Source organism: Telmatherina bonti (assembly GCF_933228915.1).
Source record: "Telmatherina bonti genome assembly, chromosome: 18".
NCBI classification, from domain to species: domain Eukaryota; kingdom Metazoa; phylum Chordata; class Actinopteri; order Atheriniformes; family Telmatherinidae; genus Telmatherina; species Telmatherina bonti.
In genome coordinates this window covers 26596051-26740229 of record NC_136616.1, presented here as the reverse complement: position 1 = coordinate 26740229, position 144179 = coordinate 26596051, and the positions used below count along the sequence as shown (strand labels likewise).

General features: G+C 38.8%; 4 protein-coding genes across 4 annotated transcripts in view; 1 reads left to right on the top strand and 3 right to left on the bottom strand.

The window, feature by feature from the left end:
- The window catches only part of LOC306769243 (urea transporter 1), a gene marked incomplete at both ends in the record, with an annotated part of 21553 nt that extends 20290 nt beyond the window's left edge, over positions 1 to 1263 (bottom strand). The window contains 2 exons of the mRNA XM_079257809.1: positions 521 to 710; positions 1140 to 1263. Of these exons, the coding sequence (XP_079113935.1) occupies positions 521 to 710; positions 1140 to 1263 (314 nt within the window). The remainder of the gene's footprint in view (positions 1 to 520; positions 711 to 1139) is intronic.
- Positions 1264 to 30229: 28966 nt separating this feature from the next.
- On the bottom strand, positions 30230 to 36785 carry syt4 (synaptotagmin IV; the record flags this gene model as incomplete). Its single annotated transcript, XM_079257674.1, has 5 exons — positions 30230 to 30549; positions 30990 to 31110; positions 33814 to 34137; positions 34245 to 34861; positions 36752 to 36785. The coding sequence occupies 5 exons, from the start codon at positions 36783 to 36785 to the stop codon at positions 30230 to 30232; spliced, it is 1416 nt and encodes a 471-aa protein (XP_079113800.1).
- Positions 36786 to 55002: 18217 nt separating this feature from the next.
- Positions 55003 to 62106, top strand: LOC306769242 (carbohydrate sulfotransferase 12-like; the record flags this gene model as incomplete). Its single annotated transcript, XM_079257808.1, has 6 exons — positions 55003 to 55083; positions 55416 to 55629; positions 60653 to 60828; positions 61213 to 61356; positions 61432 to 61739; positions 61866 to 62106. The coding sequence occupies 6 exons, from the start codon at positions 55003 to 55005 to the stop codon at positions 62104 to 62106; spliced, it is 1164 nt and encodes a 387-aa protein (XP_079113934.1).
- A 4047-nt stretch (positions 62107 to 66153) lies between these two features.
- Positions 66154 to 123188, bottom strand: sema4f (sema domain, immunoglobulin domain (Ig), transmembrane domain (TM) and short cytoplasmic domain, (semaphorin) 4F). Its single transcript, XM_079257656.1, has 15 exons — positions 122460 to 123188; positions 77822 to 77967; positions 77034 to 77093; positions 74236 to 74334; positions 73670 to 73781; positions 73396 to 73515; positions 73167 to 73321; positions 72904 to 73085; positions 69633 to 69774; positions 69330 to 69543; positions 69036 to 69145; positions 68797 to 68948; positions 68467 to 68522; positions 68134 to 68324; positions 66154 to 68047 (listed from the first exon to the last, which is right to left on the bottom strand). Exons 1-15 carry the CDS (start codon positions 122548 to 122550, stop codon positions 67319 to 67321), a joined length of 2559 nt encoding a protein of 852 aa, XP_079113782.1. The 5' UTR covers positions 122551 to 123188; the 3' UTR covers positions 66154 to 67318.
- Between the last annotated feature and the right edge of the window lie 20991 nt (positions 123189 to 144179).

Below are 144179 nucleotides of genomic sequence, written 5' to 3'. Positions count from 1 at the left end.
TCACACATCAGAGTAGTTTCTGCTTAAAATTCAAACAGGCTTCATGATCCACCAGTAATAAGCAGGTAAGCAAATTCATAGAAAGGCTTTTTATTCTCATGACCAGAACATTCATTAGTGTTGCTTTCTATGAATTGTCATTAAATAAACTGATTTTAATGAGGAGAAACTTCAAGTTAGATTAAATCTGTTCTCCACGTCAAACTTAAAATAATCATGAGCCCCACTTTAGTTGGAATTTATTTTTAAATCCTAAAACAATGTGTATATTAACATATTTTATGGTTTATTAAATAAATACTGAATAAGTTTAAAAGAAGGATAAATAGCTGTTTTAGGCAGGTATCAGTCATGGAGCTGAATTATTAATTAGTTTTAGATACTTCTCTCAATCGGCTTCAGTTAGACGGTTGAGTTGATTAAAAACTGAAGTCACAGCTTGAAATAAGGTTTAAAAAATAAACAAGCCAGTAAATGTGCTAACTGCAAAACTTCTTTTTTTTTTCTCCTGTACATCCACCTGTCTTGTCCGACGACTACAGCTGTTAGCGTCGAGGCCAGTATACCCACAGTTCCCAGCAGCCCCTGCCAGGGGGAAGCCCAGTACAGGGCAGCCAGGATGACAGCACCACTCAGCGGGTTGTTGGCCAGAATCACCCTGGCCACCCCTCTCAGCCCCCACACAACCAGCTGCAGCACAAACAACTTGTCTGGAGACAAAAGCAGGAAAACATGGAAAATCACAGCTAAATGCTCACAGATGGAGAAGTGAAACAAACTGTGGGGCTACATGTACTCCTCAGGTGTGTTTGGGTTTATAGAAAAGAACTGTGATGAGTTTTTAATGATAATTCTGTTTTGTGTTGGAGGAAGCATCCAGCACTGATGTGTGTAGTTGTGTGATGTGTGTAGCAAGGTAAGCATTTCTGAGTCTGACTCATTTATTTATGATAATGGAAAAAATCTGCACTTTTTCAAGTTTTTGGGAACTTTGTTGCCAATATTTTAGTATTACTTTCTTTGGATTTAAGCAAAATTCCTCTTAAACTGTTAAAATTGCAGTTGCTGCACTGATTTTTAGCTCTTCCAAGTTAGCACTAGGAAATATCCAGGTTTCAGCAGTGTGAGTATTTTCCTACCTTGGATGTACTGATCCAAATATTTCATGTCTCCAGTGCACACCAGCAGACTGTTCAGAACACGCCGACTCAAGCTGGCAGGACTCCTGCTGGCCTCCACATCCACTTTGGTCTCCATCCACATGTCTGCAGCTGCAGGGTCTCGCCAAGATTATCGTAACAAAGACGTATTGATAATGGAAAATTCTTTCTGTTCCTTTAACTTCTTTCTTTGTTCCTCTGCTCTTCCTTCCTCCCTTCCTTCTGGTTCATCCCTCTTCCTCTCCCTCCTCCCTCTCAGTTGAGGTTTAAGGGGGTGACTTATAAACTGGTGGGTAATGCATTCACTTGGACTTCCGTGCCACAGAAGAACAAAGGTCAAACCATCTGCTGTGGTTAAGGAGATGAAGATCAGTCCATCTCCGTTTTCACATTTCACAATCACCAGTATGTCCCTTCTTTTCCTCTCGTCTCTGTTAGCCACGGTGATAACTCATCATCTACTGTTTGCCCATTTAAGCTACTCATCTACTTTTTATTTCACCATGTGGATCAACGTTTGTTTTTCCTTCATTTTCATTTTCCTTTTCCCTCATGTTTTATTTTTTAAATGAAATCCTTTCTGACCCAAATATCTTTCCTAATCTTTGTAATATAAAACAAAATAAAACATTCAAAATAACAGATTTATAAGAGAATGAAGTCATCTGTAATCGGATATAAAAAATATGTTCTTTTATTTTTCACGTGACTTTACTCATAAAGCAGCATTTGTTGATCACATTTTACTAATTTGATACCAGCACTAAAACACATTTTCTAATTTAAATATATAGTAACAAAAATACTTTGATCATGAGTGTGTTCCATAAGGAGTTAAGTATTTTTGCAGTGATATGTCCTTTAGAAAACAAAGAAACAGAGCAAGCAGGGGCAATAAAACTATGTCAGATACCAGAGTAAAAGAATGTTTTGACTCCATTTGAGTCAGAGTAGCAGGGATTCAAAGGCCTTATTTTTGCAGCTGGGACTGTTATGCCATTCAAGAAGCCCTGACAGTTCATCTCTCTCTCTCTCTTTCTCTCTTTTCTGTCTCTCCCCCTACATTCATCTTTGACTTGCTTCAATAAATACATCCGCCTCCCCCATCCTGTCTCAGCTCCTCAGCTCGTTGCATCAATCACAGCCTATACAGAGAAGAAATAGAGCTACAGATGGATTCTTGCACACCAGAATGGGTTTTTATAAGAGTGGGGATGCAGTTAAACAGCAGAAGATCACATTTTGTGGCACAAATATATTTCCTTTTATTATGACGACAAGACATCTCACACACTCTCACATCTATGCCACATTAAGAGCAAATTTTCAATACTCTGAGTAAGTGCACTCTATTTAATATCCGTTCGAGGCTGCAGGTCAGTGACTGTACAAACTTAACACACTCGCTGGGTTGAGCCACACAGTGTAGCAAACATGTTTGTCTTCGCTAATGTATTACTGGTGTGTGTTATTGAATTTTACTTTAATGATCTTTGCAGACACAAACATTTTTCATCAATGTTTTTGTTTTATTGCTCTGCTCATAACTAAACATGAGGATCTTCTTCTGCATAATGTGTGTGAGGCTGCTGACTGATCAAAAATTAAAGTGCATTTAACATATACACTGCTGCAGATTTAACATAAATCATCACTATTTTTAGCATCTATATAGAGAATGTGGTATAAAAATGGGAGATTTTGGGAGAAAAGTAATAGCTCAGCAAACACCCAATTACATTACAGTATGCAAAGCACAGAAGTACAAGCACTTTTCCTGAATATTAAAGATTCAATAACGCAAGGGTAGAACTAACCTCAGGCAGAAAAACAATAAGGCAAGCATCATGACTAATATTGGTTTTAATCAGTTTACAGAAACAGCCCTAAAGCCACTAAAATATCTGATTAAGTGACTAAAAAAAACCTAATCTGCAGTGAAAGTTGCCAGTGAGAAGCTGAAATCATAGCCCATCTGGACTTCAAGATGCAATTTTCACACTTTTACACAGTGCTGCTCAGCCTCAAAAATGTCCTGCAGGCCAGAACGAGAAGTCTCATCATCTTGTGATACTGCATTTTAGGTTGGTGTATTCTGTGAAGATGGTCCGGCTGAGAGAGCAGAGTTTGATTTAGATTAATCACACTGATGAGAGCAAGGACACAGAATAACTAGTCTAAAAAGAAGTGATTAAAGAAGGGAGGACAGATAAGGAAAATGAGGAGTTATTCTTCTCTGTTTCCATGGTGATCTGCATTTCCCCTCTTTGTTCTTTTTATACCTCTCTCTGTGAATGTGTTGAAATCGGCACACACTTTATAATGCCACTTACGCCTGACGTAAAGTGTAATTATTTAATCAGTTCCCAACAACACTTTAGAATCAAGGTGAAAAACACCCTGCTCTCCATGTAAAACACTTCAACTTTGCACCATTAGAGCCAAAAGACTCTCTGTGTCTGGAAAAACTGGATATTATGGGTTATACACAAACTGCTCAAGGAAAACAAATAGCTGGTTATTGAGAAACAGCTATGGAAAATAGTGGTTCAATTTCTTACAGTCTCTAAAAATAACTGAAGTTGTTAAGGATCAGCAGCAGTTGCTATGTATTGCCTATAGCTGCTGTTGCAGGTTACGGAAAACCAAAGATACGTTTGGGTTTAACATAAAAACACAACTAAATGTTGTTTCAGCTCAGTCTAATACAAATCTAACCCCAGGAGACACATGAGACTGAAAACCCTAGTGGTATGTGTGCCGCTAGCCTGAACATCGCAGGATTTAAACATCACAAGGTTCATGGAAAACGTGTCAGAAATCAGTTGATGCAGATTTACGGTGCACATGTGCAGTAACTGTGAGATCATGAAGTCAGCACTCTGTGTACAAAGGTGCCCAGGAAACTGACCAGTTGTTCAGCTAAAGTAAGATTTAGATTAATCAGACTGGTGATACAATCTGCATGCACTGATAAGTTTTAGAAATCAGCCAAGACAGAAATTTCTCAACGTGTATCATTAGGTCCTGGCTTCAAAACCACTCTTCAATGGATCTCTATTAAAAACATGAACTTTTCTCAGGTTTCTCAAATCAGCTCTCTCACTAAATTATTCAATTGCAAAATTTACTCCATAACCCTTTAAAACCCAACCTTAGAACCACTGGGCAGAAAAGTCCAGTTTTTTTTTTTTTTAATCTGAAATTTTCTTTTGGACAGTAGACTAAATTTACAATTTATTTTTTGGTATTTTCACCATTTATCACCATCCCATCGGCCTATGTTAAAATTATCATAGTGTATTCTGCTTTCTGGTGTTCATCAGTGTTATGTGGTGTACAACAGAGTTTTCTGTATAGTTTCTACCATGAAGGGAAGCAAAATGTCCCAGAAACTGTCTGTGTAAATGATACATTTGGCTTTAAAAGGAAAATGTTGTAATGACAGACTTTGTGAAAATAGTGCAACAAGTTATTTATATGCACAAGAAAAGAAATGCAGAAAACAAAGTTAGCAAATTTCATACTACATGCTATGAAGAGCATTCAATGAAAAAAAAAAGTTTGGTCCAGCTTGAATCTTCATGTGATCTTGAATTTTGCACTTTGATTGTTAAATTATCCATTATCCCATGTATCTAAATAAAAAAAAGACCTGGGAAATGAAAAATGATATCTGTGGCATGAAGAAAATGTGCAGATATTTTCGTACTCATGATTTAAAAGAAATGTCCATACTAAGAAGCATTTACCCTCAAAAATCAGCGTTTGGAGGTCTTGACTGGCTTGACTGACGTGCCTGAGAGCAGCTGTCCATGGCCGACATCCCGTATGGATGAAACAGATCTGCAACTTCATGCATCAATGTGTTCATGGTATATGTTTTAATTCTTTTTGTGGATACTTGTCCTGTATTAGATCATTTTAAACTTTGGTTCAGATTTGTTTTTTGGTTAACTCTTTTAACAGTGCTTTTTAACCATTTTATTTTGGTGCCCTTGATGGCAAATCATTGATGGCAAATCATCTGTAAATTCAAGCTGAAACTTTGTTAATCACCTCATCTCCATTTCTAATATATATATATATATATATATATATATATATATAAAATATTCATTTATATAGAGATTTATGCCTTTATAGCATTTTCAAAGTACACACACAGAGGCAACATCTCACTTAATATTGACTTTTAATGCTTAACTAGCATGGAAATAACCTTTTCTTCCTACAGTTTGAAAAAATAAAGTCTTGGAGAAAAACAAAGATGGAGCATGGAGCAAGATGAATGATGGATAGACATGTCATCCATCTGCTGTCCCAGATGGGCACCCCAACGGTAATGAGTGGAGCTGTAAATCCTTCTCTCATGTTACTCTTTTCATGCTTCTAGGCAGCCTTCATTCTTCATTCGTTCTTACCGCTTAGCTTTTGGGATTGGGAATGTTGTCATACGTATTCCAGCATAAAAAGTCAAGGAGAGCTATCAAATAATCACTAAAGCAGACATTTATATAGACCATAGAAGCTCATTTACAGAAAAAAAAAAATCACATAATCTGAAAAGAAAATTAATAAATTAGAATTAGTTTGGTAAATCAGATTTTTCGTGAAGCAATGGAAGATTTAATAAAAGACAAAAAATGACAATCTTTCAGTTTTATGCTTATTGTAGCAAAATGTAACTTTGCTGTAAATTCAAACATTTTTAACATGCATGGCAGGATTTGTCAAAGAAATGCAAGAGAACATTGTCAGGGAAGCAAGTTTCAAAACCGGACTGACTTTTACTGACTGGAGAGAGCTCAGACTAGAAGCAGGACGAAAGATGGATGCTGAATAAGCTGCCATCAGACGCTTCACTGTGAAAATCTGCAGAGATTCAGTAGCGCTTCCTTAAAGCAGCCGTAACAGACTTTATTTCTTTTTCCTTTTTTGCCACATGGGGGTGGTAACAAGTAGATAATTATTAATTCACTCATTATGTGGTTGAGTATTCCCACCAGCTAACATGGGATTTTATTACTGTATTCAGTGAAAGCTGCAATGTGTTATGTCATCTCTAGCTGCAGAGTAAAGCAGAGAAGATTAGATTAATTCCTTCACATTTGTGTTTTTTTTATCCACTGGTGTTATCAATGTGATGGCTTTGACACCACCTGTCCAGTTTATATTTATTGCGAATTTTTCTTATCCCAACATAGTATAAATACTGGGATAGAAAATTGAGATAGATATTCCAAGAAGACAGATTCATAATCTTAATTCATCTCAACCATTTGGGTAAAATGCCGTTAAAACTGGAAAATGACTCGCCATGTTTGTTAACACAGAGTGACTCCTTATAGAGAATGATAATTTGCATAATGTTTGGAAGAGCAGCATCATTAGTTAGAAGAGACGCAGTGACTGGAGTTAAGGAGAAAAAGGTTTGTATTTAAAAATAAGCAGTTTTTGCATCTAATTAAATGCTGCTACTTTCAATTTTCCCAGGGTGATATCTTCATCTTTCATTCTAGTACACAAAATTTACTTCCTTAAATCCTTGTGTCTGCTTGTTTACATGTTTATACAAAATCTGTGTGATGCAGCTGGTTGTGTGCAGCGGCAGGAAATTCAACCTAAACATAGAGACCCTGTTTACAGTAGCAGTGATCCAGTTTCAGCGCAGTGAGGAGGGATTTTAAATATAGTCCCTCCCTTTATATTCCTTTATCCATGAGCACTACCTTGTTTGGCTATAAGACAGAATTGAGGACATCAAAAATAATGTCCAATCAAATTAATATACGATATAAAAGGAGAAAAAAGGCCCAAAAGCGTGGAGGCGGAGAGGGTCTGTTGAGTGTGTGACTCATCAGCGATGACTATAAGCTCCTGTACCACAGTGATGTTGTCCTCCAGCTGTGTGTTGTGCAGATGACCAGATTCGGATTAGCTGAAATTTCTTTTAACATATTTAGAGCTTTAAAAGTGAAAGATCTTAGTGCAACTGCAACTTAATTTCATGCAATATGTATGTACTGTCAAATGTACTTCCCTCTGGTGTACTGCTTCACATTTAATTCAGGAAATTTGAAAGCACCATAATAGATAAAACTATAGTAGAAAATGGGTTTGAGCAGTCAAAATGCTGTGGTTTATGTGAGATTTACAAATGTAATGCAAATATGTTGCAAAATGTTGAATGTTTTACATTTTAATGGGTAACCCGTTAACTGGCTCATTTAGTACAGGCAGCATCAACCTCTTCAGATGATACATCCCAATATGACAGACTTTAGCTAATGTCAAGGAAAGATTGATGCCATTTATGTGTGGCTGCAATTAAAGTCAAGAGACTTTTTTTTTTTTTCATTAAATGATCAAATGTTTGACATTAAACAATTCATGTTTTCAGTGTTTGTGAATAATTTAATGTTTTTATTAAATTTTAGTTTTAAGATACATTTAACAAAACATCAACTCAGAGAAATGAGGTTGTAATTTCTTACACAATAAAACAGATTTTGTGTTGTTCTCTTTAATACTTTACACTTTACTTAAACCAAGTAAATTGCTGTATCCTGATATATGGATGCAGTTCTGTGGTTTCAGCTGAAGCCCTTAGCTCATCTCATGATGGGTTCAGTTACCGTATCTTATAACATGCCCTTGAACACAACACCAGTCAATGGCACTCAGTCTCCCCTGTGAAAACTATGAGCCATAAGATTATATTTTTCCTACAGCACTCTGGGCTCACAAGAGATTTCAATAAGCATAGTATTAGTTTACATCTCCACTTCAAAGTGTCCAGCTTTGGTCCTTGAGGGCCACAATCCTGCAGGTTTTCCATGTATTCCAACACACCTAATGGAAACTAATCACTTCATTGGCTGTTGGATCGATTTAATAAAAGCTAGGTGTGTTGGAGCAGGGATACATGGAAAACCTGCAGTACAGCGGCCCTCCATGTCAGATTTTGGGTACCCCTGCTATACAGAAAACCATTATCTTGTTGAGCAGAAAAACCACAAAAAAAAATCCCATTTTAATTTGTATTTTAAAATTTCAGGGGTGGTGGAAGATTATATGAGAGTAGTTTTACCTGGAAATCTGTAGTTTAGGCGTTTATCATTTGTAGTTTGGTTAGGTTTAGGTATAAAATGTCTTGGTGGGGTTTAGGAAAAGATCATGGCTTAGAGTCAGCTGTGTAACATAAATACTGGTTATTTTTTGGTTAAATTAAAGTATTTCTTTTGTGAGTTTAGAAAAATGCATGGACTTCATAGGTGTGGCTTGGTGTGATTATTACAGATTTGTATCATAGTGGGGTCTATACCGTCACTCCCCAGCTATTTCTGTACAAATACATTAAATGGATTGTTTACAAATGTACTGGCAGACAGCAATTAGGAAAAGTTTGATTATGAAAAATCCAAATAAATAGATGAAGGTTCAAACTGAGCAGCTGGGAGTTTGCTCAGTCTTTATTTATGCTGTAAATATCCAGCCATTTTATTCGCACTGTCAAAAAAAAATCAAAGTCTTGATACAAAGTCCTTGATCTTAAAATAGGTTTTATTCAGGGTTTGTCAGTTGTTTGATTTCCGACTGTGAAAACAGCAGCTTCCAGTGAAATGTTGACAGGGAGTTTGGGATGTTTTTCCCCAGACGCTGCCATGGGAGCAGCACTTTATCTTCCTTCCTTTGAGCTGCTGCTGCTGAAGAGCAAAGCTGAACCAAAATGGATAAATATTCCAAAGCCTGACTGGGTGACAAAGTAATCTCTCTCGTTTGGGTTTGACTTAATGTTTCACTGCATTTTCTTGTACAAACAAATGAAATCCTAAGAGGAAACTAAAATGTTGTTGCTTATAAAACTGGATCGTTTCATCTTTTCCAACATAGTCTAGGAAGCAAAAGAAGCTAAATCATGCAGGCATAAACATTCCCAAAGCCTTGAAGTAGGTTTGCAAGTATGTAAAAATGCTGCTATAAAACACTGGGAAGTATGCAGAAAACTCACCAATTGTTTTCTGTCTAAGCTTCTGTTTTGTCTTCTCGAAAACCACGATCAGCTCATCCCGCCTCCTTCAGTATGCATGGCTAGAAACAACCAACCTCTGCTTCGTGGTTGGTGAAAACCACACAGTTTTGCTTCGGTGCATTTTCTGGAAATCACTCCAAAGAACAATTCACAGACAGAGCTGGAAAGCTGTGTTGCTGTGTTATAAGGTGAGTTTGAGAACAAGTTGACCCACCAGCCGCATCTCGGCAGCCATGCACAATTTATCACACAACTGTGTTTAATTTGCATTTTTTCCACATTCATTTTGCCCTAGAAGATGAGTCATGCAGATGAAGTTGTAAACATGTTTTCACTGTCAAATAGTTATCGTTGCTTCAGCATTTAAGGTGTTTACCTAATCTCTTAGATACTATTTAAAGATGAACAGTCTGTTGAGAGCAAGTACATATCTCTGTATGGTTACTGTAGCACAAATTAAAGCACACTTGTGAATTACCTAACTCATCAAGTATGAGTGAAATAAATCAAATATTAAGTGTTTAAATTAGCATTATTTTCATTACTGCAAATTAGAAGCTTCTTAATCAAACACCCAAACTGGAATAGACTAGAAAAATCATTCAAAGTCCAATCCAAACTGGGGAATGCGTGAAAAAGCAGTTCAAGGTGTTATACAGAATCTTTGCTTCTCAGCTGAAAGATAAATCCTGTCTAATGAAAAATGAGTGGAGCAGAGAGCTAGAACAGGAAATAAATTATGTAGTTTGGTTGGAGATCTGTGCACAGGCTCACAAGGTCACGAACGCTAATCTGTGGAAAGAATTTCAGTGCAAAATAATTAATAGATTTTTCAGATACAAGTAGATGGAAGAATAAGTCCAAAGCAGCCGAGTGAATGCTGGAGGAGGTGGGGAGAGACAAGAACGGCAGTAATATTTTGGCAATGTTCATGGCTGAGAAGCTTTTGGAAGTCTGTCTTTTATACTGTGAATAAATTATTATGCCAAGAGATCCTCTGATAGCAGTCAGGTGAAACTGGTTATGATTCACAGCAGGAAAAAGAGATACTTACTGCAGGTACTGCTAGTTGCAGCAAAGAAAGCTTAAAAAGGAGTCAAATTATGCTGAGTAACTAACAATTACATAGTTGCACTGTGGGACAAATGACCAACATGCTGAGATGACAAAAGGAGCTTTTTATTGACAGAAAGACACCACTGATGATTGTAATGGATGACCAGTGGGACTGAACCTACTTATGTATCATGAGCTTTTATACAACCCATGCTGTGGTTAACTTGGATGTATTGTTTATTTTGTTAACTTATTTCTATTCTTTTGCTGTCTTTTTATTGCATTGTTTTAGTTTGATTATCTTTCTTATTTAATACCAATATCTGCTCAAAGTGCAGACACATGGCATTCTGGAAAGGTCAGAAAAAAAGTTTAAGAAATAAATTAGTTTTATCTTTATAATAATGTAAAATGAGTTTTTAGATTTAGTTATTACCATTTCTTTGTTTAGTCTTTCAGCAACAGCATACATTACCTTCAAACTTAAGTGAAGTTCAAGCAGTTTTTTTTTTTTTTTTTTTTTTTTTTTTTTTTACTAAAGTACTTTTTAATACAAAAAGATGTAACACAAAGTGCTTTATATTTAAAACTTTTTAAAACATATATCTTTACACATCCAAGTGCCCCAGACTGAAAACCCACACATACACACAGTCCCAGCAGACGCTGTGGGTCTGCTCCTTTACTATCCGGCCAACTATCCGGGAGAAGAGAAGACGAGTGGTGGAGGAGGAATTTGCTGCTTAAATGGAGGGAAGAGCATTGCTGGTGAAATGGTGCTTTGCCACAATAAAAGAAGTATGGATGTTTCACAATTAAATTGATCATAAATATTTTGAAAAAAAAACTAAGTTAATAAGAAAAAGCCATACTTTTCAACACAGCTCTTTTAGGTAATCTCCAAAGTGCGACAGTGTCCATTGGTGCTCTTAACAAATTAAAGCAGTTGGGTGGATTAAAACATAACTTTGCTGCCTAAAGCAGCCTCAAAGAGTTGTTTTAGTTATCACATTATTGTGAAATTATCTGTTGATCTTATATAAATCAATATTATTCATAATGTCAGAACATTTTCTACGTTTATCTGCAACCTGACTGATTTCTTCATTCCACATGTGAATAATTGGAGCGTTCTCGCCAAACAAACCGTCATAAACCAGATCATCCAGCTGAAATATCTTCCCACCTGCTCACTGCTGGGTTGCCTGGGCGGTAAATGGTGCAGACCCACTAACAGTCTGGCTCTTTTACTGACACTTCAATTGTAAGTACACCCACTACACAGCAGGTGTGGCGGTGGGAGTTCAGGGGCTGGTTAAGGGGGGGTCCGAGGGCAGAGAGTGGGTTGCTTGTAAATACACACTAAAATCTTTAAGAGCTTTAGAAACTAATGAAAGCATTTTAAAATCAATTCAAAAGCACACAGGAAGCAAACGCAGTGGCTTTAAAACCGGAGTAACAGGAGATCTTCCTCTGGTCTCCGTCAGCAGACGAGCTGTTGTGTTTTTAGGCAGCTGGAACAGACTGATAGTCATTTTAGGAAGACTAGAAAGTCATTACAATACAGTATTCTACAGATAGCTACAGCATGAACCTGTATCTCTGCACCGGCATTCTGCACATCTTCATCCCGAAATCTCAACGCATCATCTTTTCATTTCTGAAAAATAAATTAATAAGTTGTATGAACACTAATTAACAGGGAGGGGGATTTAATTATTGATAACTGTGTTATGAGTTTTGCATGTAAAATGGATTGATACAACAGTTTGTTCCTGTTGCTCAGCTTTACCCTCAACATGGAGCAAGCGGAGATATAAAAGCACTTTTTGGGTTGTGGAATTTGGGGGTCCAAAGAGGGCTCCAGTCAATTTGCATAAATTTGTAGGGTTTGATTTACAGATACACACACACACATATAGGGTGCAGGAAAGAGACATTTTAATCCTGCAGTGGTCTGGCGTTGTTTTTCCTTTGTCGAGTCCAGATCGCGATGAGTGACACTGTTGTGTCAAACTGGTCGATAACCTTCCATGTCGTCTCCAGCGTATAAGCAATTAAGCAGGGAAGCAGAGGAAGACAGGAGATCTTTACGGAGGCTTTGCCTTAACGATCATGCCTGTGTGTGAGTGTGTGACTGATTGTTGACACGTACACAAAAAAGAAAAATCATTAGACTTTTCTCAGCCTCTCTGTTTTTAAGTTCTACATCCTCTATTCTGCACTTTCCTTACGTGACGTTGAATTTGCTGCAAACAAACTGGAAGTGAGTTCACACGCAGCTTTCAAACCATCTTACTGTATTTACTGTCATTGGACTGCAAAAAGAGGAAAGCAATGTTTTATGATTTCCATCTACTATATGGCTGCATTTCTTTGCATTTTACTGCTGGGTACTAAACCATGTCAAGATTTCTGGGATGCAGCATCAGCATATTCACACACACACACACTCTTCAATGAAAGAAAAGGCCCACCGGCCACTAACTAAGCACACAGTGGCTGCAGTTCTTGGCCCAGGTCACCACTCAAATCCAGGGTGATTCTACTTAATCAGAACAACAAGTGAAGGTAGATTAGTGGCATCAGAGTGAAGTTCAGGCTCCAAAGGCCTGGAACGGAATAAAAGCGATAAATTGCCATCGATTTGTGGGCTTCAGTTCCGCCCACACAGGCTGAGGACTTTGGTAACAGTTGACTCTGAAATCTCAGTAGACTCAAGGTTTTGAACACTAAACTTCTTCAGTGCCTCAGTTACTGAAGTTCACATTTTTTTTCCCATTTGTTTCTTTTTTGCAATTAACTGCAGCAGAGACCGGAGTGCAAGCAAACAGCCTCTTTACCAGCAACTGTGAAGACATGCTTGGGCTGCTAATCTACTGAGCCTGGCATCTGAACGCCAATGTCTTTCACGACTAAACTGTTCCTCCACAGTGATACAGCAGCCCTGCAGTCAGTGGGAAGTCTGTTACTGTGCATAATGGAGCATGTTAAACAACGGAGGTCAAATCTGCAGCGATTAGGCAACAACTCAGTATGAAGAAAACATCTCTACTTAAAGAAGAGAGAGTTATTTGTCTTGCAATACCTTCAAATTATTCTGCATTAATAAAAGTTAATAGACTACAAATATATTTCTACGAGCAAGGCAAAGAGATACCCTCTGTATTTGCCACAGAAGAGAATAGAAAGCACTTCTAATGCTGAAAACTGATTAATTACTAAAATTACTGATGAATTCTCCAAATTAATTTATGAAACACGTTAGAATAAAGAAAATGCATTGTTTTAACTCTGAACAATTTAATTAGATAAAAGTTAAGACTTTAAATAAAGAAACTGAAAAAACAGAAAAGATTAAATGATATGTATATATGTATATATATACGCACGTACATCATAATACATACAGACTAGTAACTGAAACTGAAGTAACTGGAGTCAGTGAAAGCTTAAGCAGTTACTGGGTTTAGCCTCAAACACGGAGGTGTGTGATTTTTTTTTTCCCTCAAAGCCGAACAGAGGAAGTACTTTAAATGCTAAAAACTGTCAATTTTCCAATTACTGAAATATGAGCTTATCTTGAATATTGTTGCAGCAGCATGTGTCAACATTTCAGAGGGCAACAAAAAACAAACAGCTGGAAAAACAAGTTGCAAGTAATTTGTTGATTGGCAAATTATCCTGAGCCATGAAAAGTGAAACTGCTTCAGAATAATGCTCCTCTAGTAAACTTGCAATACACAAACATCCATTTTGAGTACCTATGGACCTCAGGGGCCTTAGGCAGCACTGCACTAAAAACAGGCGTGACTGTCACGGAGATCCCCGCATGCGCTCAAGAGACACCTCTACAGATTGTGAACACGGCTGACTGCGTCGTCTATAATGCAAGTTGAACCACTGTCATACAAAGATGACACGTGTGAACACAACCCAGAAAGGTTATCATCTTCTCAAGGCCAAGACTCATTTAAAATGGCCCGTAGAAAAATGGAAACTGCTCTCTGCTCAGACCAGTTGAAACGGATTTTTTTTTTTTTTAGGTGAATTCTCTAATTTAATCTAATAAACACATTAATTTAAAAGTCTTTTGCATAATTTTTTAATTAGATGAAGTTTAAATATGTTTAAATAAAGTGACAAAACATAAGCTAAAAAAAATGGAACTAAAAGGTAAATATGAACAGACTACAAAGCGTTACAGCAGTTTTGAGTTATTTATGTATTTGCTACTTTTGGTTTTTGTCATCTCAGTCCTTCATACTCACAATGAGTGATGGAGTCAGCAAAAGGTTAAGCAGGTGATTACACTGGGTTTAGCCTCGAACATGGACAGAATGCAATATCTTCTCAGCTGTGTGTGTGTGTGTTTGTGTGTTAACTATGCATGACTGGCAGAATTGGTCACAGTCTCCTTAACAACAGACTGTGTGTATGTGTAGGTGTGTTTATTAAATAGAGTCGGATAAGATAAAAGAAATAAATAATCTTACACAGAACAGAGAATGAGAAGTGAGTGAATATTGGAGAATGTATGATTAATAATGTGTCTTCAAACTACGGCAAAAGCCTGATGCTGGTGAGAAAGAAGAGTCAGAGTTCAAGGGTGTTTGTGTGTCTGTAAGTGATGGCTGTCCGCTGCTGGCCTCGCAGGAAATCTGAAACCACAGGAAGAAGAAAATCATTTGAAGGGTGATAAAGTGGAAAAGTGGAGTTGGTTTATTTTAATAAAAACTGCTCAGAGAGACAGAAAGGAAGAAGTGAGGAAGACGTCTGCCCAACTCTGTAAGCATTAAATTTAACTCCGCACTTATGGATGGCCAAACCTGTCATGATTAAAAATGAATAAATGTGTTGTTTTTTACATTTTTGATTAGTTTATCCACTTATTCTTCTATTTTTCTTTTTTTTTACCAACTTTATTTTTGTTTGTGATGGCCAGACCAATGGCCACATGTGTAAAGGCAGAATTAGTTGGGGGGGGCAGGAGTGTGGACAGGAGGGAAGCCAGTGAACAGGAAGTGCCACGGGCCTTTAGGAAGACCTCATCTTCAGAGGGGGAGATTAAAGGTTTAGTTTAGTTTTCGTTAATGTTTGTTCATTTTTTTTTCTTCCATTTTTGAGTAGTTTGGGTTTACCTTTTGTTAGTAGTATTTCATTCATTCATTTTCCGAACAGCTTATTCCAATTCAGGGTCGCGGGGAAGCTGGAGCCTATCCCAGCTGGCTTTGGGCGACAGGCAGGGTACACCCTGGACAGCTCGCCAGTCCATCGCAGGGCCACACACAGAGAGACGAACAACCACACTCACTCCTAGGGGCAATTTAGAGTGACCAATTAACCTATCATGCATGTCTTTGGATGGTGGGAGGAAGCCGGAGTACCTGGAGAGAACCCACGCATACATGCAAACTCCACACAGAAAGGCCACTGACCAAACCAGCCAAGGATTGAACCAGCAACCTTCTTGCTGTGAGGCCACAGTGCTAACCACTGCGCCACCGTGCAGCCCATGTTAGTAGTATTTGTTAAGAATAATTAAGCTAACAGTTAGGTTCTGTTTCTTTGTCTAGTTTGCTAGCATGTTTAATGTGTTACCCCATGTGTTTTGTAACTGGTCTGATCAGCCAATATTTAAGTTCTCCTTTGTTTGTTTTTTGTCATGTCAGTATGTTTTGTGTTATGTCGATTATGCTCCCTAATCTGTTAGTTTAGTTATTTTCAGACTTTGATTTAGGTTTTGCTTAGTTGACCTCTTTCAAAGGCCTAATTCATTTATGTTGTTTGGGCAAATAAAACTGTGTTCCTCTTCCTTTGCCATCTTGGTCCCTTACATTGTTCCACATTTATATTTGTTTTCACATTTATATTATATTTCTACATATTTTTTTTTCTTTGTTCATTTTTAAGCTCCACAATGCACTTATTTTAAATCAGCAGGCACTTATTTTGTTCATGTCACTGCTCCACCGGTGATTTCTGTGTATTTGCCAAACATTTGTTCTAAATTCAGCTCACATGTCACTTTGTTAAAGAATAGGAGTTCATCCATTTAAACTACACACATTGTATTTGCCTTTCTGAACAGAAAGAGGAAGTGACTTTAAATCTTTTTGCTTACCATCTGTCTCCTGAGTTCTCGGCTCTGCAGGCAGAACTGTCAGTGGAACAAAGTGAGCCAAAGGGACTGTCACTGTTTTTCTACCATTATGCTGTTTAAACCCTTCATTTCCTCAAAGACACTTCAAGCTTTCATTCAAGACATTTGTGTGTTCAGCTTGTTCCCAAACCACCACACAAAACACCCGATGTTTCGACACAAACAGGAGACAGAGCATCAGAATTGAGAGTTGCCAGTGGAAGCACTAACTTTATCAGTGTAGTCATGCCAACCGTGTCTTTTCATGCCCATTATCTCACGCTGCCTCCTTTCCATTTTCCTTACCTGACAGAGCGAGACATCTTGGGCTGGCCGAGTTAACCACCCCCTCACTCTCCCCACCTTTGTTTCCCAGCTCTAACAGGTTTCTTCCCACTGCCTGACACTCCTCCTCCATTTGTTATCCTCTCTGCTCTTCATCACATTTTTACCTTACAAGTGTTCCAGTGCTCTGTTGCCATGGCAGCACAGGTAATGTCCAGGGATAAAATAAGCAACTTGGTTTTCAACCTTGGTTTTTGTTGGCTGAGACAACAAAATCACACAAACCCAACATTATCTTGCCATCCATATCATTTACTGCTGTTCTTCAAGGATGCAAACATGTGGCCTTTGAAGTTGCTGTGGCAACACACTTGGATCCTCCATGTGATTATTCTTTGGTTGTAAACCCCCCGGTCGTGTCTTGATTGGTTGGTATGGTCGACGCTACAGTTCCCCAGCTGTGCCTGCTGTGCTGTAATCTGTCTGGTATTTTCCACTGACAGAGAAACTGACTTTACAGAGCCGCACCGCTTTATGATGGACGATCCTGTTTGCTGACAGCTTATTTTATTTTACAGGTGCGTCTCCAGCCTTTGAGGAAAACCTGCGCTTACACTGGACCAGATGTAAATTAATAAATTAACGGAGCCACACACATAATCACCCACTCTCACTCTTTATTATATATGTATTTTTCTAATATTTGTGTGTATATGTATTAGTGTGCTATTCATACATAGTATACTATATAGAAAGTAGTCATAAGAGTTTCTTATTTGCAGTTTTTCACACATGGACCTGCACATCTTTGCTGTTTATAGAGCTGGAATATGTCCATCCTCACTGCATGTCAGACTGATCGCAGAGCAGTGAAGGACCTGCACTGCTCAGCTGAAAGAAGTAGTTTCTGCCTATTCTACATGTTCACTTGTATGTTATATAAATGTTGGGACAGGAGGAATAGATATTTCAGCTTTGATCCGCACATCACTACTAATGAATTATTTCAGATAACTGCTTGGATAAAAGCATGGATCAGGAACAAAAACTAAATTTTGCCTGGGATAAAAATGACCTCTTTACATCTAATGCTTGTTTTTTCTTTGTTCTTATGAATTTATTTATGTTTTATGTATTATACTCAAATGGAATTGGTACAACATATTTATATATGGTGTGATCCAAAAACAAATGTTTTTTATATTTGTATATTTAACTTGGTGTGAGTTCTTTTTTGTCCAGCAGTATGTCACTAAGTGGGTGAGACTGTAATAGTTCACCACTTGTCCCTAACTTTTACCTTTTGTCATATTTGTCCATTTAACTTTATTCTGTTATTTCTGTTGCCAGGTAACTATGCTGCACTTACTATCCCGGGTTGTTAGTGTTTGCATTGTGTTGCATTTTTCATTGTATTACTATTTAACATTATTCTTTTCTAACTCCACCTTGCAGGAGTTGGGGTGTTGGGGAGTGGTCAACCCAGCACTTCCTCATTGCAGGTGTGAGTGACTTTTTAAATTTGGGAGAAAGCAAGTGGAGAAATTCCTCTTTTGTGGTTTCTTTAAGTGTGGGCTTATTAGAAATAGTGTATTAGAACTGGTATTCTATTTGTGTAATTTTGTTTATTTAGGAATTTGGTTTTATTTATTAATATTGGTGTAGAATAAGGTTGCTGGGGATAGTGATATGGGGAAATGGTTTAGGCTAAATCAAATCAGGTGTGTGTCTAATGGGGTATATAGGTAGTCAAATTTGGGAGCTCGTGAGGAGAGAGAGGGGGAAAAGGATGTGGAGCTGGTCACTGATTGCCCGCTGATCTTTGAAATTGTACTATGGACAACTCTTGGAAAAAAAAAAAAATTCATCTTAATGGAAATCCCAGGACTGCTGATTCTGTCTATGGCTGATCTTCTTAAACTTTGGATTCACTTCCTCACACAGTAGATGAGAAAGTGGCTCAGGGAAATGTGGGAACTGAACTTTACACCTCCGTGTAATAAGCAGCTGCTTTACCAGATGAACTAAACACCATTTAGTGTCTTTCTGTCTGGTAGTGTTGTTCCTAAGGTGCAACATTTCTTTTACGGTTTAGTAATCCTGCTGCTCTACTGTTGTGTCCGCTACCTGAAACTCGGACAGAACCCGCTGATAAACTTTCCACCTCGGTAGGCTGAGAGGAGGAGAAGCTGCAGCTAGCTTCGAGGTAAACTCCCTTTACTTCACACAGCAGCAGTGAAGTAGACACCACTTTGTGGCGTTTATTGCTAAAGCTTGTCGAAAAACATTCGCTGCTAAACAGGCAGCTTCTCAGAGCTAACTACCTCTACTGCCGACGCAGCTGACATGCTGTGCGTCTCTCTCGCCTCTCTCCAGCTCGACCATAAAAGAGGCCACGCTGTTAACTGTGCTGTAAACAGCACCGTGTCTTGAACCTCTAACTGCTCATTGCCTTCATCCTACAGCAAACCCAGCCACCTCAATGTTGTAACATTCAGTTGATTATGTGTGTGAGTGTGTGTGTGTGTGTGTGTGTGTGTGTGTGTGTGTGTGTGTGTGTGCCTGCAGCTGAGGAGAAAAACTGAAATGGAACCACGGAGCAGGTTGGGAGAGCAGGTGGCAGCTTAGCTTAAGAGCATCTATGTACAGTGACTTACACTGGTTTTGGCTACTGGGGCTATACTCAAAACATCGGGGGCTAAAGCCTCGGAAAAACCGGTTGGTGACACTGCTGTTATTTTCCCTTTATGTTTGCCTCGTCACTTTCACTTTTGTGTATACTTTATTGCCCTTCATATCTTGTCAGGCTGCTGGATATTTGCATTTCTCCTGGGAGATTAATGCAGTATTTATCTAAATTCCTCATTGATTTGTTTGAAAATAGGAATAAATGGCTTAACTTCTACAGAAAAACATCTGGCGAATGATGAAATGAATGAATGATGAAATGACTTGTGGTCAGGGATTGTACCTGCAGAAAGCCCTCTTCTACACTTTAAAACCTTGTATAGATCTTGAGTTCTCATAATTCTAGCAGTAACCATGAAATTGAGTAAATTAATGATCAACTGAAAGGGGGGAAAAATTCAGTCTTCAAGGAAAACACTTTTATTCTCAAAACTACTTCAACTCTCAGAAAAAAGGTAGAATTTCCAACCTTTGGGAATAATCCTCTACAAAACTACATTTGCCTCAGTATCATATTGTATCATGTTTTTAAGCCACAACACAAACAGAAAGGCGTCATTATATTTTCTCGCATCATTCTGTACCTTTCGATTACATAATATGACCAATTCAACAGATAAAAGGCAAGACTGAGAAACTGAAGCTTATTTTCCTGACCTAAATGCCAAATAGCACAGAATTCAAGTGTTTAACATGCCAAAAGGACTGAAACTGAAAAATGCATGGGTTATTAGAGACATTTCTGATGTAGCTGAATGAATTCCTGCTAAGATGGTAACTCATAATAATGAAGGGCTTTGGATGACTAGAAAAATACAGTATAAATCTAATTATTATAATAAAAATGCATGGGTGGGTTCATGCAGCCCAATTTCACATTTAGGTTTATATTAAAGTTGTTTGGTTTATGAAAAGATTACAGTTTGGTTTTGAGTTACACTGCTTTATATTGCTTTGTATGAGACTGTGCTTTACATATTAAGGTATAAAATATGTTTGAGTTTTATTATTTGTTAGAATTGTAGGGCTTAATTTATTTTTTACACTTTCCCATTAAATGCAATTGGAAAATGTGCCCAAACTTATGACCAGTAGTGGACCTTCCATAATTTATTCCAAAAACCGCAGCAGTGTGTGTGCTTTTTTTGGGCTTTATATACAAATAGCCACACTACTGATGATTCCATTTCTAAATTACTAAAAGCATGATATACTGTATATGTACAGTGTATATTATATATAGGCTATATGATTGCTCAATATCAGCTGAAGGATCTGCCAAATCTCATATCTTTTAGGCTACAATACATTTTCTGTGGCACTAGAGAGTATTTTGTGATGATGGCAGTGTATATTTTATAACGAGATTGAACTGCCAGGCAGACTGTATACTTTATTTCCATCCAAACACAAGAGCAGCTGATTAATTGCTCCATGCAGGGCTGTTAATCAGCAGGACTGCCTGCTGCTTTCAGTAAAAGTCTGCAGACTTTCAGCCTTTGACTAACAAAGCTGGCAGCTTATCACAGGAGCCATGTTCAATGAAAACCCATTCATGTCATCAGGCTGACTAATTACATTTTGTTCAGTTAAAGAAAAAGAAAAATAATTTCCTTGCTATTTTATTTCCCACACATTCCACCTTAATTCATCATGCTGTTCCCTGAAATTTTACCTCCATTAACCAACGTCAGCCCTTTTTTCCCCCAAATATCACCAAGTCTTAAGTAATTGTTTCCCTGTTCTCCCATAACCCGACTAATAGCAAGTCCTCACTCCCAGTTAATGAGGTAATTAGCATTCATGTGTGCAATGCTGTGAGTTTGTGTGTAAACACCAGGCATATGGCAGTCAGACGTTTTATTTTCATTTTTATAAACAATGATCAGAATTTTTTTGAAATATGATCTAAATCATTTTGTGTAAGATGTGTGGATAAGTTCATCAAGACCCACAGCACGCACCGAGCACGTGCAAATGTTTCAATGGAACTGTGATTGTCTGCCTGGGTGAAGGTCTTTTGCATGATGACTCATCGCCTCCATCCCCACAGTGCACTGGGGACAGATTTCGCCACAGACACACTGAGGGATGCTTTCAAAGAGAGACCATGCTGGAAAAATACAGCTGAGTGGGGGTTGGGGAAGAGGGGGGTGGGGGGTAAGCCTGTAATGGTCGTGACTCAGACCACACTCAATCTTTAAGGATGAAGCTGAACATGAAAATAACCATCACATTTTTATGTGTTTCTTCACATTTATTACTTGACAAATAGACCTTAGTATTACTGCTGCCACATGCTGAGCTTTTTATTTCGTTTTACAGAGAGAAAAAGAAAGAATATTTGATTTTTGTGGCAAAGTAAAGCTGAAAGCTCTCGGACTAATTGCTTGAAACCACCTTGTGTGATGTAACAGAAAGAAGTGGGTTATAAAATAGCAGCATAAATTTCAAGAAATGTTCAAGGCTGAGATACAGATATAAAAGATTCAAAGATGGCAGGTTGCAACATTGTGGTGACGTTGCGGTTGAGGATGGATAGACGTAATGTGTTCATAGACCAGCTAAGACCTGTAAGCATTAATTCAAATTAGAATAGCAAAGCATGGCAAGACTGTAATAATGTGCTTGATTTGTACTCAGAAGTTGGATTTTCTAAGTTCCCACTCCTCTAAGTGGGAACAAAAGAGCAGACCCCCATACCCCGATGGCTGCCCAAAAAAACAAAGTTAAATGAATGAATGAACTGTATTAATTTCAAAGTGGAGAAATGAAACCAAGAGTACATTTATGTCTAAAAGCACCTGTTCAATTCCACATGAATCAGAGTTAAAGGTAGTGTTTTGTAATTTCTACACAGAGATTAGGTTTAAAAAGTGCGTGCATGTCCTTAACACTAAATAAAAATGATGGATGTGCTCTCTCTGTTAACATTAGGGGCTGTTGCTAACATGTTAGCATTCATGTTGTCCAACTTTGTCAACATGAACAATCTCAACTTGGTTATAACATCATTCCCAATTCCGACTTCTGACCTCCGAGTCAATCACACGCAGCATAACCTTGAAGAAAAGGAAATAATGAATTCTTGGCATTACCCTCAGCACCAAGGTAACACATTTGTTAAATTTTTCTTATTTAAATTAATAAAGCCTTTGCAGATTTAAAGCTTCCACCAAATCTTCATTGTCCAAAAATCTTTTACTTCTTTGCCCACCCCAGTACCCCTCTCTGCTGCATTCTCTCTAGAATTTACAACACTATATAGCCAAGGTGAAATACCTCACTGACCACAGATTATATACACTTCTCAAAAAACATAAAGGGAACACTTAAACAACACAATGTAACTCAAAGTCAACCACACTTCTGTGAAGTCAAACTGTCCACTTAGGAAGAAACACTGACTGACGGTCAGTTTCACATGCTGTTGTGTAAATAGAATAGACAACAGGTGGAAATTATAGGCAATTGACAAGACACACCCAATAAAGGAGTGGTTCTGCAGGTGGTGACCACAGACCACATGCTTTCTGGCTGATGTTTTGGTCACCTTTGAATGCCGGCAGTGCTTTCACTCTAGTGGTAGCATGAGACGGAGTCTACAACCCACACAAGTGGCTCAGGTAGTGCAGCTCATCCAGGATGGCACATCAATGCGAGCTGTGGCAAGAAGGTTTGCTGTGTCTGTCAGCGTAGTGTCCAGAGCATGGAGGCGCTACCAGGAGACAGGCCAGTACATCATGAGACGTGGAGGAGGCCGTGGGAGGGCAACAACCCAGCAGCAGGACCGCTACCTCCTCCTTTGTGCAAGGAGGAACAGGAGGAGCACTGTCAGAGCCCTGCAAAATGAGCTCCAGCAGGCAACAAATGTGCATGTGTCTGCCTAAACAGTCAGTAACAGACTCCATGAGGGGGGTATGAGGGCCCGACGTCCACAGGTGGGGGTTGTGCTTACAGCCCAACACCGTGCAGGACATTTGGCATTTGCCAGAGAACACCAAGATTGGCAAAATCGCCACTGGCACCTTGTGCTCTTCACAGATGAAAACAGGTTCACACTGAGCACATGTGAAAAACGTGACAGAGTCTGGAGACGCTTCCTCCAGCATGACCAGTTTGGCAGTGGGTCAGTAATGGTGTGGGGTGGCATTTCTTTGGAGGACTGCACAGCCCTCCATGTGCTCGCCAGAGGTAGCCTGACTGCCATTAGGTACTAAGATGAGATCCTCAGACCCCTTGTGGGACCACATGCTGGTGCGGTTGGACCTGGGTTCCTCCTAATGCAAGACAATGCTAGACCTCATGTGGCTGGAGTGTGTCAGCAGTTCCTGCAACACGAAGGCATTGATGTCATGGACTGGCCCGCTTGTTCCCCAGACCCGAATCCTATTGAGCACATCTGGGACATCATGTCTCGCTCCATCCACCAACGGCAAATTGCACCACAGACTGTCCAGTAGTGGGCGAATGCTTTAGTCCAGGTCTGGGAGGAGATCCCTCAGGAGAACATCCGCCGCCTCATCAGGGGCATGCTCAGGTGTTGAAGGGAGGTCATACAGACACACGGAGGCCACACACACTACTGAGCCTCATTTTGACTTGTTATAGGGACATTACATCAAAGTTGTGTTTTTCCCACTATCATTGTGAGTATGACTCCAAATCCAGACCTCCATGGGTTGATACATTTGATTTTCATTTATCATTTTTGTCTGATTTTGTTGTATTGTATTTAATAAAAATATTTAATAAATTCAGATCTACAACGTGTTACTTTAGTGTTCCCTTTATTTTTTGGATCAGTCTATATAAATCCCCTCAGATGTGTCAGCTGTGTGTCCTCTGCTGTTTTCACTGTAGAACATCCTTGAAATGAAGTGCTGCATGAAATTAAATACTTGATATAAAAAAAAAAAATTTTTTAAATTTAAAAAAAAGTGTCAGGAAACCCTGTACATATACAAGCAAACCATGACTTCTATGACACTTTGCACACTTGAATTGTTGTTTCAACAATACAAAAATATTTTCTAGGCTGCCATCTAGACATTTCAGAAGGAAATGTCTAGATGGCACTTTCTTAAGTGGTTTCTATCCTTAAAGTAGAAATCTTGAGGTACCTTTAGCTGAAAAGCACACACTCCAGTCATTACATCTCTGGTTTATTCTTTTGCAGTAATAAAGTTCAGTACTCAGTGATTTTTGAGCTTCATCATTCCACTTCTCAGCTTGCTTTTTATTATCCACCAATGACCTTTAAATAAGTTATCTGCAAACCCATATACTTCAGCTATTCACTGCTCACTCCATTATGTTCACAATTCACTTCCCTACTCTGATCATTTTTCAACTATTACTTTATAAGTCAGCAGGATTTTGGTTCATCGCCGTTTACTTTCCCTCTAAGCTGGATAGACTGGCTTTTATCACACCTCCTCTGACCATCCATCTACCTCCTCCAAAATCCCTACAGTGTCATTTTGGAGACTCACTCCATCATTTCCCTCAATTCCCTCAGCAGATTAATCTTTTCCAAGTGTGCTTCTCACCTATATGTGTATACTTAACACTTAAAGCCCCAAGGTGGGTTACAGCCAGTCTAAGTGACAATAAAATATAGTCAATATTAGAAGATAAACACTTGAAATACTAAAGTTTTATGTATCAAGACTTTAAGGTAGTTTTTTTTTTTTAACAACTTGGAGTCCATTGTCTTACAATAATTCACAATTAGAAAAGATCAAAGACAGTTGTTGATTTGCAGCAGCAGGGGTGGGAAACTCTGGTCCTTGAGGGCCGTAGTCCTGCAGATGTTAGGAGTTTTCCTGCTACAACACAACTGATTCTAATCAATGGATAATAAGCAGACTTGTGCAGAGTTTGATGTCAAGCTCAGCACAAGTCTGTTAATGAAGTTTCATGCGCGTCAGGCATGTTACAGCAGAGAAAACTCCTAACATTTGCAGGACTGTGGTCCTCAAGGACCAGAGTTTCCCACCCCTGCACTACAGGCAACAGTTTTCTACAGTAAACATTAAATGTTAAATATTCATGGTAGTGTAGCACAGGCAATGAGCTGCCTCATGGGACACAATAACTGGGGTTCTTCTGCAGTTGTTTATTGCCTTAAACCAGGGGTGTCATACCTGTCAACCAGGGGAGTCACCAGGTTTTTGTTGTTTCGCTGCACTAACACTTGTGATTCAAGTCAAATGGATCCAACAGTCGATATGTTCATTCACTTCAGCCAGGTGTGTTGTAGCATCTGCACAATACTGGCCCTTGAGGACTGGAGTTTGACATCTGTGCTTTAGACGGTCTAGTTGTACCCAGTCCTGGGTACAGTCTACTTGGCAAACAAGCATTTCTAATAAAAAGACACTAAAAATATATAATTTGTAAAATTCTGCATGCACTTACATATCAGATCCTATCAACATGTCACACACTGGAAATCAGTTCTGGTCATTCATGAGAGGACATAGCAATCTCCAATTCAGACCACATGCAGGCCTTTTGTATAACACATTTGACAACACACCATCACATTAAGACACAGTCAGAAAACATGTAAAATGGAACCTCGAATAGACATTTTACCAAAAGAAGTGCATATTTACCTTTTCGGTAGAGATGAATCTCAAATCACCAGAAATGGTTTTGAAATTAGCAACCTTCATTCATTTCCTGCTTGCTCTGCCATCAAACAGGAAGACAGGCTGGGATGCTTTGGATTCTTCAAATAAAGTGTTAGCAGAAAGGGTTTCAGCTCCTGGGACATTGCCATCTAGTGGTCCAGATTTACAACACACTAAGTTTGCACATTTTTACATCTCAAGAAATCAAACAATGCAAACTGCTGCAGGGAATTGCTAAACCATAAACATCACAATACACAATAAACAGCACTTAAAAATTTCCTAATAATCAAAGAAAAAGATTCCCTATGCCTAAGTGAGAGTATAATATGAATAATTGATCACCTGGCAACAAAAAGAAACAGAATAAGTATGGCTTGTTTGCGACATGCGAATGTGGCTTTGACTTGTGGAGTCACTGCTGAACAACACGCATCCCATTCTGGAGAGATAGAGTTTGACTAAACTGGTTCATTGAAGAGGATAACAATCACCAACCAGAGCTGCAAATGTGAAACAGAATGTCTTAAAAAAAAAAGAAAATGTGTTGCAGTGATCTGGTCAAAGTTCGGACATCCACCTGATTAAAATATAGAAATACTGAAAGAGGGTTGTGGAAAAAATGAACAGTTTTAAATCTAAAAAAATGTGAACTAAATGTCCTGCAGAAAACAGTTACTGCTATCGCCAAAGATGATGGCACGAAGTGTAATACACCACGTTGTTTATCTGTGATTTAATTTATTTTAGGACCAATAGTTTTTTTTTTTTTTTTTATTATTATTATTATCTCTCATATAAGTGTGATCGCTTTCTCTTCACTCTACTGCTACTGATGTTAGACGATTGCTTACAAATTGATGTTCACCAGTTCGTGTGACTCGGAGCATGTCTGTTTTGTTGTGTTTAATGTATCACTGCAGACTGAACCGAGGAGATCCAGAGGTTTTTTTTCTGCATGAGTGAAGTTGCTCTTTGATTTGTTCTCCTGGGATCAGCTGTCAGCTGTCCTACTGGGACTTCTCTCAATGAACACTCCCCTTCCCATACACCTACACAAGCATCAAGCATGCCATGAATACCATTCACTCACTTCCAGTAGTCATGACAACTGCATCAGCTGTGGGATACTTATCTGAGAACCATGAAATCTTAAAGACATGAGCTGTGTGAAGTTCAACATGCTCATGTATGTGTGAAGATGTCATGAAGCACCAGAGTGGCTCTGAAAGGCTGAAGACACTGTTGTCTCTGCACCATCTGACAGGCTCTAAATAGAGAAAAACAATCATTGTTTCGGCATGTAGGAGACATTTAGAACCAACAGATAGCATCCCCCTGATGACTACTGAGCAATGTTTTCTTTCAGTCTGGGAAGAAATATTACCATGCTTTTTATTTGATCAACCTGTATTTTATTTTATTTTTCAACTTATTTTTATTCTTGTCAAATTAATGTGTTCATTTCTATAAATATTTAAAGGCTACATAAAAAAGAGAAAAGAAGTAGTCAAAAGTAGGCATCATTAGTTGGACTTGTACAGACAAAAGGCCCAGAAATCTGTTGCAAGACTGCAAACAGTATAATTCTGTGTGAAAATTGTATTTATTTATCCAATACTGTAGAATTGAAACATCAACCAGCAAATAAATAAATAACAATAAATATATAAGTAAATAAATAAATAAAGTGTGTTTCTGATGAGCTGCAGTGAAATAATATGTATTTTTTTTTCTTTCGTATTTACTTCTTGGTAGGTGTCCTACTCTGAGCTACCTTCCACCTGAGCTACAGTTACCATTAAGGTCAATGGCAGAAAGATTTTATCTCCATTTCAACTCAGCTTTCTGAAAATAAAACTTTGCTTATATTTATGAGAAAACTTAGATTCAATGAGAAATGTTGCATCGTTTAGAAATTGTAATTAAGAAAATAATAGGGCAATTCATGGCTTAGGTAAAGTTACTTCACATGTTCCTATGTATAATATGTTCACCAAGTGTCATGTTTCATTTCACTCATAGACTATTAGTATTCCTTACTAGAAAATGAATGAATATGACATGAGTTCATACTGACCTACTTCAGTTTTTATTCTGACCAGATGAGAGATGACAAGCCTCCTCTAAAACTATTTTTATTATAAGATGAAAGAGATTTGTTTTTGTCTTGATAATATACAGATATCTTCTTAAATTACATTTTTGTTTTCGTGTCTGTTTATAAATTATAGTGACTTTCTGCCATATCATTTGATTCTTCACACTGAGTGCCTGCAATGACAATGAAGGATTAACTATTACATTGATGTGATTTTCAGATTGAGCTCAAATAGCATGAGGAGCACTTTGCCAAATGTCAGCGTGTTATTTGTCATTTAAATATCACAATTATGTATTTAAATGTGCAACCCAAGTGTGCAGTGTCCAAATTGTCCCCTTTAAATAAATTACAAAAAGAAAAACAGTCAGTTGACAAAGTCCCTGTGCTAGTAAGTAGCAATGAGGAGATTAGACTATTTCTCCTGCAGATATAAGCTTTAACTTGCTCTTCAAACTCCAGCTAACAATGTCATTTGTAAAGAAAAAAATGGAAAAGAAAAGAAAGATTAGATTTAGTGAGAAGTATCTGAACTAGAGGGGGGTACGGGGATGCTGCAGCTTGTACAAGTCTAGCTTATTGCATCAGAGGATATCAAGTTGAACTTTAAAATAGAACACAGGTTCAGAGAGTGAGCTCATGGGTCAAAAAAAAGCAACGAAGAACAAGGTGAGAGAACATCCTGCTTCTCCAGAGTATCCACCCCGAAGCACCTGAGGTACTTTCTAGAAAATCTGGTACTAGAATAAGACAGGAAGAAAGAAGAAATATGTGGATGCTGAAAGAAAGAAAGAAAAGCATGTTGAGCCTGCTGTCCTCTCCCTGAACCACTTAGCTAATATTAAATTCAAGCACGATGACTTCATCATGGAGCACTTTGCCACTCAGCAGTTATTACATCACCCAGCTTGGAAAGGGGCCCAATGATGGCATCATGGAGGGCGAGGGGTGGGGCACATCTGGGCAGATTTTGTACATAATCATCAGTTTAAAAAAAAAAGCTTTTATCTCATTTCACATTCTGTGGAATTAAGCACCTGGGTGTGATGATCTCAATATTAATGAAAAACTCCTCAATGTGCAGAGAGCAAAAATGTCTCCCTAGTTGTAGTATTTTTGAATGCACACTCAAATACACACACACACACACACACACACACATATACATAACTCACATCGCAGGTAGTCATGCAAAAAAAACTTCAAACTCTTTTTCTTTCTCAGAATTTGCCATATTTATAGTAAGGTTCAGACATTTACATTTCAGCTGTCTTTGTGCTCACAGTAACAGGGACAAAACATCTACAGTAAACATTATGTGGATCACATCTTACACGCACACACTCGCACAGCTGTGTCAGCACAAACACATGCTTCTCAAAAGACACAAACACACACACACACATGCACATAAATGCATCCAGAGTTCCTGTCCCCAGTGCACTCAGTCTGTTCCAGTCTATTCTCAACCCCCTAATTTAGGCTTTCCTTTTATTCAGTTCATGATATATGAAATACCACTTATACTTACAAAACAATTTCAACAAACCAACCAGAAGAGTACAAATCAACATAAAATAAAAAAAATCTACATATTCGAGAAGAAAACATTGCCATTATAAAATAAACTTTAATAATCCACTTTTTTTTTTTTTTTTTTTTTTTACAGTATTGTCAGACCGGAATTGTTCTGGTTTTTATTCCATGGATTACAGATTACTATGTACAGGAAGAAAAGCGTAAGAAAGAGATGAAAAAGAAGAAAAAAGGAGCAGAGGAGGAAAGAAAGAGTATTAGCCACATTTAAGACAATCTGCACTGCACACATTTACAGTGACAATTGGTTGCCATGGAGATTATGTTACCAGGTGATGCTATGTGACAGTCTTTGGGATCATTTAAAGCTATGGGGTCACCATCTTCATGCCCTGCCCTTTCAACTAAACCCCAATAACTTCAAACATGTGTGTGTAAATGATGAACTTAATGATGACATCACTTCAAATGATCATCTCCAGGACAATAAAAGTCCCCCCCCCCCACCGTCCTCATTTAATGTCCAAAAGTAGAGTTCGCACCAGGTCAGATATGGATGACATAATCCACCAACACCCCAGCTCTCTAATCCTCTGACATGGCGTGCCATTTGGCGATCTGCCGACGTGGATGGTCACAGATCTCCCTCCAGTGCTCACCAGGGGTTCCTGGCGCCGATGTTCCCAGAACCAAGCGACCGAGAACATTGTTGGGGCAGCGTGAGCTGCTGGTATCTGAGTCCATCAGCAGCAGCTCCACGCTGGTGTCCCTCAAACCCTCTTCGGAGGGCAGATCAAAGACAAAGAGCTCATTGAAGACCGGGTTGGGGGAGCACTTCTTCACGTGAGTCTTCTTCTTGCATATACGCTTCTTTCCATGATACATGTTCACCTTAACGTAAGGATCTAGAGAAGAATGACAAGAGCAGACGGGAAAGAAAATGAAGGAAAAGCGAGAAAAACTGCAGTAAACATCCTTCCTTGCAGCAGTCGCCGAGTGGCATTTTATTCCTGAGCCGGATCAATACAGCAATCAATACAGAGGAACTGATGGATGTTAGTGATGAGGACAGAAAAGGCTGGCTGTGTAAACACTTTGTGTGGATGTGCGTGCGCTTGTCACAAAAAACGCTCTCAATCACATCCTGATCTGATTACTTTGGTGCAGTAGCAGTGTCATTAAGTCCCTATCACATCATCTAAAGTAGCTGGAGCTGCGTGGCAGGACGAGCAGGACAACTTTGATCTGATTGGTCCATGTGCAGGGAAATGCCAGCACACATCATTTGTGTTTACAGCACGCCAGATGATCGCATCTTGATGGACTGAGTTAAAAATCTGCATACCTGTGGGTCCATTGTTTTCAGTCTTGGGCAGATGACGAGCTTTGAGAACAACCACAGTCAGAGTGTTGGTGGTAGACTGGTAACACAGCGAGAGCAGTAGCTCCCCTCGGCCTGAGGTTTTCTGTAGAGATTACGTTGGAAAAAGAAGAGCAAAAATGAGTTGAACAAAAAAAAGACAAACGATTGGAAAAGAGACAGAAAAGATAATGGATTTGCTCTTCAGCTTAAAGAAACAGCCTTAACTTCCATCTGAATACATTTACAGAAACAGCTGCTTATCAACTACTTAAGCCTTAAGCCATCAGAGAGTTTACATGCCTGTTACTTTGTTGGTCAGAAGCAAAGATATTTGGGGTCTCTTGGCTCAACATGAAGCCTCTTCAACTCAAATTACATAAAGTTTTTCAGATCATATCATGTTTCTTTTTTACTATATAAAATATATATATATATATATATATATATATATATATATATATATATATATATATATATATATATATATATATATATATATATATATATATATATATATACATATATATATATATATATACATATATACATATATATATATACATATATATATATATATATATATACATATATACATATATATATATACATATATATATATATATATATATATATATATATATATATATATATTACCAAGAAAGAAATCTATACATAAATAATTGTAAATAATAGTAATAATAATAATTTAATTCATTCATTCATCCACTTCTATTTCTTTACCTACTTGCTTACTTTATAAATTATTAATTATTATGTTACAGTTGGTCTTCCCTTGGTAATGGTCCCTTCACTTTTGTTTGAGATGTATGTTCAAGAGATTTTATTTAAAAACAATCTGGAAACCAGTCTTACTATTGTTTTATGTTCTTGAATTAACTAATCTTTAGTAGTGATGCACTGTATTATAATCATTATAGGCGCATGTTAGTAAATAACTCATGGTCCAGAGCACTATTTTATAGATATACCCTACTTTTCCTTGTCTTATAAACACCATCCACTCTGTAGACTAAATGCAGACTAATGTAGACTAAATGCTTAGAACCTGTATATGTGGTGGCTTCTTATTTACCAACCAGCTCAATACACGTCACTTTCCCTAATTCATTTCTCTATAGATTTCTCACATTGTTACCACTCCACATACAGACCTACATCTGTGTCCACACCCAAGGGAGCTGGTGCCTGGGATGCTGCCATCACAACTAATAGGATCTCCCACCCCTGCTCACGGTTGCCATGACAACGAGATCTAGCACAAAGACAACTTCTGGCCCTGACCTAATATTCATATATCACAAAACAGACATGGCTGTGTTTTCATATTACCCCTCATTGATTAAAATGGATTCCACATTGAAAACAGCAGGATGGCTACGATGCTTCCTATATGCTGTATGTTTTTCATGCACTGCTAAGCGCTCGAACACCTACCCACACAAAGCAGTGAGACTACATTCATGCCACGCAGACAAAGAGAGCCACCACCCCGTTAGCTGTTAGCTGCATCTGCTCATTCAAAGCGGCATAGAAACAGCAAAAAACAGGCTATAATACTGAACACTATTTACTCCATGTTGCACTGAGTCATGTCAAATCACGGTATCAATCCATCAAAATAAATGAGTGCATGTGCATGTAAAATGTTTCCTACTGAAGAAACAGTGCATAACACAATTCTTAGGTTAGTTTATACACTACCAGTGTAAAGTTAGGTAACTCTTCCTCATTAGATTAACTATCATGAGTAAATTTAGGTGACAAAAGACAGAAGAAACAAGAGGAGCTTAATGTGAAGCCAATAAACCTTTCATACTTCTAAAATGTACCCATTTCTCCAACTTCTCTGTTTCATTATTGTTTCTAAAGATTATGGATTACATTACTTCTATTCCTCCAGAGAGTGGGGAAACACATCCAATTTCACCTCAATTCAGCAGATATCTGCTGAGTATAACATCAACCCACAAATCTGTAATTACACTGATATGCTTTCACATTCCCCCTGCAAGCTGAGAAATGCTCACGTATGATCAAACCATTTAATTCCTCTTTGTGGAGGAGACCACAGATAAAACCTTAGACTGGCTGTAAGAAAAAATCCACATCGGTCGAATGCATTTGGAAGAAATACTGACAATTGGTACAAATTAGTATTTATCGAACAGTTGTCTTGGTGCTAATAAATCTCTTCAGCTGCTGTCATTATCACAATGAACAAGATTCCTCTAAAAGGAGTGAGAATCATATACTGGAAATTAGCTGGAAAATATGGTTCCAGGAAGAGCTAATCTGGAGCATAAATCCATTGATCATCTGCCCACAGATCCATAATGGGGTGGTGTGGATATCATGCCTACTCGATAGATTTCTGAGAATTAGATATATTAATCTATCTCGAAATGGGCGTCTCTGTATTGAATATTTAATACTCTGAAGTTTGGATATAAAAATGTTTTTTCAAACGAAATTTGAGGGGAAAAGTGTTACATGATATCTGTTCTAGCAGCAAATGACAGTATTTGGGTTTATCATCAATTAATAGAAAAATTAGAATGTGGGCGATTAAGAAAAAAATTATATTATATTATCATATTGAATATAATCTATTGAATATATATATATATATATATATATATATATATATATATATATATATATATATATTTACATATATATATATATATATATGTTTGCTTGTCTGACTGTGATGATTAGATTCAGATGTTAATTTAAGCTGAGAAGCAAAAACATGTGGAGTTTAAACATTTGCTGCGGGGCTTACCTTGACGTTCTTCTTAATAATCTCTCGGCTCATTAGGACACGTCCCTCAGACAAGTCAATCCCAGACAAAGGTACAAGGGTCTCTCCGATGACCTCATCACGAGAGAATCGATCGAAGCTCAGCACCATGAAGTGAAGGGCCAACTCAGACACTCGGGCCAAAGGGATCCCGTAGAAGCTGAAGGTCTCATCGAAGGCAGGGTCTAAAGTCTTCCGCAGGACTCTGGTCTTCACTCGGTGCTTTTTCTCCGGCAGCAGCGTCAGCTTGATGTAAGGGTCAGAGGTGAGTGACTGCTCATCAGTTGGGGTGAGACCATGGGCTTCCTGGATTAAAATAAGTCACATAATTTCAGTGAATATAAAAGATTTTACTCTGTTTGTCATCAGCTAATTGTAACACATTTCAAGACCATTGAAAACCTTTACGGTACCTTAATATGGACGATGAAGGCCTTCCTCTCTGGCTGGTATTCAAGGGAGAAATGGAGGGTCCCGAGGCCACCCTCTTTTTCCTCTCCCTGTGGCTGGTCGACAGCTGGGGTGGGTGCCTGGCTGGAGAGGGAGCTGGATGGAGAAGGAAGGTCGCGGCGGTCCATCACACCAGGCTGGGTGAACCCAGCATGGGGAGAAGGAAGCTCCAGGTCTGGGGAACTCCGCACCTTCTGGTGGTGGTGATGGAAAGGTTTGGTGGTAAAGTTGCCATTCAGGTCACGCTTCTCAAGATCCAGATGCAGAGCCGTTCTGGAACCATTCGGAGTGGTTGCCAGCTTAGTGGTACCAGACGGACTCATCGGTGCAGTGTGGCAGTTCCCATTGACATCAGTTTTACTGGTGTCGTTGGTTGTTGGGGTGGCTGGTGCTGCGAACTTCTTCTTGCCGCTGAGGCTCTCTGGGTAGATGTCGACCCCTTTCAGCATGTGCACAAACTTATAAGGGGGCGTCTTCTGGGACTTAGTGTTTTTGCGTTGGCAACAGATCCAGGCAAACGCTGACGCAGTGAAGACGAGGCCGAAAACACTCACCACAGCAACACCTACTGGCACTGCCACTGTAGAGAGGGACAGAAAGAGAGAAGAGAAAGCAAGGGAGGGATGAAATCGGTTAATCAAAGAAAAAATTGCAACTGTCTTTCTAACTAGCATGTGGAACAAGCCTCCGTATAACAAGCAGAAATAATAACATTAACAGATTGTGCTTTGATGCAACTGAAACCACATTGTGCTCTGACTGATGCAGGCTGCAGGCTTGACTCAGAGGAAGATGAAAATAACACAATCTGTTCAACGCAATTAATGTGCTCATATTCCAAACATGGAAAGGGAATGTGCACAGGAAACAGCTGGCATCACTAAAGCACTTCTGGGACAACTACACACTCATAGTATTAAGAACTTGTTATACTGGTTATCACTAACTCAGACAATATAATCATTAAGACAACAATGTAGAAGTGGTGTCAGTTGTATGTTATCTAAAATCTTTTCAAAATAAGATGAAAACTTCCTGAACATTCATGAGAGTCCACAAAGACAAGAGCTTATTTAACCTGACATAAAAAAATTGTAATTATTCCCCGCTTTATGTGTGCGCATGGTGGTTAATTCTAACATCAACAAGATTGGTTAAATGGCTCTGAGATGTGTGTTTAGCCCTTTCATATTATGCTGTTATGTTCATTTATATTCCTCCCACTGAGCAGCAGGGAAGATTATCCTCAGATACATCAAAGCAAATGGACACCACTTTTCATTTGCAATGCATGAATTATAACTGTGGTGGATCTGAATCCACACTGTCCTGGGGTGTCACTACCCAGACTTTACAGGTGATATTTTCTGTTCTTTGTTTTGCAGCACTGAACCGTGACTCACCAGCCATCATGCCACCTTCTCGTGCGTTCAGATTTAATGGGCTGATTTCAAAAGAGGAAATGCAGACCATTTCCTGCGGTTAAGAGGGTGACCCAATGGAAAAGCACTCAGATTAACCCATACAAAGAGAGACCGAATGGAGGTGCAGGGGTGGTGGCTGATCACTTGTCTTTTTCATCTGGTCAAAGCTGATGTGTTAGATCTTTTATTCACACTTTGCTCAAATAATAGCCTTCATGTCATCATTACTAGAATGTAGCTGTACCACATCAACACATATAAAACTACAACAACACGCAATATTTTCCTTCCTATTACAGTACAAATGGCTCTTATTTTTCCAGACGATTTGATTCCTACATGTAATTACATCTTTGGGCTAATTCTATTATAGATGTACAATCTGAAGGTCTTAGTTCTCTATTCTGTTATGTGCTGAGAGCAATGTGAAGAACATTTAGGTCATATTTAGAAATCACAGCTTGTATATAATGTTTTCTCCCATTGTGCTCATCAATATTTCAGCCTCGTGTCCTGGGTGGAATTGTTTTCAAGGCTGCAAAAGACAGATGGATGAAGCAGTGGGAGGGATGTAAGAAATCCACTGAACACACAAACAAGCTGAAGCGATCCTGGTTTTATTTGTATTAAAGTAACACCTTACTATTTTTGTTGGTTAATGACAGAATTATTAAATTAGTTTAATAGCAGACAACTAATGGTGCGAGAAATGGAGCTTTAAATCCTCCTGACTTGTTTCCCAGTAATTGTCGCCCTTTGGATCGATGCAAAATGGAGTCTGTCTAAAAACATTTTGTGCAGGAAAAAAACTTCAGTAAACAGGTGATCCGTTTCATTCGGTGATTTCACATTAAATAAACTGTGAAAGCACATTTAAGGAATGAAATTATAACAACATAGTGGGTCACTGTATAAACAGGGCTTCATTCATTTGGCGTTAAGCAGCTTAAAAATCAGGGGGAAAAAACACCTGCTTGCATCCTTTTCCTCTTTATTAATCCCATGAACTAACAGGCTGGATGGTGGATGTGTCGGTGGGGACTCACCAGGCTGAGCTCCGTCCTCCAGCATTGGAGCCATGTTCGCTGTCCAAGGTGCTGAAAGGGTCTTAGACCGGGTTCTGCTCTTCACGGCGGGGGTCGATCTCCTGTCGGTGAGGTGCTGGGTATCTCCGCAAACAATCTCGGTTTGGTGGTGTTTAATAATACAAAAGAGTTTTGTAGGGTTTTAATAATTGAATAAAAACAAAAAGCCTTGTTTTCCCACTGAGGAGGATGGAGACGCGCTCTGTTCCCGCCCTGCTGCTGTTACTCTGCGATGCGTGAGTGTGTCTCAGGAGCGGCAACACCCCTCTCTCTCTGCTTCTCTCTGCTTGTGTTCTGGGTCTCTCTACCACCTCCTGGTCACCCCCCTCTATCTCCTCCTCCTCCTCCTCTTTCCGACAGGCGCTGAGCTCATCGGCGCTGACGCAGTGGTGACGGAGGCTGGCCGTGAAATCAGGACCCCGGTGAAACAGCACAACGGGCCCTGCCAGTTTTCCTGATGGATCTTTTTAAATGGAATGAACAATGCTTGTCTGTCTGTGTGTGTGTGTGTGTGTGTGTGTGTGTGTGTGTGTGGGTTTGTGTGTGTGACTAGGCTTTTCTGAGTAATTGGGTTTGTACAAGTCCGTTTGGCAAGACATGATGAATGTTTGCGTTGCTCCGAGACCCCAGAATTATTACAGCACTCTGTAGTTTGTGTGCAGCCATTTTCTGTAATATAATTAGATTTAAAATGAGAACAGAGTGTAGTAAAGTTTGTATTATCCCACAGTATTCTTTATTGTATATAAAATAAGGAAAAAAATATCGGGAAAACATCCTCATATGTCGCATATTGTAGGGGGGCTCCCAAAGAAACAAGAATGCAAGACCAAACAAGGCACAACACTTGTCATAGCAGTGTCATAGTTTTTTTTTTTCTTTTCTTTTGCTGTCTTACAAAATACTTTGTTGGTAATTAGCTGTATGCGAAGCTGTAACTGTACAGCCATCCTCTGCAATCAAATTTATGTGTACCCAAATGCCTAGATAGACTAACTTACATTTGGTTTTCCTGTACACTTAACTTCATAAATACATAATACAAACTGCTGAAATAAAAAGATACACATGCCGTCTGATTCTTAACAGGTTTAAAATCTTATATGGTGAAATGCTGACCCCTGGCGTTGATAGTAAGAATGCAAAAGGATAACCAAACAAACACAAACACATACACTTATAATTGGATAAATGAAAACATCAATGAACAATTCTTTATCTCTTTTTTAATCTCACAACGGAAGTAAAAAACCTAAGAAAACATACAGGCATATATGCTGAAAGTGGAGGCATGGCCAATTAGAAAACAATAACTGTCTAGACCTGATCGATCATGGAAATTCCCCATCAGCCAGCTGGAGAGAAGGCCTCCACCTCGAACAGAGCTACAGTGAAACTGTACTTAGTACTTAACGTCGTGCATTTTATCTTAGCATTTAAATAAAGACAGATGACAATGTAACATGTCATGTGTTATTGTTAATCTAGTGTTTACATTACTGTACGACCTCGCAATAATCAAACTATGTCATTATGCTCTCTAATATCTGCAGTGCATTATTAAAAATAGAATTCGTTTCCTCTTGGTTCTGTTTTCTTATTGGTTTTTCCTACAAGGCCTACTCTATTGATGAGACCCACTTGCCCTGAACTTTAGCGCTATTTGTTTTTAATGCTGTTAAATGCTTTAACCTCATTCATTTGTGTTGCAACTGCCTCTGCATCTGTTTCTGTTTCCTAATTTCTCTGAGAGCATGTGGGAATACACCAGAGAAGTCTCCGACTACCCTTATAAGTACTTCTTGTGTCTATTTTGATTGTGTTTTCTGTTGCAACACACCCGAGTTCACTGCATTACTGAAAACAGGACTTATAACTGCATGTGCGAATTGAAAGTAACAAAGCAAGTCCACGCCTCTCAGGTTTTACAGTAGTGTGTGTTGTTGTACCTTTCCATCAGTCACCACTTGTAAAGCTGTTCTTCTTTCAGTCACTCTCCAGGTAAGATCTGTGATACTACACAACACAGAAAGGTTTATTCTCAATATTTTTGAATATCTGTGTTACAAGTAAGTTTCTTTTGAGTGCTAAAATTTTTAAAATGACAAAAACAGTTTCATTTCTATCTGGAAAAGGAAGAATGGCCGGCATCAGATCGACCAAAGGCCCGTTCCTCATTCTCTCCCTACTTTTTGTGGTTTATGTCTTCAATATTCTTTCAAGTTCTTTCAATATTCAGGACCGTATGGTAAGTATGATCTTTTCTTTTCTTTTTTTTTTTTTTTTTTTTTTTTACATTTTCAATTTAAAAACTATCACATGTATTTGTATTAGTAATATTTTTAATGAACAGTTTTGTATTGAAATTACATGAAGAAATGGCCCATAATATTACTACCTTTCTGTGATATTTCAGGAAACGTTAATGGGAAACTTTCAAAGAGCAATAAAAGAAGTAGCCAGAGAGATGGTGGGTCTGTGTGTTTGCTGAGAAAGCTTGCATGTTATTTTAAGATATGTCTTTTAAAGGTAGAGTATGTAAGATTTTCAATATTTAAAAAAAAATTAACTAATAAAAAAACTATAATCATAATTAGATTAGAACATGTAGGTTCCAGTCTGTCCATATTTGATGTGTTATCAAATTACAAGTTTAATTAATGACAAATGACAAAAAGCGCTTTTTTTTTCTTTTCTTTTTTAACTGTTTTTTACATTTAAGAAGGGTCTTTGTCATTAATTAAACTTGTAATTTAATAACACATCAAATATGGACAGACTGGAACCTACATGTATTTTTAAAAAAAAACTATCTAATTATGATTGTAGTTATTTTTTTTTTTTTTTTTAATATTGAAAATCATACTCCATCTTGTCCAAAAAACTGTTTACAAACTGATGCAAATGACAAAAACTAAGATGTTGGGCACATTATTAAATGACGTATTTTTTAAAGATATGGATTTTTTTCTCCATCAGGAAGAAGAAAAGGATCAAAATGAAATGACTTTGAAACTCCTGGATGCCGCAAGATCCCTGACTGATGAGAATACACTGGTAAAGATGTTTTTCTTTCATCGTTTGGGATATAAAACAAACCTTGTTTACAGGCTTATGTGACCTTTTTTTCTTTGTTTGTGTTTCGTCTGTTAAATTTCAGGAAATATTTGAGGAAACCCTTCAAGAAGCAGTCGATCAAGCAAACAGACTTCAGGTAGGATTCAATAGTCTTGAAAATATTCACTTAAAACTCTCAAAAAAAAGGCATCAAATGTATTTTTTTCCCCTCTTTTAGCGAGGATACAGAGAGAGAATTGAAGATGCATCAAACCAATTCGATAAACAGCTGAAGAACATTTATCCTGCTCTGCAACTTCTGAAGATGCAAACACCTGATTCACCAGTAACCCAAGACCTCCTAAATGCTGTGGAGCGCACCGTGAAGAAAGTCAAGATGTATTTGGACATGAAGAAACAGAGTTTAACAGGAAACAGAGAGTACACTGAGAAAATGCTGAAGGAAATTGCTAATGTTTTCCACCAAGATGTTCATATTGAGCTGTAAAAGCTTCCATGTCTCTGCAGATCATAACATTCTTGCATGTTCCTCCCTGTTTTTAGATCCCAGTTTAAGATCGTTCTAATATGTTTTAACCAAACACATTACTGTGAACTGAAATGCTTATTCTTTAGAAGAGCCATTTGGAATTTGGTAAAACTTACAACATTACTCTATGAACTCATATTTTTACATTAATCATTAGTTTATTAAAACCTCAGAAATTTTTTTATTCTTGTGTATCAGTTGTTTAATTAAATCTGATTATATTTGACCTAATTATTAAAACCCAAACAACAATGAAGAACTGATATTTGGTCTCATATCACCTTCCTCTGTGAGTTCTGTATTATAATGCTTCTATAGCTAATAGGGTGCTCTGCGAGCTTTCACTTAAATCTGTCTCATCCAGTCTTTCTCTTTATTCTGCTTTTGTGTAAACATTCAATAAATCTGTTGGATTATGGAGCTTCAATGATTCTTTAATCAACTTTGACTGTTTTTTTTTTCATTATTAAAGAAAAATGCAAAAAGTACAAATTCTAAAGTTTGTTGCATCAGCTTCATTTCTATAGTAAAATACAAGTAGACAGAAATAAATATGAATCTTTGTGTATTTCTGCTTGTCATCCAGATGTGTAAAAAAAACGTTTCCTTGAAATATGTTTAAAAAAAATTAAGAGAACACTTAAAACATCTTAGATTTTAGTGAATAAAATGCTTAGCTGGAAATCTTCATAACTTAATATAATGTGTTGAGAATAAAATGATGTAAGAATGATAAATGGAAATCAAAACCAAACCTGAGCACCTTCCTGCTTCATGTTACCTCTGGTGGTGCAACAAAATGCTCACTAAAGTCAGCCAGAGAGTATGAAGGCCAACACATGCAGGACCTCGTCCTTTACAGGCTTGTTCATTGCCTCTTATACTCCGTTTCTACAACAGCAGGTGAAAACGATTCACAATCCGTGTAACTTCTTTAGAGGAAAGTCTGATGTCCTGATTTTCATAGTAATAATTATGTCTTCCTTATAAGTTTTGAGCAGTGTACAAATCAAATTTTGTTTGTACATTGTGTGCTTACATTACTATATCTTATAACCAAGGTTTAAGATATATCCATAGGTCCAATTTAATTTACAATCAGTTGTTATGTAGAAGTATAAAGCAATAAAACAACATTACTGACTTTTTTGTTTCCCCAACTGTTTGTGTTGACAATAAACAATCTTGGTGAGTTACAGTAAAGTGGAAATGCCAAAAAGGATTTCTAAGAAAGTAAAACTAAAAGACCAAAGATTTTAAAATGAGTATGAACACACACACGTACAGACATGCTACACCATGGGGGAGGTGACACTGAGAGAATATAAAGAATTTTGTGGTGTGTTACTTTCATTTCTCTCACTCCTAACCTACAGAGCAGTTCTTTGAGGTATGATCAGAAAGCAATTTGGCAAACCTCCATTTTTAAAAGAGGAAGGACTTTAACCTCCTATGTAACTTTATGTTAGGTGTTAATGCTGGATTATTTCATTTACAGGCTTGTTTGGAGCACTGATGGCTGCAAAAAACTGGTCCGAGAAAAGAAGAGGGACAGGCGTCAGGACCAAAGGTCTAATCCTCATTACTCTGTTGTCTCTGGTCCGCTCGGCCAGCTCATTGATAGACCAGGATCGGATGGTAAGTTGTTTTTTATCTTACATTGGAATATATCCACTTTTACATGCCGAATCTCATTCTGATGGCTTTCGAGTTTTCTTGTATTTCCTTCATGCACTCTGTTGTTGTGTATCAAGTTACACCACATACAACGAGGACGTCCGCTCAGTCCAATGTTTATGTCCATTCTGGGTTTGCAGGAGGAGCTGAAAGGAAACATCTGGAAGCTACAGAAAGAAGCAGCTAGAAAAAGGGTGAGAACCATTTTTACCATTTTTACAGAGAACGCTGTACACAGTCAATTTGATTTACTTTGTTTTTCTTTTTTCAGACTGATAACACGTTAAACGACGTTTTCCTCTCTGACATCGTGGAGGAAATTGATGACATTTTTGACCTTTTGTTTAAACAATTTAAGGTCAGGATTTCAGATTTTCCCATTATGCAGGAACTCCTGGAGGAGCTTCGTGTCTACATGAAGGAAGTGAAGGTTTACATGCATAAAAATTTGGCCAATGAAAATGCAAAACTCAGGAACCATGAAGAGCAACTGAGACAATTAGAGAGTCTGATAACAAACCTCGCAGACTAAAACACCTAACTGTAATGTAGATACTCTGTTGCTGGTGAAAATTTTGATCTGTCCTCTAAGTTTTTTTTTGTTTTGTTTTGTTTTAAAAAAGCTTAACTTTTCACTTTGTAATGTTGTACAACTGTACAATTTATGATGTACCATATTGTACAATACAAATTGTTGATCACAATAAAAACCTATAACTCATTTGGTGACCGTTTGTTTGCTGATGAGAGCTGTTGCACAGTGTTTATGAAGATGTAAATCACAGAAATATTGATGTAATTTGACAAATTCACTCAACAGTTTGAGAGCTGCTCAGGTAGCAGAATTTAATGGAAAAGAACTCACAGTTTCCATTTTACATAGCATATATAATGCGAGAGCCAAAGATGAAGGATGAGAGAGCTGTGGTCTGATCTAGAAGCCGGGATGAAACTCTATGTTAATCCTGAGTTGAGGAGACACTGGGATTTTTGTTCCAGAAAGCATCTTCCTCTGAGTTTGTCACTATGGTAACTGACTGAGTTTCCACTAAATGTGTTTTTCCCCATTGGGATTGACCCGACGGAAAACAAAGACTTTCTTTTATCCAGCAACATTTGAACCCACATGTTACAGCTTTAATGAAGTTAAATATTCCCTCTGTGGACTCGTAGGTTCCATTTTCCACATTGTCTCAGTCAGCAGTTTTTCTTCCCTGATGTTTCTGTCTCCTTAGCATCAGCAGCAATAAATACCTCTTCATTGTACTCTACTCTACAGTTATTGGCAGACATGACTTACATATGAGAAGTGATCGATTAGTCACGGCAGTGAACCTAACATGGATGTCTTTGCATTTTCCATATGTTTAAAGAATAACCTCTCGCTCCAGTCAGTTCAAATAACTAGCTTTTTGTCAGCGGTTGCCATGGTGAATCTAGGTGTCAGTATGGTGATGGCTTTTCTTGTGGCTCCCAAGTCTGTGGAAAGACACTCAAGAGTTGATTGAACTTGCTCATGACTCAGAGTTGCTGAGTTCAGAGTAAATGAACTGAGTTTCTTTTTAATCCATGAGTTAGATGAATCTTCTTTTCTGGAACAGACTCCTACAGTTCATGAGTGTCGAGGAACTGCAGTGTACTCATCAGGTGGTATTAAAGGAAAATTTATTTAGTAGGTAATTACTGAGAAAAGATTTTTTTTATTTTGTCTACTGGGTGGACTATAAGCATGTTGTTAAAGTCGTCTAGAGGAAGAAGCTGAGACGTATTTCCTTTATTTGAAGCAAATAAAAGCAACAACAGAACAGTCTCTAAAACCAGAAACGGCCATGAGTAGTTTGTAGTCTAAAGGTTCTTCCTCATAAATTATTAATCAAATATTAAGTATATTTGTTTTGTTTCTATGTTTATTTTTGTTGCTGCATCATGTTGTGCAAGTGCTGCATTATATTCTGTATTATTTTCTGTTTGCAAAGCATAAGGCTTGTTTAATGTTAACAGAGATCACCTGTCAGATTACCTTAACAGACAATAATCCTGGTATTTTTTCATGTAACTGGGAGCTGGTATGAAGATGTAATCTTAAACAGTCATTTGAATAATAAACAAATTAGTGAATAAATTACTGACTAAAGATGAGCAGCACTGTATGTCATGTCTCTTTAATTTGCAGCTGAACTATAAATCCAACTAAAACGTATCTTAAGTGTCTTAAATCTAATCAAGGTCATGAATGAATTAATGTGCTTTCACCAGAAACAGTCTCATCCTTTTTCGTAACGATTTGATTCATCCACATTTGTCAGAATATGATTAATGCTGTTTTGCTGTTGATCTGAAGAGTTTTAATCCTGCAGTACAGCTAGCAACCATGTTCATACTTGAGATATGCAGTGAGGCTTTTTGCAGAAATGCATATTGCATCACTGTATTCCCAAATGCTTACACTGGAATGCTTGTTGAGACATCAGGTGTGTCACCTGTAATCTGTTCTTTGTTTCTGGTAATCGTACCTAAAATCATAACTGAAAGCTAGATCATAACATCTCAGCTTCTCAAGTGAAAAATGTCTGCTGTTTATTTACAGAATTTACTTGGTGGGATGTCGGTGACTCAGGTGCCGCTTGTCTTTGTGATTTGAGTCGTGCTCCCCTACGCTGCTGCAGCCCTGAGGGGGACACCATTGTTCCGCTCCCACGCCCAGGTGAATGCAGAGGGTTGCGTCAGAAATGGCATCTGGTGTAAAACATGCACCAATTCCAGTATGTGATGAGCCGATGTGGCAACCCCTTCAGAGAGACAGGCTGATCTGGAACAAAATTTACACAGTTGACTTGGTTTGATTGTTCATTGTCTTTTGTTTTGTCTCAAACGGTGCAGTGGCAGAAAGTTTTTCTTCAGAGGCAGAAGTGATTAGTATTAAAAGCTGTCCTTTACTTTTACTCTATGGTTGTAGAGAACAGCAACAAGTAAGAAGTATCCACATCAAGAGAGGCTAAAATTACGATCTAAGTTAAAATGAAGTCATTTAATTAATTCCACGATGATGTGAAGTTTGTGTTTATAAAATTTAAACTCTGTGGTTTTTTATTAATAAGTTTCTGTTTGTCCCATTACATGCACATCATTTCATCTTTAACTTGAACTTTAACTTGACAATAAAATTTGAAAAAATAAATAATGAGGTGATAAACCATGAGTCTGGTTTTGTACTAGTCAGCTTTTAAAATAAAATCATGAAATACTGCTGTCTGATATCTCTCTTTCTTTATGGTCTTACTTATGAAATCTCAAAAAATAAAAGAGGTCAAAATGATGTTTATGCTGCTGAATCTGGATAAGCTTTTTTCACAAATAGGTTGCAAATCTGGTTAGAAATATAACAGGGATCTGTGAGGAGGACGCCCTGTTTGCACCTGTCTTACAGGACTCATCCTGTCTCACAGAAATCTACTCACAGCAACGTTTATGGGATCAAACTTCCAAACTTTGTCTTGTTTTCTCTCTTCTTATTACACACGATTCCACCTGCCTCACCTCTCCTGAACTGGATTCTGGTTATATCTTTTTTTTTTTAAATAATTTAGTTTAGTGTTTATTCCTTTTTATTATTTGATTTGTGAAAAAAAAAGATTTAATAATATATTAGCCTGTTGGTAACCCTCTTCTTAACCAGTGATGTACAGTGACGCTGTGCTGCTCAGTTTCATCAGCATCAGTAAGTTTGGTTTTTTGAATCCAAGTAAACAGCTCACCTCCCGCTTCCAGTGTGGGGGGAGGAGAAGGGAGTGGTGGAGCAAATCTACCAGACACAGCGAGGTTCGGTCACTGGGCAACCCACACCCACGCTCCACACCTGAACCAGGATATCAGCAGCTGCTCAGTCTCTGGACTGCCTCACCTACTGGAGTCTGGATAAGGCTAAGGAGGAGGGTGGTTGTAAACCTCATTAGATTAGTGTTACGTACATGAAATGCAAACTAAAATACTAAGAGGAATCAAGGACAAAGCAAAAAAATAGATGAGATAACAGAGATAGTTGTTCATAGCCCTCACTGGGGAAGTTCCAGTTATTGTCACAGAATGGCATCATGGACCCAAATGCAGGACAAAGAGGCAGGAATTGCAGTAAATGTTTAATTAAACAGAAGGACAAGTGGACAAGTACTTCAGAAACCAACTAGTATTTTTACACAGAAAACACACCAAGAATTGATTGATTGAATCAAATAAATGAAACCAGGGGAACCAATAACCAGGAAAGGGAAGCTAAACATGGAGGAAAACTACAAAATAAAACAGGAAACTGGAACTGAAGACCACAAAAAAAAAAACTCCAAACCATGACAGCTACAGAAAGCAAGTGAAACATTAAAGATTTAAAAACTGAGGAGAATAAAAGTAGTCCAGGGGTGTAAATGCTGATAACTGTAGCAGTGAAGTAATGTTAGGATTTACAGTATTTACATGAATGCTGCCCATTATGTACATAACATTAATAATAGCGGTAATAATAATAGAAACATTAACCATGCAAACAGGGAATTAAAGAACATAATTACATTTTTATTGACTATACTGTTCTATATCTGTGCTGGTGGACACACAGACCTGCTAGTGCACACAGGTTAAACCCAGACAGGTGAACTGTGATGGTACAGCGTGAACTACTGATGATAAAAATATACTGAACAAAGTTGTACAGTAAACACAGAAACTGGTTATCCCCAACACGTCATGTATTGTTGTGCTGTGGTTTTATGTGCGTCTGTCAATTTGTCTTCTGACACTTTTCGTTCTCGGTAGCTTACTTTTATTTTTCTACACGTTTGAGTCATGCGTTAGTGTCTCTCAGCTATTTGCCTCTCTCCTGTTCATTTGTATTTGTCAACACACTGCATGTTTTTTATGGTTTCTTCTGTTCACTGTCTTGATCTTTGTTTCTTCAAATATTTTCTCGTATTCTCTGCTCTTACAGAGCCGCTTTAATTCCAGTTTCCAGATTGTCTGCATTGAAAGTCCCTCACCACATCCACACAACCATTATAAGCAGGTTAAATAGCAGTTAGATCACATAAAACCAAAAGCTCTGGCAAACTGTTAATCGTTTTACTGCAGTTTTATCTGAGAAACTACAAACAAACTTTATGTGTTGTGAAAGTTAAAGACGTTGTGCCGTTGGTTTAAGATGGAAGTTTTATACTTGAAATATATGTACTTTTACTTTATACTTATACTATATGCTTTTGTTCATGTTTTGTGTTAACATACACGTTTGTCTTTGTACAAATACAAAGACAAAAATGCAAGAATTTTTTTTTTAATTGTACATTTGAGAAGGTGGTAATCTGAGGTAGATGGTCTTGGATGTATAAGTAGCCTTAAATATATGGAAAGGAAAAAGGGAATAGATAGGAATGTGTGTGGAAGGAAAGCTCAAGCTTGACCAAGAAGGTTTAGGTATGAAAAGGCTGGTATGTGTATGTAGGGGTATATATTATAATATAAATGTATAGGTTTGGTGTTCTTCGTCTTGCACCGGGGTGGAAAACTATACTTCATACTTTAGTTGTTGTTGTGTTTTTTCTTTTTTATTAAACAAAAACAAAAACAAAGCTGGAAAGGCCACAGTCTATATCCTCCAACTTGGTAACAAATCCACAAATTATTTTTGTTTGATATATTTTAGCTGAGTTATTTTAACAAATGAAATGGATCATCACTGTAATGCAAGTAAAAATAAAAAGATTTCTCTACTTTTCTTTCTCATGGCTCTTCATTTTGCAGCTATAATTTACAAAGTTAAACTTCTGTTATTTCTTTTTCATTGTGAAAAGTGACTAAATCTCATCAAGTTCACTGTCTTAGTCCATTTATGACAGTTTTACTAAAACATGTCGATACTTTTCTCCAGCAACCAAATATGAATCAGCTGCCTGTAACTTACCCGTCTAACAAGTGTGATTCATTCATTTTTGCTGTCAGCGCCAAGAATTTCAGTTTCAACCACATTTAAACTATTCTCTGCGCTCGGGCTTTAAATAAATGAAAAAAATAAAGAAAAAAAAACTCTTTTGAATTACTTTTTGAATTTACTTTTGAATTAAATTATTTAAGGTGTGGTTAAGAAATGGATAAGAGCACTTTTAGTATCATACATGTTTCTTTCAATCTGCTTTGCTTTCCAAGATTACAAACATGTTAAGAATAAATTCTATGCTGTGAGACATTTCACTTGTAACCCTGATGTTTAATAACCTAAATAGAAATGTTGTCTATGAAATATAAATCAAGCATTGAAGTTTTAAGTGAAAAAGCATCACGTTTTAAAAACAAAGCATTCAACAAAACAGACCACATTAAGTACATAATCAAAACAAAACTGTTATTTGGTTAGAGGAACAGGAATAAATGACCTCTGTAATTTATCAAAACATTATATCAAATGTCTCAGTATTAAACAGAAACAATTTGCTGAGCTGTGGTTTGGCCACAATTTGGCATATTTGTCTTGAAGGGCTTAAAAATTTCATATGTTCGTTGTTTAGTTTTACTTTCTAATTTATCACACGGCTTTGCATTTACTTTTGCTTCCTTCCATTTGTACGTCATGCCTTAGTTTCCATCAGCTGATTACTTCTTACCTGTTGTTCAACTGTATTTGTCCCCAAACTTTCTTCTGTTCAGTGCCTTGCAAAACAATCCAGTTCCCCCTGACTTTTTACCTATTTTGTTACATTATTACCCCAATTTTAGTCATTTTTCCCTTCATTTTTAATTTCATAGAACTGCAAAAAATATACTAAGTTTTTAATTGAAATCAGAAATCTAAAATAAATAAATAAATACTTAATTAACTAAATCACTCCAACCAGTCAGGGCAGATGGCTGCCCTCCCTGAGCCGGGTTCTGCCGGAGGTTTTCTTACATGTTAAAAGGGAGTTTTTTCCTTCCCACTGTCGCCGTGTGAAGCTCAGGATGGGGGATTGGATCGAAGTCATGACTCGATGCAATCAGTTGGTTTCTATTATATGTAAAGTGCCCTGTGACAACATTGTTGTGAAGTGGCGCTATACAAATAAAGGTGAATTGAATTGAATTAAATAAAAGACTAAAAATTGTGTATTCATCCCTGAATCCCCTAAAACCCTCTGGTGCAACCAGCTACCTTCAGATGGTTAACTTATACCTTCATTATTTCATGTCAAGCCTAAACTTTGGTTTCTTCTGTTTAAAAATTCATTAATTTCACATAAAGGTGATAAATTGGCCACTCTACTTTCAGTAGAGTCTGAATCATCCTGCTTAATCATTTCATATATGTTGATGGAAATTTTAAACAGAGACAGAATATAAATAAGCTGCCTGTATATTTGGAGTGTAATTCATGTGTTTTGCCTCCTTTGTATACTGCATCTGGAGTATGCTGTGAGGCATTTTAGGGAAATGCGTAACGCATCAGCAGATATTCCCCTTGTATTCCTCACTGCTTACAATAAAATGTTTTAAAAAAAAACAAAAAAAAAACACAATCAGGTGTGTCTAATGTGATCACCAGAACCTTTCACTTTCATTATTAGCACATACGCTTAATAGTATTAAATAATTAAGTATCCATATAAGAAGAGGCTGAAAAGGCCGACCATGGTGCAACCTCTTAAAAGAAATTTTGTGATCATGGCTTTGAACATGGAATGAAATAGTCATAATTTATTTCATTCTGCAAAATTTTCCTTGTATGTTTTCTTAAACTTGCTGTTATGTTGGCATGTCCCTGTAAAAATGACACAGCAACATTTCTTTAATCTGAAAATGAAACAAAAGAGACGACATACGCACGACCATGCCAATACACTCATTCATAGAAACGGGGTGGTGACTTATGTGTATAAAAGCAAACTGTGTGTTGTCTCTTCACTCTTTTCCGCTTATCATCTTCCATTGCAGGCAAGTTCAGAGCAGCAGAGTTTTGAATATTGTATTTTAGTTTAAACTGACTGTTTATTAATAATTTGAACATTTTCTGTGTCTAGTCTTGTACAAAACAACGATGGCAGCAGCAGCCTGGATCAGAAGCAGAGGAATGGCTGATGCCAGAACCACCAAAGGCTTCCTGCTCATTTGCACTCTGCTGAGTCTGTTCTGCTTTGCAAGCTCTCTTTATGATAAGACCGAGCTGGTAAATTAAATCTCTTTAACATTTCTGCGATTAAAACAATAAAATTGATTCAAATATTTTTTTCGGCGTACAAATATTTTCACAATATGTACTTTTGATGTCACAATATGTTTATTCTAATTGCTAATCTGCAGGAAGAGTTCAGGGAAATTTATGAGTGCTCAAGAAAAGATTTTGAGACATCAAAGGTGAGTAAAATTATGTTCATTTAGTATTTTCTGATTTTGTTGAATGGGAAAGTGAACAAAATAACGAGCAACACATCACACAATCAGCTGTAAAAATGTTTGTATAAATGACTTGTTTTAAAAAGATGTGAAAGTAAAATTCCACATATTCACATTTATACAAGTGTATAATGACAAATAAGTTCCACTTCCCGTCCATATAGCTGTTAAATACTGTGTTTAAAATGAAAGGACTACTGTTATATTTCTTCTGCACTCGGCTGGTCCATCTGTAGTCTTCATTATTACATGTGTTGATTAAATCACATAAAATCTGGTTTTACTAGTCATTGTTTGAAAAAAATATTTTCAAGAATACAGTAGATTTTAGTCCTGTATCACTGCTTGGAGAAAGTATCTTCTAATATCATGATGGACTTTTATCTTCTCCCATTAGGCCGAGTACGCAGTTGCAGTGGCCTCATCAGACCTCTTGACTGAGTATCTGAAATACATGGATCCATTAACAGCACTGATGAAGAAACTTCAGAAGAATTTACCTGAAGACTTCCCTGCAATGGATTCCATCATTGACCAGACCAAGATCATGTTGGAGAAAACCAAGACTTATGTTGACATTAGGGTGGAACTAGATGACATGGAGAAGGAATTAAGAAAAATGGAGAAATTTATCAATTTCATTGAAGAGCTGGAAGCTGAAATTTAACTTGCCAGTGCCTTTTACATCTAATGTCTACAAAAATCTTTTCATTGAAAACACACTTTGTTCATGATTAGAAGTGATTTTTTTTAAGTAATCATGGATAACATAAACTTAACACATCTAATAATTGTGACAAATATTTTCCCTTATTGATCTTTCCAAGTGTTTAACTGATAATAAATGATTGTAGACTTCACTCTAAAGTAGACAGCCTTTCAAATAAATGCTGAAACTGATTGTATGAAACTTGTCTGAGAGCGTCTTTGTTTGTCATCATTGTTCTGAGGTGTTTTCGGCACTACTCTGGATTCCCCTTGATTCTGATTGCTCACACTGTAACACTCAGCTTATCAGCGGTACAATCTGATACACTGTCTGATCGTTTCGGCAGATGCATCAAACCATTGTATAACATCCTCAACTAAAAGCAATAAAAGTGATGAGTGTGCGTCGTTGTTTAAACTCATTTTCTCTCAAGCTGAAAGACTTCCCTGCATCAAGAAGAAGCTTCTTGTTCTTTCGAAGAGTAACAAACCCCATTACATCTTTTCAGTCATCTTCTTGTGTGGATAAGATGCTGAACTGTAGTGAATAAAACTATTTTAGCATAATTGTGTGTCTAAGAGGCCATAAAACTTTTTGACTGATAGTTTAAGTTGGCTGTGAAAACCCCGGCGCATTAGATGTCGTCATCCCACTGCACCCGTTTATGATGTCTGAACATATCTTCAATGAATGTGTGTGATTATATCGATGTTTAAATGACTGACTGATGCATTATCAGTGGTAATTCATGTATGCATTTACTTTAATGTAGTTAGAAAGTGTGTGCTTGTATGAATTTACTGTAATCTCACAGGGGTCAATAATGCTTGAAGTTAATTAGAAGTTCTGATGAATGATGGAGCAATGTAATTTGGTGCAGGTCATTAAAAACAACAGGCAGGAATTACTTTTTTTAATGCCTGAATTTACTCCGAATTTTTTACAATTAGTCTTGTCTCTGTCTTGATTCAAGTATTTTCTGCCTGCATTTGTGATGCCAGACTAATAAAATGCACCCTGCTTGCACCTCACCTTCCTCAGACAAAGTTTTGACTCGAGACTTTAATTTTCCACTCTTTTTGTAGAACTTTTTCTTTTGTTAAGTTTTTTTTTTTTTTTTACCCGACGCAGAAAAACAAATCCAAATTGAAGTTTCATGTGGACAACCTCAACAGTCGTGATGCAGTGAAGTAGCCTGTTTTCCTTGAGGAGCCCTTCTTGTAACTACCACACACCTTTGGACCGCCCACCCTCCCAGTGTTGAAACTGATTATTCATTTTGGCTGACTCTTTTCCTTCGTTTAACAAAAGAAATAAAAAACAAAAACAAAGTTAACGTTCTTACAAACAGAACACCTCATCTTTTTTTCTTTTACGAAACAAGGATGAATAATCTACACTGTGGTGTTTCTCAGATGTGGGTCAATACAATTGTACCAGAAACATCCAATTTACCAGTTTAAACATGAACCTCACCTAACCCCACAAGGTGTGGCTAATATATCACCTTTTCTTTTATTACTGACTAAAGATATACGTTTTAAAATACTCTTTTGTCGCAGACTTTAGTCACTTTGAGACTTGGATTCAAAAGTTTTGGTTTTCATCTCTCAAAGCACAGCTTCCATGTGAATAAAGCAGTCAAATGATTAAAAAAAAAAAAAAAAAAAGCAAACCATAAAATAAACTAAAAAATACTTTAATGTTCATCACATGGGGTCTGAACAGTCAAAACTTCAGGAACACTTCCACTGAGCAATGCAGAGATCTGACGTGTTGCTTGGGACTGGGAAACAAGGAAGCCTGGGAATGTGCACAATGAACGTCAGAATTTTAAGGCGGGAATCTTATGCAGCATTGCTTACACAGTTCTCATTCAGTTCTCATTTACTGTGTTATGTGTGACAGTTTGTGAATCTTCTGCTCGTCATGACTCAGGAATTTGCTTTCTGTTTCATGACAAGCACAAACAATAGTAAGTTATGTCATTGTGTTCCTCTAAAACGAATCCAGAAAATACTGTTTTTCTGAAAATGAAACAAAGAATATAACTGAGCAAGTGCCGCCTGGGCCAAAAAAAAAAAAAAGGCTCAGACTAGTCCATATATGATCATACACACATCAAATCTTTGTGAACATTAACAATGCAACTCCTTAAAACAACTAAAACAACTTAAAACAAGGTAGTGACTGAGCAGAAATCAGTGAGAGTAAATACATGAAATACTTCAATAGAGTGTAATTTGTTAACATCATAAAATATATGCTTCTGCACAGCGATGAATGTTAAACCAACATTTAATACTTTGTGTTTGATGGCGAAAGAGAAAAGAAATTAAAAATGATGGATCAGATAAAATCTGATCTCATACAAAGCAGAAACAGTGTCTCTGTGTCCGCTACCTGCCATTCTCCTCAGGAGATGATCTCTCAACCAGGTTCATCTTTTTTAGAGCCCAAATGCTGTTTACTGCATCTAGTAGTGACCGACAGAGTGTTTTCATCAAGTCATGTTTCCATCATCTACAGTAAGTATATACACAGACTTTAAAGACTGTTGACGTGTAGTATATCCCAGCCCTTACCCTGACTGTTTTGTGTGTGTGTTAAATGGCATCAGTTGATAAAATACACTATTAAAAAAAAAAAAGGGAACACTTAAACAACACAATGTAACTCCAAGTCAACCACACTTCTGTGAAGTCAAACTGTCCACTAAGGAAGCAACACTGATTGACAATCAGTTTCACATGCTGTTGTGCAAATGGAAAAGACAACAGGTGGAAATTATAGGCAATTGACAAGACACACCCAATAAAGGAGTGGTTCTGCAGGTGGTGACCACAGACCACTTCTCAGTTCTGATGCTTTCTGGCTGATGTTTTGGTCACCTTTGAATGCCGGCGGTGCTTTCACTCTAGTGGTAGCATGAGACAGAGTCTACAACCCACACAAGTGGCTCAGGTAGTGCAGCTCATCCAGGATGGCACATCAATGTGAGCTGTGGCAAGAAGGTTTGCTGTGTTTGTCAGCGTAGTGTCCAGAGCATGGAGGTGCTACCAGGAGACAGGCCAGTACATCATGAGACGTGGAGGAGGCCGTGGGAGGGCAACAACCCAGCAGCAGGACCGCTACCTCCTCCTTTGTGCAAGGAGGAACAGGAGGAGCACTGCCAGAGCCCTGCAAAATGAGCTCCAGCAGGCCACAAATGTGCATGTGTCTGCCTAAACAGTCAGAAACAGACTCCATGAGGGTGGTATAAGGGCCCGACGTCCACAGGTGGGGGTTGTGCTTACAGCCCAACACCGTGCAGGACGTTTGGCATTTGCCAGAGAACACCAAGATTGGCAAATTCACCACACTTCACAGATGAAAGCAGGTTCACACGGAGCACATGTGTGGGGTGGCATTTCTTTGGATGGCCGCCCAGACCTCCATGGGTTGATACATTTGATTTTCATTTATCATTTTTGTGTGATTTTTGTTGTCAGCACATTCAACTATGGAAATAAAGTATTTAATAAAAATATTTAATTCATTCAGATCTACAACTTGTTACTTGAGTGTTCCCTTTATTTTTTTATCAATTTTTTTGAGCAATTTGATCCTTTTCTCTCTAGTATCCATTCAGAACAGTGATGGCAGCAGGAGCCGGGATCAGAGTGGTTGGTGTTGGAAGCACTGCCAGTGTCTTACTTTCTGTCACTTTGCTGAGTCTGATCTGCCTGACAAACTCCCACAAGGACAAACTGGTGAAGAAAATTGCTCTTTAGCCTTTCTGTCATTAAAAATAATTCCACCAGTTGTCCTGACATGTCGATTCTTACTGTGGATTTGCAGGCAGACCTCAAGGAATCACATCAGACCCTGAAACAAAACCTGGAGAAACTAAAGGTCAGTGAAAAAGGTGCTCCTTTGCTTGAATAGCATTGTCTCTGGTTGCTCTTGAATATTTGGATGAGTAGATGAATTCACAAAACTCTGACACAAACAGAGCTCTAGATTTCTCCAAAATGTTGGTCCTTTTGTATGTGTAGTGTCTTTATTTAATTAGGCTACTTCATGAGCATTTATGATCAAACACATAATTTAATTGTTGGGGTATTAATTGTCATGTCTCTAAAGAAACTTTTTCTTTCCCAATAAGACTGTACACTTTATTCCTCTATCATTACTTGAAAAACATCTTCCATCAGTCATAATGCACTTTCATATTTTTCTATTAGGATCTGCACCAGCTATCAAAAGCCTTCTCAGATGAATCCAGTGTGTCCAAGTGCTTGGACCCGATAATGGCGCTGATGAAGAAACTTGACACATCTTTCCCTGCTGAATATTCCTCAGCATATTCCCAAATGATCAAGTCCAAGACAATGCTGGAAAAAAGCATTGCTCAAGCTGAGCAGACAAACTTGGAGACTGGTCTAAAAATCAAAAACAGTGAGACAGAAATAATGAAAATAGAGAAAATGATCAATTTCCTTGAAGAACTGGAAGCTGAACTGTAACTTGCCAGTGTCTTATCAGATGTTTGTCTACTGGGATCTTTTAATGACAAATCACAGTTTCCTTGTTCCTGCCGCGATGTTGACTGACAATCAGGCTTATCAGCTGTACAATCTGTTACACTGCCTTTTTGTTTCTGCTGCAGATAATATCCATGACTACACCATCGAATAACATTGTAACCAATCCAGCTTCAAAAATTATTCTAATAAATTGTTTGTGGAATTGATTTTTGTTTGCTGTTCTTTCACATCATACTTTGTTTTCTATCAAACTTTTATTTTGTCAACTTCTGCAGCAGCAGCAGCAGAACAGCTGCCTTGTTTGTATATCATATATGTGTATCAATCAAAAAGTATGTGTAGATGAAACCAGGTGACTGGCTTTGAAATATAAATAAGTTTAACAGAAGAAACTCAGTTTTCAGAAATTTAAAGGCCAGAGATGCTGCAGGTAAAACTGCCCACTATTTTTGATGGTCACAAAATCTGCTTCTGTAGATGCCTTCTGTTTCTGCACCCACCCCCAACATAAACACACCCACACCCACATTTGATGCGTTATTAAATTACATGTTTAATTAATGACAAAGACCCTTCTTAAATGTTTGCCTACCAGTAAAAAAAAGTGTTTTTTGTCATTTGTCATTAATTAAACTTGTAATTTAATAACGCATCAAATATGGACAGACTGGAACCTACATGTTTAAAAAAAAAATCTAATTATGATTGTAGTTATTTTTTTAGTTAATTTATTTTGAAAATATTGAAAACCTTACATACTCCACCTTTAAAGAAATTTGTATTTTATTTAAATCTTAATTGTCAACATTTGAAGGCTTGCTAAAATCTGTAATTTCTTTCTTCCTCTTACATCATGAAATGGTTGAATAAGTTTTTTTCTACTTCAGTATCTGTGTTAGTATTAAAAAAGCAGGAGATAAGTTTTTTTTTTTTCCTTTCTCTGTTGATTAGTTGCTGTTTTTTTTTTCAGTTCTTTTCATCTCTGGGATAACTGAGAATCTCACGTGAGACAACCATCCCCAACAGGCATTTTTAGCTTGAGCTAGCAAGCAGAAACAATAACCTAGCAAAGAAAAAAATACACTGTAGCTCTCCCTTTATAACATACAATAGTAATAAGTGTTACATTTTAAAACCCTGCATAAAAAAGACCAAACATAAAATGTCCTCTCATCTCAGAGTCAAGAGTCAAAATGCTAAATTAACCATATAGCTAATCTATGGCCACTTTCAAGGAAATTTCAGCAACAGGATAAACAGATCCCTCTAGTGGTTGAGATGTGGCCACTGTGACTATGTAACGCGGTGTCACAACCAACCCCAAAACATTTAGACTAAACTTCTACAGAATTTCACCTTTTTGCGTCTCCTAATGAATCTCTGTTATTTGAGTGTTTCAACCCAGGGATGCTGCAGGGCAATGATGGTCCGAGGAATATGCATCAAAACAAGTCAGAAAAGCAATTAGAATTCAGAAATTTGCTTTTTGTTTAATGACAAGCAACAATTACATTGAGTTATGCTGGCAGAAGTTCATTGTAGAAGACATATTACTGGTGAACCTGAATGTTCACCAGCAATATGTGCATTTTTTTTTTCTTTCTAGTCTTTATTCAGAAGGGTGATAGCAGCATTAGCCTGGATAAAAGCAACCAAAGCAACTGTTACATTGACACCCCTGCGTCTAGTCAGCTTCACAAGCTCCTTTCGGACAAGGACCAGCTGACCAGCTAGTCCTTGTCACTTAAAGGGGGCTACATGTAGAAATACTTTTTTTTTGTTTTTTACCCCTCACCCATCCTTGATCATGTAATCCTTTCCTCATCCTGTGTAAAAACGCTTGCCGCGCTTTGGCTGCTGCCTCAGTCTGCCTGGTCTTGTTTTGTCTACTCTTGGACAGGCTGTCCTGGAAGTAATCTTTTGTTGCCCTGGTTTAATGACAATAAATCTGATTCTGAAGAGAAGAATCAAAGAATTACAGCTGCAACCAGAGAAACTGTTCAGAAGACCATATCTAACACAGTCCTGAAGGAGGTCTGATCTGAGGAGAAAGAACTCCTTTTAAACCTTATAGTGACCAAGACGTCAATGGTGATAGCAAATTTGAACAGAGATGTTTAGCAGGTTGACATTCCCCTTAATAAACAATCATTATCACCATGGTTTTCGACTAGTTTCTTGTGACCCAAAGGGGACAACGTATGCTTTACATCAAGCACAATGACTACACAGATAATTGTGGACAAAGGCTAAGAAGACACTTCTGTCTGACCTCGGCCTCAGGAATGTCACAAGAGTGAGGCCTTTAAATGTGAGCAGCAAGAATAATACATGAAGTAAAATATAAGTATAGAAAAAGTAAAACATGAGATTAATATATTAAACATACGAAATGAAAATAGATAAGGTGTGATCCGAAATTTCCACCACATGGTGCTCACATACTTGGATAGCATTGTTGCTGAACTGATTATATATTTCCAGACAATACTAATTACATTTTATAATCATTTATCAGTTATCAAATCTGTCCACTCTATTTGGTTTATTGTTTGCAGTACTCATTTGGCTTGTGCTGCATGGTCACATGCACAGTGTATTTATGTTTTATTGGTTGGTAGTTAAGCTTTATAAACCTTCTAACTTTTATTGCCATTTTCTTTTTGTGTGCTTTACAGCTTTAAAGCTTTTAAGTTTAGAACTTGTATTTGCTTTGACTTTTTGACACTACAACATTAACTTCAACCTGCTTGACATAACATTTGTCGTTTCCCCCTCACGCTTCCTCTACCGACAGCTAACTTGGTATCCATCTTTCATCCGACGTGACCTGTTGGTGTCAAGAGGCATGGTTTTTAAATGTGGGTTTGTTTTCTTGTGTATGCAGTATTAAGTGTGTGAAATATGTATATATGTTGGACTTATGGGTAAAGGTTTTGGTGTTTAAAGAGCTGATGTGACTGTATGTGGAAACAGTTTGTAAATTGTGTAATAAAGGTCTAAAATTTATCAAGGCTACGTGTTGTCCGTTACCAGTTCGATCTAGTTCTTGCAAGCACGACATTATCTCTCTCTAGGCAGCAAAAGACTATCTTACAAGGACTCTTGTTTTGTCCCTTTCACCCTTTTAATCTTCTTGTGTTTCTTTGCTGAATCAGCGATGTTGTCAGTTCAAAAACAGCCAGTGTGTTTTCTCGCATGATGAGAAACTCTGCTGCAACGTCACACAGTGTTCCAGATAGAAAAGTCATATAGTGCGGTTTCTCCCAGGATGCTGCTAAGAAGCAGGTGCTCAAGAAATGCAGGATAGATGTCACTGTGTCCTCACGGTCCATAACACAGAGTTCTAAAAGGTCAATAAATTAAGTTATGTGTCTATAAAGTTCAGATTTTCTGAGAAAAAAACCTGATTCACTTATGTCCCTGACTCATCCTTTAATACAAGTTAGATAATGAACTTTGTGCCTTCCAGATCAAAGACCCTCATCCTGTGTAAAAGGGAGGTCTAAACCACGTTTAAATAAGGACTGTTTCGTTCAGAAAATAGATCTGTCAAATTATGTATATATTTCATTTTAATATATACTATAAGTTCTAAAGTATGTCCTTGTGCTTGACCACCTGCAATTAATAAGAACTAATTTATCAAGAAGCTGCTGTTCTCTGAAAGTAGGGCTCCTCTGGATAAAACACTAGTTAGATTCTTGGTTCTGAAAGTATCAGACAGCAGAAGACCGACTCCAAGTTTTACTCTGCCAGGTTTCTTAAAAAGGATATTTTAAGTACAGTCTGGAACATGGTAAGGCTAAAGAAAGCTTAATGAACTATAACAGTGAGAAGTCAGTTCTCCATATAACTGCGCCTCAAAGTGAATATAGGAGCATTGGCTGCAGGATACTGATGATGTATTACTCTGCTAACTCACAAAGCAATGTGCAATACTGCTGATGGCCATTGAGTGGTGGTTATTGTTGGTCTGACCATTTTCAGCAAATAAGCAAAGAGGTGTGGCTCCTCCTGAAAGAGGATTTTGGAGATTCAGTATTATGTTTAATAAAGTTCAGTCTACCCTTCCATGCTATTATCTCTCGCACTGCATATCAGAGGGATATATGGAGGCACTAACATTTTACTTTTTTTGAATAATAATGAAACTGGCAGTGAGAAAGGATTTTACATGAAAAGGAGTTCTTATACGATCTGGACTTGATAAGGAATTCACTGACGCAGCTCTTCCATTGCTATAAAGTGAAACACAACAACATAGTAAAGAATTCTGCATTAAGGTGAGTAGCCTGATATATTGATCATGTATTAGTTTCAGGTTGCAGAAAAACTCTGGTATAGAAATAGTTGTAAAACTGTTTGTGAAAAGTGATGGGAAAAGTGCATGTTATTGAAAATTAGAACAGCTTTATGAAATTTATAATGGAGGTAGAAGAAAATCAGCTGAATTTGCTATTTTAACAGTATCTTTGTCATTCATTAGGATTGCGTGAAACACCATAAAACTCTGGATGTCATGGCAGCGTACACAAGATTTTATCTATTCATTGGAATGCTGGGATTTATGTTTTTCCTCATTTTGTTGTCCTACACAAGGGAAATATTTCAAGACAAGAAAGGTATGATGTGACATTTACTGCTCTTGCTGTTCCTACCGTATATCCTGCTATCATAAGAACACGTTTACTTAAGTCATGTCATGTTTGTATTTTGTGCTCCACTGCCAGTGAATTAGTTAGGAAGATTTAAAGGATTAAGAGATGAGCTCCAAACCCCACCCGTGATGGCTACTTTTGAATTTAAGAAACGACAACTATTTGTCTCTTCACTTTTAACACAAACAGAGGAAAAACTTTTCAGCCAACTTGCGTTTCAGACAAACAATTTGAAAACCTTTAGTCATTTTCTTTTTCTTCTCATTCTTACAGCAGAAAGGCTCCGTCTGCGGCAAGCACTCAGAAAGCAGCTGCTAAGAGAACTATGTGATGGAGACAAAGAGGCATTTACAGGGGGAAGGCACAATTTAGAAGACCTGAGTGACTCAGAGTTGAAGCACCTCATTGTGGACGACACTCATGGCATTATCTACTGTTACATTCCCAAGGTTCCCATTACAGACACAACGAGAAACAATGTTTGTGTTAACGGCTTAATGTAATGTTTGTTTTGGTGTAGACAGTCCATGAACACAGTGCATCCTAAGCTCATAACTAACTTTATCCATAACTTTAAGCCTAACCCCAATGGCCCATTTATACTTGCGCTAAATGAAACCTAAAGCACCTTGGCATCCCTTCATGAAGCATCAAGCAGCCCAACACTTTTTGCCTGTTTTAGTAAATCTGGTCCTATAATGGCTGTATAAACTTACAGTTAAAATGTGCTTCATGACTTTGAAAGGTTTAGCTTGTTTGACGCTTTGTAATCCCGGTGCACCTCACACAGCACCGACATGGCTGTAGAATCATGTTCATATCCATGTCTATAGGTGGGCTGTACCAACTGGAAGAGGTTTATGTTTGTCCTGAACCACAGCAAGCCATATCCTGACCCTGCATCGATTGATCCCAACTCCGTCCATCTCACAAACAAGTTCACTCTCCTGAACTCCTTCCCAAGAACAGAGGTGAAGGTGAGTTCATGCAGTGATAAACAGTCATCTGAGCGTCATATGCAGAGGACTGATGTTTGGTTATTTGTTACGCAGGCAAGGTTGAAGCACTACACCAAATTCCTGTTCGTCCGAGACCCTTTTGTCCGTCTCATATCTGCCTACCGAGACAAGTTCCAGCATAACAACGAGTACTATTATGTACACTTTGGCAGATACATTCTGCAGCACTATGGCAGCCTGTCCAATCCACCACAAACAGCAGATGAGGCGTTTGCAGCAAATGTGCGGCCCTCATTTTACAACTTTATTCAGTACCTACTCGACCCAAAGACGGAGAAAAAGGTGCCCTTTGAGCCCCACTGGAGGCAGATGTATCGATTGTGTCACCCCTGCTTCATAGAGTAAGTCTATTTTTGCCTCTAGAGTTGACCTGTGAACTCCACTTTTCTGAAATAACAGAACAACTCAGAAAAAGATCTATAGTGGAAACAAAGTTTGCATTAAACTTGATTTTATTTCCTTCTCAGGTATGACTTTGTTGGCCATCTAGAGACACTTCAGCAAGATGCTCACGAGCTGCTAAAGATGTTAAAACTGGGGGAGAGCATTAAGTTCCCTCCATCCTATGAAAACATGACTACTCACAGTCTAATCAAGGAATGGTTCAGAACGGTGCCCCTGGAGGACAGGAGGAAGCTGTACAAGCTCTATGAAGGGGACTTCAGGCTTTTTGGATACAGAAGGCCGAGTGTATTGCTTGATGATTAAGATGACATATGATTAGGTTAATTGGGCTGATGTGATTTTTATTTTTTTTTTGTATTAATTTTCCAAACCAGGTAAAAAGTTTTTGCAGATTCACAAAAACAGTACAAAGTCTACCGGACTGATTAACCCGTTCATTATAATTAAAATGCTAGTTTCTTAAAGTTTTTCTTATTTAATGAAATGATGAAAGGTTGACTGGTTGTGTGTTCATTTAGTTATGATTTTATGCTATTAACTTTGTATGTTTGAACTAAATATGTTGGTTTTCTCTCTGGGTAATCTGGCTTCCTTCCATTGTCCAAAGACATGCATGTTAGCACTTGTGTGAATGTGAGTGTGTACGATTGTATGTCTCTGTAATGTACAGCTGACCTCCTTTACACCTGCTTATTGCTAGGAAAGACTCCAATTTTCCCACAAACCTAATTTGAACTAAGCAGTATGGAAAATTAATTTGTTAGAATTTTTTTTATTGTTGTTGTTTATTGTTTTAAGCCCAAAGAAGTTCTCTATAGGTTGTATATAAAAGATGCAAATAACCCATGCTGGAGTGTGCAGATACATTCTCCTTCTCATTGATTATGCTTAACCGAGGTTTGCATTTTGCACTTCACTGCTTATCAAACTCATTTTGACGGTGCTACAGACACAATACAAACATTAAAACATGAACACATAAACCATTTGTTCTGTTCATCACGATAAAAACCGTAAATAATTTCAGTAAAATTAAGAGCCATAGTATCTAAATCAGCTGTTTAACAAGTGGACAGAGGTTGGGGCAAAACCAAAAGAAAGCTCTCTTTGTCCTCAGTGAAACAGACTTGTATCTGCTTCCTGAAGGTAGCAGGATGTAGAAGACTTCAGTCTGCGTGAGGTGTCTGTGGAGATCTGTGCACCTTTCCTCAGGACTCTGGTGTCCTCAAGGTCTTTAAGCAACTGCTGTTGCTGGCCTATCATTTTACTGCCCATTTTGATGATTTCGTTTAGAATATTTCAATGAGTAAGAGAAAGTGATCCAAACCAAGCAGTAATGTTAAATGTGAGAACGGATTCAAAGCTGACAGAGTGGACTGGTGAACCTGTAGTTTCCGGAGTTTATGAAGAAGAAGAGTGGCTGTCGATATTTTGTGAAAATATGGTCAATGTTAAGTTGGAATCTAAATTTATGATCAATTATGGAACCAAGATATTTGTATGAATGAAACTTTTCAATGATTTTATTGTTGACTGTGTGTGAAGGTGTGGCAAAGCGGCCATGATGGAAATAAATGTCCAATTCTTTGGTCTGGGGTACATTTAAATCCAAGCACTTATCCCTACACCATAATGAAAAGGAGTCCAGCTCTGTCTGCAATTGTCCAACTGTGTTTGTAGTCTCTATGACTACTGTATCAACGGAATACTTGATGGAAGTTATTCCCAGGGTGGAGCTTCAGCAGTCATTTGTATATAGCGTGACGAGATGACTGAACCTTGTAGAGAACCAGTAGATATAGTCCTGACAGTGCTGAGGTGACCATTCACCCTTACCCTCTGATCCCACTCTGTAAGAAAGAAGACCCAGAGAATAAGATGACGATTAACCTTCATCTGGAGCAGCTTCCGGCCCCATGAGATTTGGTTGCACAGTGTTGAATGCAGGCAGGAAATCCACAAAGACAAAACTCACATTGGATTTATGGTTCTCCAGGTGAGTGAAGGCCCCATACAGCAGAGAGAGCATGGTGTCATCCACCCCTCTGCATGGCTGGTATGCATACTGCAGCGGGTCAGAACGCATTCCCATGACGAGCCTTTCAAAGCCTTTCATGACCAATGAGGTTAATGCCACAGGCTGATAATCATGATTGGAACTGGGGTTGCTCTTCTTCGCCACGGGGCAGATGATAGACTTTTAAATGGAGGAGATGGAGTGATTGAACAGAGAGCAGGAGACCACAGCCAGTTGTCTGCAGCAGGCCTTCAGCAAGTGCCCACGGACCTGATCTGGTCTCGGTGACTTGTTTGGTTCGATCTGCTTCAGTGTACGCTCCACATCCACAGGCAGAAGTTGCAGGTCTGCAGAGAGCACCTCCCTCTGATGAGAATAATCATGCTGATCAATCCTGCAGTAAAAATGGTTCAGTTCCTCTGCCATAGGGGCCATGCACTTCTGCAGGGAGCCCAGGGGACCAAGGGGGAGCCCAGCCATGGTTTTAACACCCTGCCATGCTAAAAAGCCTCTCCACACTGCTCTATAAGCATTTTATTTCTTTATTCAGTCTAATTTGAATAAGTTTACCTTCTTCTTTATTTCCTGAATGAAAATGCAATCTTCTTTTCATTCAGGGTTGTTTTGAGGGATTTTGTTATTCACATGTTTGCAAACACCTGCGATGGACTGGCGAGCTGTCCAGGGTGGACCCTGCCTTTGCCCAAAAGACAGCTGGAATAGGCTCCAGCTTCCCTGCAACTTTTAATCAGACTAAGCGGTTAGGAAAATGAATGAATGAATGAATGAATGAATGTTCACAAACATTTTTTTTGTAGGGACCAGCATATCTGTACAGAAAGTGATGCATGATATTACTACATCCTTGTCTAAAGTGTTAGTCCCTGTAAACACCTCCCACATCGCACGATTAAAACAGCTCTGGAGAATCTCCTGAACATTACATCCCACTGTTCAACCTTTCTCTTCACAACACCATATCTCTGTAGCTTAGTGCGGTAAATTGGAGCAAGGTGGACAACATTATGGTCTGCAGTCCTGAGAGGGAGTTTCTCATCGGCCCTGCGTGCATCCCTAACCTTACCAGAGGTCCACTGTTTAATCCTATGAAATCCTTATGAAATGACTTTGGATAGAGTACAACTGAAGCGTCAACCTAAACCATAGTTAGTTCTGAGAAATGGTAAGTTATATTTTATTTTTAGTTTAATGCTTTAACTCAATCTTTCTCAGTCATTAGTTCGTTCCAACTCCAGCACACCTGATTCAGATGAATTAAACTGCTCATCAATATCTTTGCGAGCCTGCTGCTGAGACATTATTTGAGTCAGCTGTGTTAAATTATTGTTACATTGACTGAAAAACCAGGATTTAAAATTGCTTTAACTTAGTGACACTTTGCAACAAATAAACATTAGTTCCTTCGATTTTATCTGTGCTTTCTTCTCATTGTGGTAAGAAAAGCAACTTTATGAATTAATTTAGGATTCATAATTTTAGAGTCATTTAGAGTCAACCTGTCCAGTATGTTCCCAAAGATTTCCCTTACCGTTTATCCAGGGTCAGGTCATGGGTACAGCTGGCTAAGCAGGGATGCCTGGTAGGTTGGATGTGATTGCTATTAACGTTCAGCTCCATATATCCCTTAACTCTGGGATGCCCAAGTTCAATCTTTGAAATCTACCATCTTACAGCCCTTCTCCAATCTGAATAAAATAGCTGAATTCAGCTGCAGACCTGGTAACGAGGAATTCATTTGATTCAGGTGTATCCGACAAGGCTTGCATCTATAAAAGCTACAGTCATTTACCTTCATCCCAAGCAGCTTGCATCTGAGAGTAATAGCCAAATCTTGCTGTTGCATTTCAGGTTTTTTGGCTCATCAAACATTGCAAGGACCAATCAAATTTGCTGTAAACCAGATTAAACCAGTTGAAATGCTCCTGACAATCCACTAAATTCAGATGGAGATGCTGGGGATTGAACCCAGGACTTCATACATGCGCTCTACCACTGAGCTACATCCCCCTGTATAAGACTGGAAGACGAAACTAAACCACCAGTGCTTTACTGGACGAACACGTCTAACACGTTCTTTATGGAGTTATTGTACAGGTCTACTGCTGTAGGCTGAAATGCCTGCTGTAATACTCTTTTTGCTGTAGAACTGAAAACACCGCTATCAGAAAACACGCCATTGTTTAATAATAAAGAGTATGCAGTGCTGCTCTTTATGATTAGAAATTTGTACAATAAAAAATCTGCTGAGTTTTTTTCTTGTAAATAAACATTTTAGGAATATTCCTTTATGATCCAATTCTTTGGCAAGAAACTTTAATGATCATTGGATCATAAGTAGTATTTAACTACAAATAAACGAGAGGAAATTAATTCCAGGATGCATGTATTTCCTCAACAAACAAGCACACACACTTTCACACACCTTCTGTGTAAAAACATTTACTCACAGTTTTGGTCTACCATGAGTTTTTTTTTTTCTCACAACCAGGATTTTAAACCACAATATGGCCACAAGATACCAACACATGTTTAATATTTTATTACAAAACAGCATGACGGGAACTCACAAAATGAGGTGATGGTGGTTTTAAGTTTGAAAAGGTCCATTCTTAGACACTGAAATGAATTTCAGGTCATATCAAAGCAGTTTGCCTTCTTTTTCAGTAATGGTGAGTTGAAACATTGACAGTTTGTTATTTCATATGTGATGATCTGAAATCAATCAGCCTCCTGAGAACTGCAGCGGTGCAGACAGGAAGAGCCCTGTCCCGGTCACTGAAGGCTCTGGAGTGAACTTGCACTTTCATAGTGTCTCTGACAGTGACATCTCTTCATCTTTAAAAGCCCAGAACCAGTGCAGCGTGCCTGGGCAGTCTATGGCTCAGGAGTCCTTTGGTGCTTTTGGATCCATCGAGGTTTGGGATATGAGTGGGGTTTGGAAAGACTGTTCCCTCTTGGGTTCCAGAGAGAGAGAGAGAAATACAAACAATGAGAAAGAGAGAAAGGTGCAGAGAGAAAAGTGCACTTTTCTGTTGCAGTGCCATCAGGAGGAGTGGATGAGAGGCCATACAACAACAAAAGTTAAGGAGAAATATGGCTTTTCCATGTCTACACACATAGACATTTTCATCTTTGTTGTCTTGTAACATTGGAATGAAGCACACGCAATAACCTGCTCCCTCTCACAATCACAGTCCAGTTCCGACTGCTTGTATTTACATTTTAAATTTACATCACACACGCATGTATTTAGCTGCGGCTCTCATCCTGAGTGACTCGCAAAGTGGCCAATCCCACGTTTTCTGTCTCGCGGATTGATTTCTCCATGCATAAAAGCTCTCATATGCTTATATTAGACTTATATTTCTCATAAATCTCTGATGTCTCTTCGTCCCACAGCTCCCAAAAGGCATTTGGCAATACCCACTTTGCATTGATCCCAGTGGGATTCGGTTTATTTGGAGGATTCAAACCTTTTCATATTGAGCTTTCTTCACACTGAACCAGCGGCGCTGGTGTTTTAAACATTGGAAAGCTGGCAAGCTCTTCTTCCAGTCCTTTCATATCCTCCTTTAACCCATCTCCCAGCTCCTCATCCATCTCATCCCCCTCCGTCGATTCCCTCTCGCCCCCTTCGGGCCTCACCCCCTCCTGCTCCCCCGTCCTTCCATCAAGTATGTCTGCTACTGAAATTTCAGAGGTGAGCTTCTGACCACTGTTGCTCATGTTGCAATTCCCATGCAGGGCATTTCTATGTCCGTTGCTGGAGTTACTGGAAATCAGGGTGCCGCTGAAACTGTTTCCATGGTGACCACCGTTTCCTTGACTGCTGAGTAGTGTCGTCGTGGTGGTAGAAGTCGTCGTCCCATTTCGTTTTTCTGTCAGCCGGAATCCGTCGGACAGCAGGCTGGCGCTGCTCGGAGACTGCGGAGTGACTGAGGAGCCCAGTAAGTCCCGCCCCTTCTCTGATGACAAGGAATTATCTGGAAGGTGGTGGACATCGCGGGAGCCGCCTCGACTTCGATTGGCAAAGTACAGGAGGCACGCGCCAAATACGAAACCCATGCAGAAGAAAATGATGTAAACAGCCAAGACATGACGACTCCCTGCTGTTCCCACGGCTCCTCCAGCGCTGGGGTCCTCTAGCGTCAGATAATAGGCTGCTCTCTGGCAAGGTGTTGGGTCCCTTACACCTGGTCCTCCTTCCTGTATTATAAAGACAGACAGTCTATGGTCTGTTTTCTGATCAAGGAATAAAAAGTTATGTTCTTTTCGTTGTCCGGTTTGCATACCTGGCACGTGCAGACATATTTTCCAAGACTGTCCTCACTGACAGTCATCTCCAAGTCAGAGTGATGCTGCCTGGTGTGTCTGTGGGGGGGATGCTCCCAGCTGCAGGGCCTGGGAGACAGCTGGACACATGGCAACAAGAGGCGCAGGCCGATGGAGACTCGCAGCTCCCTGATGATCGGGTCGCAGCGCCCTGGAGGGGAGAACAAACCGCAGAGAGCTGAATAACAAGTTTTTCATTTCTAATGTTGCTACGCAGGTTTAAAATGAAAGGAAAAGTATTTTTTATTTAAGATCTTTAAATAGAAAATGAAAATGGACTTAAACACTCCTACCCTCCTGTGCGTCACACTTTTTTAAGGCGGCATCCACCACATCACCTGGACCAGGGCTGGAAACACAAAGTAATCATTATTGCATGTCACTTTTTAAATATCTGCTTTAATGCCATCCTTAAATGTCTTCACTGCTTTATATAATTGCCCAAAGAGAAAAAGCCTAAAAGTACAGGTAAGTACAGTATAGTGTAATAAAAAAAAAAAAAAAGAAAAAAAAGGGCCAATTTTACACAAATCATGACCCATTTTATGACCTAATTTCTGCAGTCTGTCTTTGATTATTATTTTTGGATGTCTTCCAGTTCATTGTAATTTTACTGTACTCACTCTGCTTCTGTGAACCTGCAGGCTTTATCTGTTGTGCTCCACACACAACCCAGTCCTCTGGCTCTGGCACACACCTCACAGCTGGTATACAGAGCACAGCCTTCAGTCTGGACACGAGCCAGAGAGAGAGGGCTGCTCACCAGAGCCCGACCCTGGAAACACAGGGAAACCTCACAGAATCACCGAGCAATCACATGGATGTTTTTATAGCTGCACTTGCATGGATGCCTGGGCTCTACCTGATGCAGTAATATGCTGTTAACAGGCTCCTCTGATGTGAACAGAGGAAGCTCATGCAGTAAGGTGGCATTCTGGCCCACTACTGCCACCCTGTGAAGCTCTCCACGGTCTGCAGCAAAAGCACAAAGATCACAATAAAGATGTTACTTCAGTAAGAGACATTAATAGATAGCATTTAATTTTTTATTACATCTCTATAATATTCTCCTGACAATCTTGGCTGAATTTTCACCAGTTCCTTCTGCATATAAAACTCCCCTCTTGTTCTAAATGCAAATACTGTCCGTCTTCACCTGTTCCAAGGTGCAGCACTGCTCCTCTTCGCTCCTCTCCAGTCCCGGTCGGGGTTACAGCCAGCTTGGTGTATGCGATTCCCTTCCGGACCAGCAGGGGTGCTGCAGTGACACTATTCTCCATCAGAGGGTGGTCTCGTACAAATGTCAGCACTTTGTCAGGAAGCTTCAAGGAGGAATCGAATCCTTCAGCCTTTAAAGCAGTATTTAAACACTGAAAAAGAGAAGAAAAAAAACAAGTATGTTTTAATATTAAATACAACAGAAGGCAAAGTGTGAAGTGAAGTAGCAAAAGTTTTGTACTTGTCCAGGCCTTGGAGTAGGGACTTGTTCAGGAATGATCCAGTTTTCACAAGTCTTTTTTAGCTCTTTAAAGGGACCGTCCATCACTTTGCTTATGTCAGACAGACTGAAAACACACACAGCTGACACAGCTTCAGGCTCCCTGGGAGGAAAAAAGAACAGTTTGCTTTTACCTTGAATAGTTTTACTTTCCAAAAACAGATCATTTTACTTGTATTGTTTAAAGCAACCCAAAATCTGTTGCCAGAAAAAATTCAGATAAGATTTATATAAAGAGAAAGTCATTATTCGTTTAAAAATATAAGTATTTTCAGGAAACCGTACTTTAGGACTACATTAAAGGAATAATGTGTCTCAGTCTAAGGAATGATTTGAACCAAGAAGTGAAAGAATTCACATCAAAAATTTTGTTTAAAAGGATAATTAAAGAAGTTTTACTAAACACATGTAATGAAGAATGTAAAAATTAAACTATGTCCAACGATGATTAAAAATGTCACAATAAAATGATGAGGTTAGTGAGATGTCATGTACCTGATTAAGTTCTGTAGATTTTATTTTCATTTTATTTCATTTTTTTGGCCTGTTTTTTTATATACTGTACTAAGGGATGGGTTAAAAAGGGGGGGGGGGGGGGGGGGGGGGGGGGGGGCAGATAATATAAGATTCAGATTTTTAAATATGTTTTGATTTATTGAACAAAATGAATAAATAAAAACAAAAATTAAAAATGTAGTTAAAAAAAATAATTTCCAGGTTATAAGCCACAACTCTCTTCACATGATCTGAATCCTTCGGTTCAAACAATGCAGCCAATGTATTGATTTTTACTGGCTAAACATTTTGCACTTCATGCACACACCCTCATGATAAAAAGCACACGCAGAAATGCATATGATGCAGCCTTCACATTAAAGGGCGATGGATGTGGCTGTTCAGATCAAATCAAATCAAATCAAACTTTATTTGTATAGCACTTTTCGTGCTTAAAAACAATACAAAGTGCTTTACATTGTAAAACAATTTACATCAAAATAGATAAAACACTAACACGCATAGACATCCCCTTTCACCCACCCACAACCACCCTCCCCCATGCCCTATTTGCCCTGTAACAGTTAAAAGAAGATGAATGTCCAGGTGCATTTGTACCAGATGTGCACCAGATAAGGAAACGATATTCTCAGGGGGCTTCTACACAAATGGCTACCCCCAGCCAAGACCACCCAGGCCATCACCATGGGGGCCACCCGGGTCCGGGCAGACAGGACCCACGCCACAACTGTAAGGCTGCAGCGCCGGATCCCGACCCACCAGACAGGGACAGCCCCCACTGCAACACCCATGCAGTCAGAGCAGGGGCAGCCCTTGGTGAAGAGGATCCCAATGAGGAGAGAGCTGGAGTGATAACTAAACAAAAATAAAATCCATTTAAAAAAAATAACAAAATAATAAAATCTATACTAATATGTAAATAAATATATAAAATAAATAAATCAAATTAACTAAAAAGATGTAAATCAATCTATAAAATATATAAATAAATAAAATTAACTAAAAAGAAGAATAAATATGGGTTAATATAAGAATCTTAAAACTTAGTTATAAGCTAAACTAAAAAGGTAGGTCTTGAGTGTTTTTTTTAAAAACATCAACAGTCTCTGCAGCCCTGAGGCCCTCAGGCAGGCTGTTCCATAGGCGAGGCCCGTAATACTGAAATGTGGCCTCGCCATATGTTTTGGTACGAACTTTAGGGAGAACTAAAAGGCCGGTACCTGAGGACCTCAGGGTCCGCGAGGGTTCATACCTTAAAAACAGGTCAGATAAATAAGAAGGCCCAAGACCATTAAGACATTTATAAACCACTAAAAGAACCTTAAAATCTATCCTGAAATGCACGGGGAGCCAATGCAGCAACTTTAAAACTGGTGTAATGTGTTCCCTCCCCCTGGTCCTTGTCAGAACTCGTGCCGCCGAGTTCTGCAGTAGTTGTAAACTAGAAATAGTCTTCTTGGGAAGACCAGAGAGCAGGGCATTACAGTAGTCTAGTCTACTAGAAATAAAAGCATGCATTAGTACCTCCGTGCTGGCAAGAGAGAGAAATGGGCGAACTCTGGCGATGTTTTTAAGATGATAAAATCCTGTCTTTGTAACATTTCTGATATGTGGAATAAAATTCAGCTCAGAGTCAAAAATAACACCCAGTTTTCGTACACACTGGGAGGATTTAAAACTCTGCAGTTTGCATGAAATGATCGCTCTCTTGTCTTCAGGACTTCAATCTCGTCCTGGTTGAGCTGTAAGAAGTTCTCTGCCATCCATGACTTTATATGTAAAATACAGTTTAAAAGGGTGTTAACTGGCTCCAGGTCATCAGGAGACACGGCCATGTTGAAGAAGGAAATAGAGCTCCTGCAGCCTCGGTGAAGGTGCAGCTTACGTTTAGATGTGCCCAGTAGCCTGGAAATGACTGGATGTGGCCAAATCTAGTCGGTCTGCTTTAACCCAACAAAAGTCATTTGAAATTGCACTTTCGTTTTAATATATATCATGTTTAGCCCAATCAGCATGTCCAACTTTATAAATTGTTCCAAAAAGCTTGTGTAGATGTCATATAGTTGTTTCTTTTCCATCATGAATAAGACAAATTTTATCTTCTATTCTTCAGTAGAGTTCTTCAAAGTGGAGTTTAGATGAGTCAGGTTATCTTTAACAGAGTTTAACTGGGTGAGGAGGTAAATTGTTTACTGCTGCACCACATAATTTATAAGACATTACTTTTGTAGCACTCTTTTTATGTTGTACATTATAACACACACAGGCTGTACACTGATCAGGCCACTGTACCTCAAAGGTTTATTAGGTTTATTATTATAAACCTTTTGAGATTATCTAAGAAGTATGTCATAATATTCAAGTAGTTCACAAAATTCATTAAAAGCTGACTGGTTGTGTCCCTGAAGAATGCTGAATATAGAAAACACTATATAGTGAGTGAGTGAGAGAAGTAAACAGTTCGAACAGCTAAAAGTATCACCAGTGAATGTTATGTTATATGGGCATAATGACTTAAGAGTTAAATAATCTGTCTGTATTTTCCCATCAGTTTGAGATTCTGAGACACTTTTTTTATCTTTTAGCTTGTTTTTTTTTATGTTCACATACACTTTATACAAAAAATAAATAAATAATATGGACGTGGAAGTTTTCATCTGCCTCTACTGTTTATGTTAGCAGTAAAATATCGATCCTCTTTCATTTCTCAGCTTACCACTGGGAGGTGAACAGCCCATAGAAGTCTGTGCTACTGGGATCACCAGGAGTGCCTTGGTGGGTAAAGACATCTTTTAGGACGTTATAGCGCTGACCGCTGGCTTTGTCTTCACATACCAGCTGGGCCTTAAGAAAGGTTGTCCAGCGTCGCTGCAGAGTCTTCATCCCTCCGACGTCAGACTTAAGAGACAGCAGCGATAAGGAATTCAGTTCATTCCAAGCAAACAAAGAAAGGAATTGTTTAGATAAGACGTTTGTTACCTTGCAGACCCGTGCCACCCTTGGAACCTTGACTTTGGTGTACATTTCATACTCTTTGGCCATCTCAGTGAAGAAGAAGTAGATTTTGTCATCATCTCCGGTTGGATTGCTGTCTGCAGACTGCTCTATGAAAACCGAGCTGACGAACTCAGGGTCTGAAGAAACACAGGAAAGTTTGAGTTTTACAGAAATTGTGAGTGCATGTTGTAAGAAAGCAAGAGTGTCTCACCATTAAGCCAGTTGATGGATCGCTCATTTCGGATGCGTTCCTGGTCGGGGCCAGTTGCCCGGGAGATGTCGAAGAACGTTCCCAGGAAGTTACTAGTGGCTGCTGTGTACAGGATACCATCTAGATGAAAAATCAGGAGAGGGGAAAGTTTTATTTGCTTTTGAAGATACAATAAATACGTAAAAACATCTGCATCAGGTAAGTTGGAATCATGATAAAGCAGAAGACAAAACATATAAATCAGATGAGAGATCGACAGTCCAGCAGCACTTGCCTGCCATAACAGCTGTGTAATGTTGACTGGGCTCAAAAGGACATTTGCCCTTTCCCGTCTCCATCTTCACCCCTCCGTCCTCAGATTTTTCCAGAGAAAAGGATGAAAGCTCCTGAAGGATGACGGAGAAAGAAAGGCTAAACTTACAAAAATTAAAGTGAGATTATTGAGTATCCATGTTGAAAATGCAAACCACCACTAGGTAGGCTCTTTGTCCTGTTTAATGTCCTATAGCTTGTGTCTTTGCTAAAACGTGCTGCTTGAAATGTCAGTAAAATAACTTTAATCCAGGTTTCTGATGCTCAAAGCTTTTGCAACATTTGTATCCTAAAGTGCAAGATGGGAAATCTAAACAAGACTTTCAATCTCGATAAGATTCCATCCTGTCACGAACTGTGTCTATGACTTTCTGCTTGTAAATGTGTGGTGAAAATAAGCGCAGAATTAAGTCACTTATGAATTAATTTAAAGCTGTTTATGAATATATATAATGAATGTGCATAAAATGTATAGCTGGCTATAACGTATCGTACTGATTAGTTGCTTATAAAATGATAGACACGAACCAAAAAGGCACATTGGGGGTCAAAGGCGTAGGTGCCACACACATAGATGCGTCCATCTCCCAGAAATTCCAACAAACGGATGTAGTTGTTGCAGTCCACCTGCAGGGGGAGACATAATCCCAGAAATGAGGGGATAGCTTCAACTTTAAAAATGAAGAAGTTGGTCATATACTTTTATCTTTACATGTTTCAAATTTTAGTTATAGATTACAATTCATAAGAATAATGAATTATTAAAGCTTGATAAATGTTGGTTTTAATGTAGCTGATGCACTACAACACAATATGACTATTTTAACTAAAGAAATGTTTAAATGAAGTCATCAGTCATTTTAATTTCTTATGTATTATACATATAGCTACTTTTTTAAAACACACATATACATGCAGACCTCTCGTTTGTCTGCAACCAAATACAATGCTTCTTTGATCGTGTACTAACATTGTGGTTTAGGAGAAATGTTAAAGTGGCTTTTGAGAACAACTTGGGTATCAATGATTCTGAGTGGAAATCAGAGACCTCTAGTGCATGAAGTGACATCTGAGATTCCCTCTGCTGCCTAACAAAGACCACCCTTACTCACACACAGGCAGATATGACAGCTAAGACCAGTCATTTCCATAAATAATTAATACATGTATTTCTTTGCATTGCTGGATTTATATAAACACACCATTGCTGGTACAGTTTTTGGGTCTTTGAGGGTTTTTTTTTTCCACTGATTTTTCTGTTTTGGAAAAATAACCCCCTTTGTTCTGCCCTGGTTACCGTTAAAGCATGACGCCGACCCTTTTCATTATGCTTGTGTGTGCGTAGCATAGCCTGCGTCTCTGTTTAGGCTCCAAGTCTGAGTCATCGTGTCCCGAAAGACCTGATCCTCTCTGGTGCACAGATCATGTCATCGCAACACACCCTCCCTGCCAGATCCACCAGCAGAACCATGCTGGTACAACCTCAACGCGAGTTACAAAGTCAACCAGAGAAGCAGAATCTCAGCTCAGACTGGAAACAATGGATCAGCTCTGGATTCATTATTTCATTTCATCTGTCCAAAATAACCTTGTTGTACTGATTCACGATCTGGTACTGAGGTAGTTTAAATTACTCTACATTATTCCTTTACTTTAACTTAAATGTAATCTGTGTTAATTGAGCAATAATTATGACTGGATTTAAATGTTCTTTTATAACTTTGTTGGAAAAAAAATGTACCTACAACCAAAACATCTAAAAGTTTTCCACGCTTAAATTATACTTTTCAGTTCTATAGTTATAATTTAATGAAAGGAAAACTCACCTGGGCCTGATAGGAGATTCTATAAATGCATTAAATTAATTAAATTCCATTATTCCTTATTTTAACCCTCCTTATTCCCTGTTTCAGTAACATCCTGGAGGCAGCAGTGAGATAATTCCTAACTTTCTATGTAAATACTTAAAACAGATCCACATCGCTACGGAAACCATGTTAATAATCAAAATTTCCACTGAATCCCTGCAACAACTTAACTTACCTAACTCCTGCAAGAGTCCTTAAAGGACTGTAAAATGTAGACAGACTACAAAAAGCTCCTAACTGATTAGTTTACACACACTCAGGTAGTCTTTTGTTGGGTCCATTGTGTTTTAGGTTTAATCTTAATTTGTCTTGTAGTCTTCCCCTTCCTGTTTTCCACCCTCTCAAGCTTCAGTCTTCAGTCTCCCTCTGACTCACATGTCATCTTTTGATCAGTGTTTTGGCAAAAAAAACTCTTCTCTTTCCTGCCTTTCTCAGTCAATCACCTCATCGCCTTCTTAAAGTGCAAAGAAACAAACAAGCTGATGATGAGTGTAAAAAAAAAAAAAACAGGTCTAAAACTAAATGCAATTTCCTTCTGATAAATTCAGCATTTTGATTGGACTGAGGTCATCTGAGGAAACACTGACAAATGATTTTGTTTTTTAACCTTCGCAGTTTAAACCTACAAACTTGTGTCAACAGACTGTGTGTGTTGTCTGTTAGTTTACAGTCAGCAGCTCGCTTGTAGCGACAGCATGATGAGATGTACAGCTTGACTAAACGGTATGCTCTAATTAATCACTTTCTATAGACACTCACTGGACATCTGTGACTTCAGACACCCTCTCACTCTTAGTGTGCATTTGCATATTCACACACACACAAACCCGAAGAAGCCTTGGCCTAAGTCCCAGAACTTCCAATCCGGTAAAAAAACAGTTTCCTGCTCTAAATACCAAATGATATGTATGAATTTAATAACATCTGAAAAATGTTAGAGGAAACTTGAATCTAACAAATCACACCCAGTGAATGACTTGGATGATTTTTCTGAGCAGAGAAGAAGCCCTGATGATTGGTGGAGTGGCTCCGTGACAGGTTTTGAAGAAGCTATAGTGACCTTTGGTAACACAGCAGATGCTTGTTTTAGAAGTCAGTTCATTGTTGGCTGAAATGTCTCACAGGATTTGGTGATTCACACAAGAAAACAGCATTTTAACCCGGTAAAACAGATAAAACCAAAACCCACCAACACATCACACACATGGCACATCATAGGACTCATTTCTAGAACCGTTAGTAGCAGGAAACAAGTCACCTCCCAGGAAACAACAAGCCTGCCAGTCTATGTTAGCAGGTGGGGTAGTTGTACTATTTAGCGTGAACCTCAACTATAATAAACATATTTACTTTTACATTGCAGACATGAGCTGTGTAACACGATAAAAGATTTAACCATAACAAGTTTAAACCCACCGATCTAACAAGTAAAACGTCATAAAAACACAAGGGTCTCACCTCTGTTTTTCCTTTTCCCACACAAGACTTCCTCTTATCTTCTGGCACATCCCAAATAATCTGGAAGAAGAATTAAGAGATGTTTGCATCAGTAGCTGATTGGTAAATGATGTTAGACTTATCACTGATCCTTCCTTTTGGAACCTTTTCTTCATTTTTCTATCGATATGACACAAAGAGCCTTCCAAAAGTTCATCCATTGTTTCACAGAAGCTTTATTCTGTGTTTTGACATTATCTTTAGCAATGCTCTTTTTTTTAAGGAGGTAGCGGCTTCCTCCTCGCACCTTTTGCCGCGTACACTAATGTTGCTCACTGTTCTGATGCTGCACTCGTGATCATTAACATTTGTAAATAGTAAATAAGTCTTTAGTTGATCGAGGTTACTACGGATTGATTTGGGACACATTTAGAGGGATCTCTGTTGGTTCACATCTAAAGATCAAACTGCATATGTCGGAGTCTGTAGAAATACTTTAATAAGCTTTTGCGTTCAGAAAAAAATGATCAACTGACTCTCGTATCCCTAAAGATCCATCATATTGCCTCACACACTTCGGCCACTCAGACATTAAATACTAGATTGTTTTCCTGAATAAAGAAGCGTCTCATAATTCTTTGTCTCACTTTTAGTATTCATGTAAAAATTCAATATCTCAGATCATATTTTTGCAGAACACAAACATTTCCAGTTCCAAAACAGGTGCCATTGTAAAAATGTTGTTTCATTGTTGTTTGTAGTGTTAAAACCTGCAAATATACACATGTACTTTTTTAACTAATAAGCACCTTTTTTGGTGGTTGGTTCAGGTTGTTGGTGTCCACAGCCAGTATGGCATCTTTGGCACCCAAATATAGTGAGCCTGATGAGCGGTTTAGTAGGAAGGTGCTAAAATTGGTTGTACTCTTCAACATCTCTGGACCCAGAATGATGTCTGTGGGGCAAAAGAGAGAGAAAAGATCAGAATTAAAAGACATAAATGAATGATTAGATCTGAAAATGAGCCAATGAGATGCCCTCAGTTAGGGGAAAAGAAACAATAATAATGGAAATAATAAATATTCTGCTTCCTGCATCCTTCACAGCTTTAAAGCAAATGACTGACTGCGTGATTTCAATTAAACGCCACATTTTCAACAAGAGATTTAAAGAGATGAGGGCAGAAAGAGAGTAAACTTCCATCCAGCCCTCTAACATAACCAAAGCCACAGATAAAACTCTTAAGACATGGATTTATCTTTTTTTTTTCCACTTTACGTCAGTGTCCTTTTCTATTTCCCTCTTTCCAGTCACACACACCTTTTTTTTTTTAGATTTTTAAACATCCTCTTGGGTTCGCCGTATCTATCTGCAAAACTGCATCTTTATTCAGAAGCAAATCCACTCCTGAGGAAAATAAAACACTCTAAATAATTGATTATTGTAATGCATAATAAATTGTGGACTTGTCTCTTACATAATGCATGGTGTGTAAAATTTGTCTTTCCCTCTGAAAAGTATCACACAAACCAAATCCCCGAAGCTTTTTAATTGTGTTCTTGCTCTTGTTTGCTTTCTCGCTCAGTCACCCTCCTTCCTACTCGCTCCTCTATAGAACAAAGCATTGCATGTGTGAGAGTGTGTGTTCATATCCCAGCTGCTGAGAGAGGAGAGTACAGCTGTATGCTGGGCATCTCTGGAGTACTGGGAGACTGTGTGCGCACCTGTGTGTGTGTGCGTGTGTGTATATGAGAGTAAGAAAGGTCTAGTTATGTGTTCGGTGACCTTTTTAGGCTTTCAAGATCGAAAACCGCTGGACATGCTGCCTGGCAGAACAAAATATTAACATAATACACTCATTTCCAAAGAAAGAGGAATAAGTGTTTAGTTTGAACATCCCCATGAAACTTGCAATGGAAAGACGCCAACACAGTGTACCGAGGTGACAGACGGGGCGAATTAAATGCTTATGTTGATCAGTCACACATGGGATGCTAATTAAATCTTAAAACCAGAATACACATGACATATTGTTCACTAAACTCGCACAATTAATGAAACATGATTGACGTCAACAATGGGGTCTAAACCCATGTCTGTGCACGGCGAACACATGGGCTCGCAAACGCAACACGTATTAATTATTTACACACGAAAGGGCGTTTTATGAGCACCTGAACAATATTCCTGGTAGTGCCAGGTCAACATTGTAAATAAAAATGTGTTGTCAATGTTTCTCCTCGTGAAATAAAGGTTTAAAAGATTTCTTTCAACTGAAGTCAACTTAATGAAACATGACGTTCCAACCAAAAATGATCTTTGTTAAATCTGATCTGTAGATTCATAACAACAACGTATGAGTTACAGGGGTGTCAAAAGACACATTGTGGCCTTATATAACAGTATTATAACAGCAGTCATATTACAGCATTATATCAGCTTTCAAGCGTTTCAGCTGAGATGAGTCTGCGGAAATGTAATCAGCAGTCTAGTGAGAAATTATAAGTATGCTTTGGGGAAGATGATAGTATGTGAGATGTGAGAAGTGCTGCTTTGCAGAAAGCTGTTCTGCCCTCTTACTCATCAGAAACCAATTAATACCACATGCATATATAAGTAAATGCATCTGAATTTCAGGTAATCGGTTCTCTTATAGGGCTTTTTGACCAAAGAAGATCTGGTGCGAGCAAAGCACCGGTTTTGGTTCCGACCAAAAGCGTCTGGTCGGTGCTGCGTCATTGCCGGCCAGTCATCAAGAACAGAATTCAGGATCTGGAAATGTGGGTTTCTTTTGGATCGTTTGTTGCCGCTGCGTCCCAGTTCCTTTTTCTGCTCTCTAGAAATCTTCTGTAAAATTTATTCAACCAATTTGTTGTCATATGATTATTGTTATTGCTACTGCATAACTATCACTGTAGTTGATTAGAATGACATATTAGGGATCATATTTTTATCCAGGTATCACAAATATGGGTTACTATTGTTATTGATGTTATATTGCTGAAGTTTATGCTTCTACCCACTCCTTTTGAACAATCTGTCATGTGTTTTAGTTACTTTTTTTTTTTTTTTAGATTTGTCATTATGTTCAAATAAACTTTCTAAACCAGAAAAAAAAAATACTTTCAACGCTCATATTGCAGGTAACCCCAGCAACCACGCACACAACGTGAAGCAGTTCTCAACTCTGGCCCAGCAAAGAGTTGGTGCCAGGATAGAACCAGTTTTGAGAACCAGGAGCCGGTGCTTATGCAGACAAAAGCCAAAGAACCGGTGCTAAGTCTGGCTCTGGCTCGGACCCAGCTCTGGAACCAGCTCGGTCTAAAAGCCCCCTTAGTGTCTATGTGTGTTTTCACCAGCTACTCCAGCTTGCTCCGAAACTTTGAAGACAAACGTGTTTAGTTAAGTGGGAACTCTACATTGACTGTAGGAGCAAATGTAAGTGTTTATAGTTATTTATCTTGTTTGTCTCTTTGTGGGTTTCGCTATGGACTGGTGACCTGTCCAGAGTGTCCCTTGCCTCTCACCTGATGACAGCTGGGATAGGCTCCAGCCTCCCACTGCACCCCATAATTTGTTAAAGCAGGTGTGGAAATAATAAAAAGTGGGAAAGTGATTGTAATAAGTAATATAGTAATTTCTGATCTGAAATTACAAAGAACAAAAGCACCCAAATGCACACACCCTGTATTATTCTGTACCTACAGCTGAGCAACATCATTTATAAAGAACCGTATTCAGCAGCAGAAGACACAACACAAAACATTTATTTGACGTTCTTTGACAGGCAGCTGCTACTAAGAGCGAGGTTAAAACTTAATATTTCACCCCCCGCCTTCCCCCCTTCAAAAAAAATGACATGAAGAATAAAAGTCCTGAACGAAATCCCTTCGAGGATTCCAAATGGAGTTAGAGGAACACGACCCGAAATTTAGCAGCTGCCGACTGAAATACTCCAGCTGGCATAATCATCCTCTGTTTCCGTTGCTACGGATGAAACTCGGAGCGCCACATCGGAATATCCTGATTACCACACTCTGCGCTAACATGCTTTTCCACTTAAAGCCTGTCTGAATGTTCATCTGTGTTTTTCTGTGGAATGAAAGAAAAAAAAAATCTCAACACGCTGACATCTGCCTGTGACTTGTCTCCATCCAGACTGCCTTATCCAGTCAGTCTGTTCCCTGCAACATTTCACATGAATGTCATTTCTCATTCACTAAGTAGCCATCTGCTCCACTAAAGGCCTCCGTACAATCACATAGTAAGAGTGGCTCTTGCTACTGTTGTTTGTTTGCAGAAGGTTTGCACTTCCTGGAAATGGGGTGCTGTGAGGGTGGAGACATGGAACAACGTCATAAAAGTCTCTCTAATATGACTAATATGACTGATACTACAATTTCCTTATTTTGCCCTTAATTAAAAGTTTAATTAAATAAACACTTTCCTCCTCAATGAGCCAATCAAATGAGACTTCAAAAGAATGCTGAAGGAAATGAAAAGAGATGCAATAAAAACCACGTCTCATTCTTTCCGTCTCCCGTTTGTGCCTTTCGTCACTTTCTTCCTCCAATGCCCACCCGTTGTTTCAAGACGCCACTTCTTCTGACTCTACCTCCTCCATCCTACACACATGCATGCACACATGTGCTGCAAAGTAGACATGAGTGTTAGTGACACAGGCCGAAGGCAAGATCTGGAGCTGTGTCCTTGTGAACTGGTCCTCGCTGGCTGTGTAGGACACCCACACACACACACACACACACACACACACACACACACGATGCCACCACCTGCTGTGCACCCTAATGTAGAAAGATGACTCCTAGAGCTGCGCCATCTGCCACTGTTACACACACTCGGACACGAACACACCCCTAAATTACCATAATAAAGGTACAGCTATTAAGGAAAATATGATCTGAAATCTGAAATGTTTAAGACATTTACAGCTGTTTGTTCTCTAGAAGAGCTTTGTGAGTAACTCAGGTCTGGCACAAAAGAAGAGAGGATGCTCTGCAGGTTGAGTAAAAGCATCTTCATTGACAATAGGAGCATCAAATCTCACCTCCTGTCTGCGTACGTGTGTGTGTGTGTGTGTGTGTGTGTGTGCAAATGCCGCTGTGAATGTGTGTCTTGAGTGATGCATGTTGCAACAGCACACCAGGGATTCATTTAAAGGCTATAACCTTTCAAGTCTACACATTACACTACGGCGAAAAGGAGATTAGGACACTAAGATGCAAACAGATCACTTCTTATTTTCACCAATGTGCAGTGTGAGCATCAACTGTAGCAGCTTTAAGTCAGAATATGAAGCACAGGGTCATTCCCTGCAGGCTCTCTCTCCCCTCCCTCCATCAATAAATCTCAAAAACATCCCAGCAGTTATCAACTAAGGCACGAAATGGCACAAACAATAAACTAGACGAAGGTTTTACCAGGAAATAGCAAACTGAATGTCACATTTTAATGGTAATTTTAGCAAACCTGACGACATTAAATGTGCTGAAAAAAAAAATCACACCCCAAGTAAAAGGCGACTGGTGTGAGTATAAATGAATAAGTATTGCGAAAATACAAAATTCTCTCCCTCTGCCATGAATCATTCATTCTTTATACATTAAACATGACAGAGAGGCTTCCAGGGAGGGATACCAGCAGAGTCAATGTGTGTGGCTGTATGTGTGTGTGTGTGTGTGTGTGTGTGTGTGTGTGTGTGTGTGTGTGTGTGTGTGTGTATCGTAGTGGTGGTGGGGGATGTCCATTAACGGTTTAATAAACTGACTTTTGCTCGGGGGGACCAACCTTAGTCTCTGAGCGCATGGCATTGTGGGACTGAACCCAAGTAGGAAGTGATAAATTATACACCTCCCTCCTTTATCTGCCAATCAAAACTGACGGGATGGAGCGACGAGATGCAGACTGGCGCACATGCTCCTGCCCACACACACACACACACACACACACACACACACACACACACACACACACACACACACACACTGCCACCACAGCGAGACAGGACACAGCTGCTTGGTCGCCGCAATCCCACACTGTGTAGAAACACACATTTACAGGGCTATCATCCACTCAGAGCCATTTTAAATGTTCCAGCTGTGGTTCCCTCCGAATTGTTCCACAGCAGACGAGGGCGGACCGACTTCACAGGTTAACAGAAGACATCAGCGTCTGGCAGTCTGACACACGGCAAAACGATTAGCAGACTGATCTACTTCAGTCAGGAAAAAAACAAACACTAGCATGACCTTATTTATCTCATGAGGAATACTCTAACCTGCATTAATAACATACATGGAAAGACAAACAGCTTCTTCCAGCTGCAGGTGGAAAATGCATCTATTTTAGTTTAAAGTGAAGAGCCGGTTTAGTATTTCAGGTGAAAATGTCTCGTCGTATTTCATATGAATTCTATCATGACTGAGAGTTTAGAAAGAATCCATCATTGAGTTTTAGGCTAAAACACATTTAATCAAAGGGAACTGTCATGTTTCAGTCTTTTCTGAGCAAAACAAATGACTTTTTACTTTGAGTGAATCCACAAGAGTTCATGTCAGACGCGCTCCATACAGATACAAGAGCAGTGGGTTTACCTGACCCGTGATCAGCTGTTCTTACTGGACACATCATGGTGATAAATGGCTAAATAAATGACAGCACAGTCCAAACATTACCATCACATGACAATAATCGGTTTAATTATCAATATTCTCTGTTTCAACTGAACAATAGAAAACAAAGAAAATAAAAACAACCATTGGAGCTCCAGCTGAAGTTTCTGTCTTTTTTTTAAAAACAAGCTTGTTGTCCACTGCTTGGATCCACCAATGCTTCACGTCTTCAGTCCAAAAATTCCCTCAAGGAGCTGCAGATTCTCACCCACATGCAGCTGTGGCAGTGGAGAGGACTTCCTCGGGTGAAGTGAACATCACCTTAAACACTGAGTGCATAGAATTAATGAAATTACACCCCATAATAAGTATGCATAATAAGCTTAAACATCTACACAGCTTCAAACTACTGTCTGCATATTTCAGACAACCGCTACAAGTATGATCAGAAAACTGATAACATGAAGACATGAGTTTTATATTTAACTTCATTTAGTGTGGAACTTCACACTTGGAGCAAATATTGCATGTGCACTATTGTTATCTTTCACCAGCATGTCTGAATGAAGTCATATGGGGCACAGAAGTGCCCAAACGCAGCTGCTTTAATAAATGAAGGACAAAGTCACTACTGTTACTGAGCTTATGTCCCAAAAAGGCTTAAGTAGCACATAAAGGTTAAATCACTCTCCTCTCTAACAGTTCATGGACTTCAGTAAATCTTGTGACAAGCATGTTTGCAGAAACTGTGTGTATACATGCTGTTTGAATAAAACATACACATAAGAGGACATAACCCCTGTTAGGAGGCATTTGTGTTTCTGAAGTGCTTTTAGGAATAAATCTGAAATTAGAGTGGACCTGAACTGTGGAAACTAAAACTTGATTGGACAATAATCAGTCTCTGTTTAATGCATACAATCTTTTTGGTGGCTTTATATTGTTTATTGTTTTCTAGAAAAGCTGAGCAGGACGACAGTGTTTAGACAATGAAACCATAATGACATATCTTGACCAAAAAAAAAAAAGTCATTTTGAGCCTGAAGTGTCTTGGAGCCAGTCCCTATGGGTCAGCCTCCCCATTGTGCAAACACATAGCAGTGTCTGAAGCTTTACTAGGACTAAAAATGACGCTTCAGCAGTTGGAAACAAAACAATCATAAACTGTTGAAGCATAATGGCTTTTTATATAATTGCTGATTTTGAATATAATTCCCAACTAGACACATGCAGTGGCTGGTGCAGACAATGAAAATGGAAACCAGGATTGTGTTTGTATGTATGGCTTCTTTTTTTTTTAAACTGCTTGTTATTGTTCCCAAGTGGATCATTGTCTTTGCTTTGACTGATGACAGAAGTCAGCTGTTCAGACACATCCTGCCTCTCGAGATGTGTTTACATCATTTTAAAGTTAGAGAAAATGAGAGGAGGAAGACAAATATGCAACGTGAGAGGAACATCTTCCTCTAGCATGCATGCTAACTGTTAAATGTGTGTGATTGAAAGAAAAGTCGTAGAGACACACAGTCCTCCTCATGTAGTCGTCACGGTCAGTTTTAGGCCACATTTCAGACAACAATCTGCTTCTCAAAGGCATCAAAGCTGTATGATCTGCCTTTATTTGGCTTTTGTTAGCATTAGTCTTTGCATAACAATGCAGCTGAAAGCCATAACAAAGAAACACAGAACTGTTATGACATAATTATTCTATTAAAAAGAAAAATGTATTTGAATTTACCACTGTGGTTTGATCCACCCTAAATACAAAGAGATGGCAAGTGCATCAAATCAAAAGTTTTGTAAGACCAATGCTTTCTCTTTCAAGAGCAATCGCTTCTCAGCAAGTGTTGCTAATAAAATGTGTGGCTGCAGCAAATCAAAACGACATGATGTCACCTAACAAATACATGACAGCATACAAACAACACAAACAACAATCTCACTCTTCACTGCTCGGTCACAATCCTGCAGCGAGCTCTTTTTCTGGCAGCTTGTTTTCTTTTCAAAAAGACAAATTAGAGCCGAAGGAAAGGGTTGACCGACGTTGCAGTGTGTCTGCACATATTTTAAGAATATAATAAACGTGTCAGTGGAAACAACAGGTTTTCTTATGAAAGAGTCCGTTTTTGCTCGACTCAGGTGATTCTAAGAAAAGCAGAACGCTGAGAAACCACAAAGCTTGATGAATGAGACGAGGTTTGTTTAACAACACAACAGCTGAAGCTTGATTTAAGTTTTATTGTGGTTCAGTTTTTAAATAAGGATCTTTTGGAGACCATTTTGAAAATCAGCCATGTGTTAATAAATCTTTTATTGATGTTATAAAGAGCTTCATGTCGTGAGGTGGGGAGAGTTCCTCTTTGCAGCAGTTCACCAAGGATGAAATAACACAATAATTCATTAATAAGAGTTTTGAAATTAGCTCTTCACTACATAAATCCCAATAAACCATACAGATTAGAGGCTTCTTTTTAATGAATTGAAAGGTCAAATAAACTAAGAGGCAAAGCGACGTATGGAGGAGAGAAAACACAAGGAAAAGGGGGAGCTGTTCGTTGGAATCCTCATGAATATTTTTATTAAAGTGCTAAAACTCATTAATAAAGAATGAATTAATTGGTTTACTTTTTTAAAAAAAAATGCTAAAAGAAAAAAATTCATACATCAAATGCACTTGTATTCTCATATCTAAAATATTCAGGATCTATGAATATATTTGTAAAACCTCAAATTATTTGTTACAAGATAAATAATATGTGGCTGAAATGTGCGTATTGAATTGCATATTTCTGGTTTATATTTTATTCTACTGATGTAAGCTGGACCTCCCAGATCAGCAGTGGTGACGTGTGTTTATGCCGTGTACGGTAACACTTTCCACTGGTGTAAGATTTCCACCTGCAAGTTCCACACTTTTACCCTTTGGCAGAACAGAAACAATGAGCATGTTTGACCAGAGGGTGAACTCATTAGTTACCGCTCATAAATCTTTCCAACAAGTACCAAACTGGAGTGTTGCCCACTTCCAGTCTGGCTTCTTTCTTCTTCACTCTAAGGTGAAGACATCAAAAAATGGCCAAATGACCCTAACGCCCAGCAATAACCTTTCCTTTGAGGTTCTGCTTCTGTGGGAACAGTAACTCACACATATAGTTAAGGTCCTGAGGGGAGTGGGGAATTATCACCCATATGGTTGCAGTGGAAGAGTGGATGAAAAGGGAAAACGCAGGGGGGAGGACAGGAAATGCAGGAGAGTAGCTGAAACAAAGACAGACGTAAGGATGAAGAGGAAGAGGACAAGACCGACTGCGTATTTTGTCATTTAAAGCTCTGCTACTCAATTTTAATGATATTTAGGTTAGTAAGTAGAATTGTATGTTGTTGTTAGGATTGGATGCACATTTGGGTATATATATTCATATTTAGATTATTTCCCATTGATCCCTTTAGTTTTCTCTTTCGCATCCATCTTCCCATTCCAGTACCCCACCACCTCTCTTACTTCCCCAATTTACTAGCATCTCCCACCCCCACCCTCTCTCCCTCTGGCCATGGATGATAAGAGGTAGCACTCCTAATCAGGCTTGCCCTAAATTCGCCCATGCCCTGCAGGATTAGTACGTGGGTGTGCGTGTGTGTGCGTGTGTGTGTGTGTGTGTGTGTGTGTGTGTGTGTGTGTGTGTGTGTGTGTGTGTGTGTGTGCGTGTGTGTGTGTTGGTTTTGAAACTGGTGGCACTCACCAGCCGGCACATGGAAAGAGTGTGCATGAAGCCCAGTGTGTATGAAAAACTCAGTTTCTGTATGAATGAGTCATGGAGTCAACACAACTGTGCTATTTTTATCTTACAGTAAGTAAAACGATTCTGCTGGATAATGAAGCCGCCTGGTTGCATAATTACTGTACAGAAATATTACTCCTTATAAAAATGTCTTGTACTCCACATATTGGAAGGGTCAGACAGAATATATTTACAACGCCCTGTCTGCTGATCTCTGAAGACAAATGTATATAAAGAAGAAAAATTCCACTCAGCAATGGTTCCCAACCTGGGCTTCCTTTCCCGTTATGAAGGTGCTAAAATTGATCTAAATGCATTCAAAATACAAGATCAAAATCTTCCACCAATCATTCCTATTCAGTACCCTATATGCAAATACTAGTAATTTACATCCAGCTTTACAGTAAACTTAATATAAAGCTATTTAGACTCTTCCACACCACTGTGCGTTTCAATGACTGGGTTGGATGTTCTGTTTTTATTCCTCTCCTCGACACAAACACTGTCATTATCCCATTTATAAAGCTATTCTTGGCCTGCAAACTGCTCATCTACAAACCTACATCCTTCAAAATAAAAGTATTTGATGTCATTATTTTAATTCTGATAACTTCTTCCTTTTTTCCTATTCCTATTTATCTTGGTCAAAACACGTGTAGAAAAGAGTTACAATCCATTCGTCCATTTTTTACTATTTTCAAGAGTTGCTAATTCCTGGTAAAATAAAGGTTGACAGAAAATCTCAGGGAGTGTAAATGGTCTTCCCTCCAAAGATAGCGAAACAATCTAATCAGATGTACATAATGATCTAAAAGCGCATCAAACTAAGCTGCTGCGAAAAGACACACTTGTTGTCAGGAGAAATGCTTCTGCTCTTTGTGAAACTGCAAAAAATGAAAGAACACACCTACAACCCTGCACAACAGCTGATTGATGAAAGTTTTCACAGCTGGACAATCCAAAGACTGCATGCACAACACATTTTCTAAAAAAAAATATCTGAAATGACCTGACAAACTTGGACTCGATATAAGAAAAACTTTTGACTGAGTAGTTTCACAATGGTGAATGTAGAAGGACCCGGTTTCCTAGAGAGGCTGAGGTCTGTAGACTGGCATAGGACTAAGTAAAAAAGCGAGGTCAAACCATGCAAAGGTCAAAAACAAGGAGGCAGAAATCCAGGGGAAGGTGATAAGGCAGGGTGTGGAAAGCAGGACATCACTGACTTAAATGCCATGCGGGAAACAATCAGGGACCTGGCCAGCGTAGCACCAATCAGAACATGACAATGTGTTTCAAGGGGACGTAAAGTCCAGTTTAAGTCTGTCATGGAGTGAAAGTGGTGCAGGACCCAAATGCAGGTAGGAGAAATACAGAAGGCCGGCAGGATGCATCAGCAGTTGTAAAAGGCAAATTACAACAATGAACAGGCAAATGAGAACTGAACCCAAGTGGTTTTTATACACACAGAAAACACAACTAGACAAGGTGGATTGAGTGAACTAAATAAAATCAGGTGAACTAACAGGAAAAAGAAGCTAAATCAAATACACAGGGTAGGAAAACTACAAAATAAAACAGAAAACCAGGCCAAACTCTCCATCTCCCTACAACAGAACGGCAAAACAATAACAATGTTTATGCTTACTAATAAAATGAATCATTAATCTACAACCTATGATTAAGTATCAGAGAAACATTTAAGGTTTTAGAAACTCAAAAATCAAGGTGTTTTATACAGACTGGGAAAACACAAACATTTAGATGATCCCACCATTCAGTGGTAGACGTAACACACCTGCCACACACAGTCTTCAGCATATTGTAATAAAAACAAAAGCTGGTGAGAAACTGTCATAAATATCACAGCAAGTGTCTCATCCCTCGACAGAAGCACACGGATTGCTCTGGAGGGCATACTAATGCAGTTTTGGAGATGTTTGTTTTAATGTGCATGTGCACACATGCCGAAGGGATGTGGGTGCAGCTTTTCTGTGGGTACAAATACATGGGGAAAGAGACTTCCAGGAAGAAAAGGTTGGGAATCACTATAATAGAGGCTCACTTTTCAAACAAAGACATACACTCACCTGCTTCTCGGTGTTTAAGTTCTGGCTGCTGGATTCAGACTAAACAAGTGGAAAATCTGTGTCTTTAAAGCCAAACAGAACAGGAGCAGACATATTATCTGTGAGAATAGAGCGGTTGTTCCCAGTCGTTGTCATTTTAGGGTTGAAAGTGTGCAGACTGAAATAAAACAGTTTGTTATGTGGAGTCACAGCTTGGCTTCAGTTTGGGGGTAAGTTGTTATCAGGCCGGGGTAATCTGTCTGTCTCCAGACCTTGCTTTGTACAGGTTTGGAGACCGAAACATGCAAGCTCCTGTTTCACTTCCCCCTACAGTACCTTTCTGTACAGAACATATTCATACTTGGATCAATCGTGCATTTGTGTTTAAATTCCCGAAGGTGAAGAACAGATGTGTGAATCATTCAGTGTCTCTGCTCGCAGCAAGTTGCATCAAAGCTCTCTTTTGAGAATCACAAGTAAGAGAGAAAATATAATCTGTTATTATTAGCTGGGCAAACACATAGCTAGTGTTGGGAGCTCAGTTGAGAACATTACAGATGTTTTCTCTCTGCTACACAGTAAACAACAGCAGACTGGCAAACAAAGCATGAAAAAGAGGTATCCAGGCAAAAAGCTGGCACTGTAAGATTAACAGCTTGTGCCAACAGGGACCGCTACACACACACACACATACACAGATACTCAGAAAAGCTTCCATGAGCTGAGGTTTATTTGGCACACAAGGATGCAGGCAGCATGCACACACACACATTTATAGAGTCTGGTTTGTTTGCAGTAACACAGAAGGTCACATGCATGCATTGCATGTGTGTCTGTCTGCACAATTCATGCAAAAGCTTTTTATCGACTTCTTCTAACCTTAAAGCTTTGCTGCGTTTTTTTTTTTTTTGTTTGTTTTTTTTTTTTATCCAGCGTGCGCACAACCACACCAAGACCCCACACATTTCTCATTAAAAGTGCAGAAAAAAACCCTCAGTGGTTACTCACATCTGCATGCGATGGAACATTCACCCACTCACACATAAAGGACAAATACCGCATGTGCATGCCATAGCAACAGCTGGTCATTGTCGCATGTATGTGATTGAACACTTTGGGGGTCAGAGGCAAAAGGTCAGAGTTTACGTGCTGTTCGAGTTGGAATCAATCGGATTGAAAGCCATCAACACAACGGCCAGGGTGAGTTTTTGGGTCAGTTTTTCATTCTGTGGCTGCAAGTGATTTTCTACTTTTGTTCGTCTTTTTTGTTTTTCTTCTTCTTGATATCATTTGCAGGAAACTGGTCAAACCTTAGAAAAAAAAAAAAGAAAAAAAAAGGCAACCAGTAACTTCACTTCTATGAAAAACACTGGTGCTGTATTGGTCTTACCACAGAAACCTGCTGACTGTGACAGTGAATCCACCTTGACAGTCACTCATTACATGACTCTGTTTGTCCCCCCCCCCCTTGTTTCAACACACTCACAGAGGAGTCACATATTTACACCTTCTCTGTTTGGAAAATGAGGTGTCTGAATGACCAAAAATGGACTCCAGCACAAAGACAGAGAGGGCTTTGGCCAAAGAACAACTGTTAAAAGCAAGCTTATGCATTAGTAAACCATGTGATCATAAAAGCTAATAGGGAGGGAATGGCTCAGCTGATCAATTATGGGTACATCTGCCTGCTGGCCTGAATCAGTGAGGACGGAGGTCAACAAATCAGGATTTTTGTCAACAGAGTATAAGAATAAATCCTCAACAATTTCCCATTCTCTACCCATGTCTTTATTTCTTTTCACCCTTCAGCTTCGTTTAACATCCATGTCCTCCTTCTTGTTTCTGCCCTCAGTAATGATGTCACTGTAGCCTCCGGCTAGACGTACAGGTTAAAGGTCACGTCATTAATAGTGATCCAATTGTGTCTCAGCAAGATGTAAATTGGTGGGAAAAAGTGGGAAAGTACCGGGGTGAGGAGGTGTCAGAGGAACTGAGAACAGCTCTTATCTTCTTTTATAACCACAGCTAATAATGACAAAGAGCTGAGACATTCAGTCGAAGACATTATCCTTTATAAGAGGACAGTAGATCATGTCCCATTAGTGGTAACACGACATTTTCATGCATTAAATGATTAATCAAGTTGTGAATGTCAAGTTATATTTCATTGGGTTGTGTTTAGGTTGCTTGTATGAAAGTATGTGGTGGAAACACACTAAGCCAGGTATCCAACACACTTTTCAGACCAGTGGTAATGACGATTATAGTGCATCTGTGAATTTGAATTTTCCGACCACAGCTTTTGTTTTTGTTTTGTTTTTTTTATTTACTTCATTCTTGCAAATTCTTTTTTTTTGCATACTTCCTTCACTACAACACACTCCATCCTGGTAAAGGAAGAACAATTGTTTTGGAAAAGTATCAAAATAAAGCTAAATGAAAACATGAAGAGTCCCATCAGTCCAGCACATGTCGCGTGAAGATTAGTGGAAACCTAAACCATCTACCTTCCATCTGGCTGAGCCAAAACATTTCCACTCATTCATCAAGTGGGTTTGGGAAAACCACAGAAACACACACAGGTGAGCCCACATCCTAGATCCCACCACTCAGCTCTCTAACAGTGTCATAAACATCTGTTTCCATGGATCACATTTCCATCTTTTATTAAAACCCAACTGGGTTCACTGGTTTTGGTGAAATGGTTACTATTTGGTGCAAAACTTTTGTCTCCAAATTATTTAATGCAATTGCACTTACTTTAAATAAATAATAGCACTTGCATAAAATGAGAAAAGGACATCAATATTAACCCATGCCTGTACTTGCCATTAGTTCTTTTGTTCTGGCCGTCCATCATCTGAATATTGAGCGTCTACTTTCATTTACAGCATCTGGATACTTCTTTGCTTTTACAACCTTAGACTCCGCAATACTCCACGTTTCTTAAGCCTGATTTGTCTCCATTGTTGCAGATGCTCCCCTCTTCAGCACATTAACACCAGAGGGTCTGCTTGGAAATGTCACCATAGGCTGAACAGGTCTCAGGCTTGACAAAACGCCTCAGTTCATAAAGATTCCCCCAGCTGTGACGGCTCAGTTAATGTCATGAAGCCCCAACTTGGAGATTTTGGTAGTAAAATCTGCAAAACTGCAACAAGATACAAACTATATTGAAAGAAAGACATGAATCACTGTTAATGGAACTTAGAAATATTACTGTGTTTTCTTCGTGCATATCTCAGAACTCAAATGTTTCCCAGACAAAAACCGTAACTTCAAGACTTTTCCAGTATGACCAGAAATCCATTGGGAATAATAACGTTTCAGAATCATTAACTAAAAGTGTAATGAAAAGAACTTCTTCATGTCCATGCCCCCAAAATACCAGCTGCATTCATGGTGTCTGGGAGTGGGTCTATTCTTGACACAGAACAAAGAAGCCAATGTGTTGAAACGAGTCTGGCCACTGAGGCAGACCACGGATCAAAGCTAGCAGCATTTAACCACCAGCAAAAGACAAACCCTGAGGGTGTGTGGATGTCTGTGAAGAGAGCTGTGCACAGTTCTATCGTCGATGAATTACACTTAAAATTCTATGAATTCTTTACAGTATTGTGTTAGTAGGTGCAAATTTTTCTCGAATTTCCTCCCTTAACCCTTTATGGGGCAAGTGACTATTTTGATCACTTCGATTACTTTCATATTGAACATTAACCTTTTTTTGTGTGTGTGTGCATGTAAAAACAGAATGGAGGTCTAGGTACATACCAGAAGGTCAATTTTAGGTTAAAATTTCTAATTTTAAGGTATTTCATTGAGTGCCCCATAAAGGGTTAACACTGCTTGGACTTTCTCCAGACAGTAGCCGGTGTTCATCGATGATCCAAGAGCCAGAACAGCTTCATCTGAGAGAGAAGAGATGCCCTCAGACATCACACTAGTTCCCCACTCCTTTCCTTTCATTTGTCTTTTCTACAACCAGACAATGGACACATTGTTCAGAGACACAAGTGACTCTGCACATCCTTCTGTCTCACCTTACAAAAATAATTGCCTCTTCTTGGTTTATACACTCCAAGCTCACGTGTGTGTCACAAAGCTAAAGTCAGACAAACACGCACCTCACCGTGTGGCTCGCAGTGTGTTTACATGAGGTTTTAATCTAGTGTTTCCCAGCAGACATCGACACAAACACGACCTGTGACCCCTGCTCCTTCCAAATACTGATACTGATACTTTCACACGGGTTTAGCTGCACATCAACTGATAACAATGTGGAATTTGTAACACAACAGAGGGATGATAGTGCGAGGAAGGACCTTGCAGCTGCACTGAAACCAGCTTGAATAACATAATAAAACATGGATGGATTCCAACACAGAGAGGCAGAAGGACAGACTAAGAAATCAGGTTCAAAATCTAAAACTCCATGCCTTTAATTTTTTTTTTTTTTTTTGCTCCCTTCAGTACTATCCATCCCTCTTTCCATATTCGGCTGTATTATCAAGGTCAACTGGATCCCAGTTTGTTTGTTGTTTCTTCATATTGCATTTGCTTATGCTTCACTACCACCCTCTTTCTGAGCATGTCTATGAGCAGGTTCAGACCCTATTTAGCTTTCCACCCAATCACACAATTGTGGCTTCACCGGAGGGATAAAACAGAGAGAAATGGAATGAGAGAAGAAGTCAGGAGGGAATCTGAATGAATAAAGGTAAAATGAGGAGTGAAATCAAGGGAGGGAGAGTGAGAGGAGGAGCAGAAAAAGGAGATAAGGGGAAAAGTCCAGATATGTAGACCAAAAACAAACAAGCTCTTTTTGAGATTGTTCCAAAAAATAAAAACATTAATAATGATGAATGGCAATTTTAAAAAAAAAGACTTTTATACCAAAGTAAATAAACCTGCAGATGCAGAACCTTTTTATGTTCATCAGCACTAAAAGAAATTATGCAAACAGTTGATAAGAGAGCTGGCTAAGAAGATTATTTCTGGTTTCATATCGGTGCAGGCTACAGTCAGCAGTCAAATTCATGACAGTGGCAAAAATGCATTGATCCGTCACACAAGTTGCACGCATCCATCATCTAACGCTGCAGAGAAGCATTTCTGCTCCATATGCTGAAGGAACTTATGTTAAAGACATGCATCAATGCTCCCCCATGCTCGGCCAACCCAGTTACATGGCTGAATGTATAACAGGTATACTGGTATGGGCCCCATATAAAGCAGGATATAAAGATGTTGCAGGTGTAAATTAGTTTGCAAGTATTTTGTATATAGATTATAATAATTAATGATTAGACAGACTTTAAAGACATGTCCTTATGCAGGATAACAAAACCCAATTTACAAAAAGACTTTCTGAAATTATTTGCAAACATCTTTTACTGCTGAAAATCTTTATGGCTTTTTCTGAGCTCCTACACTGCTTCACCATGCAAAATATTACAGCTTCGCAATGACTGAAAATAAATAAATAAGGTGCAGATGGGTGGATTTTAAGTCCCCAACAGAGAAGCAGCTTTCGCCTCTATATTTACTTTTTAAACAAGGAGAGCAGCTGATGTGTCTGTGGATGTTGTGCAACTGAAGTTGAAAAAGAAATTCTGTAAAACTAGTTTGTTTTTTGTTGTTGTTGTTTTTGTTTTTTTTTGTTTTTTTATTAAAAGTTTACAAGAAACCTGCCAGGTTTCATATCTCAGACATGCTTTCTGATTTTAAATAAATGCACAAGGTAAGGGACCTTGTCATGCATGCAAACAGCATTTTTGAGAGCTCAGCATTTCAAGGACTTCATGGATTACAATCAATAAAATGACGTTAATTGTTTTTTTTTTTATAGCACTTTGGCCTCACAGCAAGAAGGTCGCTGGTTCGATCCTTGGCTGGGGGGAGGTTTAGACAGTGGCCTTTCTGTGTGGAGTTTGCATGTTCTTCCCATGCATACTTGGTTTCTCTCCGGGTACTCCGGCATCCTCACACCGTCCAAAGACATGCATGTTAGGTCGATCGGTTACTCTACATTGCCCTTAGGAGTGGTTGTTTCTCTCTGCGTGGCCCTGCAATGGACTGGCGAGCTGTCCAGGGTGTACCATGCCTTTCGCCCAAAGACTGCTGGGATAGGCTCCAGCATCCCTGCGACCCTTCATCAGACTAAGCGGTTAAGTTAACGAATAAATGAATGGTTTCTTTTAAAATGACAAAAGATGTGCTCTGAATTGACAAGTGAAGCCTTATTTAGGAACATGACACAAATGTGTTCCAAATATAATGCAATCAAGTGGAGGTACCTCCAGCAGGAGCCCAAGAATTCCCATATCGACATATTGGAATATCAATAAAGACTGACACATCAGTCACCCGGTGCGGCACAATAAGACAGGAACTTGCTGACGTGGACAGATACAGATGGAAAGTGCAGGGTGAACAGATACATCATTGTGATTAAAAAGAGGTCTGCTCTTACAGGCAGAGCTGTTGTGGGTCAGTGCACATGTCTCAGGTGATATACAGCAGCAAAGGTCGACAGGTTAGCTGCTCTCTTCTTGTGAAATGGCTGCTCAGGGTCCTTTGTGGTTTGCACAGCTCATATCTGTGTTTGTCCCTCAGACAGCTCTTAAAATCAAGAGGCCAAATTGAAAGAGCAGAAGGAGCATCATACATCATGCATCTCTGCAGCAGCTATTAGTGTTTTAAAGATTCAGTTAAGTAAGACTGAATCTTTAAATATAACTTATATAACTTGGATGGAACAAGTGTGCTGCTGGACAGAAATATCTTCCCATAATCAATAGAGCCCAGTCTTCAATGTTGACATCCATGTGCATATTTATTTCATTTTAGAAGGATTTTCCTGCTCCAAAGCTTAAACTTGCAATTAAAAGTTAAACACAAATCTTGATCAAATCAAAACTGGAAAACAAAAATTGCATGAAAAGTAATCTGACTCTAAAAGTTATGGGGCTCTGAATTTATTGTCCTGAGAAGACACACCTGCAGCCAAACAAATATGAAGCAGTCAGATAACAGTACAAAGAGATCAGGGTGTGTGTACGTGTGCTATTATACGTTATAACAATACATCAGAACAGTTAATATGGTTAAACACTCAAATTTCCACTGCAACAGGCTTTATTTCATCTTGTCAAAGGCCCCAGCATCAGTACAACAACACACACCTGAAGAACCTCAGTGTGTTTCTGCTTTTCCAAATTTTTCCATAAACATAAATAATGCTGACAAATTCCAACATGTTTTGTAGTTTTCTATTCCAAAAGCAGTTCCTCACTCCGGTTGTTTTATTCACGGCAGGAATTATATTTAATATGCGACATCTGCTGGTGCAGATATAACTTTAGGTTGTCTCATTTGTCCTTTGTTCAAGCAGAAAGATCTTGTTCCATCTTAGTTATATAAAGCACTCACACTTTTAGTTGACTCTTTAAAAATTACCCTGAAACTAACTTTGGCCTTGGAGAAAAAGCAGAAGGCTAAACTGACCAATCAGCTCTTAAAACGTCACAAAAATATCCTCACACATGAATAAAAACTACTCTAAAGTATAGAGAACATAACCAAAGTATGATGAAAGCTGTTTTCTTACATGTGCAACAGCTCTGAAATCTAATGTGAGATTGTCCACGTGACAAGTCAAATGTTAACATTTATTCCTGACGTTTTGCCTGCTTAACTTCCTTTAAGAATCATGGCGAAATCAATAGGAATGTGTGAAGATAGGAGCAAATTTACAACATATTTTAAATTTGATGTCAACACAAAAGCAGCTCATCCGTTAATTTTTAATCACATAAACAATTCATAACCACTGTTTCATACACATTACTTGTTTAACACTAATTTATTTCAATCTGTGGTGAACATCTTTTATCAGTCTCACACATGAGCGCATGAGTAACTGCAAATGTCAGCCTAAAATCCAGCATATAAGCGTGATCTTTATCAGCTACTCCTCTGGCATATGTGCACTCCTTTCGTGTTTGTATGTTTAAGAACAACCCAGTTCTTCAGATGTTTTGCTGTAACAAATTAAATCCCCGTTGCAACTGGTTGCAACTGGTTGCAATGAGCAGGAAATGCTGGAAATGTGAGCTGGTGAAGGCAGTGAGAATTGTTGAGCCATTATCCAGCATGCAGGGTAATCTTAGACAGGTGAGAAAGGAGCTTATTCTCACGTAAAACATGCAAACACAAACTCAAAGAGTCCGCTGCAACTCAAACACGATAAGAACTTGTGACCTTGCAGCACTGTAAACACACACACACACGCAAGGACACTAAATAAATGATGTGTGTTATTTTCATATGGCTGAAGTTCCTGTGCTGATTCACTGCAGTGACAGTGAGCTGACATACACACACACACACACACACTCAGTATGCACACATCATTACGTTGCACTGAGACATTAAAAATGAAGTGTGGTGTTTTCCTGAACCCAAAGCTCCTGTGTTAAAAGCCAGTGAGAGCATTTAAGCACAGACGGGGGGGGAGAAAAGGAAACAGTGAAGGGAAGATGTAGAAGTCATGCAAGATTGTTCACATTCAGATTTTCATGATGCAGAACACCATAAATGTGGCAAAGTTCAGCCCTCCAGCAGCTGCTGGGCCGCAGCTCATGCAGACATGCACAGATGAGTGTGTTGTATGAGTGTGCGTGTGAATGGGTGAATGTGACAAGTAGTGTAAAGCGCTTTGAGTGGTCTGCATGACGAGAAAAGCGCTATATAAGTACAAGTCCATTTACCATTTACATGCTGAAGCTTCAGAACCTGATGAGTAGCATCTGGTTATTAGTGTATATTTTCTTTTGAACACTGAAAAAGATATTTGAGGAATTAATAGCTTTTAAATAAAAACTTTAAAGTGCTGCCCCTTGCAATTCACAAAGAATGATTCATTTTTATGTCATTTGGCACCTCATCAGATTCCACATCCACCGCTTTACCAATCCACCCACTTCAGAGAGATCCTGCCGTCTTTCTTGTGCGACAGTTATTTAAACTATGGTGACCAGAAGTCCTATTTTATCAGACATGTCTTCTGTTTGGGAGTTAGCAAAATGCATCTGGACAAAGAATAAACCTGTTCGAGAGGAGGGTTGTGGTTGCAGGTTGCGTCTTCCAGTCGGCAAGGGAGGCTGTTCATATCTTAACTTTACGTTTTTGTTACAATAAACAGCAGTTTATATTTTCATATCATCTCATGTGGTGCTTCTGCAACTCATGTAAAACATATGTTTCTGCATGAACACTGAACAGATGCTGGAATTAGAAGATTAAATCCCCGACACATTTTGCATTTTGGTCAGAAAAATCACATGAGAATGTTTTTCCACATCATTCAGACGTGCAAGACTTATATGAGAAATGTTTTGACACAAGGGGGAAAAAAAAAATGGCAAACTGATTTAAAGGAAGTGTTTTCCTTCGGAAAGTATCAAGTTTTATATTTTCCTGCAGCGGAACACTGTTGCTAACACAACAGCTTCAGTTTCTGCATGTGTTTTTTTTTTTCAATCCTCGCAAAAAAAAAAAAAAAAAAAAAAAAATTGCAAGTTGTACCTTTCCAGCTTGTCGGTTTCCTCCTACAAATACATGTCAATCATTTTGATGGGATGTCAAGCAGCTGCAAACAGGAAACCAGGATGCAGCGTTGTCTTAAATCATGGTGTCTTTGGGACTGAAGGTACCCAAATCAATCATCTTGATTTATTAAACAATTTTCCTTTCCCCATCTTACATTTTGCAACTCTTATTTGTGTGTAACACTGAAACTCGCATGTTTAAAACATGTGTAATAAATTAGAAACAGCGATCCCATTATTCATCTCAAATAATTAATTAATTCAGTTCTTGAATGGCTGCCTCGAGAGAGGAGGATGCTCCTCATTGATTTCGTTTTCACTTCTGGATCAATTCTTGCACATTTAAGAAATCTGACTGGAAAATACCACAAGCACATAGTTAGTCCTCCTCTGCCATGAAATATTGCGATGACAGTAAAGACCCTATATTTGCCTGCAGGTTTCACACAATACAAGCTTGACATTTAGAAAATATCATGTTGCTAGGAGGAAGTGAGGAAGGCAAGATAAGCTGCAAGTGTTGTTGCTCTTACAATCAAACAAAGATACGTTCGGCAAAAGGATGGGTTTCATTTCTAAACAATTATCTCTCTCTGTATACATTTGATCCGAAACTCACTAAAAATGCATCTAATGTTGTTTAAGACAAGCTATTGCACATATAAACACAAGCAGAATATACAAACCTCATGGTGTTTTGGTTTTCTCGTTCAACACAAGGTTGACTCATTTTTCTTACTTTGAATCTTCATACTGAGCTAACCATGCAGCCTTGTGTTGATACTACAGACAGAAGCACTAAGCGTACGGCACTTTTATTTTAGATAAAATACTCTGGTTGCATGTTTAAGGTCTTGCAACTGCGGTATAGTTGATGCAAACACACATTATCTTTGCAGCAGCACGCTGGGGTTTGTTTTCATTAGCATTGCTTAATGTTAATAGATTTTCTGATACACACAGACTGAGGTTGGTATCATCGTGCAAACCAGAATAAACAGTTTAGCACTGAATGTCTGGTTATTAATCATGTCAGTGAGGTTGCTCCCATCCCTTTATTTACTCCCTCGCTCCACCTTTTTCTCAAAACATTCGAGAGACAAACTGCTGACAACAGTAGGATAAAACCAAGTGTGGAGATAACAGTCCCGTGTGACCAACCCTCTAACCTGATTTCATACATCTTCCCTTTTTTTCTACCCGTCTTGCAAACATAACCAATGAGAATGTGTTTGCTGTGTGTCTGCGTGCGTCTTTAACGGTCACAGGTCTAAAGGTCATTTCCCACGATGCCCTGCAGCTCAAGCGTCCTCTGTGATGTCATCATCACTCAGGGCGACAAGGGGAAATAAAGATTCGGCCAGGCTTTCCTTCCTGGCCGAATCTCCAATACAATGGAGACGCACACTGTTTGGGGTAGCGCAGGAAAAGCTCTTGCTTGGGTTCAAATGTGTGTAAAATGTGTGTGTGTCTCCATTTCTTTATGAACTTCAGTCTCTGCAGTTATGCTAGGAGGGGGGAGTCATAGATGCAAAACATAGAAAAAAAAGTCTATAGAAGTTAAAGGTCATCAAGCTCTGTGCTTCCTGCGTGAGTTACCTGAGCAACAACAATAGACAGGCAATCAGTGTCTGAAATGAAAAGCAGCAAATAAGGGAAGCAAGTGATATTTATCAGTGCTTGACATGATCTGATCTTAGTTTTGCTCTCGAAGTAATTACAATAACAGGAAACAAATACATTCACATGCACCACTTCGCTCTTCCAGAGAAGCAGCACCGTTTCTAAAGACTGAAAGAAGACACCCATTGCACAAGACCAACTGAGATCCAGTTGGGATCAGGGCTGGTCTCAAGTTCCTTCATTACTATGAAAACAAACAGAGAGGGAGGAGGTGAATGAAAAAAAAAAAACAGCCGGACTGGAAAGTGCACAGCTGATGCCGTGTCCTTCAATTTTTGGCTTGTTTCACAGTCAAAATAAACCCAGAAAATTACTGGATATTAAAAAGCAGAAGGACTGCTCGCAAAGTCAAGATGTAAGTTCAAACATTTGAACGTGTCTCTTGCCTCCGGGCTGTTAAAGAGACCTCGGCATCCCTTTCTGCTCTCCACCCCCTCAAATTACATCCAATGAGAAAAACACGTTAGACTTGCTCTACAACTGCCCTAATGTGTGTGTGTTTGTTTTTTGTGTGTGTGTGTGTGTGTGTGTGTGTGTGTGTGTGTGTGTGTGTGTGTGTGTGTGTGTGTGTGTGAGTGTGAGTGTGTGTGTGCATTTGTTTGAGTCAGGATGTTTGTTTGTTGTAAAATTAGGTCAGCTGAGAGAGTCTGTCATCATTCAGCTTCTAGCAAGCCAAAAAAAAAGGTGAGATAAGCAAAGAAACAGGAAAAAGATGACTTTTCTGGTAGAGTTGTGGTATAAAGTTCTTTTATATGCTAACACCATAAGCCGAGTCCTTTCCTGGAATGCAGCTGTTACAGAGGAAACGTCCTGCATGTGTTTCCTCCAAACAGCCACTAGCCAGATATTTAGCTGCAGAGCAGAATATCGTTATTACAACTTTACTTGAGTTTACTGCTCATATATGTATATCTACGCATTTAAAATGGATTAATAAACTGAACATTTATTTCCACAGTGGAGTGTTTTTCTTCTGACTTTTATCTTAATATCTTGTGAAGGAGCTGGAACACATTCATCAGATTCTACTTTCCCAGTTGTTAATGGATCTGCAGGCACCAATATTTATACCAACGCTGGAAGCTACTTGTGGGTTTCAACAGAAGCAAACAGGGAACTGTGGCAACTTTTGAAGGGTTTAAGTATTTACAACAATAATTATGCCAGAACTGGAGTATTTCAACTTAAACCCATTAAAAGTTGTTGCAAATTCACTTCTGATCTTTGATTTGATATTAAGAAATAAAATGCATTTTATCATTGACTTATTTGCTGTAAATCAATTCTTTTTATGTATTTATTTATGTAGTTTATTATTTATACTTATTAAATGTTGTTCAATTATTTAGTTTTTAAGTGTCTTTTATTAGATTCAAGTCTTTCATTTGTTATCACTTTTCGAAATCTTATTCTCTGTATTTATGTTGTTTAAACAGTAAATAAAATGCCTGAGTTGAAAGGTTACAAACACTAAAGGGCTGTTTCATTATTCTCCACATAATTCACTGCAATGATTTTACTGTTTAAAGTATAGATTATCTTTTGCACATTAAATAGTGCACCAATCATTAGTAAGTATATTATTGGAATTAAAATCAATTTTACAATACAACCAATTTAGGCATATATTTTTTTATAGATGAAAAATATGTATACAGTATGAATTTTTTTTTAAAAATCCTGCTGCAAATACAGTTTAGTATGGTTGCTGCAGAACAATGATCATTAAAGAGAAAAGTAATTTATAAGTAAATAAAACAAAACATTTTATACCTGAATAATATATTGTTAATGTTTTCATATAACCGCTGCGAAACATATATGAAATGTGAGTAACATGCGGTCAGATCACATTGTTTTTACTGCTTTGCACCCCCTTCAACTGTTTTCATATATACACCACAGCCAGACAACATAAATACCTTCTCAGGTCATTACACAAAGTTCAGGTTATGTCTGATTGGGCTGAAAATCATGTGTTAGTTTGTCGTTGACACCATTTGCCACCTTTTTATATGAAGGATCATAGATACTTTTGTTCGTTACCTGTAGTTTTTATTTCTGGTCTTTTATCAACAAAGTTAACAAAGCTCACTTGTTTTATATCAGTCATTATCGCCTTCAGTGTTTATATCAGCAGGGAATTAAAAATAGATATTTTGAAGAGGCTTAATAACAAGTTTTTATTGTTCTTCATGTGCTTGCATGCTGCAGTGTTAACATGAATTTTGGTCTTGCATACGTATAAAATGACAAGTTTCCCAGCTGGAAATGTTGTTGTGATGTAAACTATTTTTCAGAATGTCATGGTTACATGTAAACACAACTTGGGGTGAACGTTGCCATTTCCAGCCTGGCTTTAGGCTGAAACATCACATGGTTACACTTAGACATAGTTCAGGATGAAATACATTCTTTTTACAATGCAACCATAATTTGCCATTTGGATGCAACTGTTTTATAAATCGTGTCTAAATCATAGTTTATATCTGCTTGTCAGCCTTCTACAGTATTTAGTGGTGTGCACGGAGTGATTAAATCTATTCTGTCTTGAATTTTTTCTACCATCCTCGGTGTGGATGAAGTTGTCCTCCATGTACTCCACCCTACAGCCACCCAGGAGTATTTCAAGTAAGAACCGGTTGTGCATGCATGACCAGCTTGTTTGAAAACTGTCCACACCACATTCTGCTGCATTGTCAGACCTTCATGTGTAAAAATATCTCTTGCTAATTCAAAGGGGAGTGAGTCAGCAAAGACACAACGCAACTGATTCACGTTCCCTTCAGATGCTCTCTGCAAAATCATAAATCCTGATGACTGAAAGGTTGGAACTAAAGTGCAGCTTGGCAAAAAGGAACAAAAAGGAGAAGAAACATGCTGGGCTGAAGCAAAGTACTAAAAGGATCACATCCTTGCTTTGCCTGAGGAAACACTGTGGAGCGCTGCTGTGTCATTACGTAATCAGCACTGAAGATCAGTCATTCATGTGTGAGGACAGTGTGTGTCTGGGTAGAGAGCAGAAATACACACACTCATTCATGGAGCAGTGTAATGATATTGACATGGACAGCTTCAGCTTTCATTGCACATATCGCCTGTGTTGACCTGTCAAACAAAGACAACCGATCCCTCCCGAGCCTCTAATTTACCTTCAAGTCAGAGCAAACACATAAATCCCCTCTTCCTCCTCCCTCTGTGGGCGAATATCTTCTCAAAGCTAAATCACCATCTCCCTCCCAACAGAGTGACTTTCCCCTCAGCCACCACTGTCTGCCAGGACTGGCTCCATCCAACGTGGAAGCCGGCAGGGGTGGTCGCTCTCCTTTAATAAACTCCTGTCACACAGATTAGTGGCCACAGATGATAGTCTCCCCCCCCCCCCGGATCAGGTCTAACCAACCGTCTGCCTGATCCAGCCCAAAGAGAGAGACACAGCGAGGGGAGAGGGATAGAGGAGAGACAGAAGAGAAGAAAAAAATCTTCATCTCTCCTCCTTTCAGGCCGCCGTTGGTTTATAAGTCTTGACAGCTCGTCTTGACTTCTTGCCCTTCCTCTCTCATCTCATTCCTCTATTAACATCCACTTTTCTTTTCCTCCAGTGATGAGAAAATGTCCTTTCAGAGTGTATTTCTTCTGAACTCTGTTCATGTGTACAACTATCTTCCTACTGATTTAAATTCCACTGCAAATAGAAATCATGTTTTATGTTATTTTCTCTTTTATCTTCTGTGTTTCTGTTTACATTTTACCCTCCTGCAGGAGCACACTCCTAAGGTCAAGTCACAAAACCCTGTCTCTTAATCCTATTTATTGTGTACATACTCTCATAAATGATATTTTTCCCCAATCTAAATGTTTTCTAAGTGTTTTTATTTTACTCTCTTCATCTCATGTTGTACTTAAAAACATATATCCTTTATTAAAAACAAATCAAATAGCTGTTCTTGTACTAATGTTTTGTTTTTGGCAACTAATACCAGTGTCTGTCTAAAGACAGATTTGCATGCATTTTCCATGTCAGCATATCTTAATCAGAGCACAGAGAGCTATAAAAGGGAAGTTGCGCCCAGTTTATTAAGCCAATGCTGGAACAAAAACCTTCCATACTTTTTATAAACATATAAAACACAAAATAGACTTTTGGTGAAACTACCATACATGTTTATGATGAACTAATAAATGAAAGAAATTAGACCATCTTTCATTGAATTTAAAGGCACTTATACATTTACTTTCATTTTAAAGGAAAAAAAGACTCACACCAGTCAGATTTGTGACTTGGAAATCCAGAGCATCCCCACAAAAACTGACCCCAAAATCCAACAAGGCTGTTTTACTTAATGAAAGCTGCAGTTATATTCTGTATACTAGTACACAGTACACACTGTCCAGCTTCTATCTGTGGACATATCTCAGTGTAACGTCGTCTACTGGTGTTTTGCTACCATGGATCATTATAGCTAACCTGGTCACCACAATGATTTTCCAGCTTTTATTTTAACTGGGGTGTAAATATTTCTGAGGTTACAATATCCAAGTAAATGGGAAAGGAAAACACTGTTTTTACTAAATAAAAAAATAAATAAATAAATAAAGTCCCACTTAACTAAATATTAATGCAATGATCATGATTAAAGATCACACTAACAGAATGTAAAAACATATTTAAAAACTATGAAAAAAAGACTGACTTTAGTAAAAAAAAAAACAAGCCTTTGATCAACAGTGACAATAAGAAGGCCCCATGTTAATCTTCTGAATCACTTGCCCTCGTAATCACTACAAGCCTCAAATCCTCTTCTCAAGCTTCACACTGAAAATCCCCATTTGCCACCCAAACAATCATCTGCCAGGTCTGAGATTTATTCTCACAATAATTTACAGCCATGCATAGAAGAGCAAAGGCTGCCTGCAAACACAGAGCAAAACAACAGTATTCCAGTTAAGCTGCACCACCCTGTCTCGTTGCATTTCAGCACGAGTGCATGCAAAGCATGTGGCTGCACCTGTATGTGGGCCTACACCTGAAGGCAGAGCTTGCATGGCACCTCTTGTCAGAAAAACAATAAACACCAAGGGAGAGGCTGCACTTCTACATAAAAACAAGATAGAAAAAAGTTCACTGGAAGTTTCCTGTGCGTGTCAGTGTGGGTGTGAGCGACCATGCAATGCTGCATAAACATGAATAGATTGTGTAAGGTTGAATTTGGTCGAGTTGGTCCAAGCAAAGTAAGATTAATGACCCTAAGCTCATTCCTTGGCAATGCTAAGATCCCTGTGTGTATGTGTGTGTGTGTGTGTGTGTGTGTGTGTGTGTGTGTGTGTGTGTGTGTGTGTGTGTGTGTGTGTGTGTGTGTGTGTGTGTGTGTGTGTGTGTGTGTGTGTGCGGCTGGTCTAACAATGAAAGCTTTGTCAATGTATTGGCCTTTAGCTAAAAGTTAACCTGCTAATCTTCTGCGTGAGCTTAAAGGACAGGAAGAATTATTACATGCAAGCAAGCTATAAGTTGTGTATATAAATATCAACATGTTTGCATGGAAGTGTGTGTCAGAAGCAAGTTTCAGTTCCGTTTCTCTGAATTTAAAGCATCTGGTCAACAGTTTCGCGTCTGCAACATTGTTTTCATAACAACAGTGGTGCATGCAATGACCTATCTGCATGACTTTTAATAGCTTTGAGGCTAATATGGCTGTTTCACCCTGCTTAGTGACACAAACACACACACACACACACACACACACACACACACACACACACACAAACAGATAAGCAGGAAAATTATTTTTGAAGCGTGACATGTTCTACAAAGGTTACATTTAGTTTCATTTTAACGATCTATTACCCACTGATCTTGGAAACATTTTAACATCCAGCAAGTGTTACTCTTGTTAAAATACACACATCCCCACCCACTTGACTTTACAGTTTGCGCTCCTCTAAAGATCGAAATTCGAAAAAGACACTTAAAGGAAAAAGTTGTGTCAAGCTCAAATGAACTTCACACTTCTAACTTTTAGCCAACTCACTCAGAAGTCACACTCATTTTTTTGGATGAAGAAGCAAATAATTCTTTATTTTTTCTTTAAAAAGAAAAGAGCTTTTGCACACAAAGTTGCACATTTCCCGCAACTACCAACAGTAAAAGCCAGCAGTGAAGAACACAGTGAAATTGGAGAAGTGAGCAACATTTCAGCAGGAAGTTAGATATTTCTGGTAGTTCAAGCTTTTTCATCGCCTAAAACTTACAACTTTATGACCAAAACTGGAATTTTGTAGTCAACTTACAGAAAACTTGCATCAGATTACAGCACTGTATGTGTCCCATTTCGTTTTTTTCCAAGCATTTGTGAGGCATCGCTGCTGGAGGCGTATCATTGACATGCAAACTGCCTGCACACCGGTGATGCAAACAAGCCTGGCTGTCTAAACCAAACATACCCATGACGTCCAATGTGACTCTGAGTAAATACAAAAGCAAAATGACCGACACAGAGGACCGCACAGTCAAAAGCACAGTTTTATTTCCCTGTCTAAGTTAATAAACTAAACGTTTTATTCCAATCTGGCGTTCTAGTTTCCAAACCATCAGGCTGAACAGTTCCCACCATGTGTAGACTTTACAAATACTAATTTATCTTTTTCATTTTAAAGTAAACCTTCAGGTGGGCTGAAATGCCTCGCCTCTTTCTCTCTTCCCACCATAAACAGTGCTTTAAGAGACATTTATGGTGGGTGCTACGCCTTTAAAACTAAATGAGTAAAGCTATTTGGAAACCCGGCTCTTCACCTTCAACTGTAGTCACCTCCACCGCCTGCTTTTCTTTTGTGAGCTTTCTGAGCAAAGAAATCAGGCTGATTAGCAATGAGCTGCTGATGCATTGTACAACCTGTCACGTTTTCTCATACATACATGCACAAACCATTTCTTCAGAGCCTTTTTAGTTATTATTGGTAGTCTTTGGGAGCCAGAGATAAGTCAGAGAGGGGATTTTCATTTCTTAATACCTAAATATATTTTATTCTTTCACAAAGACGGCTCTTAACTTACCTCCACAGCCACAAAAGTCCTCTGTCTGTTCCAGTTATAAGGTGTTTGGAAACTTTGCTGTCACACAGGACAGCACAGTCCATAATGTGACTGATTATATTCTGTTTATACAAACAGGTGTGTTGCAGCTTCTTGGCTTCTGCAAGTTCAGTCAACATTCATTCAGAAGTTACTGCATGCGTGTTCACAAACACACACTGCTTTTAACATGGCACATACACACCATGAACTCTGAGTTTCATTAAGTTCCCACCTCTCAGCTGCATAATACAATCAACACGCGCACACAAACACACAAGATTAAGAAAGCCCATTATCAATTTAATTCTCATAAGGTTTAAGCTCATTAGCCGTTGTCACACCCCTAAATTCCCTATTAACACACACACAGTTTGACTTCACCCATATGTTTGGGTGGGATAAGCCCACATCTTCTCTCAATGTCTTGAACACAAGTTATTTTACTTACATTCCCCTTACTGCAGTAGCCAGCCTCACTAAAAGACTGCTTCCCATTCAGATCTCCATTCATTTAACAGCTGAAGGCTTTCATTGCTAAACTCTCCTGCAGCTGTAATCAACTGACTGTGTTATGACTGTGGAATAAAAACACTTGTTAATGTGGATGTTATGCTTGCTGAAACCCAAGAGAATATTTTCAATTACCAACCTTTAGTCATGACCTGTGGCTAGTGGCCCAAAAATGAGTTTTTTCTTTCAAAGTGACTGAAATTAGCTGTGGAAAGAGCAAACTGAGGAGGCTCTGACATATTAATAGGATGCTTTCAGAGGTACTTTATGTTGGAGGAAATCTCGCTACATCCAGCTGAGAGGGGGAGTCCTGGAGTTGACCTCCACAAGGGATTACATATGTATCTCATCTGGGACTACATCGGGATCCCTCAAGGAGAATCTAGATTAACTTTATACTCAGCCCGCTTCCACCCAATCACTCATAATAAGCTGAAAATGAATGGATTAATTAATCATCTAACATGGGAGGAAAAAGGAAAACACAATATATCAGAGCTCAAGTTTTTTTCCGTCTTCCTAACTACAGTTCAAAAACCAAAAGATTTCCCATTTCTGATTCAATAAATGTCCGAAATAACGCATTCATCAATAAGCTAACTGATGTAATGTTTCAGCCTTATTCTTGACTGAATTTAGATTCAACAAATCTGAATAGATTGATTCTTTATTTTATGGATTTATGTTTCTGCTCGCAAAATTACACCATTTTGCAACCACATACCATTTTAACCATTCTTTTATTTCTTATAATTCAATTTTTTTTTTTTTTTTTTTGGTTTAGCAGGGGAGATTTCACACAGTTGACATTAAGACAATAAGTGTGTGTACAAATTTTGGTATTAGTTTGTTTTTACAAGGTCTATACAATACAAATATGTACACATTTACCCACACATACATACACTTCATTTTAACCATTTTAAAACCACCACATTGTGGTTTTAATATGGCTATTTGTATAAAAATAAGGCGAATTAACAGGATGCATTCTCACTTTAACAATTTATGATTTTACATCCATGATGTTATATCAAATATTAGGTCAGTCAACAGGTCGGCTTTTGTGTCTTTTTGTCGTGAATACTCCATACTGCCCTTTTAGCATGTCGGATAACATGTCTTTATCATATCTAGACTGCGCACGGATCTAATTTTCATTCTGTGCTATGTGGACAACAGAGCCAAAAGCACTTAAGCTAATGAGATCGCCCAAGACAGGCTGCTATGATGTCATGGTGCTGTCTGCATGTAGTCTCTGAGGTGTGATGTCATTGGGAAACTTTAATTATAGCTTTAAATCACAAGTATATCAGTGTCAAGAAATTTCACTGTAGACTTGATTTATTACATGAAGTATTGAGAACATTTTCACACAAAGGAACCAAATAATCACACTCTTTTCTGTCATTTTATGGAGCTTTGATCCCTTTTCAATTAAAAAAGCCCATTTAATGCGGCCATCTATATCCATGCAGCATCTGTGTGCTGCTCTGTAATCTTGGCATGCTTTCTAGATCAGCGTGATTCTGCTTTCAGGAAGCTTTTCCAGCTTTTTATGTTACATGTGCACACAAACACACACATGTTTTAGAAGGGGCCTGTAGTCCATTGTAATGTTAAGCTAAAAGATGAAAAGTATGGTGTCTGTCTGGCACTAAAGACCCTCACTCATGCTGTTGTATTCCCCATGGGGACAGTCACACACACACACACACACACACACACACACAAAATACACAAACAGGCTCTGCAGACACTTCAATTATGATAATGTGGATCTGCATTAATGTGTCTTTACAGCACGGCTGGCTTTCAACAATGTTGCATGCGAGTGTGTGCATGTGTCCCAGACAGCATAACAGGAGGGGTCTGCTTCTGTCTGTCATTTAATGCAGATTTACTCTGTACAGAAAAGAGAAATGCTCTGGTTCTAAACATTTCTGTACAAAGATCACACATATTGCATATGCATAAACTGTTTCCACATCTGTAATCATGTAAGAAAATTTGGACAGTAACACCTGAAGTTCCAGGTCTCAAGAAGGAATATATTGTGTGTATACATGTGACACCACTTGAGAAAATGATGAATTTGGGCGGCAGAAATTCAGATTATAAACTATTGGCATTGACTGCATGGTTAAAAAAAAAATTTCCTGGATTTGACTAAGCAAATGGATATGAGCCTCCAATCAATTGCTGCATTGGCGATTATCTTTAATTCAATTTAATCCCAACTGATGCAACGAGTAGCTTCTAATTTCTTAAGCAACTATTTCGAAAGACACATCCTGCAGTTGTGGAAAAGATGTTTGCTTGAGAAGGGTTAAATCGTTGGCATCAAGCAAAGAAAACACGCAAGGAGATGCAAAAACTACTAAAATTGGGTTAAAACTGCCCAATGCACGATTAAAAACTGGAAGGATAGTGGTGAAACATCGTCTTCCAGGAGGAAATGTGATCAGAAAAGCCTTCTGAATGATGATGGATGATCTCTTAAATGTTTGCTGAAATCAAATCGAAGAAAACCACCAGTAGAACTCAAGGCAACGTTTTATAGTAAAAAAAAAAAACATTTCCACATAAACAATGTGAAGAGAATTCAACAGCTGTATTGTCATAAGAAAATACTGCAATCAAGGAGGCTAATGGAGAGAAAAGCAACAATTTCCCGGGGAGCATAAAGACTGGACTCTGGGCTAATGGAAGAAGCTCCGGTTATCTGATGAGTCCGGATTTCTCCTGTCCCAGACTGATGGGAGAGGCAGATGAATATACTCAATGACCACTTCATTCCATCTATGCATTTTTTCCTTTCTTTATGGTACAGTCATATTCCATGATGACAGTGGCAGATTTATTGGGATAAATTGTTAAAGAATCATTCAGGGAGAAAAGATGTCATTTTCACACATTAATTGAACACAACAGAGTGAGCCCCATTGAAAATATTTGGGATGACCGACAGAAAGCTTCACACAGTGGCCAGACTCATCAATACAAGATTTTGGTGAAAAGTTTGGATTAGCAGTATCACATCAGTTCATTTCAATTTTGATATGCGGTGTTGCAACGCAACACTGGACGGAAATAAATCTTGTTGTCACGAGATGGTTGAGGTGAGGACCCAAATGTAGACAGGAGGCAGGCAGGAAGCAGGTAATGGTGATTTAATGGAAACAAAGGGCAACCACATAACAAGGAACTCCATGAAAAACTATCACAGAAAACTAACACAGGAAAGAACTGCACTGCACCAGCAAAGTGGAACTGAAACAAAGTGGTATTTACACAAGACACAGGTGAAATGGATAAACGCAATGAAAGCAGGTGAACTAACAAACAGGAAACAAAGCTTGACAGAAAATGCAAGAAAACTACTAAATAAAACAGGAAACCAGAACCCAGGACTACACAACAACTCCAAAGCATGACGCTGGTGACATTGCAGAAGCTTTTCAAAACAATGCTACTGAGAATGCAGCCATAACCAAAGCTAAAGGTTGTCCAATGACATATTAGAGTGTGTGACCTTTTGTTTTAGTGGTGACTTTCATTCTTTGGACAGCAGTGTATAATAGAATTCACTGAGATATAGAGATATGCAGCAGTCCACTGAGTCCTTCACTTCATAGTATGGAAATCAGAATATTTGGATGACCAAATTATTCAAAATGGATTTACCAATGAGCTAAAGTGCACCATAAAACCCACGCAGCTCTTCAACTTAGTGTATAATCCAACTATTTGTCTGTATCTATCAACGCATTTGACTATTTAACAAGAATCTCTCCTGAGATTGCTTCTGCAGTTCTTTCACCACAAACCTGATCTCATAATAACAACCACAACTTTTCTGTACAGGTTTTTTTTATGTTAAATGAATACATTTAAAAGAGAAATTATGAAAAGGGAGGAAACAGTAACAGATAAAGAGACTACTTCAGTTTTATCAAAAGGAACTGAACTGTTAACACTTTAAGAGCGGTACATCCAAGGACGACCTTTCCCTCAACATTTCCTCTTTCTTCCTGTCCTGTACACTAAATTGTAACAGTTAGCATTAGCGTCAATATAAATACTGACTAAATATATGTTGTTTATATAAATATATAATATATATTTAAGATAAAACCACAATAATAATGAACCATAATACAGCTAGATGACAAACCAGTTGAACAGATGGGATTTTAGTAATGGTTAAAAGACCCTGTCGTATCTGCATGTCTCGCGTCCTTTGGCAGTTTCTTCCAGCAGCTTGGAACATCATGGCTGAAAGCAGCACTGCCAAATGTTTTTGTGGCAGAAAACATTCAGCAGAGGATCTGAGAGCCTGTACAGATCCATACAACATGGAAAACCAGGCTGGTCTGCAACATAAAATGGTACTGTCTCAGAAAAAACTGGATTCAGATGGTAGAATAACAATGTTTTCATCACCTATTTCCCTGCATGATGACATTCATGTCCATCTGGTATCACATCAACATTCAACATATTGCCACACAATGATGTATACATTTGGGACTGTTGAATTATCCACCTTTATGTTATTGATTTATTTTATTTTTCTCTCTGCGTTTGACTGATAAGAAATTATTGTGTAACTTTTACCATTTATGGGTTGTACTTCCTGTCACGTCACATGGTCGTTCCCAACCAAACATGTCGGAGATACATTCTCATGTTTCCAAGCATGTGACAAAACACATTTCAAATTGATAACCAAACTTACCATTTACACTTTTTTTTGGTGAGCATTTGCTTACCATGCTCTTCCTTTCCCCCTCTTCCTCGCCCTCCCGCTTCCCTTTTCTTCATCCTCCTTACCATCATCATCCTCTCCCAGACTCCCTCCCTCCCACCCTGTAATTACCACCTCAGACTTCAATTAAAAGAAACCACAATAAGGAGAACAGAGGACGGAGACCAGGGGGAGGTATAAGGGAAGGAGAGACAGGGAAATTTAATGAGCACTTTGTCCACACACACACACACACACACACACACACACACACACACACACACGGCTTCCAAAACCAGCAGCCGATACAAGTTGATGGCTCTTCAAAATCTATTTCTCAGTCGGAGAAACATAAGATATCAAAACATAAAAACTATATATCTGTGCACAAATCTGTTTGTGAGCACCTTTGTGTAAATGCCCAGACTCTCACACACATGGGTTTGTCAATGTGTGTCTGTGTGTGTGTGTGTGTGTGTGTGTGTGTGTGTGTGTGTGTGTATGTGTGTGTGTGGACTGCTGACAGTTTTTCCTTAGTGTTTGCCTAAGCTTGTTTCCTGCCATTAAGTTCCCAATGTTGTTCAGCTTTCCTTAACAGCATGGTACACACACACACACACACACACACACACACACACACACACACACACCAATGTGGAAAAGACAGAGACAGAAGGTCAGTCCAAAAGAACGTTGGAAACAAAGCAGGAGTCAGAGATGAGGACATCATGGCAGCAACATCCATAATAGCTATATATTATCACTTTCCAGACTGACCAAAAAACATATGCACACACACACACACACACACACACACACACACACACACACACACACACACACACACACACACACACACACACGCACACACACTTAAATTTATACCAAAGAAGCCCTCTACAGAGGAAGACACGATCAATCAATAAGCACAAAGTATGCGCAGCAGGGTAGTCCTTACTGTCAAGTTGTCTTTGAGTGTATGTTTGTGTATGTGTGGATAAAATAGGGCTCAATGTTGTGGGCCAATCGTGACTGCCAAAAGACACACACACACACACACACACAAACATAAGCACAAAAGGAGTGTGGGAGAAGGAGTCAAAGAGGTGCTTTGATTTTTTTCAGCTGCCAAAGAGAGACCAGGCACAATTCAGACAGGAAATAGATATCTTGGTTCATTATACACACACACACACACACACACACACACACACACACAAACACATATCAAAACACACATACACAGTAGCTGTAGTACTTTGGTCTTTAAAAGATCCATTTCTCAGTTTCACTTTGAATATAAAAAGTGTGTGTGCCAGATGAGTGGCTGCTCTGACTTTATGAGCAGGTGTGTTACCTTGATCGTGGCAGGAGGGCTCTGCAGGGAACCCCCCCCCCCCCCCCCCCCCCCCCCCCCGATCACCCTACGCTGTGTGTTTTTTTTTGTTTACAACCACACACAGTCCTGATTAATCGTAAGTAGTCTATTTACTCTCTCAGTGGAAAGTGGCTGAACCAAAGGGCATCAAAGTTGACAGCTAGCTGGATTACCTGTTTAACCTGACAGTCTAGTTCTCCTTCCTGAGGTTATGAAGTCTTTTCTGGTGATGTCTTCAAAGTTTACAATCCAGAAATTCACTTTACAATTAAGCTCTTCAAAGAATATTAAACCATTGCTTTATTATACTGTATGCAACGGATACGACCCGTAACTTTTCTGTTAACTCCCATTCCTTTGAATAGCTTTGCCTTTTGTACAGTTGTAGTCTTTTGTACAGTTGTAGTCTGTTCCAACACTCGTCCAAGTTCTGCCGTATCAGAATCAGAATAGTTGTCTATTTAAGAAAAAAATTAGGCACAAGACATGGTCTTTAACCTTCTGGAACAGAGGCGCTTTTGAAGACAGCAATGTGATTAGATATTAAATCGGAGCTCACACACATCAGCTGACATGTCCTAGGAATATTACACAAAACACAAACGCAGCTTTGATCCCTGAAGACCCAAGGAACAACAAGTTCCTGGTACACTAATCCAACTTTGAAATTTGACCAATTCTTTATGCCTTGATGTCTTATAAGTTGAGTTGGGTTCCCAGTTTTGCACAGGAGTTGCAGTGCAATCAGGTAGACTCTATTTTAAGACCAGTGTGCTGCATTCAACTGTGTTTGCAGGTGGATTCACAAAGAGCCTGCTGCTGGAAAAACACCAGATTAGTGAGCTTTTCTTCAACTTCCTAAATGCTTTATTTACTGTCAACACTAAAAAACTTGTTGGAGAAAGTAGCCCACACACGCAGCTGACAGGAACCAATCACAGTCGAGCTATGCATGACTGTCCAAGTTACCCAAGTTAACCGTTTAAATGTGAAAAAAGTCTATGAACATCTCCAAGTTTGTTCTTTTTTATTTTACTTTATTACTGCAACTTAGAACTATACATGCAACATGCTTAATATGATGCAGAACACTGGCCTTGTCGTGCTACTGTGTGCCATCACCGGTGAAACAGCTTTGTTCTGACAGCTCAGTGTCAGTACAGTGAAAACTGGATTTAACAAGACACTTTCTCTGCACTCAAACTCAGCAGCCTGCACATGGTGGCTTTTTCCAGCTTCCAGCTGTCACAGAGAGTAAAAAATGCCAACAGGCACAAATATGGATGGAAAAAAAAAACTGACTGCAGCACTAATGTGAGGAGGTTAATATGTGCCCACCTTTGAAATCAACATCTGACACAAACACTGGAACAAGAACAAGCTGCTCATAAAGCATTACATTTGATTTTGGACCTCTGCAGAAACAGTCGCACCTGCAGTGAAGGAAACAAAGGCTGAAAACATGTGTGGTGTGATGGAGTGTGTGCTTGTTTGTGTGTGCTTCTAACAGGAAAGGGTTCAAGGAAGGGTAGTATTCCACTCACGGGAGGAGAGAGATCTGTCTGAATGTGCATTTGTGTGTGTGTGTGTGTGTGTGTGTGTGTGTGTGTGTGTGTGTGTGTGTGTGTGTGTGTGTGTGTGTGTGTGTGTTTTTCCCTCCTCCCCCTCCAACACTCTTCCCGTTGCCTTACTGCTGACACAAGTCCCGCACAAAGAGCAGCCAGCACATCAATAAACACACACTGGCCTTTAGTATAAACAAATACCACCCTGATCTGAAGCAACACTGAGTGAATCCAACACTAAATACTCAAAGTTTTATTAAAGTTGTAGTTCAAACAAAGAAATGTCATGATGGAAGGTAGATGTTGAGACTCGCCTTCACATCCAGGACTTTCCATTAATGGTGCACACAAACAAGCACGCACGGACGCAGACTAACCAACGGATGGATTGATAGCTCAATCTACTGATGACTTTTGTAGCTTCCAGATCTCCAATCTGTCTGAGTAAACAGCCACCAACTCTCAGAGGATCATCTCGTCGCGAGCAGTTAAACGTGTGTGTGTGTGTGTGAGTGAGATATCTCAAAGAGGCTCACAGGTTAAGTGGATGCAGCGTCTCAGCTTGAACAAGGTGACTCCGTGTGACCTCTCACCTTGCATTAAACCTGTGACGCACATCAAACCCTGTGTGTGTGCGTGTGTGTGTGTGTGTGTGTCTGGTCGGTTCGGTCCCGGTGAGACATGATCAATGACTTTCTCCGTTTTTGTTTTGTTCATCATTGTCATTTACTTTCTGTCTCGGATCCTAAAGTTTGTCCGTTTGGTTCTAATGCTCTTTTTCACTGATAATTTTTCCAATTAATTGCACCCTATTTTCTCTTGCCCTTCATCCATATCACCCATTTTTACCGAGGATCATTTTGTCAAAATCCACCCATGTTTGAAGCAATCAATCGATAGTCACTTAAAGGCCTCTTTAATTTACTCTGATTTAATGAGAAATACTATCAATACAACTGATATAAATGACTTATGATGGTTATGAGCTGCAGCTAAAGAAGAGAGCACAATAATGCATTTTGCAGATCTGATTAATACTTTGAAAACATTCACTTTAAACTAAAAAAAAAAAAAAGAAGAGAAAACTTAATAAAACCAACTTAAGCGAACCGTCCTCATCTAAATGCTGAAAAGTGCTTCCCAGGCATTATATTTGGTTTCAGCTTGCCTTCTATCAGATGGGAATTTCATGCTACAGAGAGCTGGAAAAGCTGGAGATGAGCAGGGAAAGTGGGTCTGAATCCCAATGAGTGGATGATGTATGCTTCAGCTGTTCACCTCTGCTCTGCAGGTAATACACACAGAAAAAAAAGAAACACTCTGCTCAAGTATTTTTTTTAAAAAAAAAAAAAAAAAACACAACCTTAACAGGGGCATTTTTCACAGTGACAAATAATCTGATGGGAAATTTCTGACTGAGGGAGTGAGAAGATGTCAGGCGGGATGAATGAATGAATAAATAAATGGACCCACCTCCAGCACCCGCCTACAAAGCCATTGACTTAGAAGATATTTTGCATTTCAGACTGTTTGCTGTCGTCAAATGAGGTGAGCAAGAGATGAAAAATCTGGGCAGTGTGAAGACTCCTCAAAAACCTCATAATAATCCAACACAGTCAATCAGTTATTTGTGTGTGAAAAGGGCACAGAGTGTGTGTGTGTGTGTGTGTGGCCTTTGACATCTAACTTGGTTTTTCACCGGTACTCCGAAAGACTCCAACCGCCGAAGTGCTTGTGTGGGCTGACAATTGACAAACAATACGAAGTCGTGCAAGAACAGCGACGTGCGTGTGCACCGCTAATGTTATTCTCCATATTAAAAGGCAACGTCTGGGCTTCATAAAGAAAGCATTATGAGTGGAAGCGAATGGGAAGCTAATGAACTTTGCTGTCGAATGTAAGAAGGAGTGAGGGAGGATCTCCTGTAGGTGGCCTACAACAGCTGAGAATTTACTCTTTCATTCACTCACAACCTCTTTTCCTCCTCTTCATGCCTGACTCATTTCCATTTCAGTTTGATGATGTTTCTTCTTTTACAGGAAGAATGCTTCTAATTTTAAAACACGCCTTTACAATTTCTAATCTTCCAAACCCAACGACTGAATCAGTCATGTTGTCTTAAACCTGCTGACACCTGTTGTTTGCCTGGTTTCGTCCATCTTAAGCTTTGCTTGAAGATTAGTTAAGTTTATTGTCACAGAGGCAAAAAGGATTTGAGAAACGGCATGAGAAGGATACAAGAAAACATAAAGCAGGGTGCTGGAAAGACAGAAAAACAAAAAGGCAGCAACAAAGAAGACGGAAGGTTTGTCCGTCAGAAATCGGCAATGTAGATAGGAAGGCAGGTTTTAAAAATGCAGCAGCTTTTGTTTCTGCACTCAGACTGTGGTCAATGCAAGGGTTTATAAGACAAAGCTGAAAGAGGCGCTAAAAGCCATCTCTCCATTCCCATGGTACCACTCAGCTTCACCACACCCGATCAGCTACACTTTGAAAAAGGAGACAACCAGTGGGCTGCAAAAGAATGACAGAGATGGAGACAATGCGATGCAGGGATGACAAAAAAAGGAAGCAGCTCTTCATTCTTTGTAAAAACCACTTTTTATTCCCCAGTGGTGACAACAATGCAGCCTCAACCCAAACACATAAATGGAAATAGTTCAAATGAATTCTCAAAGGCAAAGCCCTTTTCAGACAGACTGGTGGATGGATTCTTCCTGCCATAATCCCCTGATATTTTGTTGATAATGAAAAAATTATACACAAACTGTTTGTCATATTATCCCACCAAACAAGAGACCAAATATTAACTTTCCTTCTACAGTTTATCAGCGATTCTAAGTTCCTAATAAAAGCTGGGTTGGCTCCAAACCCTCCCGGCAACCACGCATTGGATTATCAGGTGAGGACAATAGATGGGTTGATGAATGGTCAAAATCAAACTAAACCACAATGGTGGTTTCACTGATACAAAACAGGCTGCAGTTACCAGTGTTATCGCTTCCATTTTCTGTCCCGGACAAAGTTAGCTGTTTGGGATGGCTTCATACAAATCAGAGTCATGAGTGAGGGATTTTTACTGCATGCAGATTTTCAACATGCACACTTTATATTCATGAATGTACTAATAATAACTGTACTAAGATAGGCCCTGAACTGGCAACCTGTCCAGGGTGTACCCTGCCTCTCACCCAATGATTGCTGGATTACTGAGCTCCAGTTTACCAGTGACCATTAATTGGACTAAGTGGTTCAGAAAATGAATGAATGAACTAAAGTAATTATTACGTCATAGAAATGTTTTGCATTTTAATAAACAATAAGCGCTGCAGAGACGACTGAATTTGATCCACAATCACCTTAAGTTCTTCCACAACTCATCAAAATGTCTCCAAGTTGGCTTCAGCATGAGGACGTTTGCTTTAAAGCCAAACTCTTTTTGAGCATTTTGGATTATTTGTACCATCGTCAAAATGGTCTCCTTCATCTATACCTTACAGTTCTCAATATGAAAATATTACAATTGTATTCTTATGTCTTTAGTGTGTTACGTTCAATTGGACCTGATTAAGCCAAAATCCCATAAACCAGTTAAACCAATGGAATGATAATTATAACACACCCACAAACATCGGTCATTTCAGGTTTTGTACATTCATACTTGTCCCGACCACAAGTACTCTAAATTTGATGATATTTAGCCCACTGGTTTTGGTTGTCCACATATAAGGCAGTTCTAAAAATGTAAAACTTTTTTAGTCATATATCAAGATGAAGCTTTAAAGAATGGAGAAGTACGGCATCTGAAGGGAAGGGGGATCATTTCAGTAGGCTCTGGAAACCTTTTCAACTTGATGGCCCCAACTAGTTGGCAACGACCCAACTTTTCACTCACACTACTAAGAATCAGATGCTTCCTTGTTTCCCTTCCACTGTCATTTAGCATGAAGCAGACCGATCATCTTGCATGCAAAATGAACAAGAATCCCACGGCAGACTGGTTTTAATGACAGTTGCCTCTGTACCTTCCCACAACACACACAGCAGCATGCAACAATGGCTCAAACTGTAGTTGTACAAAGAAACCATCAGCAGCCAAGTTGGAGCTGAAACAAATAGCCACAAGAGAGCAATAAATCTTCGATTACCAAAGGCTACTGGAGTGAGAAAATGTTTGAATGGAGATTCTGGTAAGCTGCTGTTGACTGCAAACAAGGATAAAGTATAGTTTTGGTGGGGCATGCAGGTGGTAAAATAGATGGACACTGGGTGGCCTCAACATAATGGCTGTGTATTATACCAGCAGAGTTTCTGTCTACCACAGATAAAAGAAATACATTTTCTTTGTCTTCTTGTAAATGGACCTTGATCCATCAAGTTACTTCAGGGGTGGGCAACTCAGCCCACCCCATGTTGGGCAACACCCAACGAGATTCATGTGAGAAGCATCAAAACTAGTGCTAAACCAGTGAAACTGGTTTAAAAGGTGTAGAGTGGCAACTTCAACCCATTCCCATAAGTCACATTGGTGAAGTTGTTGTTTTTAGTCACATTTTTAATCATTTTTAGTCATATGGCCCCATACGAGTACTAAATGAATTAGGCACATAAAAAACTCCAATAAGGAAGTCAGACAAGGACAGATGGACAATATAGGCACTGTTAGAAGAAAATCTGATGCAACACCTAATAACAACTTGTTTTTTTTAATATTCCAACTAGCTTAACACACACGGACATCACCTGAGCATTTCTTACATAAGGAGGCTTTCTTTAGTCATCATAACACTTGAGCAAACCAAACAGCATGCAATGCATAGAGACACACACCCTGATGAGGATTGTCACTGCCTTCACTCTGCAAGTGATTCATGTTTACATTTAGCATGGAGCTTCATGAAACACATGCATTTCTTCATCTGTTGCTTTACTGTGTAAATTATAGATGCTGAGTAGAACATAAATTTCTTTCTCTTCTTCTCGCGCTAAGTGCCTCATGATACCATTGAATCAAACTGTATTTGTTGTGAGTCCAGCATGCCACAGGAAACAGTTGCATAATGATGCAGAGACAGGGAGCTGACTTACAGACACTTCATTCATTCAGCAAACCAACCCGTGTCCAGTGTAAGAACCTGGAGCTTGATCACAGATGTGATGACTTCAAAGGGTTAATGCACAATGAGCTCAAAGCCCATTAATGCTGTCAGGTGACCTGAGTGCAGACTCATGGTCAATGGACAGAGTGACGCAACCTGTAAATCTTTTCCTCCTCGCTGGATCTTGGTGTAAACACGGTCACATAGCAGAGAGAAAAGGAACCGGTTGAGAGCAAATAATAAGGCACCAAACACTGGGAAGTATGTAAATAAGAGAAAGTAGCACAAGAGTTTACCTGCAACGCATTTGACTTAAAGAATTATAACCACGAAAAACACTGAAACTCAATCTGCAAAGTCACACAGAATAGCTGTGCTACTTTTTATGTGAAGATAAAACGTCACATTTTTCAGCTCCAATTTAACTGTCAGTCGTTTTTTAAAGGCCAGGATGGCTGGAAAGGCTGTGACCATGAGGGTCAGCAGCACAAAGAGGGAGCTTGTTACAGAGCTGGCCTTGTCTTCTGTTCACTCTGACATGTTGCCATAAAATATCTGTCTGCTTCTTTTTCATCCACCATCACTCTTCAAATGTCAGGACATAACTTGAACTACACACAGCTGAGGGTGCTGAACTGCTACTTTATAGAGGAATTTGTTCCCTGCTCAGTTTCTCTCTGTGTCAGGCTGACAATGAGCAAGATGCAAAATCAAAGCCGGCTTACAGAGCTGCTGATCCTGACTTCGCCATCAGAGGGGAAACAAAAAGAGCCAAATTCTCCATGCATCTATCCATCCTGGTGAAAACACGTTTGGTTGAACTATCGCTTTAAATCGCAAGGCAGATACGTGTGTGGATACGTGCATGGTGTTACACGTAACACTTGTTGAGAGGAACAAGTCTGGCACCTGCTTGCATCGCCACCACAATCATTTATCAGGCAACAACAAGGCGCCGTTTGGCTCCGCGCACTGAACTGTAGTGCGGATTTCACAACTAAACCTGCTGCACATAAGCATTTTGTAAACTTTTCATGCACCATTCTGGCTCAGCATGCGATCAACAGCAGGAAGGAACATGCAAACTAAATAAAAAGTTGCAGGTGACGCTCCATCATCGCGCCACATGCGATTGTTTTGAGAGCTGTTACCATGGTAGATCAAAAGGCACCTTTTTACGTGTGGATATTAAATGCAAGCAAGCCTCCTGTTAAGGCAGCGAAAAACTAATATAAACATAAAATCAGCGTCGATTCCCACAGATTTTAGTAAGCTTGCCACGCTTTTTGTTTTACTCACCTCCAAATCCACTCAGAGTCGCAGCCCTGGAGCCTCCAGAGAGGAGACAGCACAGCGGGAGGAGGATCAACATCACACCGACGACAGCCATCCTGTTTCAGATCCCGTCCTACAGTCACAGTAGATCTGATTTCCACCACCAAAGTCCCGCACTCGTAGGTTTCAGCTGCTATGCATCCTGTTCCTGGTTAGTTCGCAGGTTCATCGGAGTTTAAATGGACTGAGAGTCGCTCCAATTCAGGAATGAATATTGTGAAGTGATAATATCAGGAGAAATAAGCGCGTGCTGTTTGGTTGTTCTGCCACAGGTTACAGTTTTCCGGTAGCTGCCATCTGCACAAAGCGCACTAAGTGTTTGCATCCGCTCAGCGCAAAAGGAATAATTTCATTCTTCACTAAAAGAAACGTTTCACAGCGAGAAACATGCGGTGGGTTGTAGTTTAATTTGTGGTGTATTCCTGGTCTAAACTGCTGTCCAAAGTAGTCCAAAGTACCATGCCCTGGTGCAGAAATAATGTCCAGTGTCCAGGGTTGTAGTAATAATAATAAGCCGTGGAGCTTCGCTGTTCCCCGGTCAGTACCCTGGTGTCGCCTCGCGCGCCTGTCCCGCTGCAAGAAGCAACCCCTCACTCCTCTTCCTTCTCAAATTATCGCTGTAAATTCAAGCGAGGATGTTGCGTTTGGTCCGTTTAGGTCGTTTAGAAGAGCGCCGTGTCGCGCAGGAGCGGAATCCCTGTGATATGGAGGACTGTGGCCGGTGTCAGATGCGCTCGCGCTGTGTGAGAGGAGCGCGGTGTAGAAGCCAATCCTCTCGAGCCCCGCCCTCCAGTGGACTGGGCCTTCAGGTGGACGGCGGTGTCACGACCCCGGCAGGTGCACGAGGAGACCGATTTGTCCTCAGAAACACACAGCAGATTTCTTGGGGAATGTTGGCGGGCAGAATTACTGTTATTTCATTAGAGGAAATATGGTTTGTCATGACAAATAATCAGGGTTTAAAAGATTATCGCTATTTTGGAAGTGTTGCTTTACTCCAAATATATGTAGGATGCAAAGTCATATGCATTTTCTGTCCAAGGTTATGCTCTTATAAAATTCTAAATAGCCATTGTTTTTAGATGGTTGTGCATTTAGTTATCATCTGTCCTCTTGTTTTGTTTCAATTTTACCATTTTTTCTTTCTATTTCCTTATGTCTTCAAGCATTTACTTAAAGTCTATTAGCATATTAGATTATTCAAAGGAAATTATATTTTAATTTTCCTAGAATTTCTGTTGGACAAACAAATTACAATCTTTTTATTACAACCATTTGCATGAACATTTAGGTAGGCAGTTTGAATGACCTTTTAAAGCACAAGGCTGTTCAACTTCTATTAAAGCAGCACCCCTAAACTTTGACAGATTTGACCACTTTGCCACCCCCTAATGAAGGCTAATTTTACATTCATCTTGCATCGTGTCTCTTAGTTATGAAAATCTGTCCAATGTTAACTCTTATCTCTTGCTCTATCACATTCTTTCACACTTTTCCTAACCTCAAGCATGCTTTGAGTTTTTTGGGGGTTTTTTTTTTTTTGGTTTTTTTTTTGCTGAATCATGATGCCGTCTAAAACATCTCCTGGGTTATATCCAGTTGCTGGTATGTGACGTCGTGCTGTAAAGCAAAATCCACATGATGCTCCAGGTTGCAACACAAAATTGCAAAGTATGGTATCTCATCCTTGGGGTCTGGAAGACAATGACAACTCCAGTAATATGCAAAATGCAAAATGAATATCAATCTGATATCAAAATGAGTAAGGAAACACCAAGTTTTAAGGTTGGAAATTTAAGGACTAGTACAATGTACACAAATGGTTTTAAAATGCATTTCTTTTGTGTGGCTAGTGCGGAGATGTCAGAAGCTGTGGATAATATATGACACATTTTACTTAATCTTTCAGTCATCTAACATTATAACCCAGCTGTCAATCAAATGTTCCTTGAAAGTATGTTTTGTTGTCATATGGTTAATCTGAACAGGCTAGCATTAGCTAAAATGCTAGCCATCTGGAAATGAAGTAGCAATGATCCAGTAAGGAATATAATACATGAAATGTAAAGTTAAATATTTACAGTTTTTTGGTAATATTTAAAAACAGAAATTTAATCACATATAGGTATCTGGGGTGGACAAAAAGAAAAACAATAAACCGTAGGCTGTCTCAGCCAGTATTCTAATCTACTTTGATTAATTGTGGAGCAGCTATAAGCCCTCTTTCCCGCTTCCTCCTTTTTTTTTCTCCCAAGAGGAGAGCAGCACGGCTGGCAGTGCTGACCAGCTGATTTCACGGGGTGGGAGAGCAGACATGCACCCTAACGTCAGGATAAAGGGAGGGGTCACAGAGGAGCTCGGATTAAAGGATTTGGCCAACGAAGGGGGCAAAGCAGGAGGAGGAGAGGGGTCAGAGGTGAGGCCACAGTGCTTAAGAAAAGCCAAAAGGAGCTAAGAGGCAAGAGGCGCCATCTCTTATGAAGCCTGATTAATTTCAAGCTGTGCATGTCGCATCTTTACACTGGCGGTGACTTTTGAATGACTAAACATCACAATGGATGTCTTCATCAGTGACAGCAACAGCAGCCATCAGAGAGGAGGCCATTGGGAACCACACATGGCTTTTTGGCGTGGTGAGCACATTTATCACTGTCATTTTGAAGTTCAAATCCAAGCATGCATGGGCCGGTCACTGTTTTGACCAACTCGCAGCCCATCTGGAGAAGTCTGTGAGCTTAGTTCCTGCCCCCCTCTGGGCAGGTTGAGTGAAGACTAAAAAAAGATGGTGGTTATCCAAGCTCCTGTTTCTGGATCGCACTAGCAACAGATGGTGAACTACAATTTCATTGCCGGTGCAGAGGTTTCTTCCAGATACAAATAAATGAAATGGGGAAATGCAGATGCTCTCAAACTGATTGAGGCTTTCAAATCATTGAGCACATGTGTTCAGTTTGAAACACAACACATTGCATAAAGTAAGGGGTACCATTTGGCATAAATTAACCGCAGGCCCCAACCAACGAGGGTTATGCCTGTAAAAGGATTTCTGTGGCTGCTTATCTGTCCCCACACATTAATATTCAGAACCTGATGTAAGGAGACTGCAATCCGTGACCCTGCACTCCTATGCTTAATATGTGTGTTAGTGTGCATGGCTGTTTATGCATTGCCACTTGCCTGTAAGTGTGTGTGCTAGTATGTGAATGTGTGTCAGCCAAGACCAGACACTGGCTAAGGCCAAAGGTTTTTTTTGTGGGTATGCATGAGTGTGAATGTGTGACTAATAGTGGGGAGCCATTGGTTGAAGAAGGAAGGATTGTTGTGTATGTGTGATGGTGGGGGCCGGGATGGGGGGGGGGGGGGGGGGGGGGGGGGGGGTGACCAAACAGCAAATCAGACAGAGAAAATAGATGGGAAGAGACAGTCTGGAGACCACCTCCTCCAGCAAATGCAATTATTTGACTCTGTATCACTGAGGGAGCTGTTCTTGATCAGCTTTGGGTCAGACAAACACACACACACATACTCACATGTGTCATTGACCTTGTCCTTGGACACTGATACAGAGACACTGCCTTCATTGAAGAGATATATATATCTCAATCTAGCATATCTAAAACTGATTTACAGTACTTCTAAGTGATGTATGGTTTCATTAACATTAGTTGTGTATTGGATCTTATTTAAATACAGAAAGGGATAAAAGGCAGGAGACTTCAGCCCTATAGAGCAGACAGTCTTCATGCACTAACAACAAAACACAGAAACATTCATCTAGCTAAAAGCTTTCATTTTCTTAATTAAACCTCTCATATAGTGACCCGTATGATTCTGTCTCTCTGCCTGTCTCTCTCATCTCAATGTCCCCGACTCCCATCACACTTTCCACTTCCTGTGCTGCACCCCTCCTCATTTAAAATGATTAATCAAGGAAAAGCACAAAAACACACCGTGAAAAAAAATGCATGTGCACATTTCCCTCACAATGTCTGACTAAATAAGATTATAGGACGAGCATGGGGTCAATCATTATCCCACATACGACATGCTGTTTGTATTGCAGCTGGCTGGTTGCCAGCTGATTTACCCCATCCCTCACTTCTGTTGAGGAGGAAATGGAACAAATAGTCCCAAACCTTTTTTCTCTAATCCCGCAACAATGGATTCTGCTGTTTTATTCAGGGCGGAGATGGAAGGGATTCAAGCAATGGGCACTGAGCACAGGTTATCCTGGAGAGTTGGACCAACATCCCAGTTAAAGCATTTGATTAGATTCATTCCACCAATCTGGTCATGAAAGCCTATTTTTGTGCAAGTTGTGTAGGATAAAAAGGACAAATGCTAAGCAGCAACCAAGAAGTGAATGTTAGAAGATCTTAACCATGTTTTAACGCCATTCTTAGTTATGTTGCAGATGTGAACAGTTACAGACACCACAGATGTGTTGTTGCTCTTATACATAACTTTAGTGCCCCTCTGCTGTTGCATATTGGTGTTTATATCACTGCCAATGGATCAGGTACATTTTAAAATAAATTTATAATAATAGTCCCAAAAAAACATTGATGGTAGTGAACATGGAAAGTAATATAATGTTATATCTGGTGACAGAATCAGAACACTTACATGCTTTGCATCAGTGATCTCCAACTCTGTCCTCATGAGCTACCATCCTGCACGTTTTAGTGTTTCCTTGGTAAAACACACTTGATTAAAATGAGAAGGTTCTCCAACAACTTGTTGTTATCTTCTGCACTTGCCTTAATAAGCCTATAGGATGGTAGGTCACGGCGACTGGAACTGGAGACCCCTGCTTTACATGTATAAGGTCCTGAATTCAACCACTAGCATCCCCACATGACTTTAGAAAATGCAAACCATTGTGTTTATTTCATTTAATGTTTCTCTTCTAATGCACTTATCGCAGGTTTCTTATGATACAATCTAAAAAAAACTATTTAAAAAAAGTAGTAAGATTCAGACATTTCTGTTGTCTAGTGTAAACAAATAAACTCTGCTATGTGACATTGCTATTGGTTCTAACTCAGTATATGATGATGCTATTGGTTGTAACTCAGTATATGACATTGCTATTGGTTGTAACTCAGTATATGATGATGCTATTGGTTGTAACTCAGTATATGATGATGCTATTGGTTGTAACTCAGTATATGATGATGCTATTGGTTGTAACTCAGTATATGATGTTGCTATTGGTTGTAACTCAGTATATGATGATGCTATTGGTTGTAACTCAGTATATGATTATGCTATTGGTTGTATCTCAGTATATGATGATGCTATTGGTTGTAACTCAGTATATGATGATGCTATTGGTTGTATCTCAGTATATGATGTTGCTATTGGTTGTAACTCAGTATATGATAATGCTATTGGTTGTAACTCAGTATATGATGATGTTACTGGATGTAATTCAGTATATGATGATGCTACTGGTTGTAACTCAGTTTATGATGTTGCTATTGGTTGTAACTCAGTATATGATGATGCTATTGGTTGTAACTCATTATATGATGATGCTATTGGTTGTAACTCAGTATATGATGATGCTATTGGTTGTAACTCAGTATATGATGTTGCTATTGGTTGTATCTCAGTATATGATGATGCTATTGGTTCTAACTCAGTATATGATGTTGCTACTGGTTGTAACTCAGTATATGATGATGCTATTGGTTGTAACTCAGTATATGATGATGCTATTGGTTGTCACTCAGTATATGATTATGCTATTGGTTGTATCTCAGTATATGATGATGCTATTGGTTGTAACTCAGTATATGATGATGCTATTGGTTGTATCTCAGTATATGATGTTGCTATTGGTTGTAACTCAGTATATGATAATGCTATTGGTTGTAACTCAGTATATGATGATGTTACTGGATGTAATTCAGTATATGATGATGCTACTGGTTGTAACTCAGTTTATGATGTTGCTATTGGTTGTAACTCAGTATATGATGATGCTATTGGTTGTAACTCATTATATGATGATGCTATTGGTTGTAACTCAGTATATGATGATGCTATTGGTTGTAACTCAGTATATGATGTTGCTATTGGTTGTATCTCAGTATATGATGATGCTATTGGTTCTAACTCAGTATATGATGATGCTATTGGTTGTATCTCAGTATATGATGTTGCTATTGGTTGTAACTCAGTATATGATGATGCTATTGGTTGTAACTCAGTATATGATGATGTTACTGGATGTAATTCAGTATATGATGATGCTACTGGTTGTAACTCAGTTTATGATGTTGCTATTGGTTGTAACTCAGTATATGATGATGCTATTGGTTGTAACTCATTATATGATGATGCTATTGGTTGTAACTCAGTATATGATGCTGCTATTGGTTGTAACTCAGTATATGATGATGCTATTGGTTCTAACTCAGTATATGATGTTGCTACTGGTTGTAACTCAGTATATGATGATGCTATTGGTTGTAACTCAGTATATGATGTTGCTATTGGTTGTAACTCAGTATATGATGTTGCTATTGGTTGTAACTCAGTACAACAGTCCTGTTTCAGTTCACAACGGCGACTGTCCCACAGGTGTATCAGTGCTTTAAGACACTTTATTCAAGTCAAATTTATCTCCCAAACAGCTTAATGTCAACTTCTGCACAAGCACATTGTGATGCATTCATTCATGGTCACTAAAGCTTTCACATAACTCATATTTTTGGACATTATTGCATTGCATGATTTTTTATTTATATAAGCAGGGGATGTAGTTCAGTGGTAGAGCACATGCTATGCATGAGGTCCTTGGATCAATCCCCAGCATCTCCACCTTATTACTCTTTACATGAGTAGATTACCATTAGTCCTTCAACTGGTTGATCTTGTACTCAAGCACCTTTGTTTAGTCTTTGGGATTGACTACCTGGAAAGTTGAGATGTTTCCTTTTCTTCCCTGCTGTTAAACACCTGATTTAGATTCTCCTCCTTAAATCAGGTGAATGTAAACCAAAAAAAAAATCTAAAACAAACACGGCAATGACCAGATTTGATCATCCCTTTGCTGAAGTGACTGATTACAGTACGTCTCACTCAGTTTTTCTTTAATGTTTCTGGGGAAAACATAAGAGGTGGAAGAAAACACCAAAACAAAGTCATAACTTTTTTCTCACTTTATTATAATCTGTTCTTGTGATCTGTGTCTAAGAGAGGGGGGTGGGGCATTTTATTTTAGCTAAAAACAGAGAATTATTTATCTTAATGGATGTTACAAAAACATAACTTAGTTTGTTACACTGCTAGTTGGAGAAATTTAATCGCAAGTAAAGATTAATTCTGTCTTTTGGTCCCAACTTTCTCTTCAGGTTGTTCAGTGAGTGTGTCACATTTAATGGAAATTAATCCATCAACCAATTGTTCTTTTTGTTTATTTTCTTGCACTTGTTCCAATGTGACATAAACACATGTGTGAGGCATCCAAGAAAAGGAAGAGACTGAAGTTGAGAGCTTTTCATGCTGCTACAGATGTAAATTGTTGTAACATGGCTTAGCACAAAAAGCACAGATTTTGTCCAATAATGCATATCTGTGAATGTTTTATGTGTTAACAAACATGTAATAATCAGTCCTACTTGTTTATAGCTACTTGAGGAGAGCTGAATGCGCAATCCCTCCTGGTGTTGTGACTTAAAAATCTTCAAACAATCCTCAGCAAGTCTTTATTTATGTATCATACAAACGCAGTCAGTATGCATGTAGTCATGGCAAACACATGGCTGACAGTGCAGAGAAAAGTCTGTCGTGTGGTGTTTAACTGAAATTCAATCTCCTGACTCCTCCGTGAAAGAACTACAGAGTACTTTGTGAGACAAACAAAGCTTGGGGCGATTCACTTAAACTGAATCCGAATAAATCTCATCAGCTGAATCAATGATGTCATCTAGAGTCAGTCAGTGCAGCTGTACTCCAGAAAGTATATAAAATGGCAGCGTTTTTTTTTTTTTGGTTTTTTTGTTTGTTTTGTTTTGGGGTTTTTTATGGTGTGTGTGTTGTTTTGTGCAGTGGAGCATTCCTATGGATGTCAGAAGTGACAAACATTTATTTTGTAACTGTTTAATATCATTCAGAATAAAGTGTGATGAACGTAGGTGAAGAGCTGTTGAGTTTTCTTGTATTACTCTGTATTTTACTTCCTAAATACCAGAATTTCTTGTCATCTTCTAATAGAGTCTCTAGCTAATATTCTCCATGCTTTCAGATGGTCTTTCAAAATATTTCTGTCAGTATAGGTTAGGATTAGGTTTTCTCTATTTCTCTATTTCAATCAAGTCCTTGTAAATAACTATTTTTCAGTAAATTTGTTTTTTTATTAAATCTTTTTTTTCTGTTTGATAATTATGTAAGCACGACAGCAAAAAGTGATATCACAAAGAGCCAAGTTTCCCCTGCAATATATGAATGGAAAAAGTGTCTTAAGAATTATATATTACTGTTTGGGGGAGTTCCGTTTTGGATTTTGTTTTCTGATTTTAACCTGATGAGTATGCAACAATTACACATTTAGATTTAGTAAAGTGCGTGTAAAAGAAGCAGTTTGACCGTTTTTGATATAAAACTAAATCTTTCCCTGAAGAAATGGACAAAAGAAAAAAAAAACATGGTAACAACTAATGTATCTTTTAAAAATGCACAACTGAATGGAAAAAAAAAATCACATTTTAGTGCTGATTTCATTTACATGGAATTACGCTGCAGCAGCCTGCGTTGTAGTCGCCTGATTTCTTATGTTGGTTTTGAAGGACAAACCTGCAGCATCCACAGTCCCGCAGCCTTACACACATTTACCAGCTACTGTGAAAGAGATGTGTAAATACAGTTAGTTACCCAGCAGCAGCTACCTCGTCTCAAACAAAGGTAAAATGGAATTAGTTGGTGTTACTTTAACCTAATTCCTGTTATATTGGTAGACAGATTCCACAGCAGATGGTGCTATCAATTATTGAGCCTGTGAAGATGAGTCTGACCTCAATCAGATTAAGGAGATTATTCCAACATCAACTCCCTTATGAACCAGTCTTTTAGATCAACATGCGGCATCAATGTGCAGCCCCCAACACCACCTCTTTAACCCCATTTTGACTCCCTCTCTATCTATCTATCTATCTATCTATCTATCTATCTATCTATCCCCCACCCCGCCCCACCCCAAAAGCCTAACATCCGCAGGGTGTATTTCTATACGTTTAATTTATGCAACATGTGAATTTGACCTAAATACACTTTGCGTTGGGTTCTCTGTGTTACCCAACCACATAGTATGATGATGGAGTCACTGCCAAGCTACTCCACATTCCACTCCTCCCAGTGCATGTCCCTTTAATCCTGTTAACCCACTCTAACTGTGTGAGGAAGCTGAGATAGTAGGAGAGAGCCTGCAGCAAGTACGACGTCGTAGCCCCTCCACCCCGCTGAGATCTAATTGAAGAAACAAGTGTTTGGTACAAAGCGAAGCCCCTCAGCTTGCCGGGACATTGATACATGACTCATGTGAATAAAAAAAAACTCAGTGATGCTCAGCGGATAAACCTGAAGAACAAGATTTTAAATGTGTGAGCACTAAAGAAGAGGAATTTAAACACCAGCTTGCATTGCATTTGATTTAAGGTTTACACCTGCTTGACAGATGATCAAGTCTACAGGTTTGTGGGACAAGAAGTAAAGACAGTTGAGTCCAACATGTTTTCTAACCTTTTTTATTACTTACAGTTTGTAAAACAGTACTGCCTGATGATCAAGATGATGATTGTGTTTGTATTCTTCCATACTACACCTGCACACTGCAAAAGCATTTCAGCTGATTTGCAACCTGACTGTTTTATGTCTGATAATGCAAATAATATGCCATCATTTATGATGACTTTAGAAGATGTTACAAAATCTGGTAAGCAGAAAACTATGTTAAGTTTTCCAGAATCCATATTCACACGCAATAAATGTGTTACATTTATCAAAATTGCTCACAATTGTGAGTATTACAATGCCTACTGGAAAGATGAGACTTCTACATATTATGTACATTGTGAGACATTAGGTTGTTGTTTTGCCGTGTGCAAGTAAGCCTGGTTTTTTTAGTCGTGGTTCTTCAACTCCAGTCCTCAGGGGGCACAATCCAGTAGATTCTAGCTGATGTCCTGCTTTCTCTCACCTGGGCCAAGCTAATGGCTGATTAACTGGCTTGTGTTGAGAAAATCTGCTTCATTTAAACAGGCTGTGTTGATTGGGGAGGGATGAGGGAAGACAGCAAACTGGGTCCCACCACTAAATCTCTTCTCAAGCAACAAATGGAGATACTGGGAATTGAACCCAGGACATCATGCATGCAAAGCATGCGCTCTACCACAGCTACATCCCCACAGGTATGCAGCTTTTCTGTCAGTCATCAGTTGGATGTCGTTTAGCTGTTTTCTTTGCTGTGATTTACTTTATAACAGGTACACTGGTTTTGTGATGAACACTGGGGCACATTTCTGCAGGGAAGACTGTTCCACATCGAGACATCTGAATCATTTAGAGAAGATCTACATGACAAATCCCCATAATTGTGACTGCAGTTCCAGCTTTTAAAGGGAGATTAATCAATCCGTACATCCATAAGGATCAACATGTAGCAGATGATGTGACCAGGTTACTTCGTTATGATGAAAATCTGTCTTAAACAATTATCTGAATGTGAGTGTGCATTTATTTCTTTGTATGAATTTAGCCAGAAGAAGCTGTAACACAGTGGAAGTGCTGGTCATCACCAGCAAATGTTACTGGTTCTGAATGCAGGAATACAGTATACTTGACTCTACAGAAACCCAGGAGATGTAAAGCCTTTAGAGTAAAAACAACCACAGCTTTGACTTTGGCTGGAGTTGCTTCTGTTGTCTTTGGACTGTGTTTCAATGTGGGCCTGAGCAGATGGGCAATATTCACATTTTAGAGCTGCCTTACTGATTTCGTTCAAGGCCTTCTTGTGTCAAAGCCCTTATTGTTTGAGAGAGAAGAAAGCTTTGGTTGTACTCCAGTCAAACATGATAAATCTGTTTGGAGGTCAGCTTTAGCACAGCCTGTAGTTCGATTTTCTCCAGGGCAGACTCCATTTTATTGGACACTTTGTTCAAGGATATCACGCTAAAATGACTCCTGATTTCTTTTGGCAAAGATGAAATTATCTTCAAGCCCTGTTCACACCATAGACTGTATATAAAGAGATGGACGGAGTCTCCGTGACGTCACCCATAGGTTTCTGAAGAGCTGAATTGAAGCTCGGTGGGCGGTTCCTACCGTCGCCATGTTGGCAGAGTCATTCGCGTCGTCTTGCCCGGAAAATACAAATATGGGCAAAAAGGTGGAGCTGAAAGGGCAGCCGTGAGCGTCATGGTGGATGATTGACATCGAGCGAACTCCGAGCTTTCTGTAGCTAAAAGCTAACCGAGCTAATCCGGAGATAATGGGAGCTAACCAGTTAACGGAGGTAAGCGGGCTAAAGCTAAGTCACATTGTTAACCGGCTAAAAACTGCAGTTGTTCTTTGTTCTTCTAACTTGAAGCCAGAGATTGGGACCTGTCAATCAAAAGGACACACCCCTAAATTTGCAGAACTTCAAGATTAAATTACTTTAAAACAGGCACGTTAGAAAAAAATTCACTCCCCCCACAGTTGTCATGAAGGTAAACCTGACCTATTAAACCGAAAATGGATTTTTGAACCAGGCTGTAAACATGTTTATTTCTGCTGTGAAGTTGGTCTTTTTAACATGGGAGTCTGTGGGAATTTGCTCTGTTTGGAGCCAGCCTCTAGTGGATGAAGGGGGAACTGCAGTTTTAAGCACTTCTGCATAGGCTTCACTTTTAACCGCTGGAGGTTGCCGCTTGGTTCACACCCAGCAGTAACATGTGACTTAAATAATCCAATCAGAAGTAGACAGCTCAAGGTCAAGGTGTAAACGCAACCAAGAGGCACAGAGTACACCTTGAGAACTGAAAGGTGAGACACAGTACTTTCTGAAGGGGCTTGAATAGCAAACAATAACACAATAAAAACAACTTGGCTTAATCACCAATGTGCCGCCACATTCTTCAAACATGTCTAATATACAGAAATATGTCTGATATTTCTGTTTGAAAGTCTTTTACTGAAGACGTTTTCCTTCAGAAAGCAGGACAATATCTCCTCAAGCATCTTCTTAGTGTCATGTCAGCAGAATAAGGCAAAGAGCGGAGCTATTCACAGGAAGAAAAGCACGTTGCAAGATTACATTGGAGTAATTACAGAGCGGGCGTTGCTGAAAGGATGAGAGATGATGACTATGTGGAGGAAACAGATGATTTCATTCTGCTGATTCATTGGCTGGTTATACAGATTATGAAGAACTACAGATCCCTGCTGAAGTAATTTACTGCACATCAGTGTGAAACAATATACAAATGCAGGTTTCTTTTTGCGCTGTACTTTGTAGTTTCTGTCTTTTTTATTTAGAGATGTCCGATAATGCAACATTAAAATGCAATATTGGAAATGATCCGTTTCGGTTTTTACTTTTATGATGACGCAACATTTACACAACATATTGCAACATATGCTCATATTATATGACAAACTCTTCAGCTAAGTCTCCTCCAACTTAAAATGAGAAAATGTAAGAGATGTCCTGTATAATTTTCGACATATTTTTTTTTTGTTTGGCACAACTCGCTCCAAAAATATCGGTATCAGAAATAGAGGCGGACAAAACCTGTACATCAAATATTCTTTAAAAGAAAAAGTATCCTTTGCTTGTTTAACATCACCACTTCTTGTCTATATTGGTGCCAAATACCATTTATTTCCTCTTATGAGATCATCTTACAAACAGCCCCACCAAACTGTAACAATAAATGTCCAGGCTTATTTGACTTCAGCTTGAAATTTCAACCATTATAACCTGTTTATAACATGTAAAGGTCTTTAAATGAAATTTACAAAAATGGTTATTTCTTCATTTTCCTAACCCTTTAAATCCTGACATGAGAAAAAAAAAAGTAGGAGAAAAGTCTAAATTCTTTAAGCTAAAGTCTTTGATTGGCCTTGAAATATGTGGAGAAAAGTTAACAAAATATTTATTTGTATATTTGCTATTTTTTACTGTGTCATGTGTCAAAATTATTGTAGAGGCTTTTAAACAAAGTTTTGGTATTACTAATGCAAAGAGTCCCAGAAGCTGTATATTTCAAATATGATGCATTTGCAGTTATAAGGTCAAGGATGACCCACAGAGATGTCAATAAACTATTAAACCTACAAGTCATATTTAACTCCAGAGCAATAAATCATATTCAACAGCTCCCTAACAAGCCAGTTCTCTAAAGGTGGAAAAACGGAGGGGATCCCACAGCTGTGAGCAGCACTTTTCTGCATATTGGTTGGACATGGCAAAGCTGAGGTTCGGAATGAAAAACATTTTTATTGGGGTTAAAATATATCATGATTGGGACAAAAATACACATTTTCTACAACACTCACATATATATCAATATCATTAACTATATGCAAATGAAAGAGGTTGGATTTTCTTTCACTGTAATTATTAGTTGTGTTTCACTGCACAAATCTGTGACCGAGGGGCTCATTTTGGAAGGAGAACAGTGTCTTACAGAGATGTGAAAGCATACTCCCTGTGACATACCCTAAAACATGGCATTTCCCTTTATTACAAGTATATGGCTCCTTTTATTTTTTATTTCTTTGTATGTTGTGTTTGTATAATTTATTTATAACTTAGCTGATTGAATGAAGGCTGAGTAAAGAGGAGGAGTCTGAGACAAAAGATAGCAGGAGAAAGCACTAAGAGGATGGAATGAGGAGTATAGACAAAGAATTGTTCTTTGTCTAAATTGATTGTTGGAAGGGGGAGAATGCACATTAGTCTGTGGTGACAAGGATGGATCCAGCTGGGTGTCTGCTCAAATGACAAGAGCTCCCTTAATTTTAAGATTTAGCATCTGAAAACTAAAGGAAATTCAGAGGGGATTGACAGGGGAGAGAGGGAGTGACAGGAGGGCAGGATGGAGGAGAAAGATACCGGCATCTGTTCCTCCCAAGCATCTGCTGACTGATTACCAAGGGAGGAAGGGAGGAGAAACCAAGAAGCAAAGAGAGAGAGACATTTTTTTTAGGGAGATTGAAATAGATGTGAGCAGAGAAAGTAAATCATATGTCCTTTAAATACTGTATGAGAGCAGAGAATGTATTATTGAACATCAAGTCCCTTTTAAGAAGTACGGTTGGTCTCACCTCGGCTAACCTTTCTTCTCATGTTGAATGTCTGCACATGTGGAAAGACAAGGAGAATAATACCAAGTGAACAGTGAATAAAAGGCAATTATGACCAGTTTTGATGCATTTTGGTTGTTGCTGTTATTTGAATCAGAGTAATTACATGAATTAACACCAGCAACAAGCCAGTTTACAGTAAACCTGTCCAGTGACCAAACCTCCCTGCAAGTCAACATGATGGCAGCTGAAGATGTTTTAGAGCAAAAGATTAGGATGTATTCTCTGTAAAACAAGAGTGGTTTTCACTCTGCTGACTTGACTTGCAAAAGTAAAACGCCACCAGTGAAGCTGATTTGATTGTTGGACGTTTCTGCCCAGACTGACAGACACAAGCAGATGGCACATCCAGACACCTGCCAAATATGTTCTGAGTGCCGACCATTTTCCAAAAACTTTCCAAAGATGACTTACCAGATGGTTCCTTCAAACAAACCATCTGTTGTGCGAGGTTAGGTTGAAATGGATCCTGATCATTTTAACCTGATTTCAAAAGACAAATCTCTCCCATCTGCAGGAAGTTGCGAATTGTTGCCTCAGTTACCAAGGTGATCAGCTGAGATCATCGCCCAGAACACCATCACCTCTCCATGAAAACATAAACATTTTAACCTCCTTAAACTGTCGACTGCTTTTGTTTTTCAGCTTGTTTCAGCTGCTTTTTGCAGTCACAAACTGGCGATGAACCTCAAATTGAAGATCTGCTCTTCTACTAATCTGTTGTTTCGCAACCTGCTGTTTTCCCCTCCAAAAACCAGTCTGTATTTCATTGAATGACGCTCTCTGAGGTCCACAGATCAACTTCTGCTTGTGGTTCCTAAGACGAAGCGTAAACTGAGAGGTGACCGAGCTTTTTCTGTCATTGGTCCCAAGTTGTGGAATAAGCTGCCCCTGTACATTAGACAGGCTGAATCGCTTCTTGTTTTTAAAGTCTTGTCTGAAGACTCATTTTTTCTCTTTGGTGTTTGACTAATTTAAAGGGTTGTTTTACTATTAACAATGTGCTGATACCCCATTATGATGTAAATATGTATGTTTTATTGTTTCTTCTGTACAGCACTTTGGTCAACTTTGTTGTTTTTAACGGTGCTTTATAAATAAACTGGATTGGATTAATATCTGTTAAGTGCAGCTGAGTGCATGATGTTGTATTAAACATGTATTTATAGAGGTCCTTTAGCAGATAAAAATCACAAAGCGCTGTACATAAAATGAGTCAAATAAATCAGTATAGTGATAAAATACATCAGAAAAGCAACTACACCATCAACCAAAAGCGTTCCTGAGTAAATTACACTTCAGTTGCTTCAGAAAGAGTCTACAGAGTCAACCACACGGAGGGACGGAGGTTGTCCCAGAGTCTGACAGGGGGTCACCATCTGAAATGCTAGGTCATCATGGGTTTTGAAACAAGTCTTTGACTCTGACCAGAAGAAAAAATGTTGTTAAAGCACTCTAAACAAGAAAAAAAAAATACAACTTTGAGTAGCTGCTGAAAACTCCAATATAATCATCTCAAGTGTGTTGTGACCGATGTGATCGACTTTGAGAGGTGTCTGGGAACAGTTTGGACAGAGCCAAAAGAAATTCTTTTTTCCTGTTTATTTACTGCATGAACAGTTAGTTTGTTTGGAGTATATTTAAATAGACAGGGGTCTTAGTCGGTGTTAACCTTAAGGGGGGGAAAACAGGAACAACTGGCGGTGAAACCAGGAAATGTCAGAAAGGATTACATCCATCGTCCAGTCACTCCGTCCTTTAAACACCTTCATTACATTGTTTTCTCATCTATCTTCCTGAAATTCCCTCTAAAGGTTGAGAAAAAAAAGGATTATCTGGAAAGGCATCAATGCTTTCACACATCTTTTAAATAATTTTTTTATTATAATGTGTAAAAATCGAGTTTTCTCAAAATACAATTTATTTCAAATTAAACTTCCAGATCAAACAAACTGAGAAAGACCTTCTCTGATGAGCATGACTTCTACATGTGTGAATTAGGATTGTGAATTTAGTCCCATCACTCAGCAGAGATTTGTTCCTCTGAGCAGGCATGTTGCCAGATCTGCTGATACAATTCAGCTTCATTCTACAGTCAAAGAATTTCGTTTTTCCTCTTTAACTGAAGTGCAGAGCCGATGAATATTTTTTCTGAACTTGCTTTAATCTGACTTCATAGGCATACTCCACCTTGAAATGGGGTTGTCTGCAGTTATGTGCCGCTATTTTGGAGGACTATATGGCTAAACTTTTCATCTATTGCATGGTAAGTAACCCCAAAAAAACCTATTGTTCTTTTTTTTCAGATTTGTTTAATATGTCAACTAAAGACTTGTCTAAAATAATGAACTTATCTCCTAGTTGTTCTTAGAATGGGCTTTAAAGGGTTAATGGTATAAGTCTCCAAAGCTGTAATAATGCATCCCAACACACTGCAATGTAAATTAGTTTTTTTTTAGTTATGAGACAAACCCTGCTGCTCATCTCAAACTGCAGCGCAGAATCCTTTAATTGAGTCAAAGTTTATCCATTTAAATGCCCATTTTGCTAATTCTTTATTATATTATGGCTACTTATTTGCATTTCGATGCCACTCAAACTCCCCTTCACCTATTCATCATTCTGGATTTCCGTCCATGTCCTCATCCCTTCCTCCAACAATCTCAGGCTTCTTCTTTGAGCTCCTTCAAGTCCCCGAAGACATGCAGACAGGGAACTCGGCTTTGGGGGATGGGGTGAAGGTGGTGCTGATGGGGGATGGAGGAAAGGGTGTGAAGAGCACTGTCCCTAGAATGTCAACAACCACACATGTACACATTAATCTACATACACACACAATAGAGACACCAGCAGTACAGTCACCATGCCCACTGGCACACACACCAACACCTTCATGCAAATGCTGCCAGTCTTTCCACACAAACCCCCCTCTGAGTCCCCTCCATGGCTTAATTGGTGTAATTATATTTGCATAAGGCTGTCCTGTTTCAGCTAACACAGAACCCCGACGAGTTTAAAAAGGCGAGATAATTGAATTTGGTTCTCTCTCTAGTGCCCCGAAGGGTCTATCTGTGTATATGGCAGAGGGTCTCATGCTTTATGTTTACTTAGACAAATAGGAACACAAGCTAGGTTGTAAATTATAGACTTCAAAAGGTTAATTGACTTGATGTCTGATAGCTGATTAAGTAAAAAAAAAACAACTAATGAGACATTAAAAAAATAAATGAATGTAAAAAAAGACCTGATAATAAAGTCGATGTTGTTCATGCATGAATCCAGACCCATACTGAATGCAAATGTTAATTAAAGAGAGCAAATATAATGAGGAAAAGGCTTGAAATGCAAATCAACTTAATGTTATTTTTCTTCCTAATTATCAACGGGTTACAGCTTCATCCTGAAGACCTAATAAAATGTCTGCTTCTGGTTCAGAATGAGCTGCAACAAGGGCAACATAATTATCATCCAAGCAATGAGGCTACAGATGCTGATTAAAGTGGTTACAAGCTACATTTGGTTGTTTTCTTCCCAGCTGGAGCAAAGGTAATTACAGTTTATTTTTATACAGCATATTCTTATTTTTTTAAGATTAAATTAGACAACATAAACCAACACCAAAACCCCCATAACCCCATAATAGTTTTTAACTTCCCCCAAAAACACATTGATTCTGAACTAAAATCAACAACAGACCAACATTTGTAAAAGTAATAAATCATATGAGACTTTAGTTTCTTAAGCATATACAGGAAGGTAAAAGCTGTTGGAAATAGGTAAAGCATACCATCTAATATGTGAATAAAAAGAATTACGGATTGCTAATCCAAAACATTATCATTACCTAAATCCCACGAGGTCTTGCTGCCTTGTCTTCACCAGCCAGTGGAGTAAAAAAAAAAAAAAAAACTAACATAAAATGTGAAGTTAAATCTTGTGTTTTGTGTCTCTCTCCCACTTCCAAACATCAACCTTGTAATTTCACATGCAGTCAGTCTTTTACTTCATCACTGAAAGCTCCAGCTAAAGGCGAAGCAATGAGCCGAGTAAGAATGATATGCTTTCGTTTTCATTTGAAAGTTAAAGGTGGAGGTCATGCAGCACCATGACAAGTTTGGTAAAGTAAGACATGTCATGGTAAAGGAAAAGATCTGCACGCAGGACGTCACACTCTTAGCAGTAAATTTTGATTGTCATTATTTTTTTTTAGGTTTTATGATCAAGATCTAGATGGCTGACGCTATGCTGGCAGCTGAATTAGAGCTCCTTGAGCTCTTGAGCTGATTGTCCAGAGAAGAATACTGCACAAGCTGCTGAACATAATGGGCAATCTATTACACCACAGGAGTCAAACTCCAGTCCTCGAAGGCCAGTATCCTGCAGGTTTTTGTTGTTTCTATGCTCGAACACACTGGACTACTTTAAATGAACAGGGTGACAAGAAGCTGTTGGATTCATTTGATTTTAATCAGGTGTGCTGCTGCAGGGAAACAACAAAAACCTGCCGGATACTGGGCCTCAAGCACTGGAGTTTGGCACCCCTGGATTACACCATCTAATATTACTACAAAGTGAAGGTTTCCTCGTGTAGTCGCAACAAAGAAAGATGCAGGGAGTAATTACTGTCAACAGCCACTGGCCTCTGCAAATAAATGAGTGACAATTATTTATTTACTTTAAAAAGAACAACTAAAACTTTATAGTTTTCCCTCAGGGAATAAAGTATTTTTGCATTTAATTTCATTTCACTTCACATTATCCTCAGATGCATCTTGCTGAGGTAATCATGTCTGTAGCAAAAAAATCCACAATGCTTTTTAAACATATTGATGGTTTGAGCCAAAACTAAGGTTTCTGCTTGCTTTTTTGTCAGTTTTATATTTTGAGGTTTATTCTATTATTTGCACTGCATGAAATATGAAAGCTTTAGTTGGTTTTGTAAACCTCACCGACATTATATGAAAATGAGGATGATGTAAATAATCTTCATTTTTGAGATGACTGCTGGTTACAATGCACTGCTACTTGTTTCTGGCTTTTTTTTTTTTCCTCCCTCTCGGTTAACCATTTCCCTGCCCCCATCTCTCTTTCTTTCCTTTATGAACTCAGTTCACCTATGTTATTCATCCCTCTCCTCTCCCCTGCTCCTTCACCTCCTCCCCCACATTTTCTACACAGACCAAACCACTCTCCTAAAAATGAAGTCTGATTTTCCTTCTCTCCATCTCCTCTGTTTCTCTCACTCGTCCCTGTCTCTCTCTCTTTCTCTGTGGAAAAGGGTCTCTATATCTTTTGTTCATCCACCCGCTCATGTGGCCTCCTCTGGTTGTCACGGCAACCGGCTGTACACATACTGTACTGTTGCTCCAGGAGAGTGATGGAGACGGAGAATGGGATGCAGAGAGATGAGCATGAGGAGAGTTAGATTGAGACGGAGTCAGGGGAGGAAAAGAAACAAAGCAGAAAGGATGAAAACTGTAGAAAATGTTGAGAGCTAGGAGGGGGAGGAGGAGGAGGGAAGTAAGATAAAAATGCAAGGGGCGATAAATGGATACAAAAGAGAAGGATAAAACATCCAGGAAGCAAATGAAATACAAGCATTTTTCCCTTTTTCAGATATCTCTTTAGAATGAACGGCTGCACTAACACTTAAAGCACACACATGTATTGAAGTGTTGTGTCATCTGATTTAAGATTGCTCAGGATTTTCCCCATTTCATATCAGTTTCTTTTACAGTAAACAATTTTTTTAGAAGCATCTGCAGCAAAAGATTTATTTCAGCAGAGGTATTTAAAGCTCCATGTGTGGTTTAGTGCTGTGCAAAATCACCAGGAACATTTCCGTTAAATAGAAATCTGATGCAATAAGAATGCGAAATGTTGACAAACCCTTTATTTCTTCCCCTGTATTTAGATTCAAATGCTTTTCCTGTTAAGCAATGCCGAAATCACCTCTTAAATTCACTTGCGCTATTATTTTTTACTCTAAAACAAGTGTGTGAGGGGGTCAGATAAATTGTTTTAGTGTTATAGTCGGCCCTGCGATGGACTGGCGAGCTGTCCAGGGTGTACCCTGCCTGTCGCCCAAAGCCAGCTGGGATAGGCTCCAGCTTCCCCGCGACCCTGAATTGGAATAAGCGGTTCGGAATGAATGAATGAATGAATGAGTGTTATAGTCTTGGATAACCTGTTATTTATTCATATTAAAACAGAAAACACTGAAGAGAAATAAACAGGATAAGTCTTAAAGTAAAGACTCAAGGGTCAATAAATAAACTGATAGATATTAAATATACAAAGAGAAACTATAAATGCCAAGATCCTTGTCCCGACACTATCTTCCTCCACCCACTTGTCTGTATTTGCTGTATTTGAAGTCCTGTAGGAATCCAAACCCTGCAGACAAGCTTCCATCTGCCATGTTGGCTCTAGTCCAGCGCTGCTATGTAGAACCAAGATGGCGCCCAGTCAAACACATTCAGTGGAAACTCCATGCAAAATAAGTCAAACAGCACATGTTTTATTACATATCAAAACATATAGACAGGAAGAAGCAAACTGACAACTATGCCGGTTTACAGAACAGAAATAAATGTTCAGACAGTTGAAACTTGTCCAAAGCTGGTTTAAGGTAAAGTCACCAGTTTCAAAAGCATAAAACTATATTTAAAGGTAGTAAAACATGCTAAAAGGCAATAAAAAGAAAAACAAATGAGTTTATAAAGTATTGAATATTACCTAATGTTGCAAACATTTTGCACACATTGTGTCTCTAAAGTTATTTACAACATAGGAATAATTATCACAAACATAAAAATTATTGCTCTTTTTGAATCGCTTAATCAGATGCATAGTTTTTTGTTTGTTTGTTTTTTCTAATAGCAACAACTGATTCCATGACAACAAATCACTACGATGAAGTCAAGATGTTAACCTTTGGTGGATCCAAGGAAGTTAAAAATTAAACTGGGAAGGCCAAGTCTGGACTGCAAATGCACAAGCTGAGAGCCAAGATGAACAGATTCTGCAGAAGATACAGGTATGGATTTGTCAGCTGAATTGTTACCATGCATCCCTGCATCATTGCTTTCATTAACCCTTTCATGCATGAATTAATAACAAACAATACAACATTTTTTTTAAATACAGTATTTTACCACGATAGACATTTGCAGTAACACTTGTTTATTAGTAATATTTAGAATTTATCATGACTTGTGATTTATTTGAATGTATTCTATAAAATATATTTTTTTAAAAAAACCCAATATATAATCATAATTATATTATGAAAATCTTGTATAAAATATAGCTGCATCATTCTCTTTT

Coding starts and splice junctions, on each gene's coding strand:
- sema4f (XM_079257656.1), bottom strand. CDS start 122,550: ATGGCTGTCGTCGGTGTGATGTTGATCCTCCTCCCGCTGTGCTGTCTC. Junction 73,322..73,395: donor ATCCATCAACTGGCTTAATG/GTGAGACACTCT, acceptor GTGTTTCTTCAG/ACCCTGAGTTCGTCAGCTCG. Junction 68,523..68,796: donor TGCAGGTTCACAGAAGCAGA/GTGAGTACAGTA, acceptor TTGTGTTTCCAG/CCCTGGTCCAGGTGATGTGG.